The sequence below is a fragment of the Rousettus aegyptiacus genome, unplaced genomic scaffold, assembly GCF_014176215.1.
Source record: "Rousettus aegyptiacus isolate mRouAeg1 unplaced genomic scaffold, mRouAeg1.p scaffold_m13_p_1, whole genome shotgun sequence".
NCBI lineage: Eukaryota > Metazoa > Chordata > Mammalia > Chiroptera > Pteropodidae > Rousettus > Rousettus aegyptiacus.
In genome coordinates this window covers 92,143,688-92,274,592 of record NW_023416284.1, presented here as the reverse complement: position 1 = coordinate 92,274,592, position 130,905 = coordinate 92,143,688, and the positions used below count along the sequence as shown (strand labels likewise).

At 53.3% G+C, this 130,905-nt stretch overlaps 1 protein-coding gene and 1 pseudogene across 3 annotated transcripts; one reads left to right on the top strand and one right to left on the bottom strand.

The window, feature by feature from the left end:
• Window positions 1-9,320: 9,320 nt before the first annotated feature.
• GRM4 (glutamate metabotropic receptor 4) lies at window positions 9,321-125,289 on the top strand. 3 transcript variants are annotated; one of them, XM_036238969.1, is made up of 11 exons: window positions 9,321-9,418; window positions 20,227-21,122; window positions 59,970-60,186; window positions 86,779-86,914; window positions 89,938-90,092; window positions 92,207-92,347; window positions 106,358-106,558; window positions 106,814-106,950; window positions 110,108-111,043; window positions 117,775-118,021; window positions 124,580-125,289. In XM_036238969.1, the coding sequence occupies exons 2-11, from the start codon at window positions 20,604-20,606 to the stop codon at window positions 124,627-124,629; spliced, it is 2,739 nt and encodes a 912-aa protein (XP_036094862.1). In that variant the 5' UTR covers window positions 9,321-9,418; window positions 20,227-20,603; the 3' UTR covers window positions 124,630-125,289. The 3 variants fall into 3 exon arrangements, with proteins under 3 accessions (XP_036094862.1, XP_036094866.1, XP_036094868.1); XM_036238973.1 differs by having other exon boundaries at window positions 9,402-9,418; window positions 20,235-21,122; XM_036238975.1 differs by lacking the exons at window positions 9,321-9,418; window positions 59,970-60,186 and having other exon boundaries at window positions 20,900-21,122; window positions 124,580-125,215.
• Window positions 125,290-129,914: 4,625 nt separating this feature from the next.
• Window positions 129,915-130,467, bottom strand: LOC118603804 (annotated as a pseudogene).
• Between the last annotated feature and the right edge of the window lie 438 nt (window positions 130,468-130,905).

The following is a 130,905-nucleotide window of genomic DNA, read 5'->3' as shown; positions in this document are numbered from 1 at the left end:
CTTCCGATAGCAAAGGCTGTCCCCACCTCCACTTCACCGTGAGCGCAGGTGAGTCACTGCAGTGTACAGAATCTGAGGGGGCGGCGGCCCAGCTGGGAAACAGCCCTGAAATAGACCCCTACCGCCTCCGCTGCCTCCTCCCAGAATCTGCTCAGGTGTAAAACAACCCTCTCGATTCCAGTGGCTCTTTAGGTTTAGGAACGAGGAGGCGGGGAGCCCTGCGGGCAACATAGACCCATGCCTGGGTGGGTGTGGCTCACATCCGCGCACAACTTGCTCTGGGCTGGGCCGGTCTAGCGCATGCAGTGAGAGCACTCGGCCACGGGGCGGCGCTGCTGGCCTGCGATAGGGCTCCTGCCTGGCTGTTGGAAAAGGAGGGTCTGAGCATGGCTCTCTCTGAAGGGGCGCCCGAGATGTGGTCTCCCTAGCATTTGGCGGTAGAGTGGGGCCGAATGGGCCCTTCATCCTGAGAAGGCTGGGGCAGGGGTCTGTACAGGCCAGTGTGTTCACCCGTCTGATCCTTCTGCAGGAGCTCCAGAGAGAGAAGGGGCCCCATCAACCCCAGTCTCTTGATTCTTCTTTTTGTCTCATATTTCTCACCTGCTTCCTGATGTGTGAACTTATGTGTGTTAGAACCATCTATCCATGTAACCGTTCATCTATGTGTCTACCACCCAACACTTGTCTCCCACAGGCCGTAAACCAGCTAAACTGAAGAAATGGGGTGTGTATGTAAAAGATTATCCCCTCTCAGTCTGGGGAAGGCGGGCCAGTGAACTGGATGTCCCTGAATTCTGGATAGGGGTGGCTTAAACTGGGCATCGAAGGTCAGGGAGGGGGCTTCTGGGTGAAAAGAGAAGGTGGTTTAGCTACAGAGGTGAGAGGGAGAATGGAGGGCTCAGGGTCTTGGCCTAGGGCAGGGGTTCCCAAACACTGGGTTGTGGACTGGTACTGGTCTGCGGCCTGTTAGGAACCGGGCGGCACAGCAGGAGGTGAGTGGCAGGCAAGAGAGTGAAGCTTCATCTGTATTTGCGGCCGCTCCCCAGCACTAGCATCACCGCCTCAGCTCCACCTCCGATCATCAGGCGTTAGATTCTCATAGGAGTGCTAGGCCCTGGTGCTAAAAGCTTGGGGGCTGCTGGAGGGGGTGCAGGAGAGGGAAGGAGGATGGGACTACTGTGCACCAGGAGATGCATACACTATCTCACCTTATCAATGAGTCTGCAGAGGCCAAATGACCTGCTGCGGTGTCCATAGCTGGGGCTGAATACAGGTGTAGTAGGCTCAGGTGGGGGAGGAACCTAGCTTTTAACCACAGAGTGCATTACCTGGGAAGTACAGGGCCAGGGTCAGCCTGTGTCAACGCACAGTCCTGAGCACCTTGGCACTGGCCTCTCAGGAACATATTGGGCGTTTCATGCTCCTGGCTCCTACTTTTGCGCCCCTGAGGTTCCTCCTCCTCTGTTCTCCTCCCTACTCACGCCCTGCTCTTGGAGAGGCTCTGCCATCAGCCACGACCTGTGCAGTGTGTGGGAAAAGACTGTACCCCGGGAAGGTGTCTTAGGCTCTGCCAGGAGGCAGGGGGCACTTGGTGGGGCCAAGGCAACGCCTTCGTGTCCCCACTAGTCCTGCATCCCCTGGGAGGCTGGGGTCATTCAGAATGGAAAGGGGCTAGGGTCAGATGTCAGACAGCTGTGCAGTGAAACTGCTGCACAGCCCTGGCCCGAGGCTCCCCCTTTCTGGTTCTCAGTTGCTCATCTGTATGCTGAAGGCATGGCACAGAGCCCTGGGGTAGGGAGAACTGAGGGGAGGCCCAGGTGTGGGGACAAAGGGATGAAGCTGGCGCATGGGGCAGGTGGAGAAGAAGCTCTGAGCCCTCTGGGTAATGGCTGTGGCTCTACCCATCACCACCCAGCCCTGCCGAGAGGCCCCATCTGCCCCCACCCCAGCCACTCTCCCACCTTGCTCCTGCCTGTGTCCCCCTCCCATCTTCAGTTGTGGGGGCCTCATACCCCCTTCCAGGTGGTTAGAGTTCTATTAATATTTCAGTTTGATGAATTAAAGATTCTTTCTACCCTCCTTCTGATGTCCCAGGAGGGAATTAAAAACACATCTGATCCAATCAAACGCCATTAGAATGCAGCCCACGAGGGTAGGAGCTGGCGGGTGTAGGCTTTCTTTCCCAGCAGTGCTTTGTCCTCTTTGGGGGTCTGGGGGTGGGTAGGTTTTTGTGGGTACAAGGGGCAAGAGAAGGCTGAGGTGAAGGTGGAGGTCGAGGGGTGTTTGTGTCACTGCTGCTGCCTTAGAGGGGAGCAGAATCCCCTGAGCGCAGCTCAGATTTTCAGGATAACTGAGGAGGCGGGGGTGGGGTGATATAGCTGTGACCCCAGCCCCAACACCTGACCGTGACACTCCCACCGTCAGATGTTTTTGGAGTCAGGCCAGACTCCTTGGTTTTCTGAGGGGTGAGGGGGGTTGCTGCAGATACCTCAGCAGCGAAGATGGAAGGCCTTGGAGACAGCATGGATGGGGTCCATGTTCCCTGAGGCTCCATTAGTGAGAGGTTTTGGGGGTCATTTCCAGCTTTCTGTCCTGTCATCTGTCTGGGTCTCCCTTAGAAGTGAGTGGATAATGGGCTTCCTTCTGGTGCTGTCTGGGAGGTTCCTAAGGAGGACCTAGATTGGGGTGTCTGTGTGGGGGATTGAAAGAGTCCCCATCCCACCCCGAATTCCCAGCTGTCAGTAAGTCAGCCTGTCCCGCGTGGGGGACAAGAGCCACCAGACACAATCTAAGGCTTCAGTCATAGGCATCTCATACACTAGGAAGGTGTTTCTCACTCCCATTCTTTCCTTTCATCCCCAAAGCAGTTCTGAGTGGAGCAGCAGCAGCAGCAGCATCCACATTTGACAGCGGGACGGAGATCGCTGAGGCTCAAAGTAGGTGAGTGGTGTGGGACGCATGCCTGTTAGAACAGTGCTGCTGTGGACAGTGTCTGTGGCCAGGATGGTCTGTGCAGTGTGTGACCGAGTGAGATCAGGGAAGAGTGCCGTGGGCGTGTGAAAAAGGATTGGTGGGAGCTGGAGAAGACCTGAGGAGGCACTGCAGCTGGGCGCAGCAAAGGCATGCCCCTTCCGGTTTCCCTCCCGCACCCCCCGGCCCTGCAGGTCTCCTCTCATGGCCAGCTGGACTGCGTCCCCTTTTGTGTGTGGCACCTGGCTGCTCCCTTGGCACCCAGAGCCCTGCCACTCAGCAGAGAGAGCAGGCTGGCCTTGAGGCGCAGGCGGGGAGGGAGGGGCTTTTAAATGTTAATTGTATTTTGACATCCTGGCTTGTGACATCCATTCTAATGACATTTGGCTCCAACTGACAGCCCCTGGACAGGTAGAGAGAGAGGGATGATAAGTAGTTTTAAATTGCAGCATGATACAGAGGCTGGAAAATCTGGAGTCTTAAGAAAAAAGAGGGGGAAGCAGGAGAGAGAAAGAGGAAGGGATAGTGGAAATCAAGGAGGAGAAGAGGATGCCTCCTTTTCTCTGGGTGGGGAGTGGTGGTCGGTCATTCATTGGTTTAACAAGTGAACATTTATTGAGCACCTGCTGCATGCTTGGCACAGTCTCAGCCCTCAGAGGATTAGACACTTCATTTGGTGGTGCATCCCACACTCCTTTGGGCTCTGGGCTCTTCTAAATCCCACTCCTCTGTCAGGGTCCAAGTGAGAGAGACCTCCAGGGGCCCTGACCTCCAGGCCTCAGCTGCCCCTCCCTTCCTGGCTGCCTTTGAGCTTGAGGCAGCACTGGTATCTCCTTTACTTTTCCTTCCTCATATCCTCATATCCTCTCCTTCAGGCCTCTTGGTGGAGAAACTGAGGCCGAGGAAGAGAAGCCGAAGTGTCACTTTTTCAGACCAGGAAGCTCCAGAGCAGACGGAAGAAGAAGCTCAAGTTTACGTTGGACCATGTCTCTCCCTTCGCCCACTGCACCCCCAGCTCCTCCTTTGCCCACCGACTTGGTGAATGTTCCCTCCTTCTCAGCTGCCTTGATCTCCATGCAGGCAGAAGAGACAGAGACCCCGGCCTTGCCTTTAACCCCTTGTCCTGCAGCATGTGTTAAATCTCCACTAGCCTAAATCCTTAGTACCTTCTGCATCTCGTCCTGTGCACTTGGGTTTAGCAAAGCTGTGTTCAAGATCTGCTCTTTCCTCTCTATCCAGCCTTTCTCCTCTTTCTGTTTGCCGGGATGGGCAGGAGTATAGATAAGACTGTGCTGGGTACCCTGGAAAGCCCTTGGTCCAAATGGGATGGATGGGTACAGCTGCATAGACCCCTGGGGCCAGATATTTTTGGATTTTAAAATGATAATATGGTGCAAATATTACACATTATATAACACTCCCAGGAGGCTTGGGCAGTATCCCCCATAACAAGTCTGCTAGCTTCCATTCCTGCTGCGAAACAGGATCTCCCACCCAGGGAGCTAGGGGTAATGACAGTAACTCCTTTTCACATCAGCTTTTACTGCTAAATGAGTTTGTAGAAAACTTATGGGTAAACTTGTGGTTTTCACAGCATTTAGGATTTTGGAACTGAACAGAGGATTGTGGTCAAGCCAATGGCTTGAGAAAATCTCTGGGGATGTAGGAGGCTTCCTGTTAATTGGATTCATACTGGCCTGAAGAAAGAGCAGATTCTAGGGTCCCTCCTCTGCTAGAGGTGTCAGGGCTGTCAGGAGGAGGGGGTCACTCACCTAGTTCCAGTGTGTCCCAGAGCCTGGGCTGGGGGAATTCCAGAGTTCCCATGTCCTTGAGACTCAATATTTCCATGGGTCAAAGGAGAAGGACTGTGAGGACCCAGGGACTCACTCCATGGTTCTTAACCCCCGGGGGCCTCAGCCTCTGGCACTACACTCTTTAACTCCATGCCCGCAGGTGGCTTAGGGCTCTCTGGAGAGTCCGAGGCCATTCCGTTCTCTCTTATCAGCTCTTCATACTGGAAATGTCCTGCCAGGGGACAGTTATTGTTTAAATAAATTCCCCGTTCAGGGGCATTTCCATTTAATGGCCTGGTTTAGGGGAAACCAAAATTAAAACCCATCAGACACCAGGCTGAGGCAGCGGCTAGGTCTGCTCAATATGGGGGTCATTTATCAGGTGTTCCAGGCCTGCCAGCCTCTCTTCTGCCCCTGCACCTTCATGCTCACTTTGATATATTTCAGCACATTCTAAACTTCAGGATTTTCAAAGACAATTGCCCTCTCCTATTAGGATTCTTTTGAAATGGAGAAGTCATAGAAGCAGCTTGGTGGGCTTGAGTTGCCAGCGCAGTGGGTGGGAAGAGGCAGACAAGTTGTTTTTCCTTACTAGGGAGGCCAGAATAAGAGCAGAAGAAAGACCCTGCTATAGTAGGAGGGAGTGAGGTCAGATCTCAGGAAGAACTTCCAGGACACCAAGGTATGAAGCGCAGGTGCAGGACTTTCTATTATTATTTTCTCTAGGACTACGTGCTTCTTTCTCTCCTCCCCCGAAGCTTCCTGTCCTCCCCAGTGTTGAGATGGTGTCTTCTCTTCTCTGGGTACACCTGTGCGCATGGGAATGGTGGATTAGAATGACCAACCTGCTTCCTTTAAAGGTTTTAGGATGAGACTCGACTCAGAGTCTTGAATCCCAGAGTCTTTAGAGAGACCTCAGCCCAGCCCCCCATCTCACCTATGGAGAAACCAATACTCAGAGAGGCTGGGGGACTCCCCCAGGTCCGATAGCCTTAGCACAGAGGACTTGGCCTCCTGCTTGCAGCCCTGTGCTATCCTCCCAGTTAGAGCACAGCTCTGGAGTGGGAGATGGCTTGCTGAAGAGGGCAGTTTGGAATTCAGGCCCTTGAACCAGCTGGCTCAGGACTGCGCCCTTGCTTCATGACCACTTGAAATCATTTCTGATAACTCTTCTCCCCAAGACGTAGTTCTGTAGCTCATTGTTCCACCCAATGTCCCTGGCTCTCACAAGGCAAGCAGCACCAATTAAAGTTACTTAAGGTATGTGTGTCTGCTTGTGTGTTTATGTTTATGTCTGTGTCTAAAGGTCTCTGTGTATGCATATCTACGTATGTGTGTACGTATATGGGTGTCTCTGCGCATGTGTATCTGAATGTGTCTCCAGGTATGTGAGTGCGTGTATCTGTGTGTTTGTGTGTGTGAGTCTGTGTGTGTCTCTGTGTGTTTGTCTCCATGATAAATCCAGTCAGCTACAGTCAGCGAGAGGGTGTCCCAGCTGGATCAAGCTTGGATTCAGAGGGGAGGGCTCGGTGACTGATAACTCTGGGGCTGGGAGGCCTGGGATGCCCCAGGATGGCTGCCCAGAAGAGCTAGGCCTCAAGCTGGAAACCTTCAAACTGGACGAGTCCACAAACTCAGCCATCTGCCAGCCAACAGTGTTTCTTTTTTTAACCCCTGAAAAATATAGCCTGCCCAGCCTTCTGCAACACAGCTGGTTGGGGGTGGGGGACAGGATAATTATGGCCAGAGTGAAGGGAACACTGAGGGGCAGGGTGTGGGGAGAGTGACTGGATTAGTTTTGGCTCTCAATAAACCATGGCCCATTATTTTTTGTTCATTCATTCATTCATTCATTCATTCAACAAAAGGACATTCAGCAAAAAGATATTGAGGGCTATATTCTGTGTAAAAATTGCAGCGGCTCTCACTTATGAGCACCTAAACACAGGACTGGGTGTGGTACATACATTATTTCATTTCCTTTTCATGATTGCCTTCCCCATAGGGTCCAAAAGTTAGCCCTTATGGTAACTTTGCAATAATCAAACAAAAGACCCCCATCTTTTGGGCAGACATAGCCTCAAGATAGGACGTGTCATTTGTCAAGCCCAAGGCATGCTGAATTTGATCCTCCCCAGGACCCCCTCAACTGGGTGGCTTCTTACATACCACCCTGGTCCCCCTTCTCTAAGGTCAGCATTATGGTCCTTGTCCTACAGGTAAGAGACTGAGGAATCCAGGGCAGGAAGACTCTGGCTCGAGCGGGGTTCAGTTTGAACCCAGACAGTCTGTTCCCCAAGGACACAGCCTCTCCAGGAGTGACTCGAGTTCTCTGCAAGCCCAGAGCAGTGCATAGTTGTCTGGACAGAGCCATCGGACAGCAGGAATTTTTGTGGCCTTAGCTTATGCCTCTCTAAAATGTGTTGTGCTGAGGTGCGCATGGTCACGGGGATGTACTTCTCAAGGACAGGGCAATGTTCAGTCATTTGTATATTCCCAGGGCTGGGAGCTGAGCAAGATCTCAGTCAGGGCTGGTTGCATAAAAAAGACATGAATAAATGCATGATCTAGGCCCTTCCATCAGAGACTTCAGTCTGACTGGGTAAATGAGATATGTATTTGGGGCCATCACATGTGACAGCAAAAAGAGTTCGTGCTTTATCAACATTTATTCATTTGCCAAGTATTCATTGAGCTCGCACTATGGGCCAGGCAAGGTGCCAAATACTGGATGAAACATGATGAACAAGATGTGGTTCTGGCCTACCATTAAGTCTGGAGTTCTGGAGGAGGGGGCACCTGAGTGGGTCTTTGGAAAGGGGCAAGGGTGTCCGATAAGAGGCATGGAGGGAGACAGGGCAGACCAGTAGGGGGAGGGTCAGGCCCTGCTATTCCCAGAACCCCTAGACATTCCCCTGACCTATAAGGGGGTTACCCATGGAAATTAGGGGTTGGGCTGTGAGGGGGATCTGAGCTCCCCCAGGCCTGGGCACAGTTGAGCACCAGGTGGCACTCTGCAGGTCAGCCAGGAGAGCTGAGGCACGGATGCGGTGGCCCCTGGCAAGCCACTCTCTCTTCCCGGCTCCTTGGCATTGTGCTGGGCATCCTCCCTGGGACAAGGACAATCACACATCACAGCTCTAATTGAAGCCACTCTGCAGTCTGGGACAAGATGCTCTTGCAATCCTAAAAGGGCCACATGGCTCCCTCCACCTTTTCCTCCCCTGTCTGTCTCTAAGACCAGCCCTCTCCTGGGGTTTTTCACAGCCCTCTGGGAAGGAGGTGAGCTGGGGCTGAAAGATTCTTCCCAGGTTTGCTCCAGCCTGCTGGCCAGGCCACCTGTTAAACTTTGCAAACTAGGCTGAGGGAGACTAGCGAGCTATGGGCCATGGGGTGGGGGGTTCCCCTAGCCTGGTAATGCTCTGAGGTGGAGGAAGCCTCAGTAGGAAGGGCGCCCCCCCCCCCAGGCTGTGTGACCAGGAGCAAATGGAATCGCCTCACTGGGCCTCAATTTCCCCCCGTGTTACATGCTCGAACCAGGAGGAGTGGGGCGTGCAAATGAACATGCCACATGGGGGCACACGCCGCTGTACTTTGCGGTTGTGTGAGAAGCAGCCCTGTGGATTGTGGTTTTACTGACGCAAGGGGGTGGGGAGGAGCGCAACCCCTTTCCATCGCCGTATTTTGCTGTACTTTTCAGGGTGTGTTTCGGGAGGCTGTGTTCCCTGACTCTAGACCTTTGGGGTCAAGAGGAGTCCTGGGGGTCGATTAGCCAGCTGACACTAGCACCGCGGGAAGAAGGGAGAAAAGGGGCTTCCAGCAGAGGGCGCCGGTGGGGCGCGGCGGGAGGGGGAGCAGACGGCGGGCCGGGTGTGGAGGGTGGCGGGGCTCTCTGAGAACCCCAGGCTTCCGGCAGTGGAGGTGCGGGTCGGGGTAGGAGGTGGGGCGGGCTCCCGGGTGCTCTCTCTTTAAAAGGCCGCCGGAAGCGCAGCGCGCTCGGCCCGCACTTGCAGCGCAAACTTGCGGGGCTGGGTTGGCGCCTTCCTGAGTGCGGCTGCGGCCGCAGGCGCCGGGCTGAGCGGCTGCGGTCCCCTCGCCCCTTTGTGCTCCCAGCGCTCCAGCCCCTCCCGCAGCCTCCCTCTCCGCGTCTGCCTCGCTCTGCCTGTCTCTCGCTCCCTCTCTCGCTCGCTCTCATTTTTTCCTGCTGCCGCTGCCGCGGCGCCCGCACCTCGGCAGGCTGCGCTCACTGGTCGGCTCCCGCTCCACTCCCTTCCCAGCTCAGAGCCCTCGGCTGAATCCCGCTTCCCGGAGTCGCTTCGCCCGCACTCTCCGGCTCGGACGCCGGGCTCTGTGGCCGCTGGAGTAGGGCTTGCCACGGCTCCCCAGCTTGCTCGTTCGCTCTAGCTAAAGCAGCCACCACCGAACGCCGCGCGCTTGGTGGCGGTTGCAGCCGAGCAGCCACCAGCTCATCCTAGCAGCGTCCAGGACTCCGGGCGGCCCCGCGCCCGGCTTGGTCCGCAGCGTCAGCGCCGCCTGCCGCGGCCCGGGCTCTGGGCACCGCAAGAACCAGCCTCCAGCCGCCGCCTCCCTGCGCCCCCGGGGCGGGCGGGAGACCCACCGACCCCTCCGCGCGGCGCAGACCTCTCCCGCGCGCGGTGAGTTGTGGCCCGCGGGGACTCGGTTGAGGGGACCGTGCCCTCCGGCCTCTGGGACGCGGGCTGCGGCGGGAACCCCGGGGCTCGAGGAGGCGGCCTCTGGTGGGCTCCCATTCTCAGAGCTCCTGGAGGAAGGCCGTTGGACTGGAGTTCTCGGGGTTGGAGGGTCTCCCCTCGGGGCTGGCCCTGCTTTCCTAATACCCCCAAGGGAGGGAATGGAGCAGCGCCTTTTCTGCGGGCCTGGGGGAAAAGTCTCTCTGTCCGGGGATATGTTAGGTTCTACCCGGCCGCGGGTCGTGCCAGCTCTCAGGTGGGAGCAGCAGTATTAGCACGCCCCTCTGCGGGGAGCCAGGGCAGGCGGGGGCGCAGGGCGTTATCTGCACCCCTTCGCAGCTCTCTCCCGGCGGGAGGGCAGCGCCAGCCTCGCGCGCCTCGGCTCCTTTTCCCGCACCGCGTCCCGCTCCGCTGTCTGTCCCAGCATCGCCCTCGCCACAGACCAGAGCCCGGCGCCCGCTTGCTCGCGGCTGCAGCGAGTTGGGACGGCGAGCGCCCGAAGGTCTGGGGTCTTTCCCTCCCCCAGCCTCGGAACTTTAGGGTCAGGTGCTCCTCTGACACACTGGACTGACCCTCTCCAGGACCCTGATGAACTCATGCCTCTATGTGGCCTCCCGGCCGCGCGCGCTTGCGCGGATGCTTGTTAGCGTGGTGGTCCCCTCCGGGGTCGGGCTTTCCAGGCCCCCAGGAGCTGGAAGCGCCCCCACCCTGGAAGCGCGGGGGCGGTACTGGGAGGTGGAGGCCCTGACTGAGAGAGGCGCCCCCGCACCGTGGCGGTCTGAGGCTGTTAGTTCTGAAATGGGCGGCAGAAGCAACGGCAGGGAGTCCTGAGGCCCGAACATACGAGCGCCCCCTGCCCCCAGGCCACGAGCGACACCCCTGCCTTCCGACTTTCGGTCCTTTTTGGAGGCCGCGCCTTGCTTCTTTCCCCTCTCGTCAGCATCCCTACGCCCGGTGCGGGAGAAAGCTGCTTTGCGTTATTGAGCTGGGTTTGCTTTGTGGGGTGCCCCAAGCCACGTGTCTGTTGGAGCAGTGGTTGGTTAGCCTGTCTGCCCCTCTGAGTCTGGCGAAAAGGCCTCTGTGATGGGGGACGGAGTAGTGTGTGTGTGTGTGTGTATGTGTGCCGTCATTGTCCCTCTCTGCTCCATTCTGGGATGAGAGTGGGGCTCAGGGTGGGCAGGGTAGGCAACACCCTGAGGATCTCCATAGTGGGCACCTCATTCCCACAGCGTGCTACCCAGCCTCACATCCCTGGGGCCAGCTTGCAGGTCAGGAAGTGAAGAATGTTCTAATTCCCGCTTCCCCAGGATGTGCTCTGAGTCTGTCCCTCTCTCTTCTTGGATCCTGTGGGATGCTGGGCCTTAGGTTCTGGGTATGCATGCCCAGATCCTCAGAAGCCTCAGGACCTAAGTGGTGGGAGAATTTCCATGAAGAGGAGCCTTCCTGAGGACCTTTCCTGAGGCAGCAGAGAGAATTCCCACCCCAGAGTCTGGAGGCTCCTGAGTGTGGTTACTCTCCTGGGCAGGCCCTGGGGACTCGTGGTAAGGGCCCCTAAAAGAGTGCCTGGTTACAAGTAGAGAGTGGGGTCAGAGCCTTTGCACCCCTCCCTGGCCACCACTTGCTGGAGGGCTTTAGAATCCTGTCTTTGGGACGGGGTGGAGGCCTTTGGGAATGGTGCCCCTGAGCTTCTGCTTAGCCCTGGATGAGCATGCCTGCCCACTTGTGAATTAGGTGACCACTGTCTTCACCTTCCCCCAACGTTTGTCCTTTTAGCTATCAAGTTTCCCCACCTGTCAATACCTCCACACCAATCAGAGACAAAAATAGCAAAAAGTTATATCCACCTGAGGTCTTAGTCACTTCAAGGGCCACACCTCTCAGGGATTTTTGCATTTAAGAGAGTCCCAGAGAAGAAGATGGCAATGCTTAACTCAAAGGAATGCTCTACCGATGGTGGATTTTCAGGAGATATGTGGTTGGTTGGGGTGATGGGGAGGGGCATGTAGCATGCTATGTAGAGCAGGTCCTGAGCAGGCAGGGAGGAGGAGGGGGAGGTGGGAGCATGCCAGGATTTGAACTGCTTTCTCTGCCTCGGTGTCCTAGGATAGGCTGCTCCTCCCTCTCTCCCTTCTCCCTACCCCAGCCTGCATCTGGGTGGCTTCATCTGTTGGAGGCGTGAAGTCTCCAGGAGGCAGCACCTTGCACAATGGTAGGCAGGCAGCCCGAGGTAGGTGAGGAAGCCCGTGAGCAAGTGAGAGTGTGAGTGAACAGTGTGCAGGTCAGAAGGGTCAGGGAGTGGACCCAGGCCAGAAGAGCTCTTCAGCCCCCACTGCATTCCTGGGGGTCCCAGCCCAGACTCCAGGATGCATGGCCACACCGGAATCCGTCCGGCTGCAAGGGGACAGCTGGCAAGAAAAGATGGAATCAAGACCCACGGGCTTCTGAGGGTTATAATTACAGCCAATAGACACATCCTCTCCCCTAGACAAGTGTGGAGCTGGCAGCCCCTAATTACCACCCACCCCAAGACATCTGCCCACCCCTGCTGTCCTCCTCTACTCAGCCTAGAACCCAACTTTCCAGTGGGCAGGCCCTGCTGGTAGCCTGGGCAGCTGGGCCTGCTGGCTGCTGGCTGCTAGCTAGAGGTTATCTCACTTCTTCAGAGTGGTAGCTGCTTCTGCTGCCCGGAGAAGGCATGGCGGGGCGGGGGGGGGGGGGGGCAGAGCTGGCATCTGAGCTTTGTTTGCCCTGTTCACCAGGACTGGAAGAGATGCTGCTGGTTGTCCAGGCCAACCCAAGGGAGGAGGCTGACTGCTTTCCCTGGTGGGCAGCGGGCCTAGAGTAGGCAACACCAGCTTTCTGTTGCTCCTACCCAGCCTCGTGCAGATCTTGGAAAGGCCAGGGAGGGCTTGTTTTCATGTCCACTCTGCCCTAGTTAGCAGGGGACTATCAAAAATTAATTTAGAGAATTCTCTGCCTTTGGCCCTTGCAGAGTACAGGCTGCCTTTCCCTTTGCTCCTCCTGCAAGCTCTTTCTCTCCTTACTGGGTACTGTCTCCGGTGTCTCTCCCACTGTCGCCTCCCAGCCCAACCCAAGGTTTGGTAGCTCTGTTTCCAACAAGCTACTGCACCCCACCCATCCCGGTGTCAAGCTCTGGGGGCTTCTGCCTCAGTTCCCTCCACCTCTCTTTCACTGCCTGAGCCTGTCCTGAAAGGGAGGTGGTAAGCAGAACTTGCTTAGAAAAGATGAAGCCCGCCCTGCAGCCCTGCCCGCCCTGCAGCCCTGCCCGCCCTGCAGCTCTGCCCACCCTACCTCCTAGCCTGCAGGCCTGAGAGAGCCTTTTCCAGCCTGTGTCTCTTTAGACTCCTTGGAAAAGTGAGCACCACGAGGATAGTAAAAATCACCCCTTAAATGAAAGCTGATGACTCCTGTCTAAATGTTTTTATTATTAACCTCACATTTAGAAATCTCAGGGTGGCAGTGAGGCATAAATATATGTGTACACATGTATATTAAATAAATTGGGGAACACAGTGCATAATGACATTATCTGGACCCCAGTCAATTAAGGTAGATATTATCTGCAGTAATTGGGAAATGCCAACCCACACTGACAGCCCATGCCGTTTAAGGGCCGAGCCACACTGATGAGCCAGCCGTGGTGTCTAGTTAAGCCTCCTGGTTCTCCTGGAGAAAGCACTGGCTGCCCATTGGCCGTGATGACAGTGAGTCCCAGGAGAGTTCAGGCAGCTGCTCATCCCAGGCTGGGCCACCTGCATTAGTACCAAGAGGTTTGCGTCCTGCCCTGTTCCCCACACTCAGCCCTCCCAGCCACTCCTCCATTCCTCAGGGGTACAGATGTTAGCCTCTGGACTTGTTTTCTGGTTGGGGACATGACTTCTAGTAAAAACACTGTCTTTGCTATAGGATTATTTTTAGATCTGAATATAGAAATAGAAATTGACCCGATTCTTAAATTTCTGGCAGGTGATGGCTTCTCAGATGTCACTGTCCCTTCTCTGCCTGGCCTCAGTGTGGCCTGGGAATGGAAGTCTCATCCACGACTGTGGTTATGTTCACGGCTGTGCAAGATGGTAGAGTTTGGGCATTGACTCATTATGCCTAGTGGGCCCCAGCTTTCCAGGGCAGTGCCGAGGTTGGGGGAGCTCTGATTTAAGGAGGGGGAGACAGGAAGAAGGAGGAGAGAGGAAGAAACAGCACTGGCAGCGAAGCCCACAATGGCAACAGCTGCAGACAAAGACTTGCCCACTTAGGTCTTGTGCTGAAAAACGAGGAGATGGTGGCACGTGGGGGTGGAGTGAGATGGGGTGGGAAGGAGAGGCCTGGGGGTTGCATGGGAATGGGGGCTGTCGGTTGAAGGAGATCTGGGCTGGCGTAAGTTTGGTGGCTGCCCCCCTGGCACTGGGTGAGAGGGAAGGTCAGGCTGGGCATTTTCTGGGTTGAACTGGTAGGGACAAGGAAAGGTGCTTGATTTGTCCTTCAGCTGATGTGAGCTACCGTGGCCTTAGTAGGTGGCTGCCATTTGAGCCTCAGGTTTCTCTTGTCATGTGTCCCTTGCCTGTCACTGTGCTCAAAGCCCTTCACTGGACCCTCACTTCTCTGTCCGCTACATGGCCCACAATTTCCTGTGTGTTCTTGTGCCCGGAGCCCTCTCTGACCTGTTCTCCTGCCTCTCTGTCTTGCCACTGCCCTCTAGTCATGATGGCCTCCTTGTTCCTTGAACAATGATTGGTAAGCACACACCTACCTCAGGGACTTTGCATTTTCTTGTTGTCTCCGCCTGGGACACTTTTCTCCCAGATACATGGCTCATACTTTTACTGTATTTAATCTTTGCTCAAATATCACCTCAGCGAAGCCTTCCCTGACTTTTTTTTTTTTTTCCTGTAAAAGCCCCTCTGGGTGATTACTTATCTCCTTACCAGTCTTATCATTACTTTTTCCATAGCCCCTTGATTCCCTGAAGTGTCACACATATGTGTGTAAATATATTTATCATCTCTCCTGCACTACCTCCCCTGGGATGTCGCCTCTACAGGGCAGGTGTTTGTGCCTGTTTCACTCCCAGCAGTTTCCCCAGTCCCCAGAGCAGAGCCCGGCGCACAGTAGGTGCTCAACACATGTTTGCAAGGGAAGGGGGGTGACCAGTTACACATTGAGTAACTGAATGGGTGTGGCAGAGGGGATTGCGTTCTATGCCTGACCACACAAGAGGTTTGTAAGAATTCAGTGCAAGGTCTGATCCCTTTCCAAGGACCCGGATGTTGCTGTAGAGCCAAGCCTGCCGTTGGCTCTGCCTTGGTGTGGGTGGCTGCTGTGCTGGCTCTGGGCAGGGACCTGGCTTTGTCCTGTTATTTACTGATAATTTTTTGTGTTCTGAGCCTTGGGCTAGGCAGGGGGGATACAGAGGTGAGGGTGGTGCTGTCCATACAAGCCCTTAATGTGCTTCCAAGCTCATCAGTGCCAAATAACAACCGAGGGGTGGGGGGGGGGGGAGAGAGAGAGAGAGAGAGAAAGAGAGAGAGAGAGAGAGAGAGAGAGAGAGAGAGAGAGAGAGAGAGAGAGAGAGAGAGAGAGATAGGCTTTATGGCATTAACTGTGGAGGAAGGAGATAATAGGAACTGGAATAATCAGGGCAGACTTCTTGGAGGAGGAAGGAACTTAGTTGCTACTTGGAAGGTAAGTATCACAAGGAAGAAGCTGTAGGGAATCAGGTTGGGGAAGCACAGGTAATTGAGTTAAAGTTTTCCCCTCCTTAGTTTCCATTGGCATTAAGCTAAGAAATTACTTTCTCCATCCCTCCCTCTCTCCTTCCTTCTTTTCACAAGAATTTCTCAGTGCCTGCCACATGTCCAGCACAGTATCAGTCACTTCTGAATTAGGCCCTTATTGTTTTGGTAGACCAGGGAGGCCTGAGGTTTCTGAACTTGAGAGAGTTCACGATTCAGGCTGATGAGCTGGAGCAGCTCCAGGAAATGAAGAAAAAGGGACAAGGGGACAGGAACCCCACTGTGGCCTTCTTGTTGCTCTTAGAACATGACCCAGGCTGGGTAGTGCCTGGGAGCAGGACTGCTCTTTCTGCTTGTATAGAAATAGGTTACCTAGGAGAGCAGGGTGGGCAGAGGCCAGGAATCATTCACTCACGTCACATCATTTACTTTCACAAACCTTGGTGGGGGATGCAGGCTGGGATGCAGCAATATCAAGATGAGCATGACATGATCTTCTCAAGTTGTGGTCCAAGTCAGGAAAGGGTTGTGCTGCTGGGGTTTGAGGGAGCTAATTGGTCACCCCCCTTTCCTTGCAGACTGGAAGTCATGTAGGTGGAGATCAAACTGTACTGGAGCATGGCTTCTCATGCCCTGTTCCCTGGGTCCAGACTGTCCAGCCAGCCACATCTCTGCTCAGCCAGTATGGGGATACCAGGGGGATGGGAGAGAGGAGGTCACAGAGACGGCCTATAATTCGGCGTCTGGGCCCCACATGGGCTCCCATGGGTGGGGAGTGGTAAAGGAAGGAGGGGAGACCTTGGATTTGCCTTCACTTTCCCCTTGGGAGAGGGGAACTGCCAGCCCCTCCTTTCACAGTAACATTCGACAGGAGGCATCTCACCACCTCAGGAGAGTCAAAACAGACCCCACTCATCTATTCACACTTCGCAAGCTTTGCTCAGCGGCTGGGCCGGGCTGGGCCTAGCAGAAACACCAGTGATTGAAATGAAATAAGTGCTGAAGGGAACATGGAAACACTGAGAGGAAGGGGCCTCCAACAGGTCAGGAGGCTTGGCTTAAGGAAGGTAGGGGACAGGGCACTGAGAGTAGCCAGAGCAGGCCTGAACCCTCTCTGGGCCTGGCTTTCCTCGCCAACCCCTATGGGCTGGCCTGGGGCGGGGGGTAGCCAGGAGCCTAAGAGCCCCTCGGAGGGCTGCAGACGGGAGGGAGCCTATTGGTTATTGCCCTCACCCCTGGGAGCACAGTACAGGGTCGTTCCCTCTGACGCTACCTTTTGTTTTGGTGTTTGGAAGAATTCCGTCTCCTTAGGTTTGGGACAATAAAAAGCAGCTCAGTGAGAACTAAATTGCAGTTTAGTAAATCACGGTAGTGATCTTTGGATTTGGTGGTTGTTTCATGGTTCGTAGTTCTTTCTGGATCAGGCCCTGGTTGCTGAGGAGAGGATTCAGCTCAGACCTGGGAAAAGCTTGGAATTCTGCTTGTTAAGACTGGGAAGGGGTCACTGAGGCAGGTCTGGGAGTCCTCTATGTGGTTCTCACATAGCAGAGGGGCCCTCAGATAGTGGGGTGGTTGGGCCTGGGGGGCAACAGTGGCCTGTAACCATCCCCCCAGCTCCTCTCACATCCCCTTTTGCTGAAGAGAATGTTGTGGAAAATGCTGTTGGCCAGCGAACCTTTGCTGTGTGGAGACGATTGCGTGCTCTTCCCTCTGCTCCTCATCCCTTCCTGCCTAGTTCCTTCCTCCCCTAGAGCCAAAGAATCTAGCTAGCAAGGGCTAGAGGAGGAAGTGAATGAATACAGGGTGGAGGGAGGGAGGCCGGGAAGGGAGAGGGAAGACAGGGAGAAGAGACCCACCTGGGAGTGGGTGGGCACACTGGCTTGGATCTGCAGCCATCCTGGTGATCTCACTTGGGAGGGATTTCCCCTAACTGTCCCAAGTCTGAGTTTTTCTGGCTGTTTTGGAATTGCGGGGTGGTGGTCTGAAGGCTCCAAGCCCCCCTCCACCCAGCTCCCCGTTCCTCTGCTGATGGAGGCGGCTTCCCTCTCCATCCTGCCCCACCCCCAGCCTCTGCTCTTGGTGGCTCCTTTCATTCACAGGGTATTTTTACTTTCCCCTTGTTCCTGTTGCATGATCAAAGGAAGGAGGGAACCCTAGAAAGAGGCGATGGTTTGCTCAGCTCTTTGGAGAAGCTCAGAAAAGGCAGGGCTGGTAGGACTGAGGGATGGAGTGAATCCAGTCAGCCTGGAGGGAGGCCTTCTGGGTAGTCTGAACAGCTCGGGGCAGGGCCTGTGCCCTTGGGGTCTTGCTTCTAATTCTGAAAGTATTTGCCTTTCACTTCACGGAGGCCTCCTTCCTGCATGTGGCCTCTGTCCTTTGTGTGTGTGTGTGTGTGTGGTATGTATGTCTGTATGCCGAATGTGTGTCTCTATGGTATGTATGTGTGGCGTGTGTGTCTGTGTCTATGGCGTGTGTGTGGTGTGTGATGCGTGTGGGCATGCGCCTGTGTGTGCACACTGCCCTAGCCCACAGGTGCTCAGGCTTCAAGGAGAAGCCAGCATTGAGCCCTCAGGAAGGATGTGGAAGCCTGAGCAGGGCTTGACTGTCAAAAACTGCTGTGCATTGGTCTCCTGAATGCCCTGCTGCAGCCTTGGCACACGGCCTGTCACAATGCCAACAAATCCCTCTACTTGAAATTCAGGAAAACCAGGCCTGAACGCCCAGTCTGTTAGAACTGGGCAGAGCCTGAGAGACCCTCCAGGCCAGTGTGGTAGAGTGGTCAGGGGCACGGGCAGCCCGCGCAAGCTCTCTGTCCCTGGGTTCTATGTCACTCATGGAGATTCAGTGCCTCAGCCCCCTCATCTGTGTGATAAGGAAAAAAACAGCACCCAGCTCATAGGGAGGTGAGCGTTACCCGAGGAAATGTAAACAAAATACTTAGGACAGTGCCTGGCACATAGCAATATGTTGTCATTTGCTGTTATTTCTCCTCAGGACACCATTGACGTTTGGACAAGGCAGTGTTCCCTTGCGTAGGCCATCCCACCTACGTCGTCTCTGACCCCTGCCTGGATTCAGGCTAGTAGGTGACCATCATTAGGACAACTGAAAATGCCCCTGCAGGGACGTTTGGTCCCTCGATTGAATCTTACCCTAACTCACCCATTTAACAGATTTTGAAGCTGAGGACTCTCTAGGGAGCAGGACTGTGGGATCTGTTTAAGGCTTTTCCAGTTTCTTTTTCTTAATTACTTGGTATTGTTGTCAACAACTGGTTCTGCACATCCTCTCAGTCCCCGTAGCCGCCTCAGAAAGGGCTCTGACAAACTCACTCACATGGAGGTGTGAGTGATGGTCACAGTTCAGTATGGGTGTTGCCTCCCCTGCTCTGTGTTTTAACAGCTCTTACACCTCCCCAAAGCACTGACCGACTCCTAGTCCTCAGTCACTGGATCCTGGCTTCGAGGGTGAGGGTGGTGTAAGAAAGCTTTTCTGCAGGCATCCCCAGGACTCCCCGAGTGTAACTGGTGCTGGCTTTGAGCCCTGGACCCATCCTGACTTGTATGACTTTGGGATGCTGTTGGGCTACTGGTTCACCTGCAGAATGGGGCTAAGGAGAATTAACAGTGTATTCTTGGCCTCTGAGGAGCTAATGGGGAAGGGAGCGTTTTGATGAGCGGGTGAGATATGAAGCAAAGTTCCAGAAGGTGCTGGCCAGAGAAGCCCTGAGACTGAACTCTGAGGTGCTAATGCCTCTCCTCCCCTCCCCTTTCTCCAGAACTGGAGCAGTCAGGGCCTCTGTGCAGGGAATTACAGGTGGAGGATGGGCAGGCTTGGCCTTGATGGAGGGACAACATCTCCAGGGAAACCTCTCGATCTAAACATAGCCCTTCTTCCAAATGCTTAGGGAAACTGAGGCACAGAATGGGCAGGTGGCTTGCCGGTCGTCATTTGATAAACCCATGAGGAAGGGGTCCTGGGGTTGGCCCTCCAGCCTTCTCTCTGTGGCCTCCTAGACTGAGGGGAGGGAGGTTGCTGGCTTTGAGCAGGGAAGCTGGGGTGAGGGAAGGAGCCCCAGGGGAAATTAGCCCAAATTAGCAGTGAGAATGAGGAAGAGCTGGTGTTCTCTCCTCACTTGCAGATAAATATTTAACCACAATAACAATAATAATGACAAGATCCTAATAGTATGCAGTAGCTCAGGCTGTAACCCGAGCCCCACTCTCAGAGGGAGAAAGTGGGGGAGAAAGAAGGAGCAATGGAGAAGTTGAGAGATAAAGGTAGGCAGAAAGAGGGAGGGAGACCAAGCAAATGAGGAGAAGGAGGCTAGCGTCTCATTCAGGAGCCCCAGGATTTGCCCTCTGCCTGGGGTTTCTGTGCAGCTGGGTTCAGGAGAAGAATCCCGGAGCCTCCGGATAGCCCCAGCTTCTTTCCAGCTTTCAGAGAGAGCAGCTCCCAGTCTGATTTCTTCTCCAGGGGCCCTTGTTGGCCTTATCTCTGAATTCCCAAGGAGCCTAAGTGTCTCTGGTTCCAGAGCTGGGAGTCTGAGTTCTAGGTAGTGTTCTGCTGGTCACTACCTGTGTGACTTGAGCAAAATGCTCTCCTGCTCTGGGCCTCAGTTTCCTCATCTCTAAAATGGGGTTGGACCCAGTGGAACTGGTTTCTTGCTTCTCTTTCTTGTGGATGAATGTTGAGGAAGGCTCCTCTTCTTCCCAAGCCAGTTCTAGGCTGTTCCCTGGGGAGCGTGCTCTCTGATGCCCCGGCGTCTGATGGCAGTGGGTACAGGCCTTAAGAAAAGTTCAAACATGACCTAATTTTTGCCTTAAGTTCTCCCATTTGGACCAAAGCTGAGTAGCATCCAGGAGGAAACCAAGTTCAGATTTGTGGAGTTTTTGGCAATAACCTCCAGGATCTCCTCTCAGGCTTCCCATGAGAGATCAGAATAGCTAATGCCTTCTTTGGGCTTCGGTTTGATTCTTTCTCTTTCTCTCTCTTCCTTCTAAGGTTGGTAGGAGAACATTGGAGCTGTTTTCTCCTCGACTCTAAGATTCGCCACGCTAGGAGCAACGCTCCCCTTTTCACAGTCATCCACCAAGAGCGAGCCCGCAGGACATGGGAGCCAAGACCAGAGCTTTGCTGCACTGAGGCCATTCCCTGCCATCTGTGGGCACGGCCCGTGCCGGCAACTGAGCATTGCCCAAGTGGTGAGGAGCACCAGCATGGTTCACCCCATTGGCAGCCCTCAGCCACCCTGTTGCTGAAGCTACCTTGGAGAGACTTGTGGGGGCTGTTCTGCCCATGGTCACCCAGGCTGCGGGGTCAGGGGGTGGCTAAGGCTAAGAGTGGGGCCTGCTGTTCATGGATCTCTAGGGATTTCTGAGATGCCTGGGACGAGAGGCTGGGGCTGGTGGTGGGCCCGGCTGCCCTTTTGCCTGCTCCTCAGCCTTTATGGCTCCTGGGTGCCTTCCTCCCTGGGGAAGCCAAAGGGCCACCCCCACATGAATTCCATCCGCATAGATGGGGACATCACACTGGGTGGCCTGTTCCCAGTGCATGGCCGGGGCTCAGAGGGCAAGGCCTGTGGAGAACTTAAGAAGGAAAAGGGCATCCACCGGCTGGAGGCCATGCTCTTTGCTCTGGATCGCATCAACAATGACCCGGACCTGCTGCCCAACATCACGCTGGGCGCCCGCATTCTGGACACCTGCTCGAGGGACACCCATGCCCTCGAGCAGTCGCTGACCTTTGTGCAGGCGCTCATCGAGAAGGATGGCACAGAGGTCCGCTGTGGCAGTGGCGGCCCACCCATCATTACCAAACCCGAACGTGTGGTGGGTGTCATCGGTGCTTCAGGGAGCTCAGTCTCCATCATGGTGGCCAACATCCTTCGTCTCTTCAAGGTTAGTGCCTGCTGGTTGGCCCCAGAGATGTTCTTCCGCAAACAGGGTGCCAGGCCTCACCTCACCAGCTGCTGGGAGTTTTTTTCTGGGATATTTTTTCCCCCTGGGATCGGTATCTGAGAATTTGGGGGCAGTCCGATCTGTGGTCAGAGCTTAAGCCCAGGAGAATGAAGGTGTCCCAAGAGACGCAGCTTTGTGGTGCTGACCGTGGTGCTGAAACAGCACCTGGCCGCGGGCAGCTATTTGATCATCTCTGCTCTGCAGGGAATTCTGAACCAAGAATGGAAAAGGAAGTGCTCGTGAATAACAGAAAGAGGAGGAGATAGGCAGCTAAATATATAAAAAGACAGACAGATAGAAAGGTAAACAGAGTAAAAGATAGTCAGATAGAATGGAAATGTGAACATTGGAGCTTGCCAGGTAGAAAGGGTTTTGTTTTGACATTGTTTTCAGAAAATTGCAATTCCCCAGAAAAATATGTTTTTCTTCTGGGTCGTTGAGAAAGCCCCGCTTGGCCTTCCCGCTCCGCCCCAAGATTATGGTTAGAAAATGTGTCCTGATTTTTTATATGGGGCGTTGGGCCACTGAGTCCACAGAGAATGTAGATGAGGATGGAAAAAGGCCTGGAGCAAGCAGGTGGTCCCTGTTTCTGGTGCCCTTGGCCATGAACCAAGCTTCCTTCACTCATTTCCTTCCTTCTGCCCTTTCTCCTCGCACACCTTTCTCCTTTTCCTTCTGGAATCCCTCCCTGCCCCCTCCTTGCCGCCTCCCTTCCTCTCTTCCTGGGGCAGGAGCTGCTGATTTGCAATTCAATTGGAGCTGAGTGCTTCGCTAAGCTGCTAAAACAACTGAAAGCTACCGGGTAGAGAGAAAAACATTACAAGCATTTTACCAATAATTATGTGCCTGCTCCTATCTCGGAGACTTCTTGTTTGTTCCATGTGTTTCTGTGTGTGTGTGCATATGTGTGTACACATGTGTGTTTGTGTGTGTACATGTGCATGTTTGTGTGTGTGCAAGAGAGTGACAGGTGGGGAGAGGGGGAGAGGAAAGGAGATAGACAAAGAGAGGGAGAGGGGGTGGGGGAGAGGGAGACTGAGACCAGGGTGAGGAGAAAGGGACGCAAGGAGGAAGCCGCTGGGTCCCTCCTTAACTCGGGTGTCATATTCTTGCCTCTGGATATGGCCCCTTCTCTCCTCAGATTTTCTAGAGTTAGGGAGTGTACTGAGAAAGGATGTTTGGCCCCCATGTGTGAAGTGCTGAGGTTAGAGCCCTCTACCCTGGACCCTTTCTGGTACTCATTTGTCAATCTCATCATGCATCAGTACTTGGGGGTGTTTGTGGGAGCTGAGGTAGAAATGGCAGTGTGGGGTGTATAAGGTCCCTGTGTTGGGGATGAGGGCAGTTTGGAAAGAAAGGAGGCTAGAATTGTCCTGTCACTGTGTGGAATGGGGTTGGAACTTTGCTGTAGGCTGGTCTGGGTCATGTGGTCCTTTCCTTTGTGCCTTCTTGGAGAGTTGGCTTCACTTGAGGATCTAGATGAAAACATTGTTTTAATTTTAAAACAAATGGATGCATTATGAAGAATGAAAATGAAGATGAAGTAGGTGACCTGAAGGAGACTTTGCCCTTGCAGGGACAATTCAAACAGTCCCTGGGGAGCTTCGTTGCTCTCTGCCATTCCTTAGTGGGATGGTTGGAGAACCGGTAGCCTGACCCAGTCCTTCACCTGCCTAATTTTGCTCTGAGGCCTGGAGACCCAGAGAGGGTGGGAGTAAGGTTCAGCTATTCAGTCCAGGGCCTACTGATGGCTTGGGCTAGCTGAGTCATCACTTCAGCCTACCCTGGGAGGTGAGGTGACCTGGGCCATCCAGCAGGGGGGACAAGCCTGGGACTCCTTGTCAGCCTACCTGGGTGGGGCACAGACCCCCAGCCTCTGAGAAGGCCAGAGCATGTGCGAGGCTGCTGCAGCTTCCTTATCTGAGTTTTTAAATAAACTTGTGACTCTGATTATTTTAGAAAGACGTAAAACATCCTTTTTGGGCTCTTGGGGCTATGACATTGGTGAGAGTCCCTCCCAACCATCTCTCAGAGGGGAGCCAGTGCCCACTTGATAGGGTGATGGAAAAGATATCAAAAGGAGCTCAGAGGAGTCACTTGACACTGACAGACGCTCTGAGAAAGGTCACTGTCAGCCTTAGGCCTTAAAGTGTGTTCTTGGAAACATGGATATTTTGGGATGAGCTGACTAGTGTCCCACATGGGGTGGGCTGTGACTTCTATGCTGCTTCTAGGTTGGCAAAGGTCTTAGGTGGGGTGAGGGGGCCTGGGGCCAAAGTGCCACACCAGCCTTGGGGCTCACAGGTGTGCCTTTTCCTCTGCTCATCTTGTCATATCTTGCTGTGGTCTCAGTTTGTGCCTCCTCAGATTACAGAGATATGAGTGGGTTTTGGGGGATCAGGGGTACCCCGGGCTGCACCGAGAGCATGACAGGGCTGGGAGTTGGAGGCATGCGGAAGAGAGAAGGAATGGGGGACAGAGGGGCATGTTGGGAAAGGAAAGGGAGTGGGAGAGAGATGGAGAGAGAGCCAGAGGGAGACCGACAGCTGTGGTCTGCATTCCCTGGGTCCCTTTTAACAGCGTTAATGTTCCAGGCTGGCGACAAGAGAGCTCCTCAATAATTAAACTGGTAGACACGAGAGGCTGGGCGAGAAACTTAAAAGCCATTTACAGAGGCAGAAAGGTGGAACTTTGGGGAGGGAGGTCAGGAGCAGGAGCCTCGGGCAGGAAAGGATGAAGGAGGGGCACTTTGGGGGCCCTGGAGAACTGCCCTGTCAGGTGTCTGTTTCAAAGGGCACCACAGCAGCTTTAGCCCCACTCCTGCTCCTGCCAAGGCCATTAGAAGGGCCTGCTGGGAACTTCCACCAGAGGCAGCGATTATAGCTCTCCTTCCTCAGAGAGGTGGATTTCCTGTGCACAGCTCAGAGAGGAGCTGCAGGTTTAGGAGCACTAGGGGTGATTTCCTGCCTAGAGAATGATAATGGGGTACAGTCAGGATAAGGTTGTGAACAGAACTTAACTGTCAGAGCGGGAAGGGGCCCCTATCCTATGGGTGTGGAAACTGAGCCCCCGATTAGGTGACAGAGCAAGGCTGAAATCAGGTCCCCAGCCCCCAGACCTGACTCCTTCCAGGCTGCCTGCCCAGATAAACTGGGTTGGAAGTGAGTCTCAAACCCAGGCCTTCACTGGGGATCAGGAGCCCTAACTCTGGGAAGTCATGGTTCTGACAGCTTATCTCCCTTCCCTGCTCCCACCCTGCTCCGTCGTCCTCATTTTGGCTCCATTCTCCTAGGTCAGGGAATATCGATGGAGGTAAAGAGTACCTTTTGGAAGAGACCCCAAACCCACAGGATGTGGCCTGTACAATGCCATGTTATGGGGACAGCCCGGGTTCTAGAGCTAGTCAGCCCTGGGTTTTAATATCTGCTCCGCCAGAGTTACCTCGCCTTATCCACCATATCCATGCACAGTGTCAGTCCTTTACACCACAGTGTGAGTGAGCCTATAAGCTCTTTTCCTGAGAACAGCCATTGTTGTGGAAGGAGAAAGAACATACCCTGGAAGGAAGCACTTTTTAAGTCCCGGACCCGTAATAGTGTAGAAGGATCCAGAAATCATTTCATTGAGTCCCTCATTTGTTTTGCAGTGGAGAAAAAAACTGAGGCTCAAAGAAGGGGAGATCGTACAGTGTGGCAGTTAAGAATTTGGATGCTGGAGCCAGAGAGCCGTTGCCACATTGGCAAATTGTTTAGCCTGTTTGTGCCTCAGTTTCCTCATTTGTAAAACGAGGATGATAATGATCTCATAGGCCAGGTGTGGGAATTAAGAGTTAATGTTCACAAAAGGCCTAGCACCGTGCCTGGCACACAGTCAGCCCACAGGAAATGTCATTGCACAGCTTGTAGCTGGGCCTGAAGTCAGCGTGAGAGACTCGTTGATGCGGAAGAGGCTGGAGCGGGTGGGCAGTGACAGACGGTGACCTTTGAGGCTGATTCTGGAGAGGCCCCACCATCTGCTGGGCCTCTTGTGTCTTCCTGCAGAGTATTGAGACTGAGTAGCCAACTTAACCTTTGAATAATGAGAGTTTTCTTCCTGTCACAACAGTGGGACATTGGAATAAGGAGTGGGATAGAGTGGAGGGAGGGCAGGAAAGGGTGGACAGGAGGGAGAATGGAGGGCATGCTAGCCAATGGGTAGGTAGGCAGGTGCCTCAGCTTTTCAAGAGAGGCCAGCCAGGGATGCCGGTGATGGGTGTTAGCCTGTGCACCACACCCATCCTGGCTGTGTGAGTTCTCTTGTCCCACGTGGGGCTGTAAGTGCTGTAAAGGTGTACCATGTACCATTGTAGGATGTTATTAGAGATTCGTCCCAAGAGGGCTTGCTCAATAAATATTCAGGGGTGGATGAGGGACCCTCCTGGTCAGGTGCCTGAGGTAGAATAATTATATTACATAGCACATATCTCGTGCCAGGATCTGCTTTGATCATCACAGCAAACCCCAGAGGTAGGTATACAATTATTATTCCCATTTTATGTGTGGAGAACTGAGGCACAGAGAAGCTAAGCAACTTGCCCAAGGTCACAGAGCTAGTAAGTAGTGGAGCCAGGATATGAACCCAGGCTCTTTGGTCCTGAATCTACCTTTTTCACTACTCTGCTCTCCTATCTCTTGGCCATCAGATAGATAAGCTTGGGTTTGAGATCTTGCCTAATATTTACTGTGTGGCGTTTCTTTTTCTTTTTTTTTTTTTTATGCCTACAGCACCTGGTCTTCCTAGGTGGTCTCCCATCCAAGTGCTAACCAGGCCTGACCCTTCCAATATCTGATGAGATCAGGCATGTTCAGGGTGGCATGGCCGTACTGTGTGGCCTTTCTAAGCAACAGTTTACTCATCCATAAAATGGGTGGGATTACATTCATTTGGCAGAAGTGATAACGTTCACAAAGCTTAGTAGGTGCTTAGGGGATGCCGATGTTACCAGAACAGGTGTGATCGACATTCGAGCGTTGCGGGGTGCTGGGCAAATGAGGGATGGGAAGGTGTGGAAGAGATGTCAGAAGTGGGTCTCACTGAGCGTGACTGTCAGGGGCTGTTCTGACAATGTGAGGACCATGCAGCCCTCCCTCTGCTTTTACAGTGTCTCTCTTTCCTCTAAGCTCAGGTGTCCCTTTGCAGCAGGAGTCTGGGAAGTGGACATCAAGACCCTGGGTCAGAGAGAGGAGAGGAAGGTGGGAGGAGGGGAAATGTGGCACTTGGGGGCAGCCGCAGGCAATGCTGGGGCCCTCTCACGATTCCCTGTCCCGTGGATGGGGCCACTGGGGTAGAACTGACATCGCTCCAGTGGTTCTCAAGAGTGGGGCTGATCACGACCACCTGGGGATCATCTGACTCTCGGCCTTCCAGCGGGAGAAGAGACCTGGGGGCTAGGTCTGTATTTGGACACTTGCTGGGAAGCTCAGCTGGTGCTGGACCAGATGCCCTGAGTCCTCTTTGCCGTTCTGGTATTCCGTCCCACCTGGCTTCTCCAGGGAGTGCCCCCACCCACCTTGCAGCTCGCTCAAGCCCATTTCCTCTGAGGTAGGTGCCCCATGGGTGGGCAGAACCTCTCTGAATATGAGAGGTATGGGAGTGGAAGTGAGTGCTTCAGCTCTGGTGACAGCAAACAGGCTCATTATTGTGGAATCAAAAGAAGGGTGTAGAGACCTTTGGGGGCCCCTGGGGAGAATTCCGGGGGCCTGGTGGGCTCTTAGAGACCAGGTTGGAGCTGGGTGAGGTGTGTGACATTGTGGAGGGGCTGAGGTGGGACTGAGCCTGGGGAGGCTGGCTTCTGGTTCTCCCTCTCTCATCTGGACCTTGGTTTGCCCATCTGTAAAAATCCACTCACTCACTCACCCAATCTGAACTGAACATCCCTGAGCCTTGCTCTGCTAGAGTAGTGGTTCTCTATCTGGCTGCACATCGGAATCATCTGGGGAAGTTTTAAAAATCCTGGTACCCGAGCCCCACCCCAGGAATTCAGATTTATTTGGTTTGAGATGGGGCCTGGGCTTCCCAGGTGATACCCACGTGCAAACCAGGTGGAGAAGCACTGCTCTAAGCAACTTTGTAAAGCTAGAAACAAAACGGATGGAGGCCTTTCCCTGGTGGGCTTCCATGTTTGAAGGAGAAAGCAAGCAATGAACAGGTAAAACATATAAACATATAATGTCAAGGGGGAGAAGTTTCTTGCCAAACAGAGCAGGAAAGTGGCTAGAGAGCCATGGGGAGCAGAGGTGTCAATTTAGACGAGATGGTTAGCGGTGGACTTTTAGAAGAGGTGATGTCTGTACGCGCACCTGAATAGAGTGAAGTGGGCTGCCCTGTGGATATCTGGAGGAAGTTTTCCAGACAGAAGGAACAGCAAGTGCAAAGGCCCTGGGGCAGGACTGTACTCGGTTGTTGACTTGACCCAGGAGCTCAAGGGGGAGGGCTCAGATAACCCTGGGAACAGGCAGAGGAGGATCAAGGGGGCCCCAAACCTACATCCTGCTCCTAACTACAAAGGATGTCAAGGGAGGAGGGTCACCAGGGTTCTGGTGACCTCGGGCAAGTAACTGATCCTCTCAGAGCTTCAGTTTCCTCACCTGTAAAATAGGCAAGTGGACAATGGACAGTTCTTGTGATGCCACAGAGGTGATGGGGAGGAGATATAAGGGCGGAGACTGTGAGAGGCATGTTCTTTCCCTTGAAACCCATTCTTCTGGCCTCCTCCCACCCAGGTTTCCCATGCCTCTTCCAGCTCTTCCTCCTTTGTTTCCCTGCTGAGGATGAAAAGAGGGGTGCTGGAGACCTGAGTGAGGCAGGACCAGAAAGGTGGGGAGCCCTGAGGGCAGTAACATGCAGTGTTTAGAGAGCGGGGCCTGGAACCAGATGGCTTTGGTTCATTCCCATGCTCTGCCATTGTGTTACCTGGGAGGCACCTCTCTGTGCCTTAAATTTTTCATCTGTAAAATGGAAACACTTGTAGCACACGCCTTGTAGGGTGTTGTGAGGATTAAATGAGGAATGCATAGAAAGTGCCCGGGGCAGTGCCAGGCACGATGAGTGTGGGTATCTGCCGAGTGCCTGCTCATGGTGGGCCGCCCAGGGCACTGGCTGTGGAGGTGGCCATGCAGGAGGTAGCTCAGGTCTCAGTCCCAGGTCACTTGGTCTCTCTGGACCTTGCTCATCTTATCAGTAAGATGGGCAGAATCCCATGTGCCTTTCAGGTGTGGAAGTAGAATGATATTGTGGGGAGCTGGCGGTGAGTAGGGCTCAGTGCTGTTAGTCCTCACCTCCTGCCACCAGAATATCCGAGGGGTAGGGGTGCGGTCTGAGCCATGCAGGTGGGGAGCCATGCAATGTGGAGGGCAGGGCGCTGGTGAGTCATCCCTGAGTCCCCCTGAGTGATGGTCCTGGGGTTCTCCTGACCCTCACACTGTTAGGTGTGTGTGTGGGGGTGGGCGTGATCTTCTGCCCACTTTGGGGAGGGCTGTAGGACCTGCTTTCTGGGCCTGGCTTTGCTGTCAACTCTCTGTGTGACCCTGGCTGGGTCAGCTGTCCTCTTTGTCAAATGAGGGCATTGGGTTCAATATGCTCTGACCCCAGTTCTCTACCTAGTAGCCTTTCCTGCAGAAGGAGCCCCTGAGCTTACTCTCCAGTGTCAGGCTGGCCATGATATTGCCACAGCTACCAGTGGCCTTTCCAGTCACCTCTATGTTGCACATTCCTTGAGCATGTGCCATGCTTTCCAAAACCTGCCTCTGTGCCTGTACCTGGGCCATGCCCCGCTCCTGGGATGCCTTTCTCGATGTCTGATGGGCAGAGTCAGACTCCTCTTTCAACCCTGACTCAAAATTCAGGACTTCCCTGCCCTCCAAAGGCTGAGATGATCCTAGGATAGGTAGAGGTCTCTCATGTGGCACTCTGGGGTCTCCAATGTCCATGATCATGTTTAGGGCAGGATCGGGCTTGACCTCTCGTCATCTCCCCGTCATCAGTTCCTGGCCCAAGGACTGACAGACAGACAACAGGGAGCCTGAGGGAGCTATGCCAGCAGCAGGGGCGGGCTCACAGCATCTGAAGGGTTAAGCTTACCTGCCTCCCCTGCCCATCCCTGAATGAACTGTGTGCTTTTCAGTTTCCTCCCAATTTATTAAACTAGCATTTTTATGACCCAGACATGTTGGAAATGAAAAGAAGGCAAGTTCTACTTTATATTTCAATTGACCTTTATGCCTGCCACTCGCCTGGGGGCCCGGGCTAGACGAGGGGAGGAGAGGCAGGCTTGGCCTCGCTTCTCTGCTTCTTGTTCTTGGGTCTGGGACTGCCACAGAGAGCCATGGCCTGAAGCTATGAGGTGGGGAAGGGAGCAGGGACTCTTAGTCTGATGGCCTCTTTCTCTGAACGTGCCCCAGCCACCTGCCTCATTCTGTCTCTGTGGCTATCTCTGTTTTCCTCTCACATCCTTTCCCATCTCTCTTCCTCCTGGTCCCTTTCAGACTCTCTCCGCTCTGTCTGGGCCTCTCTGTGGTTGACGTGGGGCAGCCTCATGGCTAAGGCCAGGAGGTTGGAGCCACTGATAAGCCCGTCTGCTCCTGGCTGGTGTCCCAGCCTTGTACCCCACTCTGGCCACCCACCTGCCTCATACCTGATTATGGCTGTGGACATTATAGTACTGAGCACTGCTTGCGGGGCACCAAGCCCACTCAGGCCCCTTCCCCTGACTCAGGGTAACCCCTACATAGGCCTAGAAATTTCTCCTTGAAAGTACGACCTCACTGTGGGCAAGCCTTGCCGCTGCTCCGGGCTCTGCTTTGACTGCCTGGGGATGACAAGGGCTGGCTCTGCAGACTTCTCAGGGCTGTGGGGGACCAGACCTGTCACAGGAGGCACACGCCTGCTTCAGAAAGGGACAATCCCAGCTCTGCCACCTACTGATTCTGTGACCTTGGTCACGTATCCTCTCTGATCCTAGTTTGCAGATCTGTAAAATGGGTAGATGGGTAGGGTGGTTGTTAGTATTAAATGCAACAAAGTAAAGTGACCAGCACAAGGCCTAGTGCGTAGTAGGTACTCAAGAAATAGTAGCTGTTGAGGCATGCTCGTGCGTGAGGAGGGGGCTGGACTCTTCTCCTTGTTTTGCTTCTTTAATTCCCTCACTTGTGGACCTGAGTCCTCCCCAGACCTCAGTTTCTCCCTGCCTCATGGAGAGGTACCCCAGGATGACCCGGGAGATGTGAAGCTCTGTTCGTTCCAGCCCTGCCCCTGGCCCAGTGCAGGTGCAGTAGGGTAGAACTAGGCCTTGTGGATGCTGGAGGTCCCTGCCTGCCCCCCAGCTGTCCCTAGGGGATGAGGGGGAGTTTAAAACTCATCACAGCTGAAATATCCTGAAGGGAGGGAGCCTGCTGAGCACCCCCGCCGACCCTGTGCAAGAGCAGAGCAGAGCAGGGCCCTAATGGTTCTCTGGTGTTAGTGCTGCAGAGTAAAGAGAGGCAGCTCTTGCCTCATTTGCCATCCCCCAAGGCTGTGGCTTAGTAGAAAAGACAGGAGCATTAACCTCTGTCAGGGCCACGGGCAAGGGGTGTCGGGCTTCCTTCCCTCATGCCCAGAGCTGCTTCTTCCTTCCACGCTCTGATTCTGGAAGCCGCTAGGGAATCTGGTGTGGCCCCTGCCTCAGAGCAGGAAGAGGGCAAAGCTTGGCCCTTAGGTGGGAGACCCCCCTCTGGGACATATTGGAGGTTGAGGACTGGTCGGGTGTGTGAGGGGGCGTGCAGGAAGTGGGGTGCACACAGCTTTCCCAAATGAGCCTTTTATTTTATTAAAGATGAGTGGCATCTTCAATGTGGGTCTGACAGGAAGGGGTTTCTCTCATGCAGCATATCGATTTTAATAACAAGCTATTTAAAGCTTATGAAAAATTATAAAGAATAATATAAACTGTCCTGTCCTCACCACTAGGGTTGGTCAAATATTGACGTTTTGCCCTAATTTTGCGTGAAAATTATTTTAAGAAAGAAAATATTGCAAATTGGAGGCCCTCGCATGAGCCTCTTCATCTACTCTTTTTAATTCCCTCAGAGGCAGCCGTGCCCTGTCCTTATGGGTGTTTTTGATTGAATTCCTATACACTTTAAATTATATGTCTATCTCCACAAATAATACTTAGCTATGCACGTTTTAAGCTTGATAAAAGAGGGATCATCTCGTGTGTGCTCTGTAACTTGCTCCGTGTCACTCTGCCATGCGATTGGCTTCGTTCTTTTCCTTTGCCCCGTGGCAGTTCGCCTGCCACTGCAGCAGTGCCCTGTGCGTTTCTGAGCTCATTCTGTCGCGGTCACCTAGACGAATTTCCCGTCACCTAGACGAATTTCCCGTTGATCTCTCTGGTTTTACCAACGGTGCTGCACGACCACGCTTGCCAGTGCCTCCTTGTGCTCTTGGGAGAGTTTCTTGCGGGGCACACCTAGGAGTGGGATTGCAGAGTCGAGCAGGAAATAAACTTCCAGAACTTTGCCAGAGGCTGTCATATTGCTCAGCACTGGTTTACACATCCGTCTCCCCCAGTGGAACCCCTGGAGGCTTGTTAAAGCAGGTTTTCTAGGGGGGCCTGGGCCTAAGCCAGCCCTGCTAGGGAGGCTCTCAGGGTGAGGAGTCTTGTTTCACCAGGTTCCCCAGTGCTTCTTGGAGCTGCATTTGGAGGTTCCCCTCCCTGCCCTGCCGCGTACTCACTATGTGGCTTTGGGTGAGTTGTTAGAGCTCTCTGAGCTAGGGTGTCTTCCTCTGTAAAGTGGGGATGATGATAATGATGAGGCTTTAGTCAGGGCTTGCCTTTACTTCCCCTCTGGTGCAGCTTGGTGCTTTTGGGGCCTGTTGTGTGCTCAGAGTAGCTGCAGCCTGGCTGGGTTCTAGCGTCATTTAGAGGAGGGATATGCTCAGATTCACTGTTTTACCCAACAAACATAACAGACCGGTGCTTTGCGCTGGCTGTGCCATGCTTTAGAAGCACGGAGTATGGGCCAAGGATCTCACCGTTGGTTTGGGAGCTGAATGGGCAGTAATTTCATGCCAGTGAGATGAGTGCTGTAACGGAGTGGATGAGATGCCCCAGGAGTGCAGCAGAGGGGCCTCTGAATCAGACTGGGGGGTGGGGGTGAAGGGAAAGATTCCTACAGAAGGACAACTATTTGAGACTCAATGGCCAGTACACGCAATTAACTAGGCCTGCGGGGGAGGGCATCCAGGAGGAGGGGATGGCGAGTGCAAAGGCCTGGCCGGGAGAGAGAGACAGAGAGACAGAGAGACAGAGGGGAGGGGCATACACAGGGGCTCAAGAGCCTGGTGTGCTTTTTGGGTGCGTCAGTTGCTCTGGGGCTGCTGGGGCTCCAGGTGACCTGGCAGGAGCTGTGACCTGACACAGGGGTCCTCCTCCCCCACGGTGATTGCTCCTGACTGCTTGGCCTCAGGTTGCAGCTGAAGGGGTTTATGGGAAGCTGAAGTGTGAGGAAATGTTAAGAGCCTTATAAGTACAGTACTTTGATTATTTTAAATTGCTTAAGTGGTTTCTAAGATGGTCCTAAGTATCCCAGTGACACAGACACAAAATCAATTAGGAAAGTACAACAAACCCAACCAGATGAAAGTCACCCCCTTGCTTGCTCGTCTTCCCCCAACACCTGCATGGTCAGCCTGGATCCAGGGCCCCTCCTCTCACTTCTCAACACCAGGCCAGGGAGCTCCCACTCCCTGTGCTGGGCCCTCCTGGCCTTGAGTCTTGGGGATTGGTGGGGAGAGAGAGGGTGCGTGGGGTCACCTGAGAGGGCCTCCTTTAAAGATGCTTCTTTCTCCTTCTTTCTCCTGAATGGGCCTTTTATCCAGTGGCCTCAGGGGACTTGGAGACCGCCAGGCAGGGCTTTCCTTTCAATTACAGCATAGCATTCTCGTTTGAATGCGTTTGAATGCGTTTGAATGCGTAATACATTCCCCAGGGTGTTCAAAGGAACCAAAGGAGGTGCCCCCGCCTGTCCCCAGCGGTAGCCGTGCTCTCTGTGTGCCCTCCCTGTGCCCTCCCTGCTTTCCTTTCCAAGGAGCTCTCAGGCCTGGCCAGGGGCTGCCTGTGTGTCGCACACTTGGGAACACTGTTCGTCTAGTGTATCGGGGCAATGTGTGCACAGCCATGTTCTCTCCTGCCTTTTTCACATGTCTGCAGCACCTGCTCGGTGACCTCACAGTGTCCTTGGGGATTGCTCTCTGTCAGTGAGGAAGGCCTTTGTATGGCCACAGAGCACTCCCTGCTAATAGCCTCCTCATAAGGGACATTTAAGTGGTTCCAGGTCTTGTGCTTTTACAAACAGCCGAGGCGGGTGACTGTGCATTGGCTACGTTGCATGTCTCCGTAGGGTCAATTCCAACATAGTGCTGGGTCAAAGGACAAGTGTGTTTGTAATTCCTTGTCCTCCTGCCATTGAGGGCTGGACTCAGCAGTGCCCTGTGGCTGGGCCTCCACCTGCACTGGCAGCTGGGCAGGCCCAGTAGCAATCCTGATCTGGTCTCCACGCAGCCTCGTGTAGGGGCTGAGCTGGACCCAGGGCCCCGGTTCTCAGCTTGGGAGTTGCTCCGGGGAGTGAGTGAGCCCCCCTTCACTGTGAGTCTGTGCAGGGTGGGGTGGGGGCCAGAACAGCCCCAGGCCTCTGGGTAGATCCTGCAGGAGCAGGAGGCTCTCCCTGGGTCCAGGAGGCCCTGAGGAGCTGGGGCCTGCATCCCATGCATGCCCCCAGGAAGGTGCTGAGCTGGTGTAGTGGGGGCCCATCACAGGCCAGGCTCTGCTGTTTGTCTGCCTATCCCCCCTAAGATCCCCACCCCAGTCCCCATCATTCTTGTGTAACTAATCCCAGTAAAACCACGTTCATAGCCATACACTGCTGTCCTGTGGCGTCCACAGCTGCCTTGAGTGTCCATTTCACAGATGAGATTCTGAGAAGTGTGACTCATTGGGTCTTGCATTTGCCCAGGGCTGGTGTTGCGCTGGTTCTTTGCTTCCTTCAGTTTCTCAAGGAGCATTTTTGTTTCAGGCCAACATGTTACGCTCATTCCCCCTTCCAAGGCTTAGCTCAAGCACACTTGGGACTTGGGCAAAATCATTTATACTATCTGCTCCTCAGTTTTCCCATCTGCACAATGCATCCAGACCAAATTTTACTGGATACTTTTTGAGGGTAGTGAGGAAGGACCTTTCCCACTTCTTCCTAGAGGGACTTAAAATTCTTCTTTTTGGGGGGAAGGTTGACACTATACTTTTTGTTTTCCATGTAAACATGGTCTTAAGTGTCAGGGAATCTATTGCCTTATTCTTTCTACCTGAAGGTACGCAGTGAGATGAGAGAGAGAAAAGTTCCCGGAGCACACTGTACATAGTTATCATATTAATTTTATATAATTCACCAAAGTCCCTTTGAAAAAGACATGGCTCCCCTTGTTGAAATTCCACCCATTCTTCCCCATTCTTGCAGTCCAACTTCAACCTTCTCCTCTGGGACCCTCCCCACCTGTATCACCGCTCACCTGCCTCTGACTCCAAATCCTCATAGTCAGTGCTGGCCAATGAGCTTTTACCTCTTCCAGTCTTCCCTGAGAGAGAGAGAGAGAGACACACACACACACACACACACACACACACACACACACACACTGAGAAACCCTGAGGTTAGGGACTATGTCATTTATTTCTTTTATGGGTCCCCACAGAATTCAGAAGGATGAGTCAAAAATTTTTTTGACAGAGAGGTATCAATGTGAACCCCCCCCTCATTTTCTAAAAGAAATCAGGCACAGAGAATACTGAAAATTAGGCAGCAGGTACCTGATTTAACATTGGATATTTCCTTATTTCATGAGAGATCGAGTGAATAGGTTTTGTTTCAGTTTGCACAGTCGTATTTATTTGACAGTATTTACTGAGGATCTATTATAGGCCACAGATTTTGCTATTAAATGAGGAAGTGGCTTTTTCTTTAGCTTTTATTTGGTTTTCAGTTCAATTAAAAATATGTATATTGTATATACGGCTTGGGGTCCAGTTTATAAATAATGGTCCATGGTTTTAGGACTTTTGGGTGCTTGCTGTGGGCAGCTTCGTACCATTTCTTAGCAACTGCAATAGGGCAATAGGGCCTGGTAGAGAACGGGAAAGTGGCTTCAGGGATCAATCACAATAGTTCACAATTTACAGTCTTTCACAGTCACTTCTTGATCATCTTACACAATGGTCCTTCAAAGTGGTCAGGACAGATGCCCTATTTTACAGGTGAGGAAACAGGCCCCGAGAGGTTAATATGTGGGAGGCTTCCCAGATAGTATCAGAGCTGAGCTTAGAACCAGAGTTCCAGACCCCCAGCCGAGTGCTCAGTCCCTACACACAGCTGGATGTCATGAGCAGCTCCTTTCAGTCCATTGGCTCTTTTTTTTTTTTTTTTTTTTTTTTTTGTGTGGGTGGTGTTAAAGGTAATTTGTAGGCTGGAGTCATGCTGGCCCTCACTCTGTACCGTGGAGCCAAGGGTGGTCGGCCTTGGGTCCCTATATGTGAGTGTGGCCTGTTGGCCTCGGACTCCTTCCTGTTGGAGCTGTTAGAAAAGCCAACATGTTCATTGCAGATTTGGAAGAAAATAGAAGAGTGTAAAGGGCAAATGAAAGTTGCCCATTCATCCCGGTATCCAGAGTGATCCTCTTGATATGCTTCTGCGTAATTTATGAAGTTGAGATCGTAACATCTATGTGGTTCTATAGCCAGCTTTTGTCCACCAGACTACATATGGGAGCATTTTTCAGTATTCTTAGGCTTTGAAACATTGTGTTTAATGGCTACATAAGCACCCATTGGGGGGCGCTATCATCTTTGATGTGCCAAATCTCGCTGGTGGCTGCTTCCTCAGCCGTGTCTGTACATTTCGAGTGGGCTCTCTCTCCATGAAGAGACGTGACAGTGAAGGCTGGGGTGCTGGATGTGGGAAGTAGGAGGTAGGAGGGCCCTACTTAATTGGAGCGTTTATCCTGGGAGAGACAGGTGCTCAGGTGAGCTCCCCACGAGGGGTGGGAAGGTGGACATGGCAGGTGGAGTGTGGGAGGCAGAACCAGGTGTCCATGGCGATATTGTGGGTGTGGGATGCAGGGGCCCAGGGAGATGTGCTCAGCCAAACTGCAGGCATGGGACTAGGGGACTGTGGCTTCCCTCTATCCCTGCTCGGGAGGAAAGCCCCTAAAGCCCTGGAAACTAAGCTCAGGGATTTCAATCCAGTGTGGTGACTGAGGGAGGGGGTGGGCAGGGGGCCAGGCTGTCAGGAAGGGCAGGTGACCTCACGTGTATCATTTTCTGTGGACAGGTGGGATGCGTGGTAGGAGGTGCCCAGAAGGAGGTAGAGGCCCCGGAACTCCCAGGGCAGCATTACCTTGGCAGCCTATCTTGCCCATCTTGGCTCCAGGCCTTTTCTCCAGCCCCTGCCACTTCTGCTGCAGTTCCTCCAAATCCAGTCTGCTAGCCTTGCTTCCGATGTTGCCTTCTCCCCTGAAGAATGTTCTGTCCACTGCTTTACATGAAAACAAGTGGAAGTAACTTATACACAGTAAAGTCCTCAAATTTCAGGTGCACACTTGATGAGGTTTTATAAATCCAGCTACCTGTATGAACATCAAGATATAGAACATTTTCAGTGCCCTAGACCAGCAGTCCCTAACATTTTTAACACCAGATTCTGGTGCTCCTATGAGAATCCAAAGCCTGATAATCCGAGGTGGAGCTGAGGCGGTGATGCTAGCCTTGGGGAGCGGCTGCAAATACAGACGAAGCTTCGCCCACTTACCACTCACTTCTTGCTGTGCAGCCTGGTTCCTAACAGGCCCATGAATGATACCCTCTGTGGCCTGGCGGATGGGGACCCCTACCCTAGAATTTTCCCTTGAGCTACATACACCTCAATATGCCTCCCTCCCCAAGGCTAATCAGGAGTTTGACTTCTAACAGCACAGATTAGTTTTACCTGGTTTTTAGCTTCAGATAAATAGAATCCTGTGGAAAGTCTTTAATGTCTGGCTTCTTTCACTCATCTTGTCTGTGAGATTCATCCCTGTGGTTGGGTATATTGGTAATTTGCTCTTTTTGATTGCTCTGTAATATTCTATTGTATGATTGTTTGCATAGTTCATCATTTATTTACCCATTCTGCTGCTGCTGGACATTTGGGCTGAATCCAGTGTTTGGCTATTATGAATAAAGCTACTCTGAACTTTTGTGTACATGTCTTTCAGTGGACATAAATGCTCATTTCATATAGGATTGCTGGCTCATGGGGTGTGTAAATGATTAACTTTAGGAGGCACTGCCAAACATTTCCCCAAAGGGCTTATATCTTCTCACCACTTTTTTTTCCCCCCTTTGGAAATTCCACCTGGGATTCAAGGCCCATCATGAGTGCCTCCTCTCCCATTGTCCTGATGGAGAACAATACTGGTCCCTTGGGTATTAGCTCTACAAGGCAGGGTTGTGGCTCTCTTCTTTACTGCTCTATCTCCTGGCCTATCTCTGTCTCCTGGAATATAGTAGGTACTTAATAAAACAAATGGTTGAGTTTATGTGCCTGGTACTGTTTCAGGAGTTTCACATAGGTTATATAATATAAGCCACTGGCTAGAAAGTCAACATCACTGGCCCCATTCTACAGGTGAGAAAACTGAGGCTTGTCCAGACAGCAGTAAAGGCCTGCAGCACTGCCTGCTGAAGCCTGTGCTCATTCCACAGTTCTTGGCAGCATATGTTTGGAATTTCTTGCTCTTTTTCAGCTCGCCCACTTTGATTTTATTCGGCCTCATATTCTAGTCCGGGGGTTGAATTAAATCTCATGGGTGACCTAGTTAGCTTGTGACCCAGCCAGTTCCTGAAAGATCTGTTAGCTCTTTCTTTATCCTGAGTCTGTGCCCCAGAATTAGGGATTTACAGGTTGGAGTAGGGGTGGGAAGGCCACAGAAACCCACTCATATGTAATTAAAGTCCTCTTCTGACATGTCCAACATTCATACCTCATTTTCACTTTTTTAAAGTTCTCTTTCAAAAAGAACTTGTAACAATCCCTGGAGGTCACAGCCCGGCAGTCATCATTTGCATTTTCTGAGTGACAAAAATAGAGCCCAGAGAATTGGGATGATGTGTCAAGTTTGTCATGGGGCCTGGAGAAGAGCTGAGGTAAGAACCTTGAAGTCCTGCCTTCCAACCATGTGCTGTTAGGTGTTTTAAGGGGACTGGGAGCTGGCGGAGGCTTGCAGTTATGCTCAAAACCCAGCAAGGCTTGTCCCAGGGCTTCTTTGAGAAGCTGGAAAGTCTCTTTTAGGTCATTGATTTGTTAAGTGGTCTTTTGGAGCACTGAAAGCTTTGCTGGGTGTCTCAGGGGTGGCCTCTGGGATGTTCTCCACAGACCCCTGGAGAAGCCAGAGCTGAAAAGCTACTGTCCACGGTACTGCAACAGGACTTCACAGTTGGGAAGCAGGGCAGGGGCAGTAGTGCTGGCCTTGGAGGCACTCACGGTTTTCCAGGAGATGCTCTCCTGCCAGTCTTGGTGGCAGCTGGGCATGTGGCTGGGCAGACGGTGCCTTGATATTTTAACTGAAGCCTGGAGACACAGTTGCTCTCTCCACTGTGCTAACAATGTACAGAATAAATAATTCAGCGGTGGCTGTGTTGTGCCTGCTGTCCTCGCCCATGGGGGTGGCCACACGCTCACTTACATATGCAAGCTGCCGGGTTGGCCAGGGGCTGTTATTATGGGCTGATGGCTGGACCAGAGGCAGTGCATTGTCATTTCAACAGGGCCCTGGCCACCTCTCTACCCCAGTGAATGAATCAGTTTCTTCCCAGGCAACCCCCTACGAGAGGTCAGTGGAATGTGGGGCCAGCTGCTCTTGTGTGCTATGATTAAGTGGCACTTAAAGGTCCATTTATCCTCAGACCAGCCTGAAATGCCAGCAACCTAGAGGAAAGGGCCCTTTTAATGAGCACTCTCCTTGGTCTGTGTTTGAACTGGTTGCATTTGATTCAGCAAATATGGAGCTCGAAGTTTGTGCAAGATTCCCGAGCAGGTGGTGGGGATGGGAGAGATTGCCAGAGTGGATAAATCTGGGTCCTTCCTGGATGGGAAGTGAGACAAACCTGCGATTTGTCATAGCTTAAGTTGGGATGTGGGGGGACTGTGGTGGAGGTGCAGCTGAGGGTCTGTGGGGGCTCAGAGAAGGGAGAGGTCAGTTCTGACAGGGCATGCATGGGGTGGCTGCCTGGAGGAGGTGGTCGGCATCTTGCAGGCAGAGAGGGAGTCATGACAGTGCTCTAAGTGAAAAGGGAGTCTATGGCTGGAACTTAAGGTATGTCTAGTATGGATACAACAAGGCTTGTGGCGTGGGGAAGCGTTGGTTGGTGAATAAATGGAGATGGGGCTGGGGAAGATTAGGGGGCTTAGGCCAAGAGTGTGAACTTGATTCTGTACGACAGTGTCCTGGTTAGACTTGGGGGTTAGAAATGTTCTTCTGGGTGTGAAGTGGAGGGTTGGTTGCAGGCCGAGGCTGAGAGAGTGATTAGAAAACAGATGGAACTGTTCAGACTGGAAGGGATAGTGGCTCAAATGATGGCCTTAAGCATTTTCTCATTCATTCATTCATTCATTCACCAATCAAATGGTTAATTAGATGTTGAACTAGGTTAGAAATACAGCTGTGAGCAAAAACACATACAATTCTTGTTCAAATGGAGCTGACTTTCTAGGAGGACGAAGTGAATAAAATAAGCACTAATTCAAGTGATGACAGGTACTGTGGAGGAGAATTGCCCAGGGTCAGCGTTTTTGGGAATGATGAAGGCTGGGAAGGGCTGGCTCCTTTAAACAAGGTGGTCAGGGAAGGAAGGGACTTTTGAGCATAGAGCCAGGCCAGCAAGGCAGGGAGCCAGTGGCTGGATGGTGGAGGACACAGCCGGTGCAAAGGCCCTGAAGCAGGAACATTCTTGGCACATCTGAGGAACAACGGGATACTGTTCAGACAGGTAAGGAGGCCTCCCCCTCAATACCCCAAGTTGCGCCAAAACAATTGTAGTAGAAAGGGGGAACAAGATCATTCCCTGCGAGCCAAGCCCGGCTACAGACCTGTTCACTCCAGGTGCAATGAGCAGCTTTTGGAAGGTGTTAAGCAGAGAGTGACAGGCTCAGATTTATGGTTTAAAAGGTGCTCTCTGGCTGCCCTATGCAGACTTTGTCGGTGGCTTCTGTGGGCATTGCAGAATTTTTTGTAATAAACCTCCTCCCTCTTCTCCCTTCTCCCTTCCTTTCCCTTTCCTCCTCCTCTCCACTTCCCTCTTCCCAAGCGGCAATCAACCCCCAACCTCCTCTACAGATGCCCCCGAAGAGGCTTCCAGGGGGCAATTCAGCAGATCTCTGTCCTTTCCTGTCTCCTGCCCCACATCCCTGGACCCCAAACCCTGGCCCACCAGAGCTGAGACCCTCAACCACTGCTAGGTGGGCTTTGTGCAGGGCCCTCTCCGAGCCTCAGTTTTCCTCACCCATGAGGTGAGCACCCGGACAAATATCTCCCTTACCGGGTTGATGTGAAGTTTAAATGGGAGAATGTATGTGACAACTGTAAAAGGAAGGCAATTATTATAATTTTCAAAGCCAGTGGGAAGTCTAAAAGGAGATGGTTGAGGGGGGACCCTAAGAGTAGTGACTTAGGAAACTGTGTCTCCAAAAGGTGGCCCTGGCCGAAACACGGAGTCAAAAGCTGCAGGGAAGAGAAATTTGGGGAGGGGGATGCCCAACAAACTGCCAGAGGAAAACAAGGGTGTAGGGCACATCCTTGGCCTGAGGGTGATGCGTGTTCCCTGGGCTGGAGAGACTGAGTCCTGTCCTCACAGGAAGTCCTTCCTCAGCTTCCCCTGTTTCCTTTCCAGCCCCTTCCTACTGAGAGGTTGAGGCCAGGAGGATATTTCCAGCTGGAACCTGCTGTGGGCAATTAAATGTCCTCATTTGGGGGTGCTCACTCTACCCACCTTCCACACCCGAACCCTTCTCTCCCAGCCAAGAAACTGGTGAGTCCCTTGACTGCCATCAGTAAGGCCACAGGAACCTTCCTCTGTGCCACCTCAGGAGGGTGGGTGGTCAGTTAACTGCTTTTCATATTTTTGTCAGAGAGCTGGCAGTGAGACCCAGGCTGGGAGTGCAAGAATGAGGGATTTCTTTTGGGGAAACTCCTCTGATTGGCACCCAGGAATCATGGATCTGCTGTGGTCCTCCAGGCGCAGTTTATAGAGCTGTTAGCTGGGAGGCACTGCCTCCCCTGGGTAGGGAGGGGACAAAAAGAAAGGGTTTATTAGATTTAATTCCCTGTTTTTTTTTTTTTTTTTGCTTGTTGGATAAATAACCTTCATTAAGATGAAAGGTGGGGGGGGGGGTGGACATGGAGAAGTTTGATTAATTTCTAGCTGGTTTCTCGTTTGTTAATTTTCTTCCAGTTCAGCAGGATTATTAAAACAAATTATAGACACTGCTCTCTCCTCCTTGGGCTGTAGTGGGGCTTGGCTCATAGTGAATGATCTTGTTCCCCCTTTCCACTACGATTGTTTTGGTGCAACTTGGGGTGTTGAGGGGGAGGCCTCCTTACCTCAGGGTCTCTAGGTAAGGCCCCTTTTCTTATCGGGGGTCCCTGCAGCCTCATGGAAGATTTGGACAACTAGGAAATAAAGAAGGGGCGTGCTGGCTAGGATACCCTCCCACCAGCTGTGCCACTTACCTGGATGGGGTGGTGCCTGGGGTGAGGGGCAGGCCTGTCCACTGCAGCTCCCACCCATGGTGTCCAAGGACTGACTGAGCCTGGTGAGTCTTGGTGAGTTTGTGTGTTTCCTCTTCCCTGGCCCTGGCCACCATTAGCTGACGCTCTGGGGCATGAGACTGGATTATCTGGAGCTCTCCACCTGGCCTTGGCAGCCCGAGGGTGACTGTGTGGAGACCTGTCTCCGCTTTGCTACTTGAAGTCTGTGGAGCACAGGATGCCACTGGAGAGAGGCCATTTCCTGTGGGCTCCTGGCTCTTCATGCCCCCAGCCCACCCTGGGGGACCTTCCTGCTGTCACCCCATGTCATGGCCTAAGTTGGAGGAAAGGGCTGGGTAAAGGAGAGCTGCCAGGCAGGACAGATGGCCCTGCAGCCTGGGCTAGAGGAGGGCCACCATCTTGACCTCTAACACCCTGGGGTGGGGAAGAATGCCTTGTTTCCTGTGGCTCACAGGCTGTCTGGGGCTGACCATCCTGCAAGGCACAGCTGAGGGGTTGAGCCAGACGCATATTCAGAGACATATATAAAGTCAGGGCGAGAAGGACTATGGGTAAGGGGGCAGGGAGTGGGGTGGCTGTGCTGTTCGGTGACACAACCTCCCTGAGAAGGTGACATTTGGTCAGGACATGAACGAAGTGAAAGAGCGTGCTTCGTGGGGAAAAGCCAGCCAGGCAGAGGGCCGTGCCAGTGCAAAGGCTGTGAGGGGGACCATGCTTAGGTGCTCAGGGACTGCTTAAGCAGACCATGTGGCCAGGGGTACATGGTGGGGGAGGGGTAGATAAGAGCTGAGGTCAGCGGGGCCGCAGGCCAACACAAGGGTGGGCTTTCCTTTGAAGCGGAGAGCTAAGTGACTGGACACATGTTTTAAGTGGCGGTCCTGCCTCAGCGTGATCCACTGTGTGCCCTGTGTGTCCATGTGTGCATGCACACAGACCTGGACCACCAAGTGCAGAACAGGCTGGACACCCAAGTGGGGCTGCAGATAGGGAGTCAAGGAGCCTTAGGAGGTCTTCCGGCTGAGAGTGCAGGCTGGGTCTCTGTGGCTCTAGAGGACAGAGCTAGAAGCACATGTAAGTGACAGGGAGGCAGATTTCAGCTCAGAGTCCTGAAAAGGCCACAGGGTCCGGAGCTGGAATAGGCCACCACCTGAAGTAGTGAGCTGCCCATCATAGGAGAAGGGCAGGTAGAGGCCAGAGCCCCTGTCAGCGACACCATGGGGGGCAGTCCCACCCTCCTCATCTAAAGTCTCTGGTTAAAGGCTCCTTCTTCCAGGTAATACGGGCGGATTTGAACAGAAACTCACTTTGACCCCAGCGATGGGGATTTTGACCCTGCAGTAGGTGTGGGGAGATGGTGGGGGGACTAGGGCCAACCTCTGGGCTCCTCTGAATTTACCCTGCAGATGCCAACTGTCTGCTGGCACCTAGGGAGGACCCAGCTGTGCCTGGCTGTGCTGGGTGGCAAGACCCCTCTTCAGGCTCTGTTATCAGAGGCTGCCCCCAGTGGGACCTGCTGAGGCCTGGGCTAACTGGGGCCTGGCTTTTATGGAGGTTCTGGGGCAGAGGTCTGAGGGTGGGGGGACAGGATGGAAGGAGCCAAGATTCACCCGGGGTTTCCCTCTCAGAGAGTGTTAGCTCAGATCACCAGTTGCTGGAAACTGGACTTGTTGGTCTGGGCCAGGGAGAGCCAGTGGGCTTCTGCTGCTTGCCCCCTCTTCTGGGCAGGACCCAGATGTGCTGGCAGCTCTTGCCACAGGCTCGAAGGGAGGCCAGAGAGCAGAGAAAGGATTTCTGTCTCAGGCATTGGTTGGCCAGGGTTTGAGTCAGCAGCTGAGTGACTGAGGTTGGATGACTTCTCTCTAAGTCCTTGCCTGTAAAACATGGATAATAATATCTACTTTGAAGGTTGTTAGGAGTAAATTAAGTAATGGTGGAAAGCACTGTCATAGGTCAGCCCCCAGAGCAGACCTGAGATGAGGGTCACAGGCAGTTATCCTGGGAGGTAACCTCCGGATGCACCATTGGAGAAGTGGAAAGAAGAGGGAGCTGATACAGGTGCCCTAATGAGCAGGTTACCTCCGTGGGTGACTGAGGCTCATTTCCCTGGGGAGTGCCGGGGACTGCACAGAGCAGGTCTCAGTATTAGGCACGGACCATCCTGTCCCCTGTTCTGTCCCTGCGGGCAGGTGAAATGTTGTCACTAACTGAATCAGACATTTGGAGGTTTTCACAGAGGGTAGAGAGAAGTAAGGGGGGCTGGGGAGAGACCCACCTCAACTCCTAGCTGCCATCCTTTAGGAGAAGCTGGAGTATTCTAGGTGGGAGGCCAAGTTTCTGGGCTGAGGATCACAGGAGGCAGCCACCACAGAGCCGGAGGGGCTTAGAGGTGATTCAGTCCGATCTGTAGATCTGCGGGGAAGCAGCAGAGTGAAATAGCAGACAGGGCCTGGCTGCGAGGGTTCAAATCCCGGTTTGGCCACTTACCAGATGCATATCTCTGGGCAAGTAATTTAACTTCTCTGGGCCCCAGTCGCTTCACCTATAAAATAGGCTAAGTGCTAGTACCTGTACCTGTGATAGACTTCTGGTAAGGACTAAATAAATTAATGCATGTGCAGTGCTGAGAAGAGCCTGGGCCACAGTAAGTGCTCAGTAAAGGTGAGCTATTATTATAGTGATTGTTATGATTATTAGATGAGATAGTTGTGGTATGTTATAGAAGAGGGTCTAGTTCAAGGTCACAGGGTGAATTAGTAGGACTTGAATTCAGGTTCTTCCCATCACAGAGCTACAGAGGGTGATGGCAGTGGAGATGAGAGGGAAGGTGCCTTCTCCCGCTCCGAGCTTTGTTCCTGGCCCCCTTCTCACGCTATGTCAAAGGGGCAGCTGGGGAGCTCCCAGGAGCTTGGTTGTCTTGAAGAAATGGGCTTGGCCCAGAGAGGAAGCAGGCAGCTTGTCCTGGAGAACTCGTTGGCCTACCACCTTTGGTTTTGGGTGGGCTCATAGTTTAGGGAGGGCTTGTGGGGAGGGTCGTCCTTCTCTCCATCTCCACAGACACGCTCCGGCCGCCCTAACCTGTCACCTGGACCGGTGCGAGTAGCCTTCCAACTGCTCTGCTGGGTTTCCATCTTGCCTCCTAGGTCTGTTTTCTGCGCGGCCTCATCTCATGCTGTGCTCTCCCGTCCTCTCTGTGTTCCTGCCTTTCAGTTCCTTGAACCTGCCACGGGCCTTCGCACCTGCTGCCCTTTCCGTCAGCTGTGCCCTTCTGTTCCCTTTTCACCTGCCTACCCCTCCTCTGGGTGTCAGCTGAATGCCCCTCCTCAGGGCAGCCCTACTTGTCTGCCCTGACCAGATCTGGGCTCTCATTCCAGCCTCTCACAGCTCCCAGCCTCTTCTTCCCACGGGGTGTGACTGCGCATGTGTCGGTGTACTTGTCCATTAGAGACTGTACCTCCCACTGAACTTGACTCCCCAAGAACAGGGATTTGCCTGCTTTTGCTCACTGTTGTCCCCAGTGCCTACCATGGTGCTGGGAGCATAGTGAGTGCTCAGCAAATATATTCTGAATGAATGCATGATGGGGTGGGAGGTCCATATTACTTCAACCCTTGCCAGGGGCCGGAGCCCTCATTTTGCAGGCAGAGATGGGGCTTTCACAGCAAACAACCCCAAGAGGGAACCCTGGGGTGGAATACCACCCAAGTGTACCTGCGTGTGGGCCCTTCCTGAGGGTGCTGACGAGAGCTGGCCCAGAGCAAGGATCCGTCAGAGCTTGACGATAGCAGTGGGGCAGCGAAGAATCAAATAAGCCCCATGGAGGGCGGAGGCACCCTTGCAGGCTGGGTGCTCAGCAGCCAGGTCAGTGTCAGGGCCCTGCTGGAGGCAGTGCTATGTCAGTGGAGGGGAGAGGTGAACTCCAGGAGCCACCTGTGATCTTGGCTTAATGACTGTCACTCACCTATCTATTCCGCAGTTTTCTCATCTGGACTAGGCCAGTGGTTTTCAAACTCTTTCTTTAGAAGCAGATATGTTTCCCCAACAGAATCCTTTAGAGAAACTCATTTATGAGGGCTTCAGTGCCAACTCCTGTCCTAAGTCCTGGGGCTATGGCAGTGAGCAAGACACTGCCAGATGGGACCAACATTCCAGTAGGGAGGCAGAGATCAAGAGGACACAAGAACGAAATGTGCAGTTATTGCAGGTGGGGATTGGTGGGAACAGCCAGTGCAAAGGCCCTGAGGTGGGCCCCGCCTGGTGTGTGGGGAGGAACAGTACAGAGGCCAGGGCGGCTGGAGCAGAGAGAGCGATGGGGAGGTAGTGCAATGTGAGATCGGGAGGCTAAGGGGGAAGACGGGGTAGGGCCTAGTGAGTCATGGCAAGATGTTAGCTTTCACTCTGGCTGAGACAGGAGACTCTTGAAGAGAGGAGGGATGGGATCTAACTGAGGTTATAGTAGAATCTCTTGGGCTACCAGGTGGAGAATGGACTTTGTGTGTGGGAGTGGGTGGTGAGTGCGGGGACTGGCAAGGAGGCTGCTGCAAAGTCCAGGCCAGAGGCGCTGGTGCCAGGCCCAGGGTGGGAGCAGTGGAGGAGGAGCTGTGGTTGGGTTCTGGATCTATTTTCAAGGTAAAGTTAACAATGCGTGCTGATAAATCGGGTTTGGGGTAGGGGAGAAAGAGGAGTCAGGGATATGTCCAACACTGGCCTGGTTGGGAAGCACTTGGGGAGGATCTGGGGGTCAGGGGCTCAGCTCTGGGCCTGCAGAGTTTGAGATGCCCATTAGGTGGCCATGGGGAGCAGGCAGTAGGTGGGAGCCTGGAGTTCAGGGATGCATCATCAGGCTGTAGGTGGCAAGGGAGCGAGAGGAAAGAGAGATGAGGGGCGGGAGGACTGAGCCCTGGGGTCACTAGGGTTCTGTCAGGGAAAGGAGGCAGGACCAGCAAGGAGTCTAAGGAGGGGCTGCCTGAAGGAGGGCACTGGGAGAGTGGGAGCCAGGCTGCCAAGCGGAGGGCCTGCACGGTCAGATGTAGCAGCGTCAAGTGCTGTGCTGAGGTCAAGTGTGGTGAGGACTGGCTAGAGGGCTTGGGGCCGGGAGCTCCCAAAACACAGCCTGGCATTCCAGCTTAGCGATCACCTAGCCTGGTCTGCTTGACTGCACCTTCCTTCTGAGCTCGTTTTGGCCCCTCCCTTGCCCAGGGCTCTGGCCCCTGCCTCAGTGGAAGCTCCAGAGGGGCCTTCCTCCCGCCGGCCTGGCTCTGGCCAGGGCTGTGATATAAATTACCCGGAATGATGGTGATGTGACTTTTATCAGCTCATGTGTTCAATAATGTTAATACATCCCATTATATCATATTATATTAATGCAGAGCCATATATTACACACTGTGTAGCACATTAACTTAACTTGGGAGAGCACCAGGCAGACACTGTGGTTAATTTCCTCTCAGCTTGGCCACGCCCCCATCACAGGCGCTCAGTGTGTGTGTGACGTGGTCAGTAGGACGTGGGCATAATTATAGGCGTGCACCACCCGCTGAGATCTTCCCCGCTCTGCCTGGCCTCCTGCAGCCCGTGGGCAGATCAGCTGGTTTTGTGGAAGAGGCTTTTGGATGTCACTCCCATACTGTGGAGGTCCGTCCCTCTGTCCTTACCTTGTGAGTCCAGTGGGCCTGGGGTGATTAAGCCCCCATTGAAAAGATGTGGAAACTGAAGCTCAGAGACGTGAATTGGTATGTGCAAGGGATGTGATGGGGAAAGGCCCAGAGCAAGGATCCTGGACTCCCCATCCTGGCTGCTTCCCAGGTGCAGGGGTGTGTGAGCAAAGGGCCGGAGGCTGGGAGTGAATGTGGAGCGCAAGCCAGGTATGGCATAAGGGTGAGAACACTCAGGTGCTGGGGTCAGATGCACCTGATCCAAATCCCTTTGGCACACTTGCTGTGTGATTTTGTCTCTGTATTTTTTGGGGCCTCAGTTTTCTCATCTGAAAAATGAAGGTAATAAATAAGTGTTCACTTCATGGGGTTATTGCGTGAGGATTAAATGAGATAATCCCTGTGAAATGCTCCCAGATGGAGAGGTGCTCATAAAATGTTAATCCCTGGTTCTATTATTACCACTAACACCTGAGCAGCCTCTTGCCTGCTGTCACCCTTCTGCTCAGCTATCAAGATGCCTGGCCCTGGCCCAGCCCAGTTACATGTCCCCAGTCCCTGCCCGGCTGTACCTCAGCTTGGTTCCCTAGGGTACTGCAGCCACCATGGGCTGGTCCTGAGTACCCTTCCTCTTGGACACATGGGTGTAGCCTAGTCCCCAGCACTGCGGGCTCCCTGTCCCACAGGCAGCCCCGTGACATGGAAAAAGCCCAACTCTGCCATCAGATGGGCCTGGGTGCCACTCCTGGCCCCAGTGCTGGTGACCAGGGCATGTTCCTCAGCCTTCTGAGTCACAGCTTCTCCCTTGTAAACTGGGGCTCAGGTTCCCTGTTTGGGGCTGTGAGGAATAACAGTCTCTATTCCCTAACTACGTACCTGGTATGTTAACAGAGATATAATGATGGCTTGCTTCCTTCTTTCCAAGCTTCTTTAACATTTAGTCTCTCATGTGAGCCCCATGATAAGATTGGCAGAGCCCAGATTCTCCCACTGTGCCTACTCAACAGATGAGGAGACTGAGTCTCACGAGGGAGGTGACTTGCCCGTGGTCACACAGCCAGGCAGCAGGCAGAGGGTGTGGCAGCCTGCCTCTTATCTCTGGAACTCAGGCTCTGAGCCTTTCATAGAAAAGGGGGCACAGGCCCTGCGGCCTCATGGGGCTCCCTGAGGCCTCTGGGCTCCTCTGTCCCCCAGTATCCCCCCCACATGTATCACTCTTGACAAGGTTACGGAGTCAGCATGTAAAACCTGCAAAAGTGAGTGTAATTTATTGATCTACATTTCGGTTATGAAATAGGACAAGTGCTGATTTGAGAATCTTGTTTGCTCTCAGCCTCGCGCCGCCTGCTCCCCCTCCCGCTCTCCCAGGGCTCTTATCTGTGGTGATTCCTCCAAGCCCGCATCAGAACCCTGCCTTTGTCAGCCCGGCCCAGGCTCTCTGAGCTGCACCCTCGATTCTTCTCCAGCCTCCATGCCTCATCGGCACCCCCTTTTCTTCTTGAACTCCAAAGAAAACATATTATGTTTAAAAGGGTGAGACAAGGGACTGAATAAAGGGCTTTCTGGGGAAATATTTGTTCAAAGTCCTCTTGCCTGCATCTGTCCGGTTCTCTCCCAGAAAACATAATTTAGAAGAGGTCTGGAAATTAATCCAAGTGTTTGCTTGCTCTCCTGATAAGAGGCTGGGCAGGCCCCGGGGAGGAGTAGACAGAGGTGAGCATGGGACAGTCCTCCCAACAATTGCCTTCTGGGGTGTCACTGTGAAATCAGGGAGACAGGGTGCAGCAGTCCCCAGGAGGTGAGGGCTGCTGGAGGGAGGGTCCTGCCAAGCCTTGAGGAGGGAGGAAAGAGGCCTCAGAGCATCTTCTGTGTGCCGGGCACTGCCGTGGAGGGGCCCACTTACTGCAGAGCAATGCCGTTGGCTTGCCCAGGCGAAGCATCAGACCATGTGAGAATCGGCACTCAGCCACTGACCAGCTCCGTGACCTTGGCAAGGCCTCAAGGCTGAGCCTCAGTTTCTTCACCCATCTAAGGTGCTCATGGCACTGCAGAGCTTGTCCTCAAGCTGGGTGAACAGAAGAAATGAAATGGGCCCCTTGTTCGTGTATCACCTGCCCCTTGCCAAGTGCTGTGCCAGGCAGGTGTCCAAGGACACAGTGGGAAAAAAAAATGGTCCCTGGGTTCGTGGAGCTGATGTTTTAGGGGGAGGTGGATAACAAGGGAAATAAGTAAGTAAATATAGAGCATATTAGAATATGATCATTGTTAGGGGGAAATCAAAGCAGGAATGGTGGAGATGGGGCACAGGGGAGGGAAGAGGGATTGTTGTTAAATAGGGTGGTTGGGGAAGGCCTTCCTGAGAAGAGTATTCTGCTCAGAATGCTCTGGCGAGAAGAGTATTCAGTCCTAGGGAATAGCTCGTGCAAAGGCCCCGAGGCAAGGAGACCAGTGTGGCTGGAGCTACGAGAGCGAGAGCGAGGCCAAGATGGGAGTGGTTGGAGGTGAGGTTAGAGGTAATATGTATGGAAATGCTTTGGTAAAATGCCAAGTGTTGTTGATAATTTGGACAGCCCTATGCTGAGCTGTAAAGGCATTTTATTAGCACCTGGCAGGGGCTCCAAAGAAAGGCTGGTATGTGAATTTTGCTGGAAGATGGGAGACCTGTTATCTCTCCTGTCCCTAACCCATCTAAATGCCCCAGTTTTCCTGGCTGCAAGATGATATGAACTCTTACCAAATTATTTCCTCATTATGACGCCAGGAGGAAAAAGAGGCTACCTGTGACTGTGGGGCCATGCTGTGTGATGGGAGATGGTCCTGGTGAGGGGCCATGACCTGGGCAGTGGGGCACTGGTGACAGTGGAGGTGCCCACATATCCTGGTTGTGCTTGGGGCCTCGGGGAGAGAAGTCAGGGGCCATGAGCCCACTCTCTGGCAGCACTGGGTGGGGTTGGTGATCCTAATTAAAAGCTTGGATCCAAAAGGCTTGATGATAGAATTTCTAATTAAATCAATTTCATCTCATTTTGGAGACAGAGGTTTGCATATGATAAGCATGAAATTAATAATTATGTTTAGAAATTAGCTGTTGTCCAAAGCAGAGCCATTTACACGACCCCCTGGGGTCCCTGGCCCCCACCCGTGCCTGACCCTTTGTGTTAAGAGACAGATGGGCCACTTCAGCCCATAGTGTGGCAGCCAGGAATGAAGGTAGGTGCTGAGCATGAAGTAGAAATAGGGCTGGGTCTCTCCACTGCTGCCCAGGAGATGTGGACGGCCCTCCTTGTCACTATAGGCTGCTGCCATTGCCCTCAGATATTCTGTGTGTGTGTGTGTGTGTGTGTGTGTGTGTGTGTGTGTGTGTACGCCTACTTGCTTAAGGGGAAGACTGAGGTTTTACATGACAGTTGCATGGGCTCTGGGCTAGTCCCTTTGGGTTCAAATCCTGGCTTAAATACTCACTAGCTATGTGACAAGTTACTTAACCCATCTGTATCTCAGTTTTGGGAAGATGCTGGATCGTAGCAAGGGAGCAGCCAAGGTGAAGGGACCGAATGGGCCTTGTGGGCAAATTTTACTGTCTTTTAAGAGCATTCGTGCCTCAAAGACTCTGACATACACTTCTCAGTCATGTTTTATTAGACCCTTTTTTCACTTTTTTCTTTTTTCCTGGTCTCTGTTAACCTGTCAGCCTCCGTTGGTACCACACCGGCTGTTAGGCTCCACTACTAATTGCCAGCCTATTACTCTATTGTTTCTATCAATGTCCTGGAGAAAAAATTGCTTCACAGTCTAATTTAATAAAATTCTGACCCCATTGTAGAGGTATTTATGAGACCAGTCTCTCAAGTTTGTTCTGACCTCAGGAGGGCTTTTTTTTTAGCTGTCTCTTTCCCTAGTTCTCTCTGGCAAACTAGCTGGCCTAAGATTTAGCTTGTTGCTCTAATGGAGCCACAAATTTCTTAAAATCTCCATTGTCTCAAAAAGCATCCCCAGGCTCTAGCATCCCTATGCTCTGCTTTCCTCTAAATGCTGCAGCCCTCAGTGTGAGAAGAAGAGGCCTGTGTAACAGGGCAGAGGAGGCCCAGGTCTGCTCAGTTCTGGGCCTGGGGATGGGCAGGGCCAGAGAGGCTGAGTGCCCTAGGGCTGGGAGATCTGCAGACTCAGCTTGCTGGCAGAATGCCGAGTCAGGGCTCGCTTGGGGTGGGCCGGGCAGACAATCGATGGCACTGGGGCACAGCCCTGCTGGCCCTGGGCCAGGCCCCCGAGTGACCAGATGCTTAGGCTGGGAGTAGGCTGCCTGTCTGTGTCCACAGAGCAGAGTAAGGAGAGCTGATTAATGAGGGCATCTTAGAGAGGCCCAGCATGGCCTGACCTGAATCCCCAGCAGGCCTGGGGGAAGTGGCCAGTGGCCTCCAAATTGTCCAGTGGGTGTGGGGGAAAGCCCCTAGGATATAGCCCTGGAGGAGGCCCTGGGGTAGGTAGCAGACAGTCCTATCTGTGGTCTATCCTAGTCCTTCCAAAGGCCACCCAGATGCCAGCCCAGACCCCTAACCAAGGTGCCCTCCTCTTCCCAGGCTTCGGCAGTCCCTTCTCTATTCTTAAGTAATTGGGGGGCACCTCCGTGGAGGTATGGATGTGTGAGGTTTCCTTGGGGTTGTCCTAATCTGTAGGGTCACTCTTGTCTTCTGCTCTTGAACCCTGGGGTCCCTGTCGCAAGCAGGCTTGTCAGGGCTGACTCTCTTCTTGGTGCCTGGCAGTTGGTCTCTCCCTGGAGCTTCCCTGTGAGGCTCCCAGGAATCGCAGGCTGCCCCCAACTCAGCACTTCAGCCTGGGGCCATTTTACTTTGAGGACCTTCTTTTCCAGTCTCCCCCAGGCAACTTCTCTGAAGGTGGGTTATTTATTTATTTGTTTGTTTGTTTATTTATGACACTTTCAACATTTTATTTATTATATTTTTAAATTTTTATTAAAATTTTTTTCAATTAGAGTTGACATTTAATATTATTATATTAGTTTCAGGTATACAGCATAGTGGTTAGACATTTATATAATTTGCAAAGTGATCCCCCTGATTAGTCTAGTACCCACCTGGCACTATACATAGTTATTACAATGTTATTGACCATATTCCCTGTGCTGTATTTCACATCACTGTGACAAATTTTGTAACTACCAATTCGTAGTTCTCAATCCCTTCACCTTTTTCACCCTGCCCCCCTCACCCTCCTCCCATCTAGCCGAGGGTGGGTTATTTACACCCATGTCCTTGCTGCCTGGCTGAGAGGAGGTGCTCAGTGCTCCATGAGGGTGTGTGGAGCGCCAGCTGTGTACCCAGATCTCAGTGAGTCCCCCTCTACCCCAGCTCCGCTAAGGCCTGGTAGAGGGAAGAAGGTGTAGCTGGCATCACCTTTTGCTCCTCTGGCCCCTGTGTCTCTGCAGCAAAGGCCCTTGAGAGGATGCACAGCTCAGGCAGGTGAGGGGTGTGAGGGCCGGAAACCATGTCCCTCAGCCCCGACCTTGCAGGCCAGGCCTTTGGAAGCTGGCCTTCTCTCCTCTGGCCGGCTCTCTGACCCACACATTTCAGACTGCGTGGCTTTCACATACTAAAAGACTGGCTGCCTTCTATCTGTGAGGAAAGCAGCTGAGGCTAAGAGCCCAGTGGTTGAGGCCTCAAGCAGCCAGGATCAGAAGGACAAGGAGCAGGGAGCTAGCTCTAGAGTCTGCCCAGCCCTGTGCAGGTCCCCTGCTCCATGGGCGCGAGGGAATCCAGCAGGCATGTGGGGGTCTCGAGGTCTGCCTGGGCCCTGGCCTAGGCTGGGCTACTGGCCAGAAGTTGCTGCAGGATCCCAGCCTCCATCTGGCTGCCTGGCCTGGCTTAAGGGTGGAACAACGAGCAGAGTCAGCTGGCAGGGTGGGCAGGGCTTGAGGCCAGGACTCAGGGATAGTGAACCGGGAGGTAGAGTAGCTTGGTCTTGTTTCTGATGTCTTCTGGCTCTGATACTCAGAGGGCACTTTCATCCTCACTTTCCTCATCTGCAAAATGGGCACAATAGCCCTAGCCTTGCCCCTTTCTTTAATAATAATCTCTAGCATGTGCTGAGGGCACCTGCATTTTAAGCATTTTGAGTGTAGCCCTCTCTAATGTTACTGTGACTACTATATGAGGGAGGGAACTGAGGCCTAGGAGGCTGCTTGCTTGCCTAAGTTCACATAGGATGGCAAAGCCGAGTTGCACAGCCCAGGCAGGCTGGCTTCAGGGTATGCTGGAAGCTTACGTGCTGTGCCAAGCATTAGGGAAGAGGAGGGAAAGGGAGGTCCTTTAAAATACTATAGCTCACTATAAGAGGGTTAGGGTTTCTGCCAGGTGGCCCTGGAGTATCCATGGGATGGCCATCAATATCCAGCCACTTGGCTTGGGGTGCCCCAGGTCTTATACAGGTCAGGATAGGGGTTTCACCCCTGACTGTTCTGAAGAGCCTTGAACAAAGCATCAGCCTTCAGGGGACTGAGCCCTGGGTGGATCTGAGATGCTGGGCAGGTCGCCTACATCCCCAGTTACCCCCTCTTCTTCTGGATGCTGTGGGACATGGGCTGGCTGCTCTCAGAGGGTACTTGGATTTTGCTGGTCTGGGAGCCACCTATCCAGAGCTTGAGCTGTGGGCATTCTGGGGCGTTGCCTGTGTGCCAGCCAGCGTCATCATCCTTGGGTGTGTGTGTGTGTGTGTGTGTGTGTGTGTGTGTGGCTACAGGTTAGACACGGCAGTCTAAGAACAGAGTCAGGCTCTAAACACACATGCACACACATACACAGGCCATTGTACTGGCTGTTCCCTCTGCGTGAAATGCCCTCCTTCTGATACCCACATGGTTCCCCGCTTTGCCTTCTTAGGGTCTTGACTCAAATGTCAGCTCGTCAAAGGGGCTTTCCTTGGCCCCTCTCTCTAACAGTTCCCTGCTTCTCCCCTTTCTTTCTTTTTTTTTTTCCTCCTAGATCCTAATCCCTATCTAACAGCTCTGTATCACCTTTCCATTGACACCTCTGTCTAGATTGGGAGCCCCAAAAGGGCACTGGTCACCTGTCTATCCCCAGCACTTAGCACCGCACTTGGCAGGCCATCACGCTCAGCGACTGTTGGCAGGAGGAATAAATGAATGAATATGCTGTGCACTTGTGTGCCCAGGGCACGCGTTCCCGCCCGTGCTTGTGTGCACACACGCGCACACACAGATGCACTTGGCATTCATTTTCATTGTTGCTCAAGCCTGGAAGCAGCTTTTGTCTTTCCCCACGTGGACTTGCTTGTCACTCTGGAAGGCCTAGAGAGAGAGAGAAAGAGGTTTATTCATGCACTCCCTCCCCCTTCGGTCACCTAGCCCTTCTGTAAGGCTCTACCGGGTGCCTGCTGCAGACACAGTGTGTGTCACTCAGGGGCAACCCACTTGTCCCTCACCACGGCGTCCTCCGCAATGCAGTGGGTGTTGATTAGTGTTTGGGGGTGGGATAAATCTAGTTCCCTTCCTGTGATCCCCACATAGCCTTCCCCAGCACAGTGGGGGTGCCTTAGAATGCCCGTTAAATTGACAAGAGACTAAGCATCCTAACATCTGAGAGGACATGCCTGGTGCTTCTGGAGCACCCTGCCTCCGTGCTGTGAGAGGTCTGAGCAGACTTTCTGGAGGATGAGGGCAAAGGGAGGGCTGCCTGGAGGAGGCAACATTTGAGCTGGGCCTTGCCTCACAGAGAAGATTTGGATATGGGGATATAAGATCATGGCTCTGTGGGCAGAGAGGTAGGAGAAGACAGACAGGTGGACCTAAAATACGATACCTGTGGCTGGTCAGGTGCTGCTAAAATCTAGGTTCTTGCTGACTCTTGCCTCCTGAGGATGAGACAGAAGAAGGTACCATGTCCCTAGCACCTAGAACAGTGCCTGGCACAGAGTAGGTGCTTAAAGTATTGGGTGAGGGTAGAAGGAAGGGAGGGAGGGAGGCAGAGAGATGGAGGAGCTGGCAGTGGGGCGGGCGCGGCTGCCTCCTTCCCTTCCTAGGCTGCTTTTGTGAGAACAGAGGAACATTCCTCGAGGAGGGTGTTAGTGGAGCCCCCACCCTCTTCAGCCGGGCTTCGGAGACAGTGAGAGCTGAGGAGACGACAGAGTCCCACTCAGGCCAGGTGGTCACAGTCGCCTTGCCCATGGTGTCCCTAAGGCTGTCCCTAGCTCTCCCCTACCTCACTCTAGGCTGCAGGGGGCAGGCCATGTTGGAGAGCCTGTCAGCCTCTGAGGAGGTGGTGTCCCCTCTAAACACAGAAATAACAATGCGACTACTGAGAGAGAACTGGGGGCAGGAGCAGGGAGGCACAGAGGAGAGTCCCAGGGAGACTGTCAGAGAACGTCAGAGAGAAGGGCAAGGGGAGAAGGCTGCCAAGAGGAAGGTTGGGGCGGGGATAAAAACTCATAGCCACTCACACAAGAGCTGACCTTTTGAATGTTACTGCCTGCCAGGCGCTGCCCTGGGTGCTTTGCATGAATTCCACATGTGACCTTTACAATCTTATAAGAAAGGGATTTAACGATTCCCATTTTGCAGCTGAGGAAACTGAGGTCCAGAGAGGTGAAACGATTTGCCCAAGGTTTCCCAGCCCATAGGTGGTGGAGCTAGGTTTCAACCTGAGCTGTTTAGCTTCCAAATCTCTGCTTGAAATCATTCCCCCTGAGAAATTTGGGAGGGCCTGGAGCTGAGGAGAGAGCTAGCAGAGGGGCCATGTAAGAGGATTCTGGCGGATCCCTTGGACCCTGTTCAGAAGGCTGCTCCCCACCATCTCATGCCTGGGCCCCTGTTCCAGGGTGTCAGGAATTGTTGGGGACAGAGCAGGGGCCCCTCCTGGGTTCCTGAGATCAGGGGCTCAGGCCCTCCTGAAGGTGACATGTATACCCTGCCGGAAGCCCGTGTTCAGCCCTCCTACCCTTTTCTAGGAATGGGAGTGTGAAGGCAAGCAGGGGCGGGGCCTGTGTCTGAAGACTGCTCACAGGCCTGGACAACCAGGGTGGGCTCCAGGTCCTGACACCTGGACATCTACCTGTTCATCTGTCGGCCTGTCCAGGCTGAGTGCCTGAATGCGGGAGGGCGGGGGTGTGGGGGTGTGGAAGCTGGAACGAGGGATGAGTGAGAAATGGAGAAGTCGCTTGCGTTGCCGCTCTCCTGTTCTGCCATCAGCCCTGACACCTCCCTGGGCCTCCCGCCCTCTGCTGTGTGAGGGCCCTTTTGACTCTGGATGCTGTGTTGGGAGAAAATATCAGAAGTAGGAGACAATCTTCCAATTAGAAGGAGAGTGGATTCCTGGGTGTGTGATTAGGACCAGGCGAGAGGTAGGCCAGCGAGCAAAGACCATCTTGTCTCAGCCCGTGGTGACGGCGGGCTTTGTCAGGCGGGTCTGGGCAGCAATCGCCACGACCTTCTCCAGCTCCAGCTCCGGCTCCGGCTCCAAGTTCAGGGCGAGGGCTGACCTGGGGGTGGCATTTATTTTGTTCTGTTTTATTGTTGACGAATTAAAAAATATGGGTATTTCAGACATGTACAAAAGTACAACTGAGCCCCCATGTATGCACCACTTAGCAGCTGTCAACTCCCGGCCAGTGTTACTTCTTTTTTTCCCACACACTCCCACCATGGTTCTTTTGAAGGAAATCTGAGACCTCATCATATCACTCCGTCCCTAAATATTGCAGTACATATTTCTAAAACAGTGAGTCTCAAAGGGAGACAGCCTTGTCCCTGGGGGATATTTGGCAATGTCTGGAGACAACTTGGTTGTCACAACTCGGGGAGAAGTGTGCTATGGCATCTAGTGGGCAGGGGATGGGGAGGCTGCTGAACATCTGCAATGCACAGGGCAGCCCCCAACAAAGAATTATCCCCCCCGCTGAAGTGTTACTAGTGCTGAGGCTAAGGAACCCTGCTCTAAGGGACAGGGACGCTCAAAAACCCAGCCAATCCCTGAAACTATAATAAAATTATCAGACCTTGAAAATAGCAATACTTTTAAAATTAATCGCCAAAAAGCCAATCGGAGTCTACATTTGAGAGGGTGCTGTTTTCATGATAAGTGCTCTCTGAGGCAGAGAGGACCCGGTTAGTTTTCGGACATTGCTGACACAGGCAGGAGAGGGGACGTGCGTACTCCCCAAGATTCAAATGTGGTTTGTTTTTTAAACAGTGTCTATTTTTGCATGGTTCTACATGCAAAAGGTACAAAGGCTATAATGTGAAAGGTCCCAGCCACCCGTCTCCAGCCACCTGTTTCCCTCCCCAGAGACAGCTTAACTGTTTTGTTTCAGAGCTGCGCGAGTTAGTACCTGAATATATACCACCCCCTCGCACAATAAGCAGGGCGCACCTTGCTTCTTTGTTGCTTTTGTTCTTACCCTATGTCTTGAAGAGCAGTCCTGGAAAGCTGCCTTGTTCTTTTTGGCAGCTGCGTAATATTCCTTATAGGGCCATAGCTTCTTTTACCAGGTTTTTCCCAAAGTGTTGCTTTTACAAAGGTGCTACAGCAAATGACTCAGTACATACCATTTTATAAAGACCACAAGAGCTGCAATTTAGTTGCTCAGAAAATCCAGAAAACCAAGCATCTGTTTTCCCCATATCCTTTTCCGTGAATGAGCTCAGCGAGGGGAAGCAGTGAGGGTCTGCTGGTTGGGGGTATCCCTGGTTGGGGGATGGGCTGAGCTTGGCCATGCCCTTTTTGTAATAGGTGTCCTTAGTGGAATGTGCACCCCAACTCTCCCTGGGGAATAGAGACACCATAGGCATAGGCTAGGTGGGCAACCACTTGTCCGAAGGGTGTCCCCAATCCTCTTACCCCCAGAATGGTTCCCCACCCTCAGCTGCCATGGGAACTGAGGCTCTGGCCATGAGTTTTCTTAGACAGGATTGAATATTAGTGATTCTTTAGAGGGATAAATCGTAGATTTGATATTAGCCCAGATGATATGCCCGCCCCTTCACTCTGTCACCCTGGGCAGCTGAGGGCAGGGCAGAGGGCACACAGGAAGGGTGTGTTTTGGTGTGGACGGAGGCAAGGAAGAGAAATCGTGGAGAACCGAGCTGTCCTGGGGAGCTGGGGCTGCACAAGGGCCTGTGAGGAGGGCACCTGGGGGTGTGCACATGGGCCGTGGGGGAGGGCAAGCCCCAGGAGGGTTCACACAGCCCCTTCCACATCCTTTGGGGCTGGCTGGATGTCAACCACAAGAGGAATGTCAGCCTACGGGCACTGCATCCACCTGTGCCCGAGGGTGGGCAGGTGGGAGCTGTGGGGCGGGAAAGTGCTCTGTGGCTGGGGGAGCTGCAGCTGGGGGCAGCAGGTCTGGAGTCTGCTATTGAGAGTCTGTGGGACAGGCAGGCGCCTGCCTCTCTTGGCACTGGGTCCCGGGCTGTGGGGAGAGGGACCTCCCAGAGGCCCTGCAGACTCCTGGGTTTCCATCCCTAGGGGGTGGGGCAGGGTTGGGGGGAGTTGGAATTTGGTCTGTTGTCTCCTCTGAGCTGGGCAAGAGGAAAGAGCCTGAGCCCAGAGGGAGCTGTGGGGACAGGATCTGCTGGGTGGTGGCCTAGGGGATACCTGGGGGAAGGAGATGGACCAAATGACTCCCTCTTACCACTCTCATCCCTACCCCATCCACAGGCCAAACCATCTCACCCACCTGGGGATTTTCCCTGGCTGGGATCTTCCAGCTCTTTATGTATATCAAGGCACCCAGAGGCCCTGGCGTGTGTGTGCACATGTGTGCATGCGTGTGTGTGTGAGATCCCCAATGACTCCATGGTGTGTACGTGTGTGTCGTTGGGGGGCCACCAGCTGCAGGACACAGTTGAGGCTAGATGGGAGATTTTCTGGGGGAGGGCTTGATGCTGACATGCCTCACTCTTGCTGGGAGCAGGTAGGGTTATAGGGAGGAGCAGGATCAGGCAGAGCTGAGTGGAGGTGGGAGGCATCGGGCACCTGGGCTGGAGCCAGGGGCAGGACCAACTAACTATTTGCCCAACCCTCTCTGGGCCTCGGTTTCCTCCTCTGTCAAGTGGCCTAGGACTTGTCGAGCCTGTGTCACAGGGTCTCCCCTAGGATGAGATGGGGTAGTGCCCGTGGGAATGGCCGGGGAGGTCCCAAGGCTGTGGGGACAGGAGGGAGGTTGGTGTGTCGGGGTGCAGTGCTGGCCAGGCAGGGTGGGGGTGCCAACCACCCCCATTAGCAGCCCCTCTCACCTCCAGATCCCCCAGATCAGCTACGCCTCCACAGCCCCCGACCTGAGTGACAACAGCCGCTACGACTTCTTCTCCCGCGTGGTGCCCTCGGACACGTACCAGGCCCAGGCCATGGTGGACATCGTCCGTACCCTCAAGTGGAACTATGTGTCCACGCTGGCCTCGGAGGGCAGCTACGGCGAGAGCGGCGTGGAGGCCTTCATTCAGAAGTCCCGAGAGGATGGTGAGTCAGGCGCATGCCTGCAGGGTCATGCTCGGGGATGGGGGTATGTCGTAGTACAGTGGCTGAGCACTGCCTGAGAGCCATTCTCTGGGTCCTGCTATGGGCTCTGCCTGCCCTGGGCCATGCCCCTTGTGGGCCTCAGTCTCTTCTCTGAGTACCGGGGGATTGGCCTAAGGCCTTATTGGGCAGCAGGGTAATTCCTGGGGGTGAGGGGTGGATGTGAACGACTTTCACAGATGTGGCCAGGCAGACGAAAGGACTGTCAATATTCCTGGTGTGGGAGTTGGTGGAAAAGCCACTGTTCTCAGGCAGAGAGGAGGGGAAGGGGGTTGGGATGGAGATGGCCTGGTTTAAGGCAGTCTGAGGGACCCAGGAGCTGGGGGGCCAGCCGGCAGGTTTCTGGAGCAAGGGTTGTTTGAGGGATCAGGAATTTGGAGTCCCTGAGATTGAGCAGTCTGGTGGGGGTGAGAGTCAGGGGCTGCAGGAGTCACATCTCACATGGGTGGGCAGGGCTGTGCCGGCTCAGGCTTCAGTGAAGTAGGTGCCCCGTGGGTGGGATTTGAGGATCCGTAGGGAGGTGATTTGCTCTTCTTGAGGTCCCCTCCACTTACCACAGGCCACCTTTCCTTTATTAAGCTCACTGCCTGCCCTTAATTGCTGTCCTCAAAAGCTTTTAGGTATAGGCAAGCGAAAACAGGCTAACGGAACAAAAGTGAACACTTTGGCAGGCCTGAAGCCTGAGCCTCTGAGTGAGTCAGTTCCAAGGCTGTGCTGGGGGAGGGCAGCCTGCAAGGGGCTGTCGTAGTGGGCTCGGGGTGGGGTGGAGCAGCGGGCAGGTCTCTGGGTTGGGGGCTCCACCTCGGTTGGGTGAGCCTTGCCACAAGGCAAGGATGATTGAAGGCCATAGGGCTGAGGGATGGCACCTGTCGTGTGTGGGATATGGGGAGAAGACCTTCCCTCTCCTGACAGACCCACCTCCCTGCAGAGAGGGCTCCTTTGCCACCTCTCTTGGTCTCTCCCATGGTCCTGTCTCTAAATAGCTCCTGCAGCACCCTCGACCTTGGGAGATGGCGTGTATATATTTATACCTGTATAACCCAGGACTCTAATTGCTTTTTCTAAGGACCACAGTGTCCAGAGACTGGCATTGGTAACACCCTGCAGGCATAATCCTGCTATAAATCTTGGATGAGCCCCTTTAATTGTATAGCCAAAGCCACTTGGATGCCTGCAACCTGGCGGAGAGGGCGGCCCCAGCGGAAGTGGGGCGGTGCTGACTGATGGCTGCGGCTCCAGGCCACTCTCTACTCCAGCAGCTGAGCCTGGCAGAAGGAAGCAGGGGGTGGACAGACCCTACTCATACTTCCAGCCAGGCGGGTGACAGCGTCAGACCCCCGATGCCACAGCCCCCTCCCTCTGGCTGACCTTTCTCCTGACATGTCCTTTCTCCTTTGCTCAGACTCTGGGCTGGCCCCACACCCCCTGCTCTGCAAATTGCCTTCTTCCTCAATGGCTTGAATCTTTCCCCAAATAAACCCATTGCCTTTGTGTTTAAGATGCAACCTCTGTAGGATTTGGGGATAAGGGTGCTGGATGGAACAGGGACAGAAGTTCAACACCTTAGTGTTCGGTTGTGTTCAGTCCCTGCTGGAAGGGGCCTAGCAGCCACCACCAGTATTTCCATAGTCCTTCCTATGTGCTCAGCACCTGTCTTATACCTGTTGTCCTAGGTATTCCTCCCTACCCTATGAGGTAGGTCTCCACATTTTATGGGGAGGAGCTGGGACACAGAGAGACCAAATAATAACCGATATAGGTCACACAGCACCTTATCAGTGGAGAAGGGCACCAGGACTAGAGGTCTTAATTGCCTTTGTATTCTTATCCCTTTATCTTCTGCCCATTTCCCACTGCGTTCACTGAGACCCATGTGGACCAGCCCCGTGCAAGGGATGGGGGTATTACAGTGACACACACACACACACACACACACACACACACACACACACACACACACAGCCTGGAAGACACATGCTGACATACGAAGAGCAGAAGCGGTATGGGGTTGGGGTGAGGTCCAGGCATTGAGTTTTATCCGAAGCTAAGACTATTATTTAAATTTTCTACAAACATCTAATCAGGCATTGGGTAGTTAAAGAATTTAAAGTCTAGTTAAGATTTTTAAAAAGGACTTCTCTAAAAACAAGAGAACTGGCTCCTCCCACAGGGCCTGCAGCTCAGAGGCCCTCCTGCCCTGGCGCAGCTGTCCCCTCACGGTGCGCCTGCACCCCGTGCTCCATGCCATCGCTGAGGCCTGATCTCCCACTTGGCTGTACCTCCCATGTCCCCGGATCCTCTTGCTATCACCCTGTGCAGGGTGCACAGCCCTGAGGTCCTCGCGCATGGGCAGCTAGGTCTCCCTGCCCTGCCCGCTGAATGAAATTTGATTTGGAGGAATGTCTATAGGTGGATGAAAAGAAAGAGAGAGAGAAAGCCATGCTTTAGCTTGCCAAATTGAAATCAGAATTGAGCGGCCAGTAGAAAGAGGCTGCTGTACCTTGGAGCCTAATCCCTGTGAAAGATTAAAGATGTCTTTGGCCATATATTGTATTGATTCATCCTCTGAAGTATAAATCATCAGTGAGTTGCTTAGAAGAGTACCAGGGAGCAGGGCAGAGGGGAGGATGTGCTTGCCAGGCTGAAGACATCAGAGCTGTGCTAACTTGGTCAGCAAATCCTGGGCACCTACTATGTTCTGGGCTCCAGGACCTGCAAGGAATCATAATTATGCCCATTTTATAGATGAGGAAACAGAGGCCAGAGAGGGTGGGTCACTTTCCCAAGCCAGAATGTGGAGGAGCTGGGGCTGGAACCCAGCTCTCTTCTGGGCGGGGAGCTCCTGGGTAACACCCAGCACTCATTGGGACATTGACATAAGGCTTAAAAAAAGCAGAAGCGTCTCCATGAGGTCACCAGGGGATTTGGTTCTGGTCCTGTCCAGTGAGTGATTCTAGCTCCCTGGGCACATCTGGGCCTGTGTTCCCAGGGTCAGAACAATAAGGCTTCTCCGGGTTTGGCAGGGTGTGGGCCTGGGGCTCAGATCTGCTCCTTAGAGGACAGCTTACCCCTTGCAGTGGGAAGTTCCAAAGCCTCATCGCCCTGCTGTGTCCCTGTGTCCCCTACTGATATTCTGGAGATGCCGATGATTCAAACTGTTGCTGGTCTGACCTCCAGCTCCACATCCCAGGGCCGAGCATTAGACTTGCATTCATTCATTTACTTATTTAGCATCTGCTCTATTCACTTAATGTATTATGCATTTTTCCCTTTTTTAAAAAGCATTTTATTTTATTATTGGTTTCAAGTATACGGTATATTGGTTAGACATTTATATAGTTTATGAAACAATCCCCCCAATTATTCTATCACCCATCTGGCTCTACACATAGCCATTACAGTACTGCTGACTATACCCTACGCTGTGCTCCCCATTTCTCTATCAACTACCAATTTGTACTTCCCTAACCCTTCACTGCTTTCTCCCAGCCCCCCAATGCCCCTCCCCTCTGGCTGTCATCATATTGTCCTCCGTATTTGTGAGTCTGTTTTTGATGAGTTTGTTCTTTTTGTGTATAAGTGAAATCATGGTATTTTTCTTTCTCTGACTTATTTTTCCTTTTTTATGGCTAAGTAATATTCCATTGTCTATATGAACCATAACTTCATTATACAATCATCCATTGATTGGTATTCAGGTCGCTTCCATATCTTGGCTATTGTGACTAGTGCTGCCATGAACATAGGGATATATAGATCTTTATGTATTAGTGTTTCAATTTCTTTGGATAAATACCCAGAAGTGCAATTGCTGAGTCAGAAGGTAGATCCATTTTTAATTTTTTGAGGAACTCCAGATTGTCTTCTATAGTGGCTGTACCAATTCGCAATCCTGCCAAAAGTGTATGAGGGTTCCCTTTTCTCCATATCCTCAACAACACGTGTTGTTTTTTGATTAATTGATGATAGCCATTCTGACAGGTGTGAGGTGATATCTCATTGTGGCTTTAATTTGCATTTCTCCTATGATTAGTGAGCTTGAGCATCTTTTCATATGTCTATTGGCAATCTGGATTTCACTTTTGGAAAAATATCTCTTCGGGTCTTCTGCCCATTTTTAAATTGTATTATTTGTTGTTGTTGTTGTTGTTGTTGAGTTGTATGAGTTCTTTATATATTTTGGTTATTAACCCTTTATCAGCTGTGTCATAGGCAAATATCTTCTCCCATTCAGTAGGCTGTCTTTTTGTTTTGTTGATGGTTTCCTTTGCTGTGCAAAAGCTTTCTAGTTTGATATAGCCCAATTTGTTTATTTTGTTTCCTTCACCTGAGGAGCTAGAACTGAAAAGCAATATCAGAGAGTTTACTGCCTATGTTTTCTTGTAGAAGTTTGTGGTTTTGGGTTTTACATTTAAGTCTTTAATCCATTTTGAGTCTATTCTTATCTATGATGTAAGAAGGTGGTCCAGTTTCATTTCTTTGCATGTATCTCAGACTCACATTTAGATGGCACCTGTCAACACAGCAGCCTGGGCACGGGCAGCGACTGGCCGGGCTGGCAGCCTGAGGCCCAAGGCTGAGGTGCCTCCTTATCTGGCTGGCTGACTACGTGACATCGCTGGACTCAGCTTCTCTGGCTGTAAATGGAACAGTGGCCTCCTGGAGGCTCTGAGGAGCTGGCGGAAGAGCTTGACCAGCTTGAAAGAGCTGCGCCAGCTCCTCTGGGTGCTCATGTTTCTGGGAGACCAGAGAGGAGAGGTTTGCCCTGGGGCACTCCTAGGATCCAGAAACCCCTAAGAGTGTCCATGGCCCTTTCTGCTGCCTCCCCCTCTCCTCCTCGACCTTACCTCCTTCCACTGCCTTTTCCATCTCTCTGCTCCAGCCACAGTCACCTCCGCTTGCTCCTCTCACACTGCAGGTACAAGCCCGCCTCTGGGCCTTTGCACTGGCTAGTCTCTCTGCTTGGAAAGCTCTTCCACTGGTATCCATGTGGCCCATGTCCTCGGGACATTCAGATGTCTTCCCAGGTGTCCCCTCTTCAGGGAAGTCTCTCTGACCACTGTATCTAACATAGCCCCTTCTCCAGCCCATTACTCTTCATTCTGTCTTCCTCGCTCTGTTTTCTTTAAAGCACTTGACCAGTAAATGTTTATTTGTTTATGGTCCACCAAGACATATGTATATTTGCCTGTTTTGTTCTTTGCTGCATCCCCGGTCTCTAGCATAGTCCCTGGCACAAGGTAGTTGCTCACAAAATGTTCATGGAATGGACAATTTGATCACATGATCCAGCCCCCAGCTACTGACTTTAGTCCTCCTCCCACCCCGGGGCCTGCGAGATTGCTCTCCCAGCCTACAGGAGGGCAGACTGAGCCTGGTATAGTACAGGCATCTGGGGTTAGGTCAGGCTGCTCTGGGACCTCAGCCTCCTTCCCCACTGTGCCCCCCACTGTTCATGAGACACTATTGACTTACTTAGCACAGAAATCCTTTCGTGGGGTGGGGGGAGGCAGAGGCAGGCACGTGAGAACTCAGGGCCTGTTTGCAGCTATGTCAGGCCGAAATGTGGGTTTAGCGTCCTTATTTCTTGCCACAGTGCCTGCTTCAGATGCTTCATCCTGAGGGGCTGCGTGCCCCAGAGGGCAGGAAGGGGAAGAGGCTCCGGTCTCCCAGCTGGTCTGGGCTTCATGGATTTACTTCACACCTGCTGAGTGCCCAGCCCCATGTGAGGAGAGGAGCTAGACCCTGGGCCTTGCCAGCTCTCAGTGGGTGAGGGAGGTGTGGTGCACAGCCAGACTTAGCACCCTGCCCTGAGTATGGTAGGTGCTCAGCAGAGTTTGCCTGAATTAGTGAATGTAGAGATACGATGATGTGTCTGTTTAAGTGAAGAATGACACTCTGGGGATGCAAGGGACCCCAGCCCAGCCAGACAGGAAGTCTAGCAGGGCTTGGGGGAGGGGTACTTGGACAAGTGCAGAGGAAGGAAAGGGCATTCCAGGTGGGGGAACAGCATGAACAAGAGCCTGGAGGTAGGTGTGAACAAGGCAGATGGGACCCCTGTGAGGGGCCTGGCCTGGTCCTAGTGGCCATGAGACAGAGACCAAAGTGAGATGTGAGCAGAGATCCTTTTAAGCCAGTCCTGTATTTTAAAATTTTTTGGCACTTGGGGTCATGCCTACTTGCCCAAAAGAGTATATGAGCACACACCACCTCTACCTGCCGTGTCCAACCTGCTCAGGGCCCAGAGGGTCTTCTCTGCCCATCAAGGCTCAGTGCCAAGACCCCTCCTCCCTGCAGGCTTCCCTCATCTGCTCTTCCCCAAGCAGAGTTGCTCACTTGGGTTAGGGGGATGATCTTCCCCCTGGCTTGCCACCTGGCAAGCCCAGTGCCTGTTGAACTCTCCTTCCATCTCTTCCACTTGACTCTGGGCTCCTTGAGGGTGAGGAGGGACAAGACCCCTTGGCTCTGTGCCCCCTGCTCTCCTTTATGCATAGCAAGGCCTCAACAGATATTTGTAGAATGAACAAATAAGGGAACAGATGATCAGCCTGGTGCCCTTGGTCATGTCATTGCTCTTATGGGGCCTCCTTTTGTCATCGAGATGTGGGTGTGTCAGCTCTTCTCCAAGGTCCAGCTCTGATATCTGACAGGCTGTGTACTCACAGTCCACAGCCCCTGACTCCAGGCATTCTTTTTGTAAGCAAAGACCTGTCAAGGATCGTTCCCATTATTCTGGCTCATTCTGAAAAACCTTCAGACATTCACTGTAAACTACTTATTTAGGATGTTCCTGTCAGAGGAGAGCTGGATAATGAATCATCCCTCAGGGCCCGAGGGAGTGGATGTCAAATGGTGGCATTTCGGGGCATGGTCTTTTGGTTCAGGGATGATGGGGGCCACTTGCATGGGGACAGAGCCTGGAGCATGCAGCCTTCTTGCCCCACACAAGATGAAATGTGGTTGAAATTAGCCAAGGGGATGGGGAACTGGAAGCAGGGAAGGGTCCTGCCACTGGTTTGGTGTTTACGTAAGTGGGATGGCTTGTAGCATCTTTTCAGGGAGAGATCTCTGGACTGTCCCTCTAGTTGCCTCTTGAACTCACATCCCAGGGACCCAGCAGCCAGGGCCCAGCATGCCCTGCCCTCTGACCATGCATTCTCCGAGGATATGGGAGGGAAGTGGGTCAACTCAGCAGCCAGTACCCACCATTCTAGCTTATCAGTTAGCCCACATTGAACCTGAGACCCATCACAGTATTGGCTCCTCTGGTTTGCCACTTGTCGCTCTACTGTGGGCAGAAATTAAGTGGACCTGGCATGAGTTCCTCCCGCCAAGCCACGAGGCCCATTGCACGCTAGCTGAGTCTCCTTGGCTTGCACTTGGAGATTGGCAAGGTGCTGGCATTAATGTGACTGCTCGTTGATTGCCAGGTCAATCTGTGTCCCACTATGAAGATAATCCTTGTGCCTGCCTGGCCCGCCTCGGGGACTTCGCCTGTCCACTCTGATTTTTCTGTCACTCTGGCCTGTGTCAGGGCGCTGACACCTCTCAATTTTGTTAATCCCTTGGGTTGGGTGTCATCAGGTCACTTTTCCTGCTCACTCCGACTCTCCTCTGATATGTTCACCCTGGCCTATCACATTTGAATTTGCCTCTAAGCTGGATGGAAATGACAAGAGGAAGAAGATGTTAGATGCCAGGCCCTTGTTGCCCTGAATTTTCATCCCTTACTTTTGGTTCAGGAAGGAACTTTTTTTTCCACTGGCCTCCTTTGTGGAACATGTTTGAAGATTTCTTTGGGGTTTAAAAAAGTTTCCCTTTGCTGGTTGCAGCTCCTTTATGGCCTTCTGAATCCTGTCCTTCTCTGGATGACACAATAAAGTGGAATGTTTTAGAGCCCGGACGCTGGCTTTGCCACCGTGAGTTTTGCCACTTTGAGCAGTTCCTAAGGTCTCTGGACCTCAGTTTTCGTCTGGTGAAATGCGGATATTAATAGCACCTCCGTTATAAGTTGCTATGAGCACTAAATGGTTAGTACATGTAAAGCACTTAGCACAGCCTGGGCCCTGCACTACGCGCTAAGCTGCTAAAGGTGTCAGTTTCCTTATTATTAAGCAGAGTTGGGGAGTGGGGCAGAGAGCCCTGGGCTGGGAGGCTGGGCCCAGTTCTAGTCCTGGCTCTGTCTCTGGGTGGCTGTATGATCCTGGGTTGGTCACTTTCCCTCTCTGAGCCTCAGTTTCGCCATCAATGTGAAGGTGATGGGTTGGGGGACGTCAGAGGGTCTTCGCATCCTTCACCCATCTCTCTTGGCTTTTTACCTGTCCTCACCACATGGAGGTCCTAGTATCACAGGGTTGGCCTTTGGTTTCCAGTGTGTCTGTTGTTCTTGGGCCCCAACCTAAGCCCACAAGGTAGCCGTGTCCACAGCCACCTGTTCCCTCAGCCGCTTCAGCCGCTTTGATTTCTATACCTCTAATCTTTTTCACAAATATATCTCTAAATGTGGTTTGAATCCCGTTTTCTTCAAGTTCATTTTTTTTTTTTTTTGCCCTTGTTTCTTCTTCCTCCCTTTACCTGAGCCTCTTCACTGGGAGTGTACTGGATTCTGTCCTCCCAGGCTCCCATGAAAAGGGCATCCCTTCTGAATTCTTCTGCTTTGTTAAAGAGCAAGTGATGGAGGTCATTGACCTTTTCTTGCCCCCGTTCCAGGAAATCCTGTTCACCTGTTTGCTGATTACTGCACTCGATCCTATTTTCCAATCTGACGTGGCATCCCAGCCCTCCAAATCCCCGACTCTGAGCTCCTTGGAGCAAGTCCCAACCTTTTTATTCTCTGCAGCTCTGAAAGGGCCCGTGAACTTATTGTTTTCTCCCCTCTCCACCCTGAGGCTTCCTGCTGCAGGCCGGTATGTGGCTGCTCAGTGTCCTGGATGGGGTTCCTGCCTCCTGTGGGGTTCCTCTGCTCCTATGCGACCTTAGGCAAGTCCCTTCCCATCCTCGAGCCTCTAGTTCTTCATCTGTAAGCCAGGAAGGGGCTGTGTACCATTTTCAAAGGGCTCATGCATGTGGACACACTGAAGGATGCCCATCGCCTTTTCCCCTCGTTATTCTCTATATCCACCCATCCAGTCCTCTCCCTGAGCCTTTGAGCCCCAGAGGCTCTGCCCTTTGCTCTGGCCCCTTAGCCACCTGGCCTATGTGAAGACCCCTGAACCTCCTTTTGTTTTAACATACATATCTCTAGGACATATCTCATTAATCATCCTCACAGAAGCTGCCAGGCCTTGGCCCCATTTCAGCTCCTGCACAGCCACCTGAGAATTGTCCCCATTTTACAGGGGGAGTGACCATGACCTGGAATGCCCGAGGGCTTGCCCAAGCCCTTCCAGCTTGTTGGCAGCACAGCTGGGGTTCGCACTCAGGTCCATGCCACTCCAAACCTGCCCATCTCTGGAGTTCGAAGGAAGGAAGGTGGAGCCCTCCTTTCTGTGAGGGATTTGATTCTCTTCACCTGGCTTCTCCAGGGAAACACTAGTGGGTCAGTCAGATAGATGGACCTGGGAGGACCTGCCTCCCATAGAGGGCCAGGGCAGGAAGAGGTGGAGCGGCTCCTGTGATGGGGAGTGTGTGTGTGTTGAGGGAGGAGAGTGTGTGTAACAAGAGTCATCAGCCACATGTGGTCTTGTAGGAGCCTGTGCGGGGTCATCTAAAAGTGCGTATAACAGACCCTGGAGGTGGGAGAAACATGTTCCCTTGTGGTCACTCCTTTAGTTCTGGCTCCCCTCATGTTCCTGAGGTTTTCAGGGACTAAGGACAGAGTCCAGGACTTTAAACCACACAGAGCCTGCTCTGTGGGGATGTGGCTGGCAAGGAATGGAGTAAGGGGAATTTCTTTTTTCTGCTCTTCAGCCCTTTCATCCCTCATCTCTGCATAGTTATTCATTCATTTGATGAATAAATATTTACTGAGCACCTACTGTGTTCCAGGCATACACTGAGAGTATAGCAGTGGGCTAAACAGATGGAGATTCTTGGCCTTGTGAGCTCACATTTGAGGGAAGGGACAGAGGCAGCTTATAGTAAATAAGTAAATACATTACTATATAACATAATTATGCATAATATAATATAATAATATAGGAGCTGATGGGCATTGCTATGAAGAAGAACAACAACTGCTATTGTTCTTGGCCAGTCTGCAGATGCCGAGTGGAGCCTCATTCGTAAAGTGCAGGTCCCTTTCCATTAGTGGACAGAGGGGGAAGGTGGTCAGGGAAGGCCTTTCAGCAGATGTGACATTAGGGCACAGCCCTGAATGCAGTGAGAGTGTGGCCTGTATGGAGATCTGTGGGGAGAGAGCCCCAGGCAGAGTAACCAGCAAGTGTGAAGGCCCTGAGATGGGAGCCTCCCTGGCGTTTGGCCAAGAAGGAGCAGAATGATTGCGGGGAGAGAAGCAGAAGAGGAGGGGCAGATCCTGTGGGGTCTTCGGGGCCACTGTGAGGACTTTGGCTTTTGCACCAAGTAAGATGGGAGCCAGTGGAGGGCTGTGAGCAGAGGGCGGACAGGGACAGACCTGAGTTTATTAGGACCTCACTTGCTGTTGTGTGGGGAATAGACTGTGGGGCTGAGGCAGGAAGGCCGGTGAGGAGGCTATTGCTGTTGTTCAGGCAAGAAGTGATGATGGCTTAGACGGGGCATGGGGTGCGAATAAGGGGCACATTGGGGTGTATTTTGAAGCCCACCGGACTTGCTCCCAAGTTGCTTGTGGGCAGAGGGCAGGGGCGTCTCCTAGGTACTTCTGGCATCAGCACCATGGATAGCACCACTGCTCCAAGGCCAGGGACATTCATGGAAACTCTCATCAGCTCTGGTCCCTGACAAACCGCCAGGACTCCAGTTCTCGGCCAGCCTGTGGATGCTGAGTGGAGTCTCATCCATAAAGTGCAGGTCCCTTTCCATCGATTTTGTTATCAGTTTTTAAAAAAATTTTTTTTTAGCTGAATATGTTTATTTCTGGGCACTGCTGCAAATCCTTTTGGGGATGAGGCAGGTCTGAATGCTGTTCTATAGCTGGGATGAGAGGTTTGGAAACACTTGTCTCCAGAAATCTCTGCATCTGGCTAAACCACCGTTGCAGGGAGAGGGAGGCCAGGGTGGGAATGGGGGGAGGGAGAGCTTTCTTGAGGAGGGGTGCCTTGAACAACAGGTGGGCCTGTCCCAGGGGAGCAGGAGGGTGCTCTGGGTAGGGAAGCTATGTGACTAAATTTGGTTCTTCATCCCACCTCCTTCTGAGAGTAAGGAGGGGGCAGCATCCCTGGGAGCAGCAGGTCGATGTGAAGGGGCGAGCTGGCTCACGGCAGAGTGCTGCCCGCCAGGCTCACCATGGACTTGCTGCGTGTCTTTGGACAAGCCATTATCCCTCTATGGTTCTCAGTTTTTCCATCTGTAAAATGAGGAAAATCGTAGTCCCTACTTTGTTGGTTATTGTAAGAATGACAAAAATAGGTGAATTAGCCCCCAGAAAGGCCATGAAAAGAAGATGAAGGGCTGCTTCTGAGGCCTCAGACCCTAAGGTTGGGGTTCTCCCCCTTCCCATGGTGACGGGCTCCTCTTTCTCCCCAACCTGCACAGTGCGTTATATCTATGTTCCATTTCGCTGTACAATCATATGGATATTCTATGCAAATTCTCATTTTTAATGAGCCAGAAGGAAAGCTAATGACCATTTCGCAGACGTCTTGGTGCCCAAGGGAGGCCTTGGGATGGGGAGAGGAAGGAGGACCAAGTGACAAGCAAGAGGAGAGAGGAGGGAGGGAAGAGAATGGAGTGGGGACAGAGTAGGGGCTGCAGAGTGGTGGAGGGAGGGGAAGCCCAGGCCCCATGTACGAGAGCCTGCCTGCTTGACTCATTGTACAGAGAGGGAAGAGAGAGGAGACAACTTGCCAATCATCCCAGAAGGTAGGATAGAGAGATAGAAAGTTAGAAGAAGGGGAGAAGATGGGCTGGAGAAAGGGAAGGTGGAAGCAAGCCAGAACTAGGCTTTGACTTGTGGAGCTCGGTTTCCTCATCTGTGCATTGGTCGTAATACCTTCAACTTGGCTGATTTGGAGGAGCTAACAGAAGAATAGGTGTAAAACTCATTCAACTGAAGAGTTCTGTGTTAATACGAGAGGCCATGGAATAATGGGGGGTCAGCGTGTGTGTGTGTGCGCACATGAGGCAGAGGATGGGCAAAGGAATGATCAGGGAAAGACAGGAAGAAGAGGGTAGAGGGACAGGATGTGGAGGTAGGACCAATAGACCTTCTGGACAATAGGCCATCTCTTAATTAATTAGTCCATTTATCCATCCATCCATTCATTCATTTATTCACTCATTTATTCATTCATTTATTCATTTATTCTTTCATTATTTAGCATCTCGCATCTATCGCCTACTTCATAGATGGATGTCGGTTCCATGAGGGCAGGATTCTTGTCTGTCCTATTCATGGCTGACCCACAACATCTAGGACTGGGAGGTGCTTAGGAAATTGTTGCTAAGTCAATGAATGCTCTGTGCCTGGCAGAAGGTCTGGCAGTGGCCATCTCCCTGGAGCTCAGAAGCTGGTGGGCACAGTGGCACCTCGTCTAATAATTTCCATTCACTGTGCTAAATGCAGTGATTGAGACATTGTGATTGTTTTGGGAACCCAGAGAAGAAGGAGCCTGGTGTCACCCATGAAGACTTCCTGGAGGAGCCTGAGCTGAATCCTCAAGCTGACTTGAAGAAGTTTTGGAAGGGAAATTGGGCATAAAGGCAGAGAGAATAGTCTGAGCAAAGGCCTGGAGATAGGAAGACTCCGGTGTACGTTAGAAATTGCAGGTACTCCTGGAGGTAGGGAGAGATGGAAAATGAGTCTGCAGGGCCTCAGGATTGCACTGAGAAGTTTAGACTTTTCCCTGAGGGAGATGAGAGCTACTGAAGGTGACAGGGCGGGACTGGGGTTTGGTGGAGAGTTGGGGACCAGGCTGGGCAGGCCCAGGTTTGCATGCAGGCATAAAGGCTCTGGTCTGGTGAGACAGTATGGACAGGAGAGGGTGTGCCCATGGGATAAGGTACTGAGGAGCCAACTGGCTGTTGCCAGGTGAGGCTGGGCCTGCCCCATGGGCGTGGAGTCAGCCTGGAGAGGGTTCAGGGCAGCATGTGTGTGAGTGGCATGTGTTGGACTGCCTTGGGCAAATCATGGCTCCTCTCTGGGCCCTGATTTAGATCAGAAAAGAGCTCTCAATTCTGGGCAGCCCACCCCACCCCTGTCAGTGTAAATATCATTATGCGGTGGGTCCTTAATGACACTTATTCCCCAGATTCCCAGGATGTCCCTGTACTGCACCATGGGATAGTTCCATACTATGAAAAGTTGTCCCACCTCAAATGCCTATTGAGGAAAACTAGCAGATGGTAGCAATCTCTTTTCAAGCTCTGGCTTGGAGGACGAGGCTCCACCGAGCATTCCTCCCCCAGCTCCCAGCTCCTGGATGCCCTCCTGAGCCTACTCAAGAATGGCTCCAGGGATCCAGGCCTCCAGCCACTTTCCCTCTCTCCCTGGTTCCTGTCTCCACATGCCCATATCTGGCCAAGCAGGCTGCGGGGCCCCAAACCTTTCCCTAATAGCTTTAGAAGAGCCTGGAGTAGAGTTTTAGGGATGAGGTGAGCAGCTACCAGCCCACATCTGGGCCTCAGCCCCTGACCTTTGGACATCGGCTCCTACTAACCTGTGCCTTAGGGAGGCCTTTCATGGGGTGCCGGGTCAGGCTGGTGTCCACTGCTGTCCTCACTGCGGCAAGCCACCATCCTTGTGACCACGCTCCAGCGAGGCCAATTTATGGGGCACACTCACATCCAACGTCTTGATCCTCCTTCCCAGGTGTGGTGAGCAGTCCCATTTTCTGGCTGAGAAAGCTGAGGCCTGATGAGGTAAAAGGATCACCTCAGGTACATTCAGTACAGGGCTGCACCCAGGTCCCCCATTCTTTGCATGTCCTGCCATTCTGCCTTTGAAAGGATTGGCTTGGAGGAGCCTTCTCTTTGCCACTCCTCCCCCTACCCTGACTGGAAGAGGATGAGGTGAGGGCTGGTGTGGGAGAGGGTCCAGAAGGACTTCATTATCCAATGCCTGCTTGTGGCAGGTTGGGGGAACTGAGCCCACCACCAGCAGGAGATATACTTGGCCTGCCTAGGTAATTACATCTCAGCATTTCATTTTACTTGTCAGTTTCTACATCCTGGGGATGTGGGCTCCTAAATATTTCATCATGGCCTGCAGCTGCATGTTCCTCTCAGGCCAAACCACAGGCCAGCTGCTGGTCCTTAACCCTGGTCCCTCCCTGCCTGGCTGAGCCTTGGTTCCTGCTATGGGGTAGAGCTGGCAAAAGTTCTCTTCTCCATGCCCTTGTCCCACACGAGGGTCTCCGCCGCCAGCCCACCACTAACTCCTCTTCCCAAGGGGTCCAGGGTGAAGAGGTCAGGCAGACAACATTGCTGGAAATTAGGCTCAGTTCAACCAGCATCGACTGAGCCCTACTTTGTGCCCGGCACTCTGCTGGAAACCTGGGAGTTAGAAATGAGAAAGACATAGTCTGCCCTGAAGGGGCTTATGAGCTGATTGAGGAAACTGACAATAATATTATAACGATAGCGAATACATATTAAGTACTTATGTGCTAGGCACTGTTCTAAGCACCTTACATGTATTAACTCACTTATTCACATTCTATTATGAGGAGACAAGTTCCAGAGAGGTTAAATAACTTGTCTAAAGTCACACAGCTAAGAAGTGGCAGAGCTGGGATCTGAACCCAGGCAACCTGGATCCACTCTCATGCTTTACAGCCTGAGAATTATAGAACTGACCACGGCACAGGCAGAGGATGGCAACTGGCCAGCGGGGAGAGTGTGATGAGAGCCTGAGTGAGTGTGATGGGTTCCGAATGGGGGAAGAATGTATGATGTTTCAAGGGGGAGAGGGAGGTAAATTGGGTCCCTAAGCGGAGTGGGGTTGGGCAGGTGAAGAAGCAAAAGTTCAAGGGTGGGAGAGTCTGAGTGGGGTTGGAGATAGTGGTCTTGCTGTGGTAGTGTGGAATTGTGAGGCTGAGGAAGGGATGAGAAGCTTCTATGTGACCTCACTCCCCGAGGTGTGTCGCTGGAGCTGGGGGCAGATGAGGAAGAGGGTGAGGGGTCTTGTTGTGTAAGTGGCTCCTTGGCAGAGGACTCTAAATGAACTCTCAGCAGTCCTGGGTCAGACTCCCCTTCTCTGAACCAGTTTGGGAAATGGGTAGGATTCCTTCATTCTCACCACTGAGAGGGGTGGAAGGTGGTGCCTGGAGGGTGGGCTGGGGCAAGGGTCCTCCATGGGGCCCTTGGGGTGGGGCAGGCCGGGAACCAGCCATCTCTCTGTGCCCTGCTCCCCTCAGTCCCCTCCCTCCACCACCTGCCTCTAAACACCTTCACTTCCTTTTCGATTTTTTTTCCGCTCCTTTCTAGCTTCAAAGGTGTTTTGCCTAAATGGGTTTGTGTTAAGATATTAGGTTGATCTCTTAGCAAATTTCCCTCTGCTCAGAGCTGAATATCATGAATAATGCAGCTCCGAACAATGCTGCTGCTGCCCAGTGGCCTCCTGGGAAGGGGACAGCAGCCTCGGCAATTACGTGCTGAGCCCCACAGCTGCCTGACTGGTCCCCCAATCCTGCATTCTTCTCCTCCCAAAATATCTCCCCAGGTTGTGCTTGTCCACAGGTGATCCCTTTAATCCTCACAAAGACCTTGCATGTCTATGGGGTGGAGATAATACCATCCCATTTTATAGATGAAGAAATGGAGGTTCAGAGAGGTTGAGTGAAGTGGCTTTTATCACGAGGCAAGTAGGTGATTGGGATGGACCATGAGCCCTAACTGTGCCCAGGCTCAGCCTCCTTTGTCACATCAGGCCAGCTCTCTGAGGCCTATGCCCCCTGCTTCCCCAGATCCAGCCCATTTCTCTGCGGAGGCGGGGCTGGGTATGAGAGGAGGGGGCCTCGTGGCAGAGCAAGAGAGTTTCAGAGGAAAGACAGGACTCTGCCTTAATCGTGGTTACTGAGGCTGCTTGGTGAATACTTGTTAGATGAGAGGTATTGTACCTACCCTTCCATCCAGTCCCTAACCCACTCCCCATCGACACTTCCCCGCCAGGCCCACTTCTGCACCAGTAGCAAAGTGAGGTATTAATGGTGCCCAGGTATGGCCTAGGCCAGCGTAGTGGTTCCAAGGAGGTATGGACACCTGACTGTATGTTAACGTGCACAGGTTTGTGACCATGTGTAGGATGTGACTATGAGAGGCTGGGTGTGGTGAGTGTGGTGTGATAAGCCCTGTGGTTACTGTGTGAGCTTGTGTGGCTGCAGGATTGTGTGAGGTGTGACTGTGTGTTGGTGCCTGTGTATGTGTGTATGGCCGTATGTACATCCTTATGGCTGAGAAGCTGTATGAGTTTGTCTTCTGGTTCATGTCTGTGATACGGAAGGGCTGTGGGTGGGGTGTGGGGCCGTGAGTGTCTGTGTGAGGATTTGTGACTGTGAGATTGTGTGAGGTTGAGGTGGTGTGTGGTATGTGATTTTGATTTGGGAGGGTGTGTGTGTGTGCACACACGCTGCTGAGAATGTTCAAGAAGGAAAAGTGTGTGTCTGTTCTGGACAATCCCTGGGCCTCCAAGCTAGGGCCCTGAGTTCTGCTCAGCACCCTGTCCCTGGGGACAGTTCTCAGTTTAGCCTTGGAGCATATGGACCTCACCAGCCCTGAGTCCTGACCCGAGCTGTGTGATGAGGTCCCTGTCCTTCCAGCTCCTGCCCTCCTGCCTTAGCAACCTGCACCCCACTAGGTCTTGCTCACTCCCCAAAGGCATCGGCTCCACGAGGCAGACCTAGGCCTTTACAAACACTGTGGTATTTGACCCTCACTTCGGCCTCACAAGGTGGAGTTTCTTTAAGTCCTTTCTCATTTTGCAAAAGAGAAGGCTGATGCTCAGAGAGGCCAAGTAACTTGTGTAAAGTCACACAGCTGGGAATCAGTAGAGCCAGCATCCTTTACTCAGGCTGGAGGGCTGGGGGAAGCTGAACGCAGGTGCAGTCAGTATTCATGCTTTGCACAATCCTTTATTGGAGTGCATTAGGAAGACACCTCCAGGTGGGAAACCAGGGTGACTGTCTCCACTCCTAGGGCCCAATGCCTCCTGTGTGCTGGAGCTACCCTGGCTACAGAACAGAGGGCGAATGTTCTATTTCATGTCCTTTTCACTGGCCTGACTGGATTTAGGCCCTGTGTCCGTGGGGCCCCACCAATTTGCTCAGACATCTTATACTTTCATTTACCTGTTCTGCTTTTGCACGTGTATTTCTGAGCACTCATAGCAAGGAATTTGCATCTAAGTAGAGAAGTAAAATCTCAAGAGAAGGTAGGACCTAGAGAGGTGTCCAGGTGAGTATGACGCCCAGCCCCCACATGTGCATGGAGCTCACAGGCAGGTCCTGCCGCAGCAGGTGCTGTGTGTGGATTATTTTGTAGCCCAGAGTCTGGAATCAATTAGGTGCCAAGAGCAAGGTGGGTACCTAGTATGTGTGCACACAGTTGTCTGGACGCTCAGTGTGACCAGGTAGGAGCACAGAGGGAAGGTCACATGGGCTGCACGGGTTAGGGAAGCTCCCAGAGAAGATAAGAGAGTTCGAGTAGGTGCAGATGCCCATGTTGGAGTCCTACAGAGCCTCAGCCCCATGTCTATGCTAGCAGCTCCGGCCATGATACCTCTCCCATCCCAGTCAGTTAGGTACTCGGTTGCTCATTTATCTAGGAAGCATGAACCACCCTCTGTCCTGAGCAGGTGCAGCACATATGCTGGGTTTTGTGAGGCCCTAGCAAGGAGATGACTGAAGCCCGGTGAGGGAAGGGCTGCAATGGGGAGCCAGAAGGTCACTGACCAGCCCCAGGGTGCTCTCCTGGCTGAGGGAGTAGTCTCTGCAAAGGCCTGTTGGGGAGCAGATGTGGTAGGATGGAGAATTCTGGTGGGGACCAGAGTGAGTTTAGATGTTGCAGACCTGAGGGGGAGATGTAGACCTTGAGTTTCTCTCTGTCTCTCTCTCTCTGTCTCTCTCTCTCTGTCTCTCTGTCTCTCTGTCTCTCTCTCACACACACACACACACACACACACACGTGCACATAAGGAGCCACCAAGGGTTGTAGGCGGGGCACCATGTGTCAGATGGATTTGTGCTTTAGAAGGAGGCTGGAGTAGAAACTGGATGATAGGGAGGGAGGGAGCAGGAGCACAAAGGGGTGGTGGCCTGCCCCTTCCCCCACCCCATGGGCCTCAGGCCTCTAGCCCGCTGTGGAGCCCCAGACCCAGCTGGAGCCAGAGCTGGTTGAGTCCTGGCCCCCACCTCACCGTCAGGCACAGCCCTACTCATCATGGAACAGCCGCAGGTTAGGGGGCATTCACTCAGGGCATGCCGCCTTCCCAACCTCAGAATACTCCTCTGGTCACAGCTCTGCTGCGGGAATTTACTCAAGCTAAGTGCTCCATTTATTTAGGTAAAGGTTTCACTCCTAGTTGAAAACAAAAGTGGCATCTTATTAGTCATTAACCCCTCTGAGTACCTCCCTTTCCTGGGAGTGAATTTGGGAAGAGGGCTTGTTTTTGGAGTTGGGGGAAAGGAGGGAAGGACCGCGTGAGCACATGTGTTTATGGATGCGGCCATATGGTCCATGGTGACTACCAGCCTCCCTCATGCCTTCCCCTACCTTCCTCTCTGCCGAAACCTAAGAGAGCCTGGGGTCCTCCCCCAATCTTGGGTTGTATAACTTCTCTCTTTCTCTCTACATTGCAATTTGATGCCTTCATATTTTTCTGTAATGTGAATTTTTCCACTTGATTTCCTAGAATTTGTCTTTTCATCGTTTTTCTCTCCTTTTAAATTTAAAAGAAAAAATAAAAGGAGATGAGAAAGAGAGAGAGAGGAGAGGAGCCCCTGCCTGTGGGCCTCCTGCGGCTGCTTGTTTGGGTTGTGAGACGTCAGGCCTGGCTGTGGACACCCCCTCCGCCACCCCCCTACCTGGCTGCCCGGTTCAGCCACAGAACGATTGCTCGGCACTCACTCTAGAAGAGGATCTCTTTCTCCCTTGTCTGGACCCCAGAGCCCGAAGTGCTGCTTGGGCAGAGTGAGTAGCCTGGGTTGCAGAATGTGATTCTAGGGCCCTAAACACTGGAGCAAGAGGGGATGAGTGCAAAGTGCCCTGGAAGCTGCGGATGCAGCTCCCTATCTTGGTCACCTGGGCTGCCCCACTGCCTATGGGGGCTGGCATTTAGCTCCTTCCTGGGCAGGACTCAAACCTTGCCTTGGGGCTGGCAAGGGTAGGTTTCCTGGTGAGTGAGAGCATGGAGGAAGGAGTTGGAAGAAACCCGAAGGAGAGTGAGAAGGATGCCCAAGCCTGGAGGATGTGGCTGAAAGCTCTGGGGAGAAACCAGGGAGCCCAGGTCCCCTGACTGCCCCTACTCGGGGGCAGGCATAGGCAAAAGCAGGCTACTCCAGCGGGAGGCCTTTTATTTCTGTCTTCCCAGGCTGCCAGGATGAGGGGTTGTGAAGGCAGGAGGTTTGGGGGCTGCTTGGATGCTCATAGGATGGTGGGGCAGACTTTAGACAGGTGGAGCGGGGAGAACCATCCGGTGGGGACGGGGAGGTGCTGGGAAGAGGCAGAAGCTGAACCTAGGTGCAATGATCACACTTGGCATAAACCTAAGCCCACTGGGGCATTATGGAGACACCTCCAGCCAGGAAAGTGGCTTCTGTGTGCCAGCCCTCAAACAAGCTCCTTGGATCATCCATGCTGATGGAGGGAGCCAGACATGGACGATCCCATGCAGTGGAGGACAGGTAAATGAGTTAAATTCATCAGTGGGCCTTCACCGAGGGTAGGATTTATAAGTCTGAAGTGTTTTTGATTCTTGGATTTCATGCAAGGCTGCAGCTCCTAGAGAAAAGTCCAAGCAGAGCCCAAATGTGCTCTGCCCATTCAGCTATGTGGCCTGGCCTGAGCCTCCTTGTCCTCTGTATCAGTGATCCCTAACCTTTTTGGCACCAGGGACCAGTGCTGCTATGAGAATCTCATGCCTGATGATCTGAGGTGGAGCTGAGGTGGTGATGCTAGTGCTGGGGAGCAAATACAGGTGAAGCTTCGCTCGCTTGGCTGCTGCTCATCTACTGCTGTGCAGCCTGATTCCTAAAAGGCTGCGGACCGGTACTAGCCTGCAGCCCAAGGGTTGGGGACCTCTGCTCTGGAACAAAACCAGGTGGAGCGAGAGGCTGCAGCCCCAGCCTCCCTCCTTCACATCGCCCTGCTTGTTTCCATCTCTGCCCTGACTCCAGGCTGTTTTCCATCACTCCTGCTATGCGGTGTAGGTTGCATGGTAGCAGGACTTTGTCCTCACGGCTGCTTCCGGCATCTAAACCTTGCTGGGGACATAATAGGTGCTCAGGAAACATATGTTGACTCAATGAAGGCAAAGTAGTGGCAGCATGGCTGAACGAAAGGTGTCCGGGGAAGCGTGCAGCAGGCCTGGCGCTGCCGAGGTGTGCTCCCGCCAGACAGGAGCACTGGTATCTTGGCTTCTCTTCAGGCTGATGCTCTCTCTTCTGGTCTTGCTTTTCCAACTAGACTCAGAGTTCCCAAGGAAGGATCAATTGTGCCAGGAACTGAACAGGGCACGTCTGGAATGAATGAGTGAATGAGTGAATGCATGAACACACAGACCCAGCCCTGCCCTTTTGGGGGGAACTGGTAGAGGCAGGCAGTGACACGGATACATTGGCTGGACTTGGAGAACACCAGGAAAGGTCAGCAGACCGCAAATGGAAAGGGCGCAGAGACCGCGAATACAATAGGAAGCCAGTATTAAGTTTCACTAGTGGAGTCTCTATGTCACATTCAAGGCAAGACAGGTATCTGGAGCCTGGGGGAGGCACTGGGCTCCAGCTTGCACCAGGGGAGGGCTGGCCGGGTCAGAGCCCTCCTCAGGGGAAGGTAGGATTTCAGGAGCTGGCTGGCTGGCAGGCGATGGGCAGCCCCAAGCAGGTTTCTCACATCCTCCCCTCCAGTGTACTTCGGATGCCACGGGCTGGGATGAACAAAGGGAGGTCCAGGTGTGCCCTTGGTTATTCTCCATCAGGCGGTACATGTGAGGACTGCAACGCTTTCGCTGTCACTCATGTCTGAGAGTTTTGTCTGGCCTGGGTCCTGGGGTCCACATTTACAAAGCATTTACATTTTGCCGTATTTGCTTCTGATTATTTTTTAAAGAAATAAAACATGGATTGCCTGGAAGACCCCCTGTGGAGCCCTCCTCAATCTTGTTCCTGTCCTTTCCTCCCTTGAGGTAACCACGACTCTGAAGGTGGTGGGTTCCTTTCTTGTTCTTGTTTAGTTACCCAGCAAGCATTTATTGAGCACCTGGTTCGGTGCCAGGCACTGTTCTAGGCGCTGGGAAGACTGCAACGAATCCAGCAGACAAAATCTCCTGCCTTCATGCAGCTTTTGCATATATATGTATATACGTATGCCCACATGTAATAAATCTTATTATATGTGGCATTTAAATTTTATAGAATGGGACAGACCATACTGCAATTTGCTTTTCAGTCAATTGTACGTTTTTATGCCAATACATGACAGTTGTTTTATTAATCTTAACTGTATAATATTCCATTGTACAAACACACTGCAGTTTATCTATTCTTCTGTTGTAAAATGTTTGGGTTGCTTCCGGTTTTTTACTGTTTCAAACAGTGCTGCAGCGAGTTTGCCTTTCTGCATGTGTCCTCACGCCCATGTGTGAGTTTCTCCGGGAAGGAGTGTGGAAGGGGACATGCTGGCTTGCAGGCGCTCAGCACACTCAGCTTTACTGGACATCACCTTGCGGCCTCTAAGGTGTTCTAATGGACACTCTTTGATCAGATCGTCCAGCTTTCTTGTAGCAGAGGTGGGGCCTAGAGGGGTGGGACAAGCACAAGCCAGTTTTGATAGGTGGGACAGCACAGGGCGAGAGCCAGGGCAGGCTGGGGGCCACCTCAGCCGGGGGTGGGAGTCAGGGAGTTGAGAGAAGTGGGTGGGCTTGTGATGCCTAGGGAGGTACAGAACGCCCCGGCACTCACTTTGGGGTTTAGTCCAGGTGGCTCTGCTTACATAGGGACCCAGTAGGTGGGAAGCAGCAGAGGGCTGGCTGGAATTCTACCCCCTGGTGCAGCACCGAGAGCCTCATCTGGAGTGGGCTCTGCCCCAGTTGCAATGTGTCCCTGGGCAACGCACTGCTCCTCTCTGGCCTCAGTCTCCTCTCTCCAAGTCCAGCTTAGGCCAGGGCCAGGAGGTCTCTGAGGTCCCTACCGCCCCATGTGTTCAAATGTGCTTGGCAAGTAACCGTGGCTTTCTGCCCTGGCCCTGCAGGCAGAGGCACTGGCTTGGCGGGCATAGCTCGCACCTGGCACATAGCGCTGGGTGCTTGCCTGGGGGCTGGACAGCTGGCTTGTGGAGTGAGGGACTTGCCAAGGGGGATACAGGAGGGCCTAGGGGACCGTGGGAAGCCCCGGACTCCTTCATGCCGCCTCTATTCTTATGATCTTGTGCCTGGAGCTGGGGACGTTGGAGGATTCTGGCTTCTGTCCAGAAAGAGGGAGTGGGCTTGTTCCTCACTATGAGGGTTTAATTGATCATACTTACTATCAATATGGACTCATGGATTCTTATTTTATCCAATAGAGAGACTGGGGAGCTAAAAGCAGTAGGGCGTGAAGAAGTGCCCCTGTCCTTGGTGGAAAGGTTTGAAGTGGGTGGGTGTCCCAGGAGAGTGTTAGCCATTGTCCTCTCACAGTGATGGAGCTGTGGCCACAGGTGCTGGACATGGGAGGGCTGGAAGCTTGGTGTGTGACTTGGGGTCTTTCCAGGGGTGGGGGTGCTGCAGGAGATGGGGGTTAACAGAGACCCAGTGACCCGGGCTTCCCTTCCTCTGCCCTAGAGAGGCTTTGGACCTAGGTCCAGATTGCCGTCCCACTTACCAGCTATGTAGCTATGTGAGCTCTATCAGGTAATTTAGTACCTCTGGGCCTCAGTTTCTTCATCTGTAAGATGAGGCTGTTAGCACCCTGCCCCGGGTTGTGTGAGGATTCATTGAGTGCCAGGCATGAAGTGGGTGCCTAGTAAATGCTGGTCCCTCCCAAGCCACTTCCAGTCCTCTCTGGCTATGGAAGGGGGCCAAGAGGGCGATTGAAGCAGATGCTGTGCCACTTAATTACTGGGAGCTTGTGTCATCCCTGGAGAGCCCCTGCTGAACCAGCCCTTTATGCCCTGTTCCAGGGTCCCCTGAGCAGCCATGCCGACTAAGTGGCCCCGTGGGCACCTGGTTTTTTATGCTGGAGGCAGTGATGCCTGTGGGTACTTATCCCAGCGCAGGTGCTGTACCCAGACGTGCCTATGTTCATGGGTTCCAGGTGTCCCCTTGACTCCACACCCCACCCCTTTTCCACATGACTTTGGTCATGACACAATGAATGGGCTGAAGGCGTGGCAGCAAGAGAAAGATGGCCTATGGTCAAAACCCTACTCTGTCTCTGTCTATGTGATCTTGGGGAAGCCATTTAACCTCTCCGTGCCTCAGTTTCCTCATCTATATATTGGAGCTGTGCTGATTATTCTGACCTCAGATGAGTGGATCCATGTAACATCTGCAGAATAATATTCGACATGGACTAGATGATCCATAATGTTCACCAATATCACTGAGCTCTGCATAACACCCCCCAAACTCACTTCTAGTCCTCCTCTCCTCTTGAGGTTGTAAGAAAGTCACATCTGGCTCAGACCATGCTTTCATCTCAAGTGCCTTGTGACTCACTCATATAAAGAACTGTGGTCACCTAACACTTGCTTTACCTGCAAAATGAAATATGTCAGATATGCTCTGGGGTGTCAGGTGGAGCCGTCCCATGGAACCTCTTAGGGGAGCATTGCCCCAAAAGGTTACTTAACCTGAGTTTTTCCCTGTTGGAGAACAATTAGCTCCCGTCTCTGCCTCCCTACCCTTTGCCCCTGGTCCCCCTCCCTTCTGGAGCCAGGTGGCTCACCCTCACCCCCGTCCAGCCTCCTCCTCTTGTCCATCTGTCTCCCCAGATGGGGGAGAAACGTTGCAATTGGCCCTCTTTCTATCTGGAAAGGAACCATATGGAGGGTTTAGCTGGAGCTGAGTGTCTGCCCAGCTGCCATTAGTGCAGGGCCAGTGCTGTGAGTAGTGAACTGGGTCTGCTTGGCTCTCCCCGTGACCTGGGATTGGAGGGCCCAGTTCTCCCCAAGGACCTTTGCTCCTTCTCTCCTTCCCTCCTTCCCTCCTTCTCCATGATTTCCTGGTAACCATACTCTTTTCCAGAGCTTGGGAGTTCCTAGTGTCTTAGGAGAGGTATGAGGAGCTTGGCTGCCTGGAAGAGGCAGAAAGCAAGGGAGGTGGGTGCTCATCGGGCTGGGAGCTGAGGGCCGTGACTCCCTGGCCTGCTGCAGAAAAGCAAGGGGTCCTCTTCCTGGGGACAGGGATGTGAGAGTGCGTGTGCCGGGTGGCCCCAGGCCTAGCAGGCACCTGGCACAGAGCAGCTCCACTTCCAGCGCATGCACCTTGTTCTCCCCAGAGTGCGCCCCACATCTGGCTGCTTATGCCTCCTCCCTGTAAGATTCAGCTCAGGGTCACCGCCTTTGAGCAGACTGGTTGACAACTATGCCCATAGGTAGAGGCCCCTCCTTGAGTGAAGCTGGGTGTTGGTACCTTTCCCCATGGGGTTGATGGGTGGGTTGTGTCCCCTGCACTGTGAGCCCTTTCCAGCCCAGGCCCCAACACAGAGGCGCATGGAGGCTGTGCAGAGGCCTCAAGTGGTCCCAGTCTAAACCAAGAGGTCATTTGGAGGCCCTGGGGTGCATAGCCAAGGTGGATGGTTTGAGGCATTTGCTGGGCCCCAAAAGGATCCTGTTTGAGGTGGAGCTGGGCTGAGACCCTTGAGTGGGACTCAGAGGAGGGTGACGGTCTTAATAAAGGTTTTGGCTTCATTAAGAATAATCCCTCATGCTTTTCTATCAACTGAGCCTGACTCTGCTGCCAGGGGCCCTGGGGGTCTTATTCCCTGGAGGGGAATACTCTTTTTTACCCCAAATAGGGCAGGGACCTGTGTGCCTTGGGGCAAGCCACTTCTATTCTGTGAGCCCCAGTTTCCTTTTCTGTCAAACACGGTTGATGATGAACAGTGGTCTATAAATGCTTTTGTACCTAGAGATCAGAGGAGAGACACGTCTGAGGCTGGGAGCTGGCTGGATGAAGCGTAAAGGGCTTCCAGAGTTCCCGTGAGCCGCGCAGCCTGGGTGTGAATCCAGCTCCATGGTGTATTCACTGCATCCTGATGCTTCCGCAGGCTTGGTGCTGGGCTTCTTGCAGAGGAGTGAGCTTGGGAGGCAGGCTGGCCCTGGGTCCCCTCCCCCAGGACCCAGCCGTGTAGGCAATGGGCCAGAGAAGAAGTGACAAGAGGGCTCCCCAAACCCCCTGAATCTGCACTCCTTCAGTCACTCCTGAAGCACTCTTGTCAGAATGGCCTTCCTGGGCTCTCCGGAGCTCCCTGCTGGGGATCTGATCACAAATAAGATGGGGAGAGGCCGAGGTGTCAAGGTATCTTGGCAGGCCAACGGGGGAGCCAGAGAGCCTATACAGGAGGGGCCTGCGAGTGAGTGCCCGGAAAGGAACCAGGGAAGATCTGGACAATAACTGTAGAGGAGTTTGCAGTATCGCTGCCCAGGCTGTGCGAGCGCCAGTCAGCAGCCATGTTGATGAGCACAGGGCCTGGGGACAAGAGTCCTAGGAGATATGTGTATGTGGGTGTGGGGGGGCACTAATGGCCCAGGATGATTAATTGGCTCTCATTCTTAGATTTACTCCTCTAAAACACCTTATGAGGTGGTTACAATGAAAATAACCAATGTTTACTAAGTACTAATTATGTGCCAGACATTATTGTGTTTATATACATTAACTCACTTAGCTTTATAACAACCCTATGAAGTAGGTAGCATTATTATCTTCACTTTATAGATGATGTATTTGAGGCACAGAGAGGTTCAATAAACAGCCTGAGGTCACACAGAAGTAGCAGAGGCAAGATTTGAACCCATGCAGGCTGGCTCCTAAACACAATGCTATGCTGCCTCTCGCTAGCAGCCTGTTTTATACATCGGGAAACTGAGGCACAGAGAACCTAAGTGACATGTCTAGGATCACCCAGCTGGTAAGTGGTAGAACCAAAATTTGCACTGTGGCTGTGACCCAGGGGCTAGGAGTCAGGCTGGGGACCTAGGGCAGCTCCCCGCCTTGTTCTCCTGGAGGGAGTATGTGTTGGGGGGTAAACAGGGAGAGAGACTTGTGCTCCCCGGACTGCCCCAGGCTGACCAGTGCCCTTTCTGCAGGGAGCGTGTGTATCGCCCAGTCAGTGAAGATACCTCGGGAGCCGAAGGCAGGGGAGTTTGACAAGATCATCCGGCGCCTCCTGGAGACCTCCAACGCCAGGGCCGTCATCATCTTTGCCAATGAGGATGACATCAGGTGAGGGTGGGGGCAGTGGGGCAGGGGCTGGGAGCCAGGGATCCCTGCTGGTGACCTTCCTAAACAAGTCTGACCCCATCCTGGGATCTGGAGCGGTGGGGTAGGCAATGAATGTTGGGCTGGAACACTCCTCAGATGGGGTGCAGGCGACTGCTCGTGGGTACCCCTCCCCTCCCCTTCCTTCTCCCTGTGTCCTGCATCCATTCTTGAGAAGCAGGCACTTTAATGGGGTGGGGGGGGGTGTGGCAGTCTTAGGCTCTGGGCTTGGGGCCTTAGCTTCTCATCCTGCTCTCCCTCCCACTAGCTCTGTGACCCCAGGCAATTTTTCAACCTCTCTGGGCCTCTTTTCTGTTCTTTTAAAAAAGGGCCTAATGATGCCTGCCTGATAGTGTTTGAGAGTTGAATACATGAACGAGAGCATACAGTAGGCACCTAATGCATATTGGCCAACTCTCAGTGCCTCCCTCTTTTCTTTAGTGAGCTCAGAATGGTGGGAAGGTGCCTCAGCTGTGGTTCTAGTCCTGGCTTGGGTACACACTCACTGTGGGCTGTATTGTCCGCTTCCTGGGCTTCAGTTTCTGCATCTGCAGTCTGGGAGCAGGTTGATTCTGTGCACTAGGACCATGCAGTGCAGAAACCCTGGGCCAGCTCAAGTCTCTGCCCCTGGGTCCTGAGTCACAGGTCAGAAACACATGCCTTTAAAAGATGACCCGCGAGCGCCCATCCTAACTTACTTCCCTTCTTCCTGCCTTTTCCCTTTTTACCACCTCTCTGAGACTGGATGTCAGGGCCAAGATGGGCCAGGCCTCCGTGATTCCCAGTCTGAGGGGAGACACAGCTCTGGTTCAGAGTCTGGTGGGGGAAACACACGGCAGCATTTGCAGAGGAGGGCGAGATAGCAGATGTGGTCCTCCCTAGGCTTCGCCCTCTGATAGCTGGTCTGAGCAGGCAGAGCTGCTGTGCCCTCCGGCCTTCCCTGCCTACCGGCCCCGCCCCCATGCAGTCCCCCCACCCCCACATTGCTGACCAGCATCCACTTCGGGTCCCATCCTTTCCAATACTTTTTCCCACTTGGTAAAGAGCCCATCTTGGACTTTTAAATTGCAGCAAAACAGATTTCCCCCAGGAGACATTGCTGGGTTCCTGCAGGGATGGAGGGGGAAGTTCTGGAAGATCATGAAGACCTCAAAAGATGAAAGGACCAGTTCTAAAGGAGGTGTCTCAGGCAGTGGAAGACCGAGGAGGGGAGTCTTCAGAGTCTATTTGACTCCTCTGAGCTGAGCACAGAGGTTGCTCCCCACCCCCTCAATGCTTATAGGTCCCCTAATTCTGGCTCTGGAGGTTCCTGTTGCCTACAGCTCAGCCAGCTCCTGGGATGTGGCGGGGGAGGGGGGCCTTCTGAGCTCTTTTTCCTCACTTCAGTCTCTATTCCCTGTAGTCCTGCCTCCCACACCTACCCCAGAGCCTGCACTTGTCAGTTCCCACACCCCACCCAGGTATGCCCCCACCCCAGGCCTCCTGCTCAGCTCAGCTTCGGAAGGGAGGAAGAAGGCTCTGGGCCATGTGTCCCAAAGAAGAGGCCCCTGGAGGAGGGGGAGGGGCCTTAGAGTGGCTTGGAGTGGCTGTAGGAAGTGTGGTGGGAGGTGGGGCATTTCTGGAAATCCACATGCATTTCCAGAAGCAAACAAGTAAAAATAAACCCAGATGACTTTGCAGGGATGGAGGCTTGGTCATTTCTGGCCAGCAGGATGCAAGTGGGTATTAATAGGGCTATGGGTGTGGGTTCTGAGAGCCGCCCCACATTCCGTGAGTGTGTCCTGGGGGGGCTGCAGCAAGTTTGAGAGTCAGGACATGGTGGAGGGAAGGTGAGGGCTCTGGGGCCTGGAAACAGGTTTCTCCCTCGCGGCCCTAGGCTGTCCTCTCCAGTGGGTAGCTTCCTGTACAGGGCCAGCAGCCACCCCAATCCCTGGAGTTGTATCCTGGCCCTCACCCATGGGAGGGGCCTGGTCAATTTCTAGTATCCTAGCCTCTCATTTTCTGTGTGATCTTGAACAAGTTGCTCACCTCCTCTGTGCTCAGTCTCCTGTGAAAGAAGCTAGGTTGGGGGAATTCTACCTGGTCCTTCCTGTGTTTCTCCTTCTAGAAGATGTCTTTGAAGGGCCAGTTAGTTCATGAATTGTTAACCATTGACTGAACAACTCCTGGGGTCTCAGCTCTGTGCTGGACTCTAGGATTCCTGATTTGTTAAGACCACTGCCACAGCAGGGGGTGAGCACCTGGCTGCCTCATACCCTCATATCCATCCAGGAGGGTGTGGGGAGCAGCTCTTTGAAGGACTTGGGCTTTTGGCACAGGAGAAGGTTGGGTGGAGAGGGCACTGCTGGCAGGGGAGCAACAAGTGCATAGGGGTAAGGGCGTAGAGGTGTGTGTGTGTGCGCACATGCGTGTGTGTGCGTGGGGGGGTGTGTAAATGTGAAAAGGAACTATGAGATGTGCGTGTGGGTTCAGGATGAGGGTGGACTGAACCTGAGAGGACAGATGTTGGGCAGATGTAGTTCTGGAAGCCTGGGCCAGACATGGGACAGGTACGGAACTAGGGAAACAGCTGTTGTTTTTGCAAGGACAGATGTGGCCCTAGGGGACAAGAGTGGGTCTGGGGGAGCACATAGGCCTGTAGGTTGGCATGGGCCCAGGGGCCAGGCAGAAGCTAGGGGTACATGGGTGGTATGGGTGAGAGGGGTAGCTGTGGGTCTGTGGGCAGGTGCGGGTGAGGGGCAGAGGGAACCATGGACCTGGGGGTGGGGGACAGGCATGGGTGCTGGGGCACCTGTGGGCCCTGGACTCATGTAGGCCAGGGGTAAGGGATCTAGGCATAGCCTGGGGGACAGGCATGGGTTGTGAAGGGGAGAGGTGTGTGCGTGTGGGGGTGGTGATCAGCCAAGGGCCCATGAGCAGGTGTGGCCAGCGTGAGGGCAGTTGCATGGGCAGACACGGCTGGGCTGGGCTGGTGTGTATTCCCACAGGCGTGTGCTGGAGGCAGCACGGAAGGCCAACCAGACAGGCCACTTCTTCTGGATGGGCTCAGACAGCTGGGGTTCCAAGATCGCACCTGTGCTGCACCTGGAGGAGGTGGCTGAGGGCGCTGTCACTATCCTCCCCAAGAGGATGTCTGTTCGAGGTAGGCCCAGACGGCGCACCCCCCGCTCTCACCTACCACCACTGTCAGCGTCATCCCTGACTGTCCCCTTTACAACCTCCTGCCACTTCCTTCCTCTCTCACCCCTCATTTTCCCGCATCCTGTCTATCTTCCTCCTTGGCTCACAACCTCTTTGTGCAGGGCTGGGAGGCCTTTCTGGCCACACTCAACCCAGCAGGATGCGAATCCAGACTCAGGGCTTTTCTTCCTCCCTTCTCAGACATTTTTGGGTGTGGAAGACATGTGGTGCACACAAGAGGCTCATCTATCAAGGACTGTCCTTCATCTCATATATTCCCATCCCTTCTCCACCAGGCACAAGGCCCTTGTCCTGCTGGGAGGGAGTCCTTTGCTGGAAGGGGCTGGGAGCTGCCAGCCGGCTATAAGAAGAGGGTGCTGTGCCAGGGGCAGGGAACTCCCTGCAGAGCCTGCCTGGGTCTGGTAGGCCCTGGGTAGTATTGGGGTTGGGCCTGCACTGCTCAGCAACCTTTCTTCTTGGAACAGAACTGATGGTCACCCTGGGCAGGAATAGACTGCTCTGGCCAGAACCTTACTGTGAGTGAGGTGTGAAGTTCCTGCTAATGGCCCAGTGTGCCAGAGACCTCACTGTCCTCACCGCAGGGGAGGCAGGCTCCCAGGGCCTTCTCCCCTGCTTTCACTCCGTTCAATGGAAAGGCCTGCTGACATCTGCATCCACCACATTTTCCAAGAGACCAAGGCCTGAGCAGAGGAAGGACTTGCTCAAGTCACACAGCAGTGTCCTCTATTCACCTCGAAGCAGAGGGAACACAGCGGCAGTTTCCACACCACCCCTCTCAGCCTCAAGCCACAATAAACACAAAATACTAACTATGGCTGTGTATCTACAAATGCCAGGCCCTGTACAGATGTCTTGGTTAGTCTTCTCAGCAACCACGTGAGACATCTTTATACACCTTTAGTAGGCGAATACATTGAGGCTCAGAGAGATTAGGTGACATATAGTGGCTATTAAGTGACAGAGCTGGGATTTGAACCTAGGATTTGCCTGACAAATCCTTTTTCTATCTGGGACATTAAAGAAGCCTTTAGAGCAGTGATTCGCATTTTGGGGTGCTTTTGACCCTGAAGGGACATTTAGCAATGTCTGGAGACATTTTTGGTTGTCACAATTGGGGAATTAGCTACTGGCATCTAGTGGGGAGAGGCCAGGGATGTTGACAGTCTCCCTCAACTCAGAATGATGGGGTCCAAATTGTCAGTAGTGCTAAGGTTGAGAAACTCTGCTCTAGGCCAGTCCTCCATCAATGCCAGCATTTCTCCTATAGCTCTGACAGATAGTCATTGAGCGTCCATTGGACCCTGCCATAGCCAGGAAGCTTACCACTTGGTGTGGGCCCCACTGAGCTTTCAGGTCTTCTGGCCTGTCCCAAGTAGCTGAGTCAACTGCACATATTACACAAAACAGTCATTGATGCAGAAGGAGCACTGGGAGGAGTGAGGGCATTATTCACCCTCCAGCCTGCCCACTCTGGGACAGTTTTCTGGGCTTAGAGCAGAGTTGGTGAGTCCCCAGGAGCATATCGAAGAGGAAGCTGCATTTGTTAGTGATAGGGGGGTTCTGGACTTGGAGGGAGAGGATCCTGGTCCTGGTCTTGCTGTGTGGGACCTGGGTCATCTCTATCCTCTCTGGCATGGGCCCCTCTTCAGAACCAGAGAGCTCAGGTCCTTCCAGGCTTGGGCAACCCCTACAACCTCTCTCACTCTAATCTCAGGACCTCCAGGTGGCTTCTTCTGAAAGAGGCCTGATATTAGCATTTTGGTAGTTAAAATGTGGAGAAACATGCTCATTGTGTACTTCTCTTCCATAAAGGCAACAGTTGTAAGATTATACATGCTTCCCCTGGCACCTAATACAGCTCTTTTCATTTTGAATGAAATAAAACGCTCCACAGTTTGTTTTTTTTTTCGCCTGGGCCCTGGATCAGAGGCTGTGCTCTTCCCTTTTTCCTTCCCTCTGCCTGGGGCCATCTCTAAGCCTGAGGGAAGGCGGAAGGACTGGGGACAGGTTGGAGAAGGGGGTTCATGAGGCCCTGACGTCCTGGTTCCCTGCCAGGATTCGACCGCTACTTCTCCAGCCGTACGCTGGACAACAACCGGCGCAACATCTGGTTTGCCGAGTTCTGGGAGGACAACTTCCATTGCAAGCTGAGCCGCCACGCGCTCAAGAAGGGCAGCCACGTCAAGAAATGCACCAGTGAGCACGCGCGCCGGGCTGGACCGCGGCCTTAGGGGGCGGGGCCAGAATAAGCACTGAGTGGGTGGGGCTGTGGGGGAAAAGGCTGCAAGCTGAGTAACGGGCGCCTAAGGCAGATACTGCTACTGCGGGTGGGTAGAAGTCCTCAGCGGCCCAGGCTACCAGGCGAGGAGCTGGGCCCCCACTCTGGAGCGGGGTCGTCAGCTTGAGGGGGTGGGGCCCGAGAGGACCAAGGCCAATCAGGGTTAGACCCTGAGAAGCCTTGGGGGCGGGAGGGCTTATAATGGTAGAAAGCTCTGTGGTCTCTCCAGGGATAAGCAATTGGTGACGCTGCTGATTGGGGGAAGTGGCTCCAGAGGCGCCATCTGGTTTGTGGCCACCTCGGGTTTCATCTGGAGCCCACAGAACTGAGCTGACCCGAGCAGTCCTGTGTCTAGTCCTAATGCTCCGGGGTCTGAGCACTTTGCAGAAACCATCTCTAACCCCCCCCCCCCCACACATTCCTTCAGTCACTCAGCAAACACCAGTTGGACTCCCAGGACTAGCCTGGCTCTGTTCTAAGCATGGTGGATAGACAGTGAATGAGAGTCAAAAGTTTCTTGGAGTTTTTATCCTAATGGGGAGACCAACAATGAACAAGATGAATAAGTAAATATAGGATATGTCAAAGGGAAATGTGCAGTAGAAGCAAATAAAACATAAGAAAGAGGAGGGCCTCCTTGCAAAGGTATCATTTGAGCAGAGTCCTGAAAAGGACAGGGAATGAGCCATGGGAGTAAAGAACAATGAGTCCATTTTACAGGTAGAAAAACAGGTTTAGAGAAGGTAAGTAAAGGGACCTGAGTTTCACAGAAGGAAGGTGGTAGAGCAGGATTGGAACTCGGATTTGAGCTCTAGGCCTTCAGCCCCCTTTGGTTGCTAGCATGGTATGTCGACATTTGGATATATTTGGATGTGGGTCCTTGTGTGCTCTTGGTCTGGGCAGCTTTGCAGAAGCACCTGGCCTCAGTGACACTGGGAGGGCCCTGGGTGCCCCTCAGCTTGAGAGGCGCCTATGCAAGATGATGGACTCCCTTTTATATCCTCCCGGACTGACTGGTGCAGCTGGGGCAGAGGGCCAGATGCCCAAGGGACCACTGAAGGGGCTGCAGGGACATGTCGCATGAATCATTGTCAGTGGGTTGGTCCACTAGGACCAGGGGAGGAGGGAGAGTGATGAGGTGGGTGGGGAGCATGATGCCCTCTGGTGGTGAGGGCCCACTGGGAATTGTGGTCACTTAGTACTGTGGGTATCCCCTAGGGGCCCAGGCAAGTTCTTGTGTGGGGGTAAGTGGCAGTGTGTTTGTGTGCGTGTGTGTAAGTTTGTATGTTGATAGTGTGTGTATGAGTCAGTATATAAGGGAGAAGGGGTATGTGTGCATGCGTCTTATGTGGCGGATTATGTTTCTGGGTGAGCATAAATGCCACCATTTATTGTGCATCTGCTATGTTCCAGACACTTTGAAGACATTTTCTCTTTTCACTCTTGCAACAACTCTAGGGACTTTTATGATCCGCCATATTATGGAAGATATGGAGAGTCAGAGAGGCTAAGCAACTTGCCTAAGGCTGCACAGCAAAGTCTTCATCAGGCAGTAATCACAGCAGAGGTGCAAGAAGTCCAAACATGTCTGGGCGTGGGGGGCTGAGCCCTCATGGGTAGGGTGACTGTGCATCTTGTTCATTTCTTTTCTCCTGGCATAATTATTGAGAACATCCCACATCATTCTCAAAAGTGCCCAAGTGGGGATGGAAAATTGTATGGTTAAGTTGATTATAGGTCATCAGACATGGCTTGGGGATGAGGATTGGTGAGACTGGAAGTGAGGCAAGATAGATAACTGGTCTAGCTTGCCAAGGATACGGGGCTCTTTGGAGTCACTTCTTGGTCTGGGAGGGACAGTTAGGGAGCAGGCTTTGGTCAGTCCATATAGGCTCTGTCCAGACTCAGTCAGGTCAGGATTTGCATACATCTCCCAACTGAACAGGTGAACCAGGGAGAGGGGCACCTCTCTAGCAGCCTTCAGGGAGGTGTGGGGGAAGGAGGACCAGAGCAGGCTTCAGAAGAGTGTAGTGCTTCACTGTGAGCCTGAAGCAAGCTCCGTGGCCTCTCTGTGCATTTGCTTTCTCATTTGGGTAATGGGATTGATGGTGAGCCAGACAAGAGGGTGTCTCAGGCTAAGTGAGAAAGTGTTAATGGACGTATTTTGTGAATCATAAAATGGTGGTTCTGGAGCTCCACTGTTCATTGGAATCACCTGGGAGCTTTTAAAATGATACCAAGGCCCTACCTCCAGACCCACTGAACAGAACCTCAAAGGTGGGGCCTAGGCTGTGGTATTTTTGTAAAGCTCCCCAAATGATTTTATGTGTATTTAGAGCTAGGAAACTTGGGTGGGAACAGAGGTTCCTAAGCCTTGTTCACATTCAATCACCTGGGGACCTTTTAAAACTACTGATGCCTGACTCCCACCTCCAGACATTCTGATTGAATTGGTACTGGATGCAACCTGAGCGTCAGGATTTTTTTAAAAGTGCCCCAGGTGGTTCTATTGTGCAGCAAAGTCTGGGTGACTCAGAGGGAGAGGTGAGTGATGGGAGGGAGGATAGCATGAACCCCAGGCACAAGCAAAGGGTCCCAAGCTGGGGTGAACAGAGTCACAGTGAGGAATGGAAGGACAGCACCTCGTAGCTAATCTAGATTCTTCTTGCTGCATCTGAAGCCCCAGCAGAGGCTAGTAAGAGTGTTTGTGTGGCCCCGAATCAGGTGCGGTGAGTCCAATGAGCCCGTTCATCTCTGAGTGAGGTGAGGAGTGGAGGAGCTGCTGAGTCCTGCTGTGGGTCCTGCCCTGGTTTGAGTTGAGCTGGTCCCTTGGGAGAATGTTTTAGGCCAGAAGGACTGGTGCGACACCTCTGGAGTTCTGGCTCTAGACTGGGCACCAGAAAGGGTGCAGGGGAAGGACTCTCCCTGGGTCTGGATCTGACTCTGCCTTCTCCTGCTGTGTGACCTTGGACAAGTTATTTAACCTCTCTGAGTCTCAGAACCTCGTCTGTAGAACAAGGAAGACGATACTCATCTCAACGGGTTGTTGTGAGGGTTGGAAAAAATGTGTATAAAGAGGCTGGATGAAAAACGATGCCTAAGAGAGGTGCTGATGAAATGGTTGTCGTTGCTGATATAGAGTGAGTGGGAGAGATGGGATTTATAGGCATTTGGGTAATTTAACAGCCCAAGTCTGTTGGTACTGACTCTGTCAGCTATAAGATCCGAGATCTTGAGAGTGAATAGTCTAGGCTGTCACAGGTGTTGCACCCATTTATGGAATAGGAGACTGAGGCAGTTTGTGAACATCACAGCACTGGAGACTTGGCAGAGTTGGAGTCACCTCCAGGCAAGCCTGTCTCCAGAGCTGGAGCCCTGCTGCTCCTGCTTCCTTCTCTCTCACTGCTCTGGGCCCCTCTGTCTTCTCCTCAGCCAGCTCTGTATTCTCCATCTACTCCCACTCTGCCTCCAGAGCCTGGCTTTCCACTCATCTCTTCTAAGATGCCTGCCCCATCCACACTGGTGGCTGTGGATTGGCCCACTCTGGTCCCCTCATACTAATGGAGTCAATAGTCGACCTCTGCCTACATCAGTCCTACAGGCCCTGCCTGGCCTGCCCAAGATCTCACAGTGAACACTCCTGTGCTGCCCGTCCTTTGCTCTGCCAAATCCATTGTCTGCCATCCCAGGTCAACGGATCGGTCTAGTGGCCTTCTGAGAGGATGGAAAGGACCTTCTCATTCTGGGGTATAATGCTTGGGAAGGTTTGATACATCCTTCAAGGCTGCCTTCACTTGAATTCCCTCCAAGACAAGGATTTGAGAGCAAGTAGTTTATTTGAGAGGGGATCCCAGGAAACATTGGTACAGGAGGGAAGGCAGCCATAAAGGATGGGATACCAAGCAGGTTGCCACTGAACGAGCTGGAGTTTTACTCTCCTGGGGCAGTGGGGACAGAGGATCATGCCTTTCAGTCATCCCACTGGAGGTGCCAGAGCAGGAGCTGGGGAATGCGGACACCAACTCCCAGCTCCCATCAATCACTGGTCGCTCTCCTGGAGGGCGTTAATTCCTCAGCACCTCCAGCCTGCCAGATGCCTGGGCGATGAGGGCTTCTGTGACGAGAGAAAGTTCAGAGGAGTAGCAAATGCCTGCAGTTGGGGATTGGGCTGGTGTGTCTTGAAATGGTAAGTGTGAGGGGATATGCGTGAGCAGATTGGGTGTGAATGCTGGTGCTGCCACTTCCTAGCTTTGTGGCCTCAGGCAGTTCGCGTCACCTCCTGAGGCCCTAGTGTCTTCATCTGGAAAATGGGAATCATATCACCCACTGCTATCCCCCCAGAGGCCTGTCCCCAGCAGAGCTGCTTCCCTCACAGTTTCCTGGAGAAGGGATGGAGGTGATCTGCAGATGGCCTATGGACCACCCAACGCCCAAGTAAGATAGGGGTCACTGAGTGGGCATCTCTGCAGCTGTCAAGGACTGTAGGAGGGCAGTGCCCTCATCCCTTCCTCCTCTCCTAGTCCCCTCCCTGGGAGCCTACAGAGCAGGGTTTGGGAATTAAAGCTGTAAACAAGGTAGATGTGGCATCCGTCTTTTTGACAGCACTGCCAGCCAAGTGATGGCTGAGTGGAGGGAGGCCCAGTTTATGAGGAAATAGGAGAAATTTACTGCTTGCTGTTCCTGGGGGCCAGGAGCTCTGAGAGGGAGGGCGGCTGCATGGCAGCTGGGATTGTGTGGGAAGATGCTGATTACCCAGCCCGAGCTAATAGTGACAACAACAACAGCAGCTAATATTTATATAGCATCTATTACTTGTCAAGCCCTGTGCTTTGCATTTAATCCTCATAGCAACCCATTTTACAGATGAGAAAACCGAGACAGAGAGAGGTTAAAGAGGTGCTCAAAGTCACAAGGTAATTTGTAGTTGAACCGAGATTTGAACCCAGGCTTTCTAGCTCCAGAGATGTTTTGCCTCAGGCCAGCTGATGTCTTAGCCCCTCTTGGCTGTTTCAGCTTGGCTTTGAAGGACTTTCCCAACTCCACATTCCCAAAGGAAACTGAGGAAGACTCCTTCCTGGGGAAAAGAAGGACCAATTTTTGGAAGTACCTACTGTGTGCCAGGCTGTGCCACCCATTAGAGGAACTCAAATTTGCTCAAGCCATCAGCCATATTGTGGCCAGGGGGATCCTGGGCCTGTCCCTCAATGCTGCTTCTCACTTGTTCAGCTAGCATTTACTAAGGGGCTAACTGTGTGTCCGGTCCTTTGCTGGGATCTGGGGTAGTGACAGGCCTCCTCCTGGAGCTATCCCTGCAGGTGGGAGACAAGAAGGACGTGAAGACAAGGTGGTACTTGACGGTGTGCTCCCAGCAGTTAGAAAAGTTGGCCTCCAGAAATGACCTAACAGAGCAGAAATGACAGTTCCAGGAGGCCCCTTGGAGGAAATTTGAGAATCTTGGGAGACAAGGATGTTGTACTTTTAAATCGAGAGGTCAGAAGTCCTCACTGAGTAGGTGATACTTGAGCATACACCTAACAGCGACGAGAAGGGAGGCATGTGGAGACCTGGGGAAGAGCATACCAGACAGATGGCAGAAGCCCCAAGGGAGGCTCATACCTGGCAGGTCTGGGAGCAGTGAGAAAGCCCACGCGGCTGAAGCTGAGCGAGCAACAGGTGGATGAGGTCAGGGAGGGAGTGTCAGGGTGGTGCAGATCACGTGGGCCTCGTACACAGTTTGTGAGGATTTAGTCTTTTATGCAGAATGAGACAAGGCCATTGCAGGGTTTGAAAGAGGATTGACGGATCCGATTTATGTTCTAACGGACCCACTCTGGCTGCTGCCCAGAGAGGAGATAGAGATGCAGGTAGAATGGGAGGCCAGTGGGAGGTGATGGGAGCCTGGAGCAGGGCGGTGGCCATGGTGGAGGTGGTGAAAGGAGGTCAGATTTCTGTAAGTTTTGCTGTGCAGCCACAGAATTTACTGAAGTGAAATTGGAGGCGAGAGAAAGATGACAGAAAATCAAGGATGACCCCAAGGTTCTTGGCCATAAACTGAGATGGAGGTTGTGGGCGGGATGGGAGCATCAGGCTGGAGAGGAAAGTTAGGAGTTCAGTTTAGGACCTGGAGGGTGAGATGCCTGTGGGTGTCCTTATGGTGTGTGGGGTGAGACCTGGAGTTAGGGGAGAGGCCCTGCTGGTTCTGTAACTTGGGGAGTTGTCAGCATACGGATGGGACTGACTGGGAGCACAAGGGAGCGAATATGATTAGAGGTCTCTGAGGACTAAGCTCTGGACACTGGAATGTCAGGGGGGTGGGGAGAGGCGCTGGCACAGGAGCTGAGCAGGAGCAGCCACACGGGGTCCTGGAGTGAAGAGAGTGCATCAGGGAGGAGGGAGTGACCGACGCCCTCACATGCTGTTGAGGGGTCCAGGGAGATGAGAACTGAAAATAGATCATCGGCCTTAGCAACCTGGAATTTTCATGGAGAGGAGGGTGCAAAACCTGGATTGGAGTTGATCAGGAGGTAAGCAGAGAAGAGATGTTGACTGTGAGTCGAGATAACTTTTTTGAGCAGTTTTATTGTAAACAGGGAAAGAGGGATACTAGATGGGGTGAAGTGGGGTCAAGAGAGAGTTTTTGTTGGTTTCGGTGGGAGAAATTACAGCATATTCTATATCGATGGGAAAGATCCAGCAGAGGGAACGCTAGATGCTGGAAGGGGAAAGCATGGCTGAGTGATGCGGGCGAGGAGATGTCCGCGGGCGCGCGCGCGCGTGTGTGTGTGTGTGTGTGTAGGGGCAGTGGTGACCATGATTCAGGCTCCCAGAGCGTTCAACCTTTTACTCCCTGGCCCTGCTCCTACCCTGTCTGAGCTAAGCCCAAGTTCCTGGGCTGAGGTGTGCAGGCTTCAGAACCAGCGAGTGGCAGAGAGCAGTCTTCTGGGAGCTGGCCTGTGTAGGTGCCAGGCATGGCCTCGATCACAGGTGTTACTGTTCTCTGACGGTCCTGAGTACCAACCTCATTTTACAAATGAGGGGACCAGAGCTCACAGATGCTAAGTAACTCACCAGGCCCACAAAAGGCTGAATGGGGGCGTTTCAAGCTGCTCCCATCTGGCCCCGATATACATGTCCTATTTCTCTAGTGGGTCTGTAGACTTTGGGGTACATATTATTAAGGTCAGGCTTTCAGGGACCCAGGAGTTCCACGATGATTCTCAAACTTTGTATTTTTACCCAGTGGCCATCCAGAAGTGGCCTTTACCAATTGCAAAGACACTACTACTCCGTCGCCATGATCATTTGCAGCTGGAGTCACTGTCATAGCCAGGACTTCAGCTTTTATGTTACTATTTTCATCCTGGGGTCATATTCTTGGTGGTTTGAAGAATTGTTTTTATTCAAAAGGGGCCTGTGGCTAGCTCAAGGTTGTAGAGCCCTGGGCTGTTAACAACCAAATAGCTCTCAGATCTGGAAAGAGAATATTTGAGAGTCAGAACCCCACCTCTGCTGGGCATGCCAATTTACCTCCCCGCCCCTAAGGTTATCCCTATCTGCCCCAACCAGTAACCCCCTAGATGCCTGAGCTGGCTTTGCGTTCCCTAGGACAGGAGTTCGTAGAGAGCTGAGATCGAGTTTTAGGGACACACCTAGGGATGGAAGGGACCAGGCTGAGTTGTTCAGAGATACCCCAGACTGTAAAGCAGGTGACATGATGGAGGCTGAAAATTCAAGGGGAGGGGCCAGCAGAAGCCCGGATGTGGGGTTGAAGAACAAGTGTGTGACTCTGGAAGAGGGAGAGCCTGCCAGGCAGGACAGGGGTGTGGTGGATCCTGGCCTTGGCAGCGGGACTTGAGGTACCCTCAGAAAGACCCTGTGTTTCAGGGAAGTGACAGGGAGCATGGCTCAACCACAGGTGGAGTCAGGAAAGAAGGGGAGTGGCCAGGAAGTACAATGTGGCAGCTTTCTCCCCCATCTGAATATGGGAACTGAGCTGACCTGGGCCCCCATCTACAAGGGTGTGTGTGTGTGTGTGTGTGTGTGTGTGTGTGTGTGAGCCAGCACATACCAGGTGGCAGACAGGATGGAGGGAAAGCCTTGGGCTAGAGCAGAGGACTCTGGGGGAGGCAAGTTATCCAGTGGAGGAGTGTTGGGGAGGAGAGGGGAACTGAGGCTTATAGAGGATTGGCATGGACGAGGTATGATTCTGTGTTTTATATTTGTGCCTCCTTCAATCCTTCCAGTGTCCCCTCAAGGTAAGTGATATTATCCTGAATTTACATCTGAGGAAACTGAGGTTCTAGGAGATGAGTTACTTGTCCTGGGTTGTATAGCTGGGTTGTATAGCAGGGCCAGCAGTCAGGGCCAGCTGCGTTTGCTTGGTCTGCTACACCAGACAGCTCTCTCTCTCGGTGTATCCTGGGACCTTTTTGTCTTATGCCCTGAAGTTTGCCCAAGGAACAGAAGCTGGGATATGTGTTTGCATATTTGTATATAAATGAAACCTTAAGTGTGTGTGGACGTGTGTGGTATGTATACATACCTATGTGAGGTAACACGTGTGGACCTGAACCTGTGAAAGCAGACACTGCCGATGCCCCCGGGCCCCCTCGGCACTCACCGGCCCTGCCTTTGCCCCTGGGAGCAGCCCTCAGCCTAAGCCTGGCGGGAGCTGGGGTCTTTTCCCCCAGATGAGACAACCCTGAGGCATGTGCTATACACTCTCCTGGAGGTCCCCAGCAGGACCGAGTTCCACACCCAGTATTAGCAGCTTTCCTTTCCCTGTCTCATCTCCCCACCCCCTACCAGTGCTTCAGGTCATCACCTCCCAGGTAAAACACTTGCATTCGAATCTTTGTCAGGACCTGCTTGTGGGGCTTCTCGGGCTGATAGTGGGAGAATCTGAATGACCATATGCTTGTGTGAATGCCATACTAATTGTGTAACTATATATCTTGTGTGTGTTTATTGGTACATTTTTGTTTAAATATATTTGAACATGAGTATGTGTGCAGACATGTACAAATGGATGCAGGTTTGTGTGTTGCTATTCTATATGTGTTGATGCGAAAATATGTGGGGATATATTCGGTCGGTTTTGTGTCCTATGTGCTTTATGAGTGTGCGTGTGTGTGTAGAACTCAGGAGGATTGCACTGGGCGGGGTGAGTTGTGGAGAGGTGAGGGAGAGTCAAGGAAGAGCTCTGATTATTTCAACCTTGAAAACTCATTTCAATTACAATTTACAACCTGCAGACGAAGGCTGCAGTCACCGTAGTAACCACAGCTGCGGGGTTTTGATGGAGAAAATCTTCTCCGGATGGTTCCCTGGCTGGCTGTCACCCGTGGCAGAGCCAAACACATCTCTGGCTCATTGTGCCCCTGGACGCAATTAGGACATCTTCAAACTGTTGCTGCTGTCATTGCTGCCATGTGTCTGGAATTTATCTTTTCTACTAACTCTCGGAAATGTGTGCCTTGCTTCCTCCCAGAACTGTGGTGCCCTGCCTGGGCCTCGGGGTCTCACCCACTCATGAGAGGGCATTTTCTGACCCTTTTTCCCTTCATGGCCACTTACCTCCTCTAGCCGTGCATATAGGATCTGTAACTCCTCGTTAGGCCTGGCCTGACAGCTGGCACAGGGCCTGGGCCCCAGAGGAGGGGAGAAGAGGCAGTTCGGGGACGGGATGGAGGAAGAAGAAGGAAAGGACAGTTCAGGATAGTGGAAACTCTTTGGGAGCCAGAGAGATTGGGTTCAAATCCTAGCCCTGCCACTTACCAGCCAGGCCAATCCCCAGGTATGTGTGAACACCTACTAGGTATCAGAATTCCTGCAGATTCTGGAGACTCTGGGTATGTCACTCACCACCTGCAAACCTGTTCCCTCCTCTGTGAGAGGGGCAGTCCAGCCTATGTCCAGAGCCTCGGGGAAGAGAAAATGCCAGGCTCTTGAAGGTTCCTGGGGAGCGCCAGTGCAGCTATTGGGTTATTTGTTGAGGAGCCGGGGGGTGTGGAGAGCCTGCTGGTTATGGGCAGAGTTTTACGTCTTCAGGACAGAGCACCTTGTTCTTGTTTAACTTGCGTTTGTGATTCCTGTACCCCTCCACCAAATGTGAGCACACTCAGGCTCTGTCATTGTTGCATCCTGTGGGGCTTGGGGGAAGGACCTTCAGGGTTTGAGGTGTGTGTGTGTGTGCACACGTGTGTGCGTGCATGTGCGTGTGCGTATGCGTGTGTGTGTGTATAGAGGGCATGCTCAAGGCTGGGTGCTCCCTTGTAAGTAAAGGTCCTTTGCAGGTCACCTCACTGTATCTGTTTGCTCATCTGTAATTGGGCATAGACTTGAGGCAGAAGTCAAGGATATGAAAGTGTGTTGAGAAGTCACGAAGTCCATGGCTAGCACCATGAGAACTCGGGTGGCGATTCAGAGGGGGCAGTGCTCAAGGGCCACTGAGGACCCACAGGAGCCTCCTCAGGCAGAGGCAGGCTTCCCTGGGGTGAGGGTGCTCCTGTGGGGTGATCTTCACTTCGGTGCCAGCACAGGTGGCTTCATGGACTCGGTGAAAGCACTCTGTCCAGGACCCGAGTTCCAGGAATGGATGCTTCAGCCAGACTCACTGAGGAGGGACCCCCCTGGGGAGACAGAAGAGAGGCTGAGGCAGCTCAGTTGGGGAGGTGCGGCCAGTGTCCTTCAGCTTGCGTGTGTCCTTGATGTTAGGAGAGAGTGGCCTCCTCTCTGCAGTGGCCGCAGCCTCCTCCCTCTCTGTCCTGGTTAATAATTCAGTCTCATCCATACTACAGCCAGGATGTGATGGGAGCTGCAGGGGAGCTGAGTCTTGCCTTCCTCAGACTGCAGAGGGCAGAACCTGGGGGCTAGGGGGAGCAAGTGTGGTGTCCGGGGCAGGTGCTTTTCAGGTCACCCTTCTTCAGTCCCTTTTGTCACCCTTCAGTGACAGGATTGTCCCTTCCATTCTCTCCCAGCTCTCAGAACCTTGTAATCAGAGGCCTCAGACGGAGAGTAGGCTAGTGAAGCTGGAGAATTTGCTTTTCATATTCATCCCATCTCTGTTTGTGCCTTGGCTTAGAAATAGCTTTGCCTGTTTCCAAAGCTCTGCTGGCCCAGAACTCTGAGGCAGGGTGGGGCTTACACGTCTTTGTACCCTCAGTATTGAACAAACTTCTGTAGCACTTGGCAAGCACCAGGCCTCTCTGCATGACCGGTTGTAAACGTTAACTGGTTTGTCCTCATACAGCCCTGATCCCGACCCTATGAGGGAATACCATCGTTATCCTCATTTTGCAGATGAGGAGACTGAAGCCTGAGAGATGAAGTGACAGGTCTAAGGTCACACATCTAGAGGCGTTGATGGAGCTGGGGTTCCAACCCGGAGAGTCTTGTGCAAATGCAGTGCAGCCGTAGCAGGTAGTGAGGGGCTTAGCTGACCACTGAGAAACTAGGGGAGCAGCCTTGGAGCCCACCCCATCTCCAGCCCTAAGGCCACACCACAGGGCTGTGGGCTCTGTCTGGACCAGATAGTGCCCCTAGAGCCAACTGTACATCTGCCCCCAAACTGTCCAGTCTGAGTAATGGTGACTCTTGATCTTTGGCCCTGGAGTTGGGGAAATGAGCCAGGTTCAGCCCTTGATCACAAGGTCTTGGTGGCTGAGGTAGGGATATGAGACATGCCACCAGCTCCACAGGAGCCCTGGGCAGCCAGGGTACAGTGGATGTTACCGGATAAAAACACAAAACCCCAGGGGGGAGCTGGTTGACCCCTGGGGCCTCAGGTCAAATGCAGTCTGGGATGCAGAGCAGGGGAAGGGGCTGGAGCTGGGAGTGCTCGTCCTGTCACCTGGAGGCTGGCCGTGGATCGGGGGCTTCCCTCCCTGGGCTTCAGTTTTCTTGTCTATAAAATAACAGAATTAGAGCAGATGATCCCTATGGTACTGCAATCCCCAGCATTGTGATCCCAGCATTATAATCTCTGAGCTAGGCTGAGAATGGGATGGGGGCCTGGCCATGCGGTCATCTGGCTGGTCCCCTGGCCAGCCGAGGGGTGACAGATGCCATAGCCTGTTCATCCCACATTCTAGAAGGTGGGATGGTGATCGTCCTTCCAGGTGTGAGGGGGTCGGATGGTGGAGCAGACCACAGGGACAGCAGTGTATTCTCCTGTACCCCGTGTCTTGCCTCTGAGGTATTGAAGGAGGGGGACGGACACAGTGAACTTTGGAGTTCCCGGGGGATTAGGGCCCGGACCCACACAGCAGAACTAGGGGCTCAGGCCAGTGGCCCGTGGGGCTGGGCACAGGTGCAGCCACTCACCCTGCTGCCTGCTAGGGAATTACTTTGGCAGGGTGTGGCCTTGGCCATCTAGCAGGGCGGCATAGGGTGGCGGTGGCTTGAGACTTAATTTCCTTGTTCTGGCCTTGAGGCTGTGTGCAGGGGCTGTGGCCTCGGGAGGGGAAGCCAGGCTACTGCAGTGCTCTGCCCATCCTCTCCCCCCACCCTGCCATCCTCCTGCCCCCATGTCCTCACCTCAGAGTCCCTGCCCCCTGCTCTCTCCCCTCCTCACATTCTTGTCCTGCTCTCCCCCAAATCTGGCTCTTACAGTCCCCTCAGGCATAGTTTGCTGCACGGGCTTGGAGCCAGAGTACCTGGGTTCAGATCCAGCTCTGGATGGTCCTGGAATGTCACTGAGCTTTTTGTGCCTCAGTTTCTTATCTCTATAACAAGAATAATTCCTCACCTCATAGCATCATTGTGAGTCAATGAGTTAATACATATAAAGAGCTTAGAACAATGCTGGGCATGGAGAAGGCGCTCAGGAGAAGTTAGCGGCCCTTATCCTTCATTATCATTGTTACCCCAGGGCCCAGGCCAGGAAGCACCTCCTCCTCCAGAAAGCCATGCAGGCCTGCTCTCCCCCAGGGACCCTTGTCACCCACCTCAGAAAGCCCGCATCCTGACCACTTAGCACAATAAGAATGTGGTTTAGCAACCTGCTCTGAGCCAAGTGTTTTCTGTACCTCATCTCATTTAAGTCTGGCAGCACCCTCTGTGGGGCAGGATTATGACGTCCTTTTTACACCAAGGCCTCAGACCTCCAAAGGGTTTGCACAGGGCCCAGAGCAGAGGGGTCGAGTGTGCCCAGAGCCTGGGGAGTGAGCACAGGAGGCCAGAACCCTGAGACCACGGCACCCTTGGGGAGCCGCTTTGGTCCGCAGTGAGAAGGGGGTGGGGTGTGTTCCTCATTTTACAAAGTTTACTCACCCTGGCTAATGGAAGGTCATTGACTTGGCAGAGGAATGGGTGGGGACGATGGTGTCTTCTGGTATCTGGGACAACTAGAGGCCATTGAGGGCATCTCAGGAAGCCTGGGTCCTGAAACCTGAGGGACTGTGGCCAGTTTCTCACCCTCTCTGCACCTCAGTTTCCTTACTATACCCCGTGGTAGGGGCAGTGTCCTCTGGCTGGAGTGGCTGCTCATGGGTGAGCTGTTGTGGGGGCGCTGCTGCCCTCGGTGAGTTCCCGTTCCAGTGATTTTCCAGCCTGTGCCAGGCCCAGATGTCCTGCAGCTGGCCCAGGCCAGGCTTGGGGCAGGAAGGCAGGCACCACAGCCATGGGATAATGGTGACAAGGGTGTCTGCTCCGGCCATTCTGGGGTCTTGGGGCACAGGGTCCAGGGGTACAGTGGTGAGAGCAGCAGGCCCTCCTCTTCACCCTTTGGTGTCATTCCTCCGATACTTCCAATAGACTGTCTCCTGGGGTGATGGAGCCAGCACTGGGCTAGGAGCCAGGAGACCTGGGTGCTCTTGGATAGGCTCTGCCATCTTTCTAGACTCCAGGGGACTGCTCTGGTTCCCACTGCACTGTCTGCAAGGATGGTGGGCCTCGTGGGCACCCCCACTCTAGGTGTTTCATTGCAGACCGTGAGCGCATTGGGCAGGACTCGGCCTACGAGCAGGAGGGGAAGGTGCAGTTCGTGATTGACGCCGTGTACGCCATGGGCCATGCACTGCACGCTATGCACCGAGACCTGTGTCCTGGCCGAGTGGGGCTCTGCCCACGCATGGACCCCGTGGACGGCACCCAGCTGCTCAAGTATATCCGCAGTGTTAACTTTTCAGGTGGGGGCGCAGTGCGTGGCACCACCCAACCCAGGTGTCTGGGGTCATGCACCCAGGGAAAGGGGTCCTGTGCTCTGTGGGATGCGGTTGGGGGATCTCTTCAGATGTTTCTAAGGGGTGAAACCTCCCTAAATATTCCATGCAAGGACCCTCCCCAGAGGCGTCTCTGCCCTGGACTCACAATCCTCCCAACCTTTGGGTAAAGTGCTCAGCAAAGAAACTGAGTGTATGACACCCACTGGCCCCCCACCCCAGGCATTGCAGGGAACCCTGTGACCTTCAATGAGAACGGAGATGCGCCTGGGCGCTATGACATCTACCAGTACCAGCTGCGCAATGGCTCTGCTGAATACAAGGTCATCGGCTCCTGGACTGACCACTTGCACCTCAGAGTAAGCACCTGGGAGTGGGGCAGGGAGGAGCCCCAGGGGATGGAGGGAGTCACTCACCCAACCCCAAACCTCAGGATGGGGGGTTGAGAAGAGGCGGCTCCTCAGTAGCCCTGATACCTGGAATTGCTGCTGCCAAGTTGGGGTTTCCCGCCCAGACCTCAGGGGGCCCTGAGGCCCTCACCCCAAAACAAAAGGATAGGCAGCTGGACTTCTTCTACTGCCTGTCTGCCTCTGCCCTTTCCCTTGGCCTGGGACCTTCTTGCCTGCTGCCCACTTATAGGGTAAAATCTCTAGATAGACAATTCACACTGGAGCGAAATGGCTCGAAGGTTTGGTGGATGTGGGGTAGTAAGGTGTAGGGGAGAGGGCTGCGTTTAGACAGAGGATGATGTCTTAAGGCAGAGGGCTCGGTCAGGTGGTGGGAAGGGAACTATTTGAGAATTAGTCCTCCAGCACCGTTAAAACATGCTGGAAAGCCATCCTTTTTCCGGGTATTACAGGGGAATGGGGAAGAACTCCTGGGTCCCCCTAGCCACACTTTTTCATCTCAGTTGTTCCAGAGACATGATGACTTTCTCTCTTTGGCCCTTGGTGTCCCCAGCCATGAAATAGAGCAGTGTTTTAGAGAGAAAGGATCTGTAGTTAGTTCCCCAAGGAAATGCTTGTGGACTTGGTCCCTACCTTGTAAGGCGAAGGGGTGAGTGGTACTCAGGTAGGCACAATGTGACATCTAGGTGGACCAGAGAGGTTTCAGAGGCCCAGGTCCATGCCTGGCTTCAGCTGTCCTTGTTCCAGATCCTGGGAGAGATGCATCATGTCTCCACGGTCCCCTCTTGTAATAATCTCTTCTCGTGATGAGCCCCTGGAGCTCTTCAAAGCACTGACAATTATCTAAGTCACAGGAGAGATCTCAGGAAACCCAGCCTGAGGGGCATTCCAAAGGCCACAATGCCCTGCGGAGACAGAGCCCGTTCCTATGGTGGTGCTCTCGGGTTGTTGAGCAGAGGCAGACAGACAGACAGAACAGGGCAGGCGGGAGTACTTGGCAAAGAGGGGCGATGCCCTAAATGGAGCCGTGTCTCATTTTGGTGCAGTGGGTGGAGCAGTGGGGACCAGTGACTAGGTTACTGGTAGCAGTAGCAGCTAATCTTTGTTGAACACCTGCTGTGTAGAGCCGCTCCCCTAAGCATGTGACCTTACTGTAAGGACGACAGCCCTGTGAGGCAGGCAGGCACTATTATTATCCTATGCTACAGATGTGCTCAGTGAAGGCAGGGTTTGGGGGTTGCTGTGGACTCCTCCCCTGAAAGTCTCCTCCCTAGCAACACAAGGTCCCTCCACCAGCACGGAGCGGGGAGGTGGGAGCAGATGAGGAGGGCTTGGACCGCAACCACCACATCTCCCCCACCTTCCCCTTGAGTGCTTAGTTTGGGCTGTGATATGGGGGCCACGGAGCAGGCAACGCTCAGGGGGCCAAGGAAAAAGCCTACCCCTGCCCACCCACTGTCTTCCTCCAGGGTCTGAGGGGCCTCTCACGGCCGGTGCCCAGACCTCACTACTTCTCTTATAGATTCCACAGAGAACCACTGGCCCCCAGCGTGGGAGCCCTGTCTGGGGGCTCGGGATGCAACAGAGAAGCAAACATGAAGCCCCAACCCTGTGGGGCTGATGTTCTGGTGAAATAAAAGAGTTTCCGTTATGAGTTCTAGGTGGAAGCCACCTTAAGTCACAAAGGGCAAAGCAGCTTCGTATCTGCCATCATTGGAGCAGAGGGAAAACAAAAGCTCAGAGAGGTTGAAGCATTTGCTCAAGGGCACATAGCCAGCTAGCAACAGAACTGTGATCCCGGCGTTTGACCACATTCACTGCTCTTTCCACTGTCGCTAGAGTTTTCAAGCATACCCGCTGTCAGTCACCCTGTATCCTCTGAGGAAAGGCCTTTCCCCTGCAGCCTCAGAGCTCTGGTGCACAGGGATTGTCCTGCCTTGTCATCCCAGCACTGGTCATTGCTGTGCTCTTTGCCTGCTAGGGGACCACATAGTCCTGTCATGCCCAGAGCCACAGGACAAGCTTCTTTCCATGAGGTTTTAGTTTCACCTACCACGAGGCCATCTTTGGATTCCCCACCCCCACCCCATCCCACCTGGTTCCTCAGCTCTGAAACCCTCACCTCAGTCCCAGATCCAACTGGTTATTCTTTCTCCAGGAGTGAACAGCCAGCACATACCTGGCACCAGTCCAGGCAGGCCCACTGCTCTCCAAGCATAAAACTCTTCCTAAGAGTCACTTCATAGAGAACAGACGCTTTGAATACTGCTCCCCAGTGTGGTCAGCTCCCTTTGCCCAGCGCCTGGAGCTCTTCTGGGGCCTCTTGCTTACTTTCCAGACTTTTGTAGCACATTCATAGCGTGTGCCCACACTCCTGTGGCTCCTTTGCTCACAGCAATTGTGTCCTCAGAAACATGGAATGGTGACTAGCACTAATTTAGAGCAAGATATAAAGAAACACTAACCCCTGGGCACACATTAAGTGTCCTCTGATTAAACCTTTGTTTGTGGCTCTCTGTTGACCCGGCTCCCTGTGCTGCCTGGAGGAGTCCCCGTGGGCCGAGCCATAGGCAGTTCTTCTCCACCTTGCACTCAGATCACCTGGGGGTCTTGTGAAAACTCAGACTCTGAGTCAGTAGGTCTGCAGTGGACCAAAATGTCACCTTTCCCACAAGCTCCTAGGTGATGCTGATGCTGATGCTGCTGGTCTGGGGGCCACTGCTGAGTAGCAAGGCCTTAGGGCCCGGGCGGGAGTCAGGACTGGTGAGAGCGCTCTGCTCTGCTGTGTGACTCTGTCACTGCTGCTCTCTGAGCTCAGTCTCCCCATACAACCTTTGAGAGTTTTGGACTCAGTCAGGATCCCCCACAGGTTAGCCACATGTGAACCACATGGATGAGCTCATTTAAATCCAGCTGTTAGATTCAGCAGGTCTGGGGGCGGGGGAGGGGGGAGGTGGGTGGCGGAGTGCCCAGGCAGTTGGATTTTTAACCAAGCGACCGGGTGCTTCAGGTGTAGGGCTACAGGGTGCTAGCCAGGGGGGCAGTCCAGGGCACTGGGGGTGTGTCCTGAGGCCCACTCCTCAGGCATGTCCACTGCTGTCATTGCCAGATAGAGCGGATGCAGTGGCCGGGGAGTGGGCAGCAGCTGCCCCGCTCCATCTGCAGCCTGCCCTGCCAGCCAGGTGAGCGGAAGAAGACAGTGAAGGGCATGCCCTGTTGCTGGCACTGCGAGCCCTGCACAGGGTACCAGTACCAGGTGGACCGCTACACCTGTAAGACATGTCCATATGACATGCGGCCCACAGAGAACCGCACCGGCTGCAGGCCCATTCCCATCATCAAGCTCGAGTGGGACTCGCCCTGGGCCGTGCTGCCCCTCTTCCTGGCTGTGGTGGGCATTGCGGCCACGCTCTTCGTGGTGGTCACCTTTGTCCGCTACAACGACACGCCCATCGTGAAGGCCTCTGGCCGGGAGCTGAGCTACGTGCTGCTGGCGGGCATCTTCCTGTGCTATGCCACCACCTTCCTCATGATTGCGGAGCCCGACCTGGGGACGTGCTCTCTGCGCCGAATCTTCCTGGGGCTCGGCATGAGCATCAGCTACGCAGCCCTTCTCACCAAGACCAACCGTATCTACCGCATCTTCGAGCAGGGCAAGCGGTCGGTCAGTGCCCCGCGCTTCATCAGCCCCGCCTCCCAGCTGGCCATCACCTTCAGCCTCATCTCGCTGCAGCTGCTGGGCATCTGTGTATGGTTTGTGGTGGACCCCTCCCACTCAGTGGTGGACTTCCAGGACCAGCGGACGCTTGACCCCCGCTTCGCCAGGGGTGTACTCAAGTGCGACATCTCAGACCTGTCGCTCATCTGCCTGCTGGGCTACAGCATGCTACTCATGGTCACGTGCACGGTGTACGCCATCAAGACGCGAGGCGTGCCAGAGACCTTCAATGAGGCCAAACCCATCGGCTTCACCATGTACACCACCTGCATTGTCTGGCTCGCCTTCATCCCCATTTTCTTTGGCACCTCACAGTCAGCAGACAAGGTGAGTTGGGAGTCTGGGGGGCAGTGAGCGGGATGAGGGCAGAGAGCAGGAGGCGGCCTCCTGGGGGCTGGCCGGCCTTCCACTGTGCTCCAGAAGTGCCTTTTTTCATGCCTCATTCTGTCTTCTCTGCTGATTGCAAGTTTTCTTCTCCAGGTTCTAGGTTTTCTCTCCTTTCTCCCTCCCTTTCTCTTTTTCTGCCTCCTCTCCCTTTTCTCTTTGTCTCATCTCTCTCTCGCTTTCTCCTCTCCTTCCTCTTTCCCTCCCTCTTTCTAGCCTCCTCCTCTCTTTCTTGATCTCTCTATCCCTGCCTCTCCAATCTCCTGGCTTTCTCCTTCCCACATCTTAGCCTCCTTTCCTCCCCCTTTTCTCTCTTCTTTCTCTTTCTTCTCTATCAACCCTGGAGACCACACCCTCTCATTCTTCTTTCTTCCTAGACTCTCTTTTCCCTTACCCCTCTCTCTACTCAGCCCCATCTTCCTTTCTGTCCATTCCTCTCTTCTTTCTCCTCTGTCTGTCCTTCTCTCTACTCTCACAAGATCCCCTTGGGCCCCTGACGTGGGAGGTGTATCACATACTCTCTCCCTCTCTCCTTGGCCCCAAGCTGCCCTGAAACCCAGGAGCCTGGGGCCTGGCAGTGTCAGCTGAGGGCTGCCTCTTCCTGGCTCTGTCAGGCCATCCTGGACACACCTCAAGGGCCCTGTGGATTCTGTCCATGTCCCAGCATGGCACTGCCTGGGTTCTAGGGGGTTGTCCTGAAGAACTGAAGAATTGGGAGCCACTAAAATAGAGGCCAGAGACAGGGATGATCATGGGGACCCAGGACCCCAGCTCCTGGTCTGAGCTCTGTGTAGAACTGTGGGATCCTGGGCAAGACAGCTGACCTCTCTGCCTCAGTTTCTTCATCAATAGATTGGGGCCATGATCTTTCCCTTGCAGTCCATACAGGTGCTGTAATAATCACACGACATGATGGGAGTAAAAGCAGTTTACCCACTGTGAGGAGACTGGGGCTGAGGAGGGTGATGGGGTTGAGGTCAGAAGGATGACAGGGCAGATGCTCCAGGACCCCGTAGCTGTGGGAAGGATGTCAGTATACCCCATGAGTGAGAAGGGAGCCATTGTGGGGTTGTGAGCAGTGAGGGAGGCATTGGTGTAGATTTAAAAGGATCCCTCTGGTTGCTGGGTGGGGCCCTGAGGAGGGCAAGCCGGAGTCAGGGTGCTAGAGCAGTGGTTACTGAATATTCCTGACAAGAGGCTGCTGGCAGCAAGGGTGGTGAGGAGCAGGGGATTCTGGATGTGTCTGGTGGTGGGGCAGGCGGATTTCTGATGGATCACATGTGGGGTGAGAGATGCAGAGGACAGTTAAGGATGACTCTGTGTTTTTTGGTGTGAGGATGGGAAGGAAGGAGTGTTGTACACTAAGGTGGGGCAGATGATAGAGGAGCTGGTGTGAGGAGGAGATCAGGAGGTCCTTTGGACATGCTCAATTTGGGACGCTTGTTAGAGGTCCAAGTGCAACTGTTAAGTCAATGGTTGAATATACAACTCTAGAGTCCAGGGATGAGGGGCAGGCTAGAGATGTGTCTGGGAGAGTCATCAGCCTATGGATAGTGTTTAAAGCCATGAGCCTGGCTGTGACTTCCTACAAATGCTTGGCTTTCAGTGAGGCTGATGCCAAAGTCATGACAGTTGGGCATTTGCCATCTGCCAGACACTTTACTTGATGGCCAGCAGGTCCCACAACAGCAGGTGAAGGTAGATATCACCATCCCTATTTATAGATGAGAACATAGAGGCACAGAGAGGCAAAGTGACTTGTCTAAGATCACACAGCCAGTAGGTAACACAGCTGGACACGACTCTATCCTGTCTAACTTAGGAGCCCCCAGGCCAGCCCATGCTGACCACCTGCAGCTCCAGGACACCTCCCCCACCTTGAGACTTCCTTGGCGGGTGCCCATCTCTTCTTTGACAGTTCCTCAAAGGCAGCAGCTGCGCCTTCTACTCTGAATGACTTGTACTGGGCCCCCAGAGGCCTGTGGCCTGTCTTCCAATGCTGGCCCTATGGGTTGGGGTTCTAAGAAGCAGACCTTAGGCTGGCAGTGAGTGCCCTAAGGTCTGAGACCAGGCATGGCTCCAGGTCACCCCACATACCTGAGCCAAAGCAGCCACCAGGCTGAGCTTGCACTGAAAGCCAGGTCTTCAGCTCCCACTAGGCCTCCAGAAGGCGTCCCTCACTCAGGGCAGATATAGGCAGAGGCTCCTACACCTTCCAGCACCAAGGAGGCCCACGAAGCCAACAAGGGATACTGCCCCACATTCCAAGAAGCTGGCATCTTGAGAAATTACCCTCGGTAATACCAGAAGGCTTCTTCCAACACCTTCTCAGAGTAGAGGCCCTAGCTGGGAGGCCAACAGCAGGGTGGTTAAGCCTCTCACTCTGCCTTCCATCATTTCCTCAGGCTGCCTGCCTGTACACTGCCCCCGAGTGGGGTCCCTGCCATCCCAGGATATCAGACCCTCCCATTTCCAGATGCTGGGGCCCCACTCCTCCAATATCTCTCTAGGTGGCCTCAACGACCTCTGATTTCTCCCTTTTTAGGTGGCTCCTCTCAGCATTGATTATGAAAAGGAGACTATGAGACAATCTCTTCCGAGGCCCAGAGAGGAACAGGGCTTTGTCCCATGTCACACAGCAGGCTGGCTTCACACCAACATGTGGCCATAAGACCTAGCTCTACTCCTGATGGTGTGGGATATGGGACATCCCTCCCTCTTTCTTTGGGCTTCTGCATGAGGAGAGGGCGGAGGAGATGAGCTCTGAAGTCTCTGCCAGTTCAGGCCACCAGGCTTCTTAGAGGCTCAGGTGACCCTGGGACTGAATCTATATTGTGTCGTGTTATAGCTACGAAAGGCCCCAATGGAAACTGCAGGTGTGTGTGTACGTGTGTGTGTGTGTGTGTGTGTGTGTGTGCGTGTGCATGTATAGATGGAGTGGTGTAAGGCTGTTGTAGGGAGTTGAGGTATGGGTACAGAAATTTGTGTTTAGAGATATGTGTGTGTGCACGTGGGTGTGTGTGTGCACATTGAGGGGATGGACAGGTGTGTGTGCCAGGGGCCTCACAGCTGCTAGTGTATATGGGTGTGTAGATTATGTGTGTGTGCCCAGCAGTGTATGTGCATATGTGTGAGTGCAAGCGTGAGTGTGTACAGATATATGTATGTATATGCACGTGTGTATACTCAGGTGCATGAAGGTGTGTGTGTGTGAGCTATGTGTGTCTGAGTCAGGTATGAGTGTGTGGTGGTGAGTTTGGGTGTGTGTGTGTGAATGCAGAGATGTATGTATTCACAGGTGTGCGTTTGTGGGCATGCATGTGTGCAAGTGTACTTGCAGGTGCTCTGCTGTGTCTGTCCCCCCAGAGTGCAGGTGCTGGTGCAAAGTGGAGCTGTTTGTGCTGCTCTGGTGAGCAGGCGGCTGGATCTCCCAGTGTTAGCTCAGATTCCCAGGGCTTATCACCGCCACTGGGCAGCTTTACCCTGAGCCAACCAGAGTGGGGCTTCCGTACCATGTGGGGTTACTGGGCAGGATGTGGCAAGGGAGGCTGGCCAGGTTGTGGAGAAGTTTATTTGTCTGGTTTGTACAGATTCTGAGGATCTCATTACTCACAGGTTTGGTCTAGGCAGAAGCACAGAGCAAGCGACTCCTCAGTGGCCCTCGCTGTGGTCCTTTGTACCCTGCATCCACCAGGCCTTGCACAAAAACAGGAAAGCCGTCACTCACCTCCACAGCAGCTCCTTTCTGTGCCTTTTGCCCCACCTCAAGGACCTCTGTCATCTTCTATCAGACCCAGCCCTGACGACCTTCTTCCCCCTGGGGAGCACTGACTTGTGAGGCTTAATGCAGGATTCCTTTCGGAGGATGGAGCGTAGCAAGGGCCTCACCAGAGAAGGGAGCGGGAATGACAGCAAATCAGGCACCTCTCGGCTGGGAAGTAGGTGGATGGTAGAGAAGGCGAAATCATATCTCGAAGATGCCCTCTCACTCTGCCTGTTTTTAAGACTTGCATCCATACCAGGGCTCTGTAGGAGTACCTGGTGGGTTCTAGAGCTTCTAGAGAATCACTGCTTCTCTGAGGGGGTTAACTACCACCTCCTGGTGACAACATGCACCTTCACACAGGAGACTTGAGAACAATGCCCCAGCCAGTAGTGGGGTAGGAATTCCAGACCCTGGGGCAAGGAGACGGACCGGGGTGCTTGGCCTCACTTCTGCTATGCACAGGGCAGGCCCACCTCAGCCTGGGGGTGGCTGGAGGAGCCCTCAGGTCCCATGCCAGAAGGGAGGAGCCCCAGCAGATGGGCAGAGTGATATATCCGCTTTGCTCTGTTTACACCTCTCCTCGTATTTTGTTTGCAGAAAGGCTCCTATTTTGGAAAGCAGTCTAGAACAAAACACCAAGGACTATGCCATGCCTGTGAAAACTCCAGAGTTTTCAGAGCCGAGTATAAAATGAAAATGAAGGGCCTTTGTTCAAAAGTAATTCAGGATTCAAGATGGCAGCAGTAGGAGCTTAAGCCAAGCACTGCCCATCTCAGCACAGGCCTCTGTGTGACTTACACAGGTCGAATGCCCATGCTGCTGATTCTGTGTTAGTGAAGGGGCTCGGCATCGCACAGTGGGTCAGGGCAGCGTGGAATCTGGAACCCAGGCCCCTGGCCCCCAACACAGGTCTGTGTCTGCTGCAGGGCTCACTCTGCCCAAAGAGGCAGGGCCCACCCCTTTCCCACTAACTCCATATGGGCCCAACTCTACCCTCACTCCATAACAAGGTAGGAGCAATGGGCCTAAGATGGATATGTGACCTGGAAACGGGATCCCCAAAACACCCAGTGTGAAAGGAGAGACAGCCCCTGCCCTTAGGGAACTCCCAGTCTCATGGGGAAGACCCAGATAATAGGCCTGTTCTTGATTAGTCCAGACCTCCATTGTTTCCTCCAAGAATCTGTCTCAATAGTCTGGAGCCTGTCCCCCTCCCCTCTGCCACTCTTGGCCACCAGAACCTGCCCACGGGCTTGTCATGCCCTTTCCAGGTCCTCTCGCTGGGAGGCAGCTCCCTGCCGTGGGTGAGCGTGAGGGTTCTGTATGAGGACTAGGGTATGGTTCTCTGGATCTGGAGGAGTGTGTGCTCACCAGGGAGCAGGCTCGGATTCCCTTGGACATTAGAAAATGGAGCAGCCTCTCCACACTCCACACTCATCCAAACCCAAGTGGCCTGTGGCTTCACGGTCTGTGCTTGGGTAATAGCCTTGTGGTTTGGATGAGGTAGGTGCTGTCATCCCATTGCACTGATGAGAAAACTGAAGGCCAGAGAGAGGTGAGACTTTCCCAGGGTTACACAGTTCTCTCCTCTCAGACACCAGAGCTTCTCCAGCCCCTCTCCCAAAGGAGGGAAACTTGGGGAAGGGTGGCTGGAATGAAGGTCTTCAGATCCAGGTCACAAGGTATTTATGAAAAGGGGCAAGGGATGGAGAGAGCATGAGAACAGAAGGACCTACCCCCCCCACCACCACCACCACCCCAGGGGGGCTGGCAGATGAGGCCAGGGGCCCTGGGACCTCAGAAAGCAAGCCGAGACCCTTTCCCCCACTACTGGGCTGGGTACAGGGATGAGGGTATCATGGGGGTGTTGGATAGAGCTGAGGCAGGGAAAGCTTCCAAGACAAGGTGGCATGTCCACCAGGCCCTGGGAGAAGGAACCCCGCCCCGGAAACAGCAGATTTAGGGGGCAGAGCATCATGCTTCCCCATGCCAGACCTGGAGACCGCAGCCTGGGCCTCCCTGAGCCCCACCCTGGCTGAGGGAGGCCAAAGGGGCAACTGAGCCCTGGGGGACTGGGAGGGAGGGAGGAGGCGAGGAGGGAATCCCAGGTGGGGGCCGTGGGAATTGTCAGGCTCTGCCTGGAAGGCCCCACTATTGAAAAATGGATTATCCGACACCCAGATTAATGGACTTTCATTTTGCTAAACATCTGTCACCGTTAGTGCTGGAGAGTGAGCGTGAAACGAGCTTCGACTGTGCTGCCACTGTTGTGTTGCCCTGGATGCCGCGGCTCCCGTGCCAATGGGCTGCTCCGCCCGGGGTGGCACGTGGAGGGGGGCGCCCCCTGAATGCGGGGCCCGGCTGAGGGGCTGCGGCATGGCCGCTGGGCAATACTCAATGCACCAACAGGGGTTCGTCTGGCTCCCAGCCCTGTGCAGGGGGCTGCACCTGAGGAGGGTCAGCGGGAGCCCCATCGGCGCCCGTCCTCAGAGGTGCCCCCTGCAAACAACACAGAACTGTGGGAAACACTTCTATGCACTTTCTATGTGCCAGACATGGTTTTGCATACTTTTACCATTTATTAGTCTTTTCATCCTCACAACGGTCCTTTGAGGTAAGTATAATAGTGTAATTATCATGCCAGTGTTATATGTGAGGAAACTGAGGCACAAGGGTGGGACTGGTTCAGATCACATAGCTAGAAGTGGTGGACTCAGGATTTGAATCCAAGAGTTCTGGTCCAAAGTCCCAGCTCTGTATCCTGACTCCTTTTTGCTGAAGCCAGTGGGACACAGGATGGACCCCCGCGTCTGTCCCCGCTGTGTTTGCCTCTGGGGTGGGCACAAGGGTCAGGGCCCAGGAGGCCAGGGCGGAGCCTTCTCTGACACCTCTGCCGGCCTGCTCCCAGCTGTACATCCAGACGACAACGCTGACAGTCTCGGTGAGTCTGAGTGCGTCGGTGTCCCTGGGGATGCTCTACATGCCCAAGGTCTACATCATCCTCTTCCATCCGGAGCAGAACGTGCCCAAGCGCAAGCGCAGTCTCAAAGCCGTCGTCACCGCCGCCACCATGTCCAACAAGTTCACACAAAAGGGCAACCTTCGGCCCAATGGCGAGGCCAAGTCTGAGCTTTGCGAGAACCTGGAGGCCCCAGGTGAGTGCCTGCCCCTGCCGCTCTCCCTCTGGGCCCACCCAGGCCCCACACCTTTCTGGGGGAGGGCTATTCTCCACCCCCACCCCTGGCCAGGTCCTGTTGGGGTACTGGGAGAACCCTAAGGCTGCAGATTAGTGCCCCGCTGCCCTGCTTGCCAGTCCTCCAGGTGCCCCCTGCCAAGCCTGCCCTAGCCACGACCTTCCAGGGATCTCTGCCTCGACTAGGGGGAGGCCATGGAGGGCCTGATTCATGCACCCACGTGAGACCCGGGGATTTCTCTGCCCTGGCGCCCATATCTGGGCCTCCTTGGGAGAAGTGGTAGTCTAGAAGGTCTCAACCTGGGAGCAGTGGCCTTGGCACCAGCCCAGACACCCCCCAGCAGAACCCTGGAGATGGGGGCTCAGGACATAGGCCCCAGATGGATACGTGAGTGGTGGGGCAGGGTGGAGAGCCTCCAGAGGCTACAGTTCTCTGGTAGCAGGGTGGTCCCAAGGGGTTGTTCAAAGAGACCTCAGCTGTAGAGGGTTGTTCTTTGAAGGGGACAGGGGAGGGAAGGAGGCAAGGAACTTGACATCTGAGGGACAGTCCCAAGGTCTTGGCCTGGGCACGACAGAGCCCTCAGAAGTATAAGGCATATGCGTGGGAGGGTGCAGGCCACCACCTTTGACAACTTCGCTGGAGCCAGCCCTCTGTGTGAAGAAAAGAGAAGGAGACAAAGGCATGTCATGTGAGGGACAGATTAGACCTCAGGGGACCCAGTAATAGTGGTGACCATTTCCTGGACCCTGTGCGCCACACCTATCAGGTACCAGTTTTCATTCTCATAGCAACCTTGAAAGGTGGATATTTTTGTCATCTGCATAACACAGAGGAAGAAAAGGAAGCTCAGAAAGGGGAGGGACTCACCCAGGCCGCACAGCCAGCAGGTGGCAGGGCCAGACCTGACCTCTGTTCCACTTGCCCTCTGTCTCCTCCCACAGACCATGGCCTCTGCCCTGGGATGAGCCACAGGGCTTCCACTGTGGAGGGGGGTTGTGCTCCATGCGCCTCACTTCCAGCTGCTCCAGGGTGGGGAAGGTCAAGTGGTCGCCGTGGTCATCTGCCCCACTGTAGACCTTGGCTCCCTCCATGGGCACCCTACAAGTGGCTACATCGTTTAAATGGCAGCTCCTCCTGCCTTCCCACTCTCTGAAAGTCTTGGGGGACAATAGATCCTGGTGGGACCTAGGAGTAAGCACTCTGCTTCCTCTCTCTAGTACTGGGGGAAAGGCCAGCAGGAAGGACACAAGCTGGACTGCAGGAAGGCCGAGAGCACAGGCTCCAGAGAGAAGCCCTTGTTATCCACCAAGAGATCAGGGAAAGCAGGAGATTTCCCTGTTTTGGGGGCTGGGGAAGTACTTCTTACAGGGTCCCCACCTCAGGGACCTGGGCGAAGCATTGTCCCCTTCATTCTCAGCACAGGTCCCGTGCGTTCCATGTGTTGAGAGAACATCAGGTGTGGAAAAGGCAGTCCCTTCCTACGTCCACACAGCATTTTTCACCTGAGTGATCTTCACAGCAGTCCTGTGAGGCCTGGGTAGGGCTGGACGTTTGATCTCTAGTTGAGGCCCAGAGAGGGTGAGTGACTTTCCGGAGGTCACACAGCAAGGTGGTGGCTGGGTGGCCCACACAGTGCCTTTTCTTGACCCTGACTTTATATGGCCTCCCTGTTTCTGGGGTTTCCATTCTTTGCCGAGCAGTATACCTGGCTTCTGAAACTCCCCCTCCTTTGATTTACACCCTTGACTGTCACCCCTGATGACTGTCAGCACCACCACCTTCCACCGAATGACCTTTGTGTTCTCTCCAGTCCTGCTTTTCCTCCCAGAGCACCAGCTTCCCTACATCCCTGGGGCCCCTTTCAGATGCCATCTGGGCCCCCACTCTGAGATGGAAAAGGGGCAGAGTGTCCTTGTCGGACTTCCCGCCTCTGGCCTTTAGTGTCTACTCAAATGCAGCCCCTAACTAGGCCTTTCTGTCCTAAGCAGGGACCCCTCCCTGCACCTTGCCCCACACTCCTGACCTTCATGTTCCTCCTTTCCACAGAGACTGACCCTTCCCATGTCCCATCCCACCATGAACCATACTCTGCTGGTTCAGGAACAGGTCTGTCAACCAGCTGTGCTACAATACAGAACCTGTGAGAGTGAGTGGGTCATTAGCCCCCTTGGGTGCCTAACTGGAGATGACACCGTGACCCCAAAGGGTGATGGTCATGGTGCTGTGACAGCCTAGGGGACCTTAGAGGGCAGGCTCCACAGAGAGCTTTGGTGGCACTTCACTAACATTGTTGCCTCTGCGTCTGTTCAGGCTGGTCACCTGGAGACAGGGGACAATTATGCCCCACTCTCACTAGACAGGGAGGGGTGTGGAAGCATGGCAAGGGAAGATCCAATGTTCCCAGCCTCCTGCTTCCCAGAAGGGAATGATGAGAGCTGCCCCCTTGTCCCCCCACCCGCACAGTGAGGGCCCCAGAGGCCAGGGCCCCTTGCCCCCACTGTCTCTCAGCTTAGTGACAACACGGGCCATAGAGGCACCAGGCAGGAGCCAGGTGATTAATTCTGGGGACAGCCAGACTGAAGGGGTGTGAGTGGGAGGAGTGGGGAGGTGTCACTCTTGTGGAGCAGGAACATTTTTCACTCTGTCACTGGCAGGCCACGTATCTTTAAACAAACAACAGAATAAATAATTCAGAGGCCTGATTGCAGGCAGATTGAGTGTGGAGACATGGGGGCAACAAATGAGGTTGTCAGCTCATACTTGCCGCTGCCCAGCTAATTGTTATCTGAGGTGGCGGAGTCTGAAAACCAGCAACGGGGGCATGTCACCAGCAAGGCATGGGTTTGGGGTCCTCTGCCCATACCCCCTCAGCCCTTCCCCTCTTACCAAGGATGCCCCTGGGGAGTCGCTCTCCTCATCCTTTCCTCATTGCTGCAGTTATTTCGGCTCTACCCCTTTGTCTATCATTTTGCAAGGTTTACAGAGTATTTCCATTCATGCTGTGGCTGAATGGAAATGGGGTAATTATTATCCCATTTTAGAGATAAGAGAATCTGGGCTCCAAGAGGTTCAGTTTGTTGGAAGGGCTATGTGGCAGGTGCTGAGATCCCCCATACTGGTGAGATAGGATTGGACCCCAAGTCTCCTGACTCCTGGCCAGACTCTTCTTTTCATTCCTCATTGTTAGCTCCTGAGGTCCCTGGGCAGACTCCTTGCTCCCCTTTTCCAGATGGTGAGGCCGAGTCTCCTCCAAAGACATTGAGCCCCTGGCTTATAGCTGAGGGCTGAATGCACTTCCAGGTTCTGGAAGCCGTGGATTGAATTTCCTATTGGAGACAGCTCTGGTCTGAGAGACAACAGGGGCCCACTGTCTCTCACCTCCTGGCCACTTCCTTTCATCCCCCACCTGGCTGGTGGGTGCTCCAGCAGCTGCCCCCAGGATCCCATTTCCCTGCAGTCAATAGAGATTTTACTGTGGCTGCTGAAGTTTTCCTTCACCTCAGAGCCAGGAGCTGCTGCTGATGAGTTTACAGGTTTGGAAACTCAATTTTATCAGTTCACTCAGGGGGTGATGGAGCCCTGGGGAGCTGATTCTCACCGGCCTGGCTTGCGGGCATGTGATTCAGAGCTGGCTGCTGGCTTTTTCCTGCCAGCGGGGGATAGGGTCGGGTAGAGATGTGGGAGTCGGGGTGCCTCTCAGAAAAAGAGGTCTAGGCAAAAGAGGTCTAGGTCTGTGTTGTTGCAGGCCGGAAAAACGAGGCTTAGCAGGGCAGGAAAGGAGCTGCCTGAGGTCACAGAGGGATTTTGAGGCTCCTGTCTTCAGAGCGCTGCTCTGCGTGTCCTGCCTCCTCCCGTTCAGCAGCTCCGACATCCCCAGGTCCCTTCCGTCACTCTGCTCCCTTTCCAAGTGCACCCCCACCCAGACCCCCTCCTAGATGTTGCTCCATCAAAGCCCACCCATCCTGGGATCCTTCCTCCTTCTCGGTCGCCCAGCACCCTGGAGGGACATGAGCCATTTTAGAAGTGAAGGTGGGGATTCTTTGTACACTACAAGGTACTGGCCTTATTCTCTTCCTGGATGTCATAGGCACCATTTCCTTTCATTAGCACCTGTCTAGGTGGCTAAAAACTTGTAACTTCCCTGGCACTGCTCAGGGGAGTGATTGTTCATTCCTTTGCTTGAATATTTCTGCTGACAGGGAGTCTAACTACCACATAAAGCTACCCACTCCACTCTCAGCTCAGGGCAAAGTTCCTCCTTCAGCTCAACTGCACTCTGATCCTCGTGCCTACCCCCTAGTACACAGGGTGCCCCTCTGCTCGCCCCACCCCCATCTCTGCTTCTTTCCACACTCGATGGACCCCAGAGGGTGGGACACAGCAATCCCGCCTGTGTTAATGGGCTTCTACTTACGCTGCTGTGACAAAGAGCAGAGTGGCTCAATCAAATAGATGTTGGTTTCTCTCTGACATAATCGTACATGGTGGGTGGCAGGAGCGGGGACCCATGTGCCTTTCATTTTGTTTCTCCATCAGTTCCCAGAGGGTTGTCCTTATCTTCATGGCTGAGGCTGGATGCCCTCGATGTCTGTTCCACCCATGAAAGGAAAGAGAGGAAATACAGAGGAAACAATCCATTTTGATCAAATGACATGGAAGTCGCACACAGCCCTTCCACTCACCTGTCAGCAGGAATGTGGTCATGCAGGGCCATACTTGCTGCAGGGGGAGCTGGGAAATGTATTCCTTAACTTTGGCAGTCGTGATCCCAACGAACAAAGGGAAAAGAGGATTGAGGGGACAGTGTGCAGCCCACCACACTGTTGCCCTCGGTGTCCTCTTCTCTAGGCCAGATGCCCCTGGCTGAGCCTGGCAGATGTGCCTCCTTTTCTGAGCTGACAGGATCCTGATGGAGGGTCAGGGCAGCTTTATGACAAAGCATACCATGCATGATTTTCTCCCATCCAGCCTCCTCGCTCTGTACCAGCAAACCAGCCCTCGACCCAGGTAGCAATTCAGCCCTTCATTGCTCTCTACTGACTTGTCCTCCAGGCCACAGAAAGACACCTTGAACCCTGTCAGGGCAGGACCTCACCGGGCTCTTTGCCCCTCTGGCCTCAGTCCTTCATTTTTCAAATGGGAGTGACACTTATCTGGCCTCCTCAATGGGCTACTGTGAGATCTGAACCCTGGCAGGGTGAAGGTCAGGGGACCACTCATGCTGCCCATGAGAGCTGATGCCGTCAACTAGCTGGGGATGGGGAAGAAGGCTGTGGCCAGGAGATAGGAATATCCAGACATGCAACCCCAGTCCCAGGGGTGGGTGAGAGGGAGCCAGAGTGATGGGTGCAAGTAAGGGAGGCTCAAGACTGAGGCAGGATGGGGACAACCAGAAATGGGAAGGGTGGCTGCACGGACGAGGGGACCTGAGAATGTCCATTTTTCTAAGCATGGGGAGAGTGCTGAGTTAGTCATATGACTCAGTTTCTAGCTTCTCAAGGCACGGTCTGGTTCCATTATTTATTTCCTTTGTTCCCATTCCCCACTCACTTCCTGTGGGCTGCTAATCTCTGTATACTCCTGGCATGTGCTCTTCCAGAATGTGTGCTATTGAACTTCTCAAAATTTTCCCTTGATAATATAGTCGATCTTTGAACAAAGTGAGTTTTAGGGGTGCTGACCCCTCACTTCCTGCCCAGTGCAGTCAAAAAATCCGCATATAACTTTTAAACCACTCCCCTCCCCGAAAACTTAGGTTGTCCCTTAGGATCTGTGGGGGATTGGTTCTAGGACCCACCATGGATACCAAGTACCCTTTTTAAACAGTGCGCTCTCAGCATCTGCAGACTCTCAGCCACAGATTGAAAATAGTCCAGGTACTTACCAAACAAAACAAAACAAAACAAAACAAACAAAACTGTGTATTAGCAGACCCATGAAATTCAAGCTATGTTGTTTAAGAGTCAGCTGTGCTTTAGGGATATGTAATATTATATATATATACACAAATATATATATATTTTATATAAGAATATATATTAAATATAGATAAAATTATATCATAAATAAAAATGATTCTCTTAAAGTGTGGCAAAGTCAGGAAGTGGCAGGGGCCCCATGGGGGGTGCACACAGAAGCGGGGTGCTCCGTGGGAGCCCCATAGAGGGGCAGGGTCTCCCTGGGGTACACAGAGGGGCGGGATTTGCGAGGAAGGAGTCAAAGGAGGGAGGTCCCACCTAGAGCAGGAGGTGAATTCGGAGGGCACTTCAGGCAAGCAGCCCAGCGCTAGCAAAGGTGTGGAGGTGGGAACGGTGTACCAGAAGGCTGCGCTCAGTGCAGAGAGTGGGGCGACAGTGGAGGAAGCAGTGGAATAGGCAGATGGGGCCGGCCCAGGGGGATGTGGACTGCTCAGTTCAGTAGCCTGGACTTGATGCCATGGGCAGGGCAGTGCTTGTACAGCAGGGGGTTTGGAGAAGCTATCCCCTAACTTCCGGGTACCCCTGGTCTCTCTTCTTCCAGTGCTGGCCACCAAACAGACCTACGTCACCTACACCAACCATGCAATCTAGCTAGGCCATCGGAACCAAACATGAGGAGAAGGAACCGAGACCCTTGTGGATGGTGCGTGGAGCCAGGGCCACTCCCAGGGGCCCAGCCGATGTTCTGCCTACCCGTGGGTGCCCACGGGTGTGGCTTGGTGCTGAGGACAGCAGAGCCCCAGCGGTCATTGCTGGGTAGCCTGGGCAAGCTGGGCAGGCGACAAGAGGAGGACAAGGGGCTGGGGCAGCTTCACCAACCCTAAGAGCCTGAGTCCTGGACCAGGGCCTCTCCTGGCCCCAAATCACAGGAGCGCAGGTTTCGGGGGCCCCAGTGCTGTTTTTATTCCTCTCCCTTTGACTCTGCTTGTCCCACTGGTAACCTTCTCAGTCTGTCTCCATCCCTGTCTTTATTTTCTCTTATCTCTTCATATCACCTTTTCTCTCTGTCTCTGTCTGTGTATTCTGCTTTTTCCGTGTCTTCTTTCTTTCTGCCTCTGCCTCCTCTTGCTCATGAACTCTCTGTCTCCAGGTCTCTCCTGCTTTTCTCTTGTGCTCCACTTGGGTCTCTCCTCTCATGCTTTTTTCTGTCCCATTCTCAGCCCCCTCCCCACCTTCATTTATGTCCAGCCTCTGCTCTCCCCTCCCTGCCACCCTTCTCAAATTCACCAAATCGTACATGTTGCAAAAGAGAAAAAAGAAAAAAAAAAGTCAAAACACAAAAAAGCCAAACAAAAACAAATCTCGAGTGTGTTGCAAAGTGCTGCTTCCTCCTGGTGGCCTCTGTGTATCCCTGTGGCCCGCAGCCTGCCCGCCTGCCCCTGCCCGTCTGCTGTGTGTCCTGCCCGCCTGCCCACCCAACCCTCTTGCTGATGACACGGAGTTCAGTGCCTGGGTGTTCGGTGATGGTTATTGATGACAATGTGTAGCGCATGATTGTTTTTATACCAAGAACATTTCTAATAAAAATAAACACATGGTTTTGCACCACGTCTCACATCTACTGAGGATCTGGCGGTGGGACCTCAGGCTCAACCCGCAGTCAGAGGGCCTGGGTAAGAGAAGAAGAACTGGGTGATGGAGACCTAGGACTTGTAGGTGATGGAGGCTGCTCCCTGGGCCAGTGCGGGAGTGGAGAGGCCTTGGGCAGGGAGAGGTCAGGACGTTGTGGAAGATTTCAGAACTCCCCCGCTGGTAAGGGAGATGCCCTGTCCCTGTCCTCTGCCCTGCAGCCCCTAAGGAAGGTACTATTTCGAGCCCGCCTCTCTTCTGGCTTTTACATCCTTCACACCTGGGACCTACATCCACACTCCATGACCTGAGCCTCCTCTCCTTCCAGCCAGGAAGCTTTCCTCTTGAGAAATCAGCTCTTGGGGCTCCCAGCACCACACCCCTCCCTGCCCCTGCCTGTCCTGTCTCCAGGTCACAGGTGCTAAGATGATGTGTGTCTGTCCTGGAGATCAGTGTGTGGCGTGTGTCCAGCTGGACCAGGGGCACGGCACAGGTGTGCATGCGTGTTGCTCCCCCCAGCTCTGTGTGTGTCTGTTTTGGCTGCGTGTGTGTGTGTGTGTGTGTGTGTGTGTGTGTGTATGCGTGTGCTTCTGGCAGCTCCATGTGCATGCTTATCTATCTGTTTAGGCTCACGTGGGTGTGAGTCCACATTGCATCCACATTATGAAGATGCTTGTCCTGGGCCGAAGGCAACTGTGGAATGTGTGCTCACAGCAGCTGGCTTCCCTGGCAGGTTGGGAGGTAGGGAGTGGGGAGTGGCTTAGGGGCTGGGCCTGGTGGGGGTAAATTATAGAGCCAGTGACACAATGAGGCCACAGACAGCATCTGGAGCCCAGGCTGCCTGTGCTGCCTACTCTGGCCCTGCCGCCAGGCCCCACCGCCATCTACCTTCTTGGCTGACCGGGGTGTGGGGCACTGTGGCCAAGGGCCTGAAGGGACCCTGGGTGGGAGTTAAGCAAGAGCTAAATGTGAAAGTATGTGGTGAGGTGGGGGACATTAAATCATGCCAGGTGTTAGTGCCCCCTGGGTAAGCCCATCTTACTCCTGCGGGAAGGCTGGTTTGATGTGCATTCACCTGTGCTTAGGAGATCTGTTCTCCCCAGAGTGCATGTGTGAGAAAGTGTGCAGCACCTACTGTATACTGGATAACATTTTGTGTAAGGGAAGGAGGGGAAAAGGTCTCTCACTAATGGTCTTGCTTTTGCAGGATGAATCTTAAAACCCATAATAGATTTTACCCAGTGTCCCAAGCTAGTTAGGTAAAACTAAGTTGTCAGACCAAGGGTGTTTGCCAGAAGCTTCGGGGGCAGTGTTTGTTGTGTGTGTGTGTGTGTGTGTTGGGGGTGTGTGTGTATTTGTGTGCGTGTGTTCGGGGGGTGTGTTGGGGGTAGTTGGGTGTAGAAGGGAAGTACAGCCAGCTCTCCCTCTGGTGATTCCTGACAGCACCCTCAGCCTGGGCACCTTGTCCCCTCTCTGGCCTATTTCTCTTTCAAGGTGATTGCCACACCAAGGTCCAAGTCTAGGCAGAAGGCCTGGCCTGGGACCCAAGAGTTTGATGCTCAATCCAAGACTTTCCCAGGTGACCCCCACATCTGTGGAGCCCCCTTCTAAGTTCCAGGGGGAAAATTGCCTTTCCAAAGTGGCTGCTGCCCCTTGACTCCCCTCAGCACTCAGAAGAGGCCAGTAGTGGGCCAGGTCAGTTTTCATGGCCTCCTGGTTGGAGCCAGGGCAGGTTCCTGGGAGGGCCTATAACCATCAAGCATCTCTGAGTCCCGGTCTAGTCCAGCCTGCCTGAGGCTCTGAGAAGGGGCTCGTGGAGACAGGGCATTCAAGTCCTGCCCTCAGGGGGCCACCAGTCTGATGGGAGAGACAGCCCTCAGGAAGCCTTACAGCCTAGACACACTGACGGTCCCAAAGTAACATTATTATGGGAGTGGGGTGGGTTAAGTGGGGAAGACTTGGGTGAGGTGTGAATTCTGAGAGCTGAGCGTGGGGTACAGAGGAGAGGTGTGTGGGTTCCATGACCCTGAGGTAGAAAGGAGGGACCAGTCCCCAGCAGGTCTTTCAGAAGTTGGACCTGCCGCGGTAGTGTGGGAGGGTGGCACAGGCCAGTGAAGCCAGGGCTGGGATCCACAGGTGGGACTGGTGGGACGTACATTGATACTTGAGGTGGGGAAGACCTGGTGGCCCTTCCCGGGCCTGCTGGCTGCTCACCTTTGCTTTCTGTCCCATGTTATTAATTCCTGGGCTCATATCAGACACCCAAGAAAGATGGACAGATGCTCATTATTTTCTGAATTTTGTATTTTAATAATATGGGGAGGGGGTGCGATGATCCTAGCTCCTGGACAGAGCTGGTGGCCCCCAGAGACCTTTGCTCTGCGAGAGGAGTGAAGGAGTCTCACAGGCTCTGTACGCCCCTCTCCCCTAGGGCTTCAGCCCCACAGCGAGAGGCCCAGAAGTGCTCTGTGGCAGCCCCCAGGGCTGGTCACTTCAGGGTGGAATGAAAGGATTAGGCTCAAGGCGATTCTACTTGTACCATACACTTCCACATCTCCATGAGAACTTTCAGATGAGCCAGATGCTGAGCCCCACCTAGAAGGATTGGATCTGAAGCTCTGTGGGTGGGGCCGGCAAATTTTACAAGCTCCCCAGGGAATGCTGTGTACACCCCAGCGTGCCAGATGAAGCAGTGTTCCAGCAGCAGAACCCTTTCTTCAAATCAGTAAATAATGTCCCTGGGAACCTGTTGGAAAGGCACATTATGGGTGCCACTCCAGGCTTGCTGAACTGGAAGCTCTGGGCGCGGGGTTCTGCAATTTGTCTCACAGGTCTTCCTGGTCATTTCTAGGCAAGCCAGAGTTTGAAAACCATTGCCTAAAGCTAATCATGTGTTAAAAGGCCATACTATATGATTGAAATATGTTTGGGAGAGAGAGAAGGGGAGAGTCCAGGTTTAGGGTTACCAGGACAGGGGGAGTTCCCAGGATGTAGGACTTACAGTGCTAAAACCAGGAATTTCCAGAAAAACTTGACAAATCAGCCACCCTATCAGACCCCCTTCCTTACTGATTCATTCAACAGATATTAAGTACCTACTATGGGCTAGACCCCAGGTAGACAGTGGCAAGCGAGATAGGTGTGGTACCAGACCTTGGGGTATCTGCAGCAAGAGGGAACAAAATCCACTCAAGAACTTGTCAAGGCTCAAAGCCAGGACCAGGGTGCTACCAGCCCTTTGCAGGAGCCCACCGAGCTACCAAGTTGGCTGGATACACAGGAAACCTCTAGGACTCTGAAGACTCAGCTGCAGAAGCAGTCTACAAACGTGGGTCTCATACAGCTCAGATGGGCTGCTTCTGAGAGTCAATGTCCCGTGTCTGTTCTCTATCCTGCCTTCTCAGGCCCTGAATACAGAGGAAAAGGGGGCCAGAGTGTGGCCTGTTAGCATCATGCAAGGAGCCCCTGCCCCGGAGGAGCCTATAGGCCCAGGGAGGGGTCCCCCAGTGCCCACATGAAGATGCTGAGCTTCCAGGAGGTTGTGTGGCCCCTCTCCAGCCAGATGAGAGGCCATGGGCCCTTCTTTTTGATGCTTTCACTGGGCCCTGCTGCTCTTCCTCCCAGCCTGGGATTCCAACTGCCCAATGAACATCAAGAGGAGTCTGAGGCACTCTCCCTGGTCCCTAAAGCTCCTTTCTGCCCTCCTGTGCTGCCCAGCTGTCCCTCAGGGCACAGCCCCGGCACTCTGAGCTTCACAAGACATGGACCTCCCAGCAGATACCCTGGCACCGAAAGGCAAACAGTGCCAAAATCTTACTTCAGTTGGCAAAAGCAGCAATTAGCATCTAATGAGGCTACTTGCTTTATTTTTAGGTAACCTCCAAGGCCCTGTCTGTGTAATTCAGCCCGCCATTGCTTGGCAGATAATTAAAGCATGTCACCATAATTTGCCTGTGTGTGTGTGTGTTTTTTTTTTTACGAAGCTAGTAATTATGTTTTTATTGCGAGTGAGGGGGAAAGAGGAAGGCTAGAAAACAAAGAGAGGTGGAGTTGGGGCAGGAAATGGGGTTCCATTCCGTCAGCCAGGCGGCTCTACTCCATCAGCACAACCAGGAGCCCCCAATGTGGGGGCAGCTAGTGCTGGAGCCTCTTTAACTTACGGGTCCTTCCTGCCCAAGCTCCTCTCTATACTGGCTTCCCTTGCCCGCACTTCTGGAATCCTTTTCTTCTAGGTCTGGTTGAGAAGAAGCCTCCCACCCTTCCCCCCCCCTCCCCCCGCTTTTTATTATATTTATTTGATGCTGAAGTTACTCCTGGGCCATAAGTTTTTGTTTCTTCAGTTTCTTCTGAAGTGTGTTTTTCTTCTGTGCGATCTCCTCTCTGGTTTAGGAACAGTCTGCTCCTTTGCAGTAAGGATCATCTCACCGTGGCAGGGAGAGCTCAGGCAGGGGATAAACCACCCACGAGCTCTGGAAGTTCTACATTGCATCCTGGGAGCTTTGTTCACCTGGATGTGCTCAGTGACCAGAGGGTCCACATCTAAATCCTTAAGCTCAGCATCATCTCTGCATTTTTTAAGCATATCTAGCAAAAATTCAACACCCTTTTTGGGCCACTGACCCTGTGTCTAGCCCCATTGTTTGGCCTGGGCACACCTACCAGCTCCACCATTATAACAACGGAATGGCACACATTACTTTTGTAAAGTGACATCCTTCAGGTACTTGGTGGCTTTTTGGATATGCATACCCTTGGTGGCCTGGGCAGTTTTACAGAGTTCTTAAAGTGAACATGAAGATTTAAATGTCTTGATTGGCATGATTTCATAGGGTTTTCTAAGTTGAGTGAATAGCGAGACATTTTCAGAGGTCACCTCAGTTCGCTTATGGGAAGAGCAGGAGGAAGCCCTTTTTGCAGCCCCAGTCTGCTTCAGGGTATTCCAGTGGGCAGGAAGGGGGTGAGGCTGAAACCAGAGTAGCCATGAGTTGAGGATTCCTGAGCTGTGCATGGGTACCTGGGAGTTCTTTATGCTATTGTTATATTGTTTGAAGTTTTCCCTAGTTAAATAGAACACTCCTCCCAGGAAGGGGTCTGCTAGAGCCTGGCACCTGCTATCCGCTCTCAGGGGCGCTCGTAACTTGATGCTCTTTCTAAGTATGAGGAGAAGGACTGTCTTTATGCACCAGGAACTGCATTTTAGTCATGGTTTTGTTGCTGGGGAGTGGTGGTGGATGATCTTTCCTGTGCATCTGAAATCAGACTCTCTGAGCCTGCAGGCTATGCTGGGAACAGGCTGGG

Excerpts from the sequence above, each read along its gene's own strand:
- GRM4 (XM_036238969.1), top strand. The coding sequence starts at position 20,604 with ATGCCTGGGACGAGAGGCTGGGGCTGGTGGTGGGCCCGGCTGCCCTTT. Across the intron at positions 21,123-59,969 it reads ACATCCTTCGTCTCTTCAAG|ATCCCCCAGATCAGCTACGC; the intron begins GTTAGTGCCTGC and ends TCTCACCTCCAG. Across the intron at positions 86,915-89,937 it reads GCCAATGAGGATGACATCAG|GCGTGTGCTGGAGGCAGCAC; the intron begins GTGAGGGTGGGG and ends GTATTCCCACAG.